This window comes from Muscardinus avellanarius, assembly GCF_963383645.1.
Source record: "Muscardinus avellanarius genome assembly, chromosome: 6".
Classification (NCBI taxonomy): Eukaryota; Metazoa; Chordata; class Mammalia; order Rodentia; family Gliridae; genus Muscardinus; species Muscardinus avellanarius.
In genome coordinates this window covers 65,269,783-65,413,961 of record NC_137791.1, presented here as the reverse complement: position 1 = coordinate 65,413,961, position 144,179 = coordinate 65,269,783, and the positions used below count along the sequence as shown (strand labels likewise).

The following is a 144,179-nucleotide window of genomic DNA, read 5'->3' as shown; positions in this document are numbered from 1 at the left end:
CATCAGAGAGGATTTATATTCCATTCAGTCTACTGGGTTATACCTATTTTGACCACAAAGTTCTGATAGGAATTGGTCATAGCTCAACCAAATACCTAAGACCTCCTTGTATTTAGAAACTTTTTCATGTTTCCAGTATTATTTGGTCTTCTTTAGCAACTTTTCCTCAAAATTTGAATACTGACTTAGATAACATGAAAACTAATTTTTCAGACTCCTTAATTATCTAAAATGTTCTGGTAACAAAATTGTATCTACTTCTTTACAGTTCTTCATATATTGTTTTACATACGTTTGGCCACAAATTGTCTCCTTTTAATCAGTTCAAATGCCTGATGAGTAAAAACTATCCTAACTATTAAGTGTTCCTCAAAGAGTGTAACAGGTACTTAGGTAAATATTCATTAGGTAATTGGATAGAAATATGCCTTCAAAAGATATAAACAAGAATAAAATATTAGAAAAATATGATTTTATTTTTCCTTGAAAACATTATACAAACTATTTTTTTTTCTTTTGGTACTAGGAATCAAACCCAGGGGCATTCTACCTTTTTGATACACCCCAACCATTTTTACATTTTTTCTTCTGATACAGAGTCTCACCAAGTTGCTAAGGGTCTCAATAAAATTGCTGGCCTTGAACTGGTGATATTTTTTTTCCCTCAGTTTCCCAAAGTCTGGGATTACAGGTGTGTGCCACCATACCTGACTGTGGAAACTTTTCTTGAAGGACGTATCTATCACTTTCAATCAGAATTACTTAGCAGCAAGTATTTACGGAGAAATTTATAGTTTAAGAATTCTTTTGGCTGGATGTGGTGACCCAGGTCTATAATTGGGTGGCTGAGACAGGAGGATCACAGGTTTAAGGACAGCTTCACCAGCACAAAGAGACTATCAGTAAAAACAAAGAAAAATTTAAAAAGGGCTGGTGGTGTATCTCAGAGGTAGTGTCCCAGGTTCAATCCCCATCATTACACACACACACACACACACACACACACACACACACACACGGAGAATTACTTGAGTATAATAATGTATTAAATTTATAACTCTGTAAAGAGGTACAATTTTTCCAGATTAGACATAGGTAATCTAAATTTTTAAGTGGCTTTTAGTATAACTTATGTGTTCAAGCTATATTATGGATTGTAGTGTTAGCTTTAAAATAGTACACAGTTGTTTCAAGCGTGGACCTATGCTCTTGGTCCTGCCCTCGAGTTTTTGGTTCCAGCCCTAGGCTCTTGGCCTCGCCCTGCAGTTCTGGCAACACCATTAGGTTTGTGGCCCCTCTCTTGGGCTCTTGGTCCTGCCCTTGGTCTCTTGGACCTGTCCTTGGCTTCTTGGCCCATCCTTGGGCTTTTGGCTCCACCTCTCGACTTTAAGCACCGTTTTCTGAGTCATCCTTACTTTATCATGAAAAGTAGCCCACACTCTAGCTGAGTAGATTCCTCAGTCGGCCTGCCCTCAGCGGAACTTGGATCCTACCACCCTGTTTAACTCTGTGCTCTTTCTGTGCCTTCCAGCCCAAGCTGGCAGTGTTTGTGCCAATGTGAAAGGCTCGCAATCTTCGTGGGTCTCCCGCAGCATCAGCTGTCTTCATCAGACAGAAGTCAGGCCCTCCTGTCCTTCTGGGTGAACCCCAGGGTGGCAGATGCCCTTACGCTTTCAGTCCGCTGGGTAGGCAGGGGGATCTCTGAGGCAGGCCTGTAGCCTCTTTTAGGAGCCCGTGCCTCTGCAGACCCACCTCTTGATGGTTATAAAATGGCAGCAACAGATAGAACAACCACACACTCAGCTTTCCCTTGGGCCACACTTGCCTGAAGCATGCTCTCAGCTTGAGCACCTTGGCATCTGGGCAGGTTGAGGGTCTCCCGAAGCATCACATTCTGGTTCTCCCTTGTTTACCAATTCTCCCATTTGTCTTTCTCTTCTTACAATGTATATAGGCAGGCTAGAGAAAACAAGAGCCACCCTTTCAATACCTTACTTGGAAATCTCTTCTCCCAAGTACCTAAGTTCACTATGTAAAAGCCTGTTTTCCATGTTACTACTGGACACACTTCACTGAGGTTTTAACCCATTATGACACGGACCTTCCGCCCTAGGGTCTGCAGCGTGCTCCTTCCGGGTGCTCATCAGTAGTGTCTTTGGAGCCCACAGTTCTGTCTGGTCTGTGTGTGGGACTTGAATCCTCTTGAGCCATTGAGTTTCCCTCCAGTGCTTCTTGGCACCAAGGAACCCTGTCTTGCTGAGTCTTCCCGGTTTCTAGTAGTCTGTTCAACACACTCTAGGCTTTTTCTACCATGCGCATCTGCATTTTTCCAGCCTCCACTCTGCTGATTGAAAAGCTGCACCCATATTTTCAGGTGCTTGTGACTACAGCACCCTTATCCAGGTAGGAAAATCTCCATCCATTGTTAAGACGTAGTGATAAAATGCCACCACAACGTAGTGGTTTAAAACAGTAGGACATCCCTGTGCTCTTGTTCTGTAGGTCAGAGGCCTGGGGATTGACTAGGTGCTCTGCTTGGCTCCTGTGGAACAGATCCAGGTACAGGTAGAAAGGAGTCCTGCAGACTTTGGAGCTGCGTTCCCAAGGTTCCCTTTCCTAGCTGCTAGCTACACGGGTAGCTGCCTGGCCTTCGCTCCTGTATCTGGCTGCACTCCTTCTTGTGCCATCTGTGTGGCTCCTACCGGCAACGGCAGGTTGAGTGTCTCTCACATGTCAGAGCTCTCTGAATTTTTTAATGATGTCTAACTCCATCAGATAAAGCTCTATGAAGCTAAGGTCTCTGAAGCTAAGATTAGGTTGGGAGTATCAGGTTTTTCTCGTTTGTAGCCCTAGTTCCATCTGCAAACCCTCTTTTGCCACATGTTGGGCTGTAGGGGTGAGGTGGTAGCAGTCTTTGGGCATCCTGTCTACCACATGCCTACAACTGTTACTCCATCATATCAACAAAGCCCTTCTAAGCCAGTGGTCATTTCCAGTGACCTCCTGCCTTGGCCTTTGTTTTGCATCCAGCAGGGCTGGTTACTTTCTTCTTGTAACTCCTCAGCCTGTGGGCTTTCCTGCTCTCCTCTGACAGTGTGCAGTGTGCTATGCTGCACCCCCTTCCCATCGCTAAGACTTGCCATGCCCCAGAGCTCTCTTCCTGATTGACCTCTAGCTTCCTGAGTAATCTCAACTCTTCTGTTAGCTTTTAGAACTGTAATTCAATAACACCTGGGTGTGCGATCGAAGCCTGTTTGAGGAATTGAGAATATAATTTTTATCATGGGTCACCATGAAAATTTGGCCTAAAAGTCTGCCCTGTGTTTGACTACTAACTAGCCCTTCCATGGTGTTTAATGTGCAGCATGAAAAGCCTTTCCCCTGATGTGGAATCCCACGGGGACAAAACAGCATCACTGGAAGATGCCGGCCAAACTCCGCTGATCTACAGCCCTGTGGTGCTCAAAAGCGGCTGGCGAAAGCGGAAGCGCCATCTCTTCCTGTTCGATGACGTGTTACTGGTGACCAGTACCCGGTTATGTATGCACTGTGCACTCCGGGATACCAGAAAGTAGGTTTGCATGAACTCTTACTATAAGAAATTACAAAGTGGTCTTTGCTGGTGTTGTTCACAAATGATTTGATCCTTCCTTTATTAAACAAGTATCCACGAAGGCCCTGTGCTGTGACCCCTTGCAGAGAACAGAATCAAGAAAGTATCAGGCTGGGACCCTCCTGCCTGGGCTCACAGACAGATGAAACCAAGGAGGGGACCTTCAGATTGTGACTAGTGCTTCTTCTTTTTTTTTTTTTTTTTTTTTTTTTTGGTGGTACTGGGGTTCCTGAAAGCCCTTCTACCTCCGGGCTACACTCCCAGACCTATTTTTACATTTTTATTTGGAAAGAGGGTCTCCTAAGCCAGCGTGCGCGGCTGCCTTCGAACCTGCGCGATCCTCCTGTCTCTGCCTCCCAAGTGCGGGGATTACAAGCGTGCGCCACCACGCTTGGCATGACTAGTGCTTCTAATAAGAAGATAGAGGAGGCTGCTGGGTGGTGGTGAAGATGGGGCAGTGTTACAGAGGGGTCACCAAAAGCACCTCTCTGCAGTGGTGACCTTTAAACCCAGTGTATGAGATGAGCAGCTGCCATTCCTAGATAAGGCAGGGCCCTGCTCAGCTGCAGACACATTCAAGGACGTGGTCCTGCTGTCCATCCCAGTCTGCAGACTGCTCGAATGTTGTCTCTTGGGAAACATGTTTTCTTTTGGCAGTAGTCAGGGAAAGGACTTCTGTTTTCTACCCAGAAACCATTTCTTGTCATAGAATCCGCCACCCTCTTTTTTTTTTTTGTACTGGGGATGAAACCCAGAAGCACTCTATCTCCAGGAGACACCCACCCCCAGCCCTATTTTTATTCTTTGTTTTGAAATGGGGTCTCACTGAGTTTCAAAGAGCCTAAGAAGTAGCTGAGGCTGTCCCTGAATCATGATCCTCCTGCCTCAGCCTCTCAGATGCTGGGATTACAAGTGTGTACCACCATGCCACGCTTGCCACACTCTTAATGGTTCCCAGAGAACCTGCTGTGTTCTGCTTAAAGCACTTCATGTAAAAAGCCGTCTTCCCTTTCCTTTAGTAAATTGCATTTATAAGCCGGGCATGGTGGCACATGCTTGTAATCCTAGAATTTGGTAGGCCAAGACAGAAGGCTTGCTGTTTGTGGACAATTTCAGCCATTTAGGCCCTTTGCAACCCAGTGAGACCCTGTTTCTAAATAAAGAATAAAAAAAATAGGGCTGATGATGTAGCTGAGAGGTAGAAAGCCTCTGGGTTCTATCCCCAGTACCACAAAAAAATAGAATATTGTATTTATCAAGAAATGATTTTTTTAAATTTTGATTGGTCCATTGTTCTAAAAGATGCATAATATTCTCATTTATTATCATTATTTTTTTGTGGTACTGGGGATAGAACCCAGGGGCATTCTACCTCCAAGCTACACCCCCAGCCCTATTTTTATATAAAATCTTATAAAAACTAAGGTTTAAATGTATTTTAAATCCCTGTCAACCAGCTTACATGGTGGTGCATGACTGTAATCTTAGTGTTTGGGAGTCTGAGACAGGAGGGCCACAGGTTCAAGGGCAGCCTTAGTAACTTAGTGAGACCCTTCAACAACTTAGCAAGACCCTCTTTTAACAATAAAAATAAAAAGGCTAAGTTGTAGCTCAGAGGTAGAATGCCTCAAGATTCAGTTCACTCACACACCTATAAGCCAAGGTTATATATTTTTAGTCTGTTTATTTTATTTTATTTTATTATTTTTTTATTTTTTGCAGTATTGGGGTTGGAACCCAGGGGCATTCTAACTCTGAGCTATGCTCCAGCCCTAATTTTTATTCTTTATTTTGAAACAGGATCTCACTGAGTTGCAAAGAGCCTCATCAAGTAGCTGAGGCTGTTTGTGAATCCAGACCCTCCTGTCTCAGCCTCCCAAGTACTGGGATTACAAGCATGCACCACCATGCCCGGCTTAATCTATTCATCTTAAAAAAAAAATGCACTTTTAAGTCTTTGTTCAGCACTTCAAAAAATTTTTGAAGGAAGCAAGACATGGATCATAGATGTGTTGATGGTTCTTTAGAAGGCAGTCTCTTCAGAATACAGACTATACGCATACTCAACACACAGTATTCAGGGGAATGCCCACAGTCTCTAGCTGTTTCCCCGGGATGAAGTGTGCTGGGGCCTCCCTGGCTGGGCTCCTCTCAGCACGGCGGTGGCCAGTATCAGGGCCTCTCATCGTTGGCTGGGCATGGGTGGCTGGCGGGGTGACCAATGGCAGGAGGCAGACGGTGGCTGACGATGTCTCAGCACAAGCTCAGCTGCTCATTTAAGACATCACTAACAGAGCACTTCTTGCTTATCTTTCCAGTTATAAAAAACATTTTAATGTCAAAGCTGAAGTCCCACTGAGCGCTCTGTGGATGGCCGACTGTGTGGACAGAGGAAAAGAAGGCTCCGCACACTCCAGCAAGTCCTTACTCTTGGGCTGGCCCATGGTAAACTTCCTGGCCACCTTCAGGTAGGACTTGCAGCCTGATCCTGTGTCTACACGAGGTAGCTGTGGAAGGACATAGACCATTTACAATGGGACAGACATTGTAATGAGATTTTTCTCAGAACTCTTTCTAAAGGAAAACCTTTGGGTGTGGTTATGTATCAAGCCCCCAACTCACTTCTGGAACTCCTGTATGACAGTGCTTTCCCCAAAGAGGTTTTATGAACAAATGAATACAGCTGGATCAATAGTAGGCATTGGGGAAATACCCATGGGTTTTGATCAGTGGCTTCCAGTAGGGCTCCAAGGATACCTGAGGGTGGAACTGGGTTGTGGGAGGAGCAGAGGGACCAGGCTCCAGGCCCCTCCTCAGCACTCTCACGCATAAAGCCCACAGTGCCAATGCTTCTGAATGTACAAAAATAGACCTATTTCCAGCAAATATTATTGAACCATTCAACTAAGTTTTATAAAGAATCAAATATTATGGCTTTTTCACTTCTTAGAAGACATTGTTTCTGGGACAATAGCATCAATCCATACAAACACCAAATATCTTATGTGTGCTTAATCTTAATAATTGTGTGTGTGTGTGTGTGGTATTGGAGGTGGAACCCAGGGGCTTTCTACCTCTGGGTACTCCCAGACCTATTTTATATTTTATTTGGAAACAGGGTCTCACTAAGATGCTGAGAGCCTCACTAAGTAACTGAGGCTGGCTTCTAACCTGTGCAATCCTCCCATCTCAGCCTCCCAAGCACGAAGATTACAAGCTTGTGCCACCACGCCCGGCATTAATAGTGTTTTAAAATGTGTGTATTTTTAATAGATGCATTGTAATCACACATCATGATGAGGTTCAGGGTGATAGACTCATAACATATGCCCAGCACTCAATGAGCCTTCCCCCAGGAACCAACCCACTCCCTCAGCCTCTCTGTCATGACACTGAGATTTCATTGATAATTTTGTATATGTACATCATGTTGGTTGAAGTGTTTCTTTCATGGAGTCTCTCTCCCTCTACCTGATTCCTTCTCTTAAACCCCTCTGTCAGCAGGGCATGATGGTGCATGCTCGTAATCCCAGCATTTGGGAGGTTGAGACCTGAGGACAGCCTTTGCTATTTAGTGAGGCCCTCCACAACTTAGTGAGACCCTGTTTCAAGCTAAAGAATAAAAAAGAGGACTGGGGGTGTCCCTTGGAGGTAGAATACCCCTGGGTTCCATCTCAGTATCGCAAACAAACAAAAAAACAAACAAACAAACAAAAAAAATACAAACCTCTGTCACTCCACTAGGGTTTTCCTCCTTTGTCTGGAGTCCCTCCTGTATCCCATTTTCTCCCTAGCCTCCAGATATGAGGGAAACCACCGGACCTTTCACTTTTTGTGACTAATCTCACTTAGCATAGTATTCTCTAGCACCATCCATTTCCCTACAAATGACATGATTTTCTTCTATTGTGTATATATCCCATAATTTTTAATCCATTTATTTGTTGATAAGTATCACGGCTGATTCCATAGTTTGACAATTATAAGTTGTGCAGTTATAAACATTGATGTGCATACACTACTATGGTAGTCTGGTTTCAATCCCTTTGGGTAGATACCTAGGAGTGGTGTATAGCTGTGTCATAGGATAGGTTCATTTGCATTATTCTGAAGACCCTCCACACTGACTTTCAAAGTATTTGCACTCACTTGCAATCCCACCAACCATATATCAGAACTCCTACTTCTCTACATCCTCGCCAGCATTTGTTATTATTTGTGTAAAATATGTGTATTTGAATAGTACTGTGAGCCACAAGAACACCTTGAGGTTTCACTGACCCCATCCATTGTAGAAACTGGATCTCAGTGTGGTGGAGGGACTGGCACCACAGAGCTGCTGTCAGAGCCTGCGTTCCAAGCCAGCCTCCCTCCCACCTCTGTGCTGAGGCCCAGTCCCATCCCCTGGAAACACGAGGGCTCAAAAGCCCGCTGTGAAAGGTACCACTTAAAACCTGCATCCACACTGGTCACAGTGATAGTGAACAGTTTCATCTGGAGTGACAGTCTTGAAATGTCAGTATATTTTATGTATTTAAAGTTTTTCTTCCACTTTTTGAATTGCAGTTCTTCAGAACAAAAGGAACAATGGCACTCTTACCTCCAAAGGTATGTTGTCCGTGTGCATATTTTAAATCCTTAATTTGTGATCAGAGAACAGAACTCTTTGCAAGTCAGCACCTCCGAGGCACTCACCCTCTTCTTAGTAATAAGGATCATGCTATCTTCAGAAATCTTCTTGCTTGGATTTACTTTGCTGCCATCATTAATGTTCTCTCATTTACAAGCGTGCTGCGGTTATTTTTGAGGACATTCTGGTCAGCACTCTACTCTTTCCCTTCTCTCCAACCTATATATTTGACCTAACATTATTTTGGAAACATACGTTAAATTTTTATAAATGCAAGTCATTCTGCTGAGCAAGGTCAACACAACTGCTGCTTCCTTGAGCCCAGGAAGAGGCTGGGCCTCCTGTCCAGGCAGGTGTGCTTTGAAAGCTTGTCTGCATCCCATATCTCACATGCTAGGATAACCCTTCTGAGCCACCTCTTGTTTTTCTGAGATATTTTTGCATTATTTTCCAACTCATAATTGATCTTTCTGACTCTGTCCATACTAAAAAGAATGCAACATATCAGGAATACTAGCAACATAAATGGATTTGTAAGCGAGCTGCTAGCTAAATTATTTTATTTTGTATTATTATTGAATTTGATTAGGTACACCATCCTTGCCAAAGAGAAGGACAATCCACAGAGCATTCCCCTACAGATCTGTACCGAGAACGTCCAGAAGGGCGCCCATGTAAGTGTTTCAGAGACCAAGTACAATTCCAAGTTTCTGACTTAGGCAAAGTATGACAGAAAGAAGGGGGAAGGCTTAGAAAACACCATGTAAAAACACATTTTCACGTATACATACATGTCTGTGTATATAAAATGCAAGCACTAGGTAATAGGGGGCAAAAGGAATCCACATTGTCTTAAGCTTAGGAGAAGTACTGCAGCTAAACATCCATGGATGGTGGTAGTTTGTTGCAATGGAATAATTTACCCAAACAGGTATTTCCTAGTGGGATTAAGTATTTGAGTTTATTTAGAAATAATTGCAAATATAAAAAAGACTTTACATCTTTCCCTAGATTGAACTATTTGGTAGCACTTTACTTCATTTGCTTTAGTATTTCTTTGTCTCCATCTCTCTTTCTATATACATGTGTAAGTGGACACATATTTTTGACGATCTGAGAATAAATCTCTTCTATTTAGTAAGTAGAGCATGGCTGTAACGGTTCATCCTGCTGTTCCTGCTCCAGTCTTGTCAGTTGACCCCGTTTCCCCCTTCTTCCCAGTACGGGATTCCCTCTGGAGCCAGGAGTTGTGCTCATTCTTATATCAGATACAGAGGAGCTTTGAAAGGCCTTCATTCTGGAGAATGTCAGCTGGGAAGAGTGACTTTGTCTCATTCTTTTTTGTTGCTGTTGTTGATACACTACTGGGGGAAATAAAACCTTTAGCTTGGATAATGTGTAAAATTTGATTTCTAAAATTATAGTACAGTAGTCAAGATCTTTATTAAAAGCAAGATATCCTAGATATTTTTATGGTGCTGCTTCTGTTAGAGTAGCCCAAGATTATGTGACATAGTATTGAAGTTGAAAAAAGGATCATACAAAAATTTTATCTCCTAGCTCAAAGAAAAGCCAGGGGAAGTCTGATTGTCTCTAAGCCCAGGCACATTGCTGGAGGGAGGAGCAGCCTCCTCTTTATCTGCTGATTTTAAATGGGCAAATGGGTACTGTCAGCATTTTTCATGGAAAATTATCTTGACGTCTAAAAAGTCAACTGTTTTAAGATAAACGTTCATAAAATAAACTCATTTAATAATATCTTTCCCAAATTCCTGAAGAGCCAAGCTTCTGTCCATTGTCTTGATTTTATTCTGCAGCAATTTGCCTGTTGCCAACAGATTTAGTTTCAAGACCTTCAGTCTTGAAAGATATTTTCTCTAAACCTAGACCCTTCTTGCTAACTTCGCTCTCAGCACTTCAGAGCCGTCCCACTGTCCCTCGGTCTGCAAGCTTCCTCATTTCACATCCATCCTTTGTTTGTGATTCTCATTTTTCTTTGACTGCTTTTAAGGCTTTATTTTATTGCTTTCAGCAATGACACTAGAATGCATCAAAGCATAGTTTTTAAAATCTATTTTATTACAGATTATTATGAACTTAAACTTGTGAATTTTTGTCTTGTAAAATTTGGGGAATTTTTAGCTATTGTCACTTCAAACTTTATTTCCTTCCGCATTGTCTTTCTCCTCTCATTAAACCTATGGCTCCTATCCACAACCCCTCACTCAGACTGTATTCATATTTTCAGTCTTTTGTTCTTCCTCCTAGGGACGGAATACTCTCTATTGATGTATTTTCAAATTCACCAACTCTTCTGCTTTCCAGCTCAATTATGCTATTTATTTATTTATTTATTTATTTATTTATTTATTTTGTGTGTGTGTGTTTTATGTTTTATTTTATTTTTTTAACAATTTTTTTTTGCCGGGCGTGGTGGCGCACGCTTGTAATCCCCGCGCTTGGGAGGCTGAGACAGGAGGATCGCGCAGGTTCGAAGCCAGCCGCGCGCGCTGGCTTAGGAGACCCTGTTTCCAAATAAAAATGTAAAAATAGGTCTGGGAGTGTTGCCCGGAGGTAGAAGGGCTTCCAGGAACCCCAGTACCACCAAAAAAAAAAAAAAATTTTATTGAATTTATATAGTATACATTTACACTATATTTGGTGCCCTCGCCCCCCCCCCCCGTCCCCCCCCCCCAATGGTTGTCCAGGTTAACCATGTCTTATTCATAATTTTACACATGTTCAGGTGTAGACCCTCCTTAATCAAGATCGACCTTTCTCCTCTCCTATCTTTCCATTAAAACTTAGCTAGTATTTCCCCTCTACTATCTGGGGTCCTACTGGTATCCTTTGTGTTTTCTAGTTTGGGCATATTAGAGGAAAAATGTGTATCTTCTCCTTCTGTGCTTGGCTGATCTCACTTAACATGATGCTCTCCAGGGCTTTCCATCTTCTTGCAAATGATATAATTTTGTTCTTCTTTATGGCTGAATAGAATTCCATTGTGTGTATTTCCCACAGTTTTGCTATCCATTCACCTGTTGATGGTGATCTGGGTTGGTTCCATATTTTGGCTATTACAAACTGTGCTGCTATGAACATAGGTATGCATATGTTGCTGTATTTCTCTGAATTCAACCCCTTTGGAAAGATACCCAGGAGTGGTATAGCTGGATCATATGGTGGATCTATTCCCACCTTTCTTAGGAATCTCCACACAGATCTCCATAGTGGCTGAACTAGTTTGCACTCCCACCAACAGTGTAAAAGAGTTCCTCTTTCCCCACATCCTCGCCAGCATTTGTTGTTGTTTGATTTCTTTATGCTTGCTACTCTGACTGGGGTTAGATGGAATCTCAGTGTAGTTTTGATTTGCATCTCCCTGATGGCCAGTGATGAAGAACATCTTTTCATGTATCTATTATCCCTTTGTATCCCTTCTTTTGTGAAGTGTCTATTTAGTTCATTTGCCCATTTCTTGATTGGGTTGTTTGTTTTGCTAGTGTAGAGCCTTTTGAGCTCTTTGTATACTCTGGATATTAGCCCCCTATCAGAATGGTGGCTGGTAAAGATCCTTTCCCATTCTGTAGGCTTCCTCTTTAGGTTATTGATAGTTTCCTTTGATGAGAAGAAACTTTTTAGTTTGATGTTATCCCACTTGTTTATTCTTGCTTTAATTTCCTGAGCTTTGGAGGTTTTGTTGAGAAAGTTACTGCCTGTGCCAATATGTTGTAGTGTTGAACCTATGTTCTCCTCTACTAACTTCACAGTCTCAGGTCTAATTTCTAAGTCTTTGATCCATCTTGAGTTGATTCCTGTGTTAGGTGAGATATAGGGGTTTAGATTCATCTTTTTACAAATGGATAGCCAGTTCTCCCAGCACCACTTGTTGAAAAGGCTGTCTTTTCTCCAGCGTATGTGTTTGGCCCCTTTGTCAAAGATTAATTGGCTAAAGATGTGTGGGTTTGTTTCTGTATCTTCTATTCTAATCCACTGGTCAGTATATCTGTTTTTGTGCCAGTACCATGCTGTTTTTACTACTATTGCTCTATAGTATAGTTTGAAGTCTGGGATTGTAATGCCTCCTGCGTGTTTCTTGTTATTGAGAATTGCTTTGGCTATTCTAGGTCTTTTCTTTCTCCATATGAAGTTCATGATTGATTTTTATAGGTCTCTGAAGAATGTCACTGGTATTTTAATGGGAATTGCATTGAACCTATAGATCAGTTTTGGCAGAATGGCCATTTTGATGATATTTATTCTGCCTATCCATGAGCACGGGAGATCTTTCCATCTTCCAATGTCTCTTTCTATTTCTTTCCTTAATGTTTTATAGTTTTTGTTGTAGAGGTCTTTTACATCTTGGGTTAGGTTTATTCCTAGGTATTTTATTGGTTTTGAGGTTATAGTGAATGGAATTGTTGTTTTTGTTTCCTTCATTGTGGGTTCGTTGTTGGCATAAAGAAAGGCCACTGATTTCTTTAGGTTGATTTTGTAACCTGCGACTTTGCTGAATTTGTCAATCAGCTCCAGAAGTCTTTTGGTTGAGTTCTTTGGGTCTTCCAGATAAAGGATCATGTCGTCTGCGAATAACGATAATTTTACTTCCTCTCTTCCTATGTGGATTCCTTTGATTTCCTTCTCTTGTCTGATTGCTGCAGCAAGAGTCTCAAGGAGTATATTGAAAAGGAGTGGTGATAGTGGGCATCCTTGTCTTGTTCCTGACTGTAGCGGAAATTCTTGCAGTTTTTCCCCATTCACTATAATGTTGGCTTTGGGTTTGCAGTATATTGCCTTGATGATGTTGAAGTACTTTCCTTCTATCCCAATTTTTTGCAGTGTTTTTAACATAAATGGATGTTGGATTTTGTCGAATGCTTTTTCAGCATCTATTGCTATGATGATGTGGTTTTTGTTCTTGGTTCTATTTATGTGGTGAATAACATGTATTGATTTGCGTATGTTGAACCAGCCTTGTTTTTCTGGGATGAAACCGACTTGGTCATGATGTATTATTTTCTTGATATAGTTTTGCATGCATATAGCTAGTATTTTGTTTAGAATTTGTGCATCTATGTTCATTAAGGATATTGGTCTGTAGTTTTCCTTTCTTGAGGTATCTTTATTTGGTTTGGGGATTAATGTGACACTGGCCTCATAGAAGGAATTTGGAAGAGTTCCATCTCTTTCAATTTCCCGGAACATGTTATGAAGTATTGGTATTAGTTGTTCACTGAAGGTTTTGTAGAATTCAGCTGGGAACCCATCTGGGCCTGGGCTTTTCTTTGGTGGAAGAATTTTTATTGCCATTTCTATTTCTTTGGTTGTTATTGGTTGGTTTAGGCTTGCTATGTCCTCTTGGTTGAGTGTAGGAAGGTTAACTGTGCTTAGAAATCTGTCAATTTCTTCCAGGTTTTCAAATCTATTGGAGTATAAATTTTTAAAGTAGTTTCTGATAATATTTTGAATTTCTTCACTATCAGTGGTGATATCTCCTTTTTCATTTCTAATTTTGATAATTTGAGTTGATTCTCTTTTTCTTTTGGTTAGGTTGGCCAGGGGTTTATCAATTCTATTAATCTTTTCAAAGAACCAACTTTTTGTTTTATTGATTCTTTGAATTGTTTTTTTGTTCTCTATTTCATTTATTTCCGCTCTAATTTTGATGATTTCTTGTCTTCTGCTGGCTTTGGGAATAGACTGTTGCAGAATTTCTAGATCCTTGAGTTGTGTCATTAGGTTCTTTACTTGGTGGTTCTCCATCCTTTTTATGTGGGCACTCAATGCAATAAACTTTCCTCTTAGTACTGCCTTCATGGTGTCCCATAGGTTTTGGTAGGTTGTGTCTCTGTTTTCATTTGTTTCCATAAATTTCTTTATTTCTTCCCTAATTTCTGCTCTTACCCATTCGTCATTCAATAGTGTATCATTCATTCTCCATGAATTTGAATACTTTCTTTTGAGTTTCCTGTTGTTGATTTCTACTTTTATTCCATTGTGGTCTGATAAGATGCATGGGATTATATTACATTTTTTGAATTTGCTGGTATTTTCTTTGTGTCCCAGGATGTGATCTATTTTGGAGAAGGTTCCATGGGCTGCTGAGAAGAAAGTGTATTCTGTAGTCCCTGGTTGACATACTCTGAAAACGTCTATTAGGTCCATTTGGTTTATGGTTTCCTTTAGTTCTAAAGCGTCTTTACTCATCTTTTGCCTTGAAGATCGATCCAGTGGTGTGAGAGGCGTATTAAAGTCTCCCAGAATTATTGTATTTGGGTCTACTTGGGATCTTATGTCCAGAAGGGTTTGTTTTACAAATGTGGTTGCACCCACATTTGGGGCATAGATATTTACTATCATTATATCTTCTTGGTGTATTGTTCCTTTTAATAAAAGGAAGTGCCCTGATTTGTCTCTTTTGATGTGTTTTAGTTTAAAGTCTGTTTTGTTGGATATCAGGGTTGCTACCCCTGCTCTTTTTTGGTCACTGGTGGCATGGTATATCTTTTTCCATCCTTTCACCTTCAGCCTGTGAATGTCTTTGGCTGTGAGGTGAGTTTCTTGCAGGCAGCATATATTTGGATTATGTTTCCTAATCCACATTGCCAGTCTATGTCTTTTGATTGGTGAGTTAAGTCCTTTGACATTAAGTGATATTATTGAAATATGATTTTTGTTTTCTGCCATTTTGTGTTCTGTCTACTCTTGGGTGGTGTGATCTTTCTTCTTTACTTAAATGGCCCACTTATTAACTTCCTCTCTTCTCTGATTCTGAAGTCTGCTTCTTTTTTCTTCCTTATGATTTATTTCTTTAAGAATTTTCTCTAGTGTTGGCTTTGAATTCATGAATTTTTTGAGATTCTGTTTATCCTGAAAGACTTTGACTTCCGCATTGATCTTGAATAGTAGTTTTGCTGGGTAGATGAGCCTTGGTTGGAAGTTATTTTCTTCCAGGGTCTGAATCACGTCGTACCAGTCTCTCCTAGCATTCCTGACCTGGGTTGTATAGTCTGGGGTGATTCTTATTGTTTTGCCTCTATATGTCACCCGTCCTTTTGTTCTCACTGCTTTTAAGATTCCTTCCTTGGCCTCTATGCTGGTCAATTTGGTTATTATGTGGCGTGGAGTGGTTTTTAATTGGTCCTGTCTCAGTGGAGTTCTGTATGCCTCCTGGACTTGAAGATTCAAGTCTCTTTCCATATTTGGAAAATTCTCTGAGATTATTTCCTCGAAGATATTACAGATGCCCTTGGTCTGTACCTCTATCCCTTCCTTAATGCCTATTATCCGTAAATTAGGGCGCTTCATATTATCCCATAATTGCTGGATGTTTAGGTTTTGTTGCTGTAAAGATTTCTGTATATCGCTGACTGTGTTTTCAGTTTGGGATGTACTGTCTTCTAATATTGATATTCTGTTTTCCATTTCATCTAATCTTCCAGAATTTCTTTCTATTGCTGTCTTCATTTCACTTATTGCCTCTTTCATTTCATTCCAGACCTCTTTCTGATTCTTTTTTAGTGTTTCTAATTCCCCTTTAACCTCCTCTATACTTGTTTTAAATCATTTCATCATACTGATCATCAATATTCTGAACTCCTCTTCTTGCATTTCTAGTAGGTCAGTATTCGTGATTTCTGCTGTCTCTTCATAATTCCTGGTTCTCATATTTATAGCGTTCTCTGTCCTGTTTTTCTGATTTCTACCCATCGTTCGTGAGTAATGTGTTTAGTCAAATCTTAATATTAGGAGTTTAGGGGTATTGGCTAGTCAGCAGAGCCTTTACAGTGTTGAGGGCGGGTGATGTGTAAGGAGCTGGGGTGATTGGTAAAGGAGTCGGATTAGGTGGAGGATATGTTAGGTTGAGAAAGACTTTAAGTATGATAAGGTAATAACTTGCTAGGAATGAGAGAGAGTTAACTACTAGGACTCTTGTCATTAGTAGAGTAATTATAGATATAAGAAATACTTTGAGTATTAAACCAGGAGGTATATTATGGGGAAAAGTTTTGGGGGAGAAAAGTATGTAGGTTAGTGTGGGAAGGTTTTTAAATAGGGATGCTGGAAGGAGCAGACAGACATAAAAAAAAAAAAAGAATCCACACAAGATACTAAGACTATTATGTAATCCAAGAAAAAGGAAGGAAAACCAATCAAAGGAGGAGAATGAAAAAAAAAGGAAGGAAAGAGGAAGAAAGAGGAAAAAGGAACAGGAATAAAATAAAAGGTGCTAGCAGCTGTGTGAATTAAAAAAATAAGGCAAACTATCCAATATATATATATATATATATATATATATATATATATATATATATATATATATCAACAAGTTAAAGAAGTGTGGGTTAAAAGAAAAAAAAAATAAAACAGCAATAACCATACCAAAACAAAAGCACTGTAAAAGCAAAATAAAACAAAACATCCACATTAAAAGTAAAACAAACAGTCCTCCTTATTTACGCATATGGGGTCAGGTCCATATAATATGTGCGTATCTGATTGCTTTGGTAGCTTTCAGAATACCATCCAATTTCTCTTAGTTTTCTTTGTACTCTATTTTTATCTTCTTAAGTCACTCTGGGTGTTTGGACACCTTTCTCTCCTTTAGCTGCTTTAGGTTTATGTGTCCGGATGTCTGGTTTCACTGTTATTTGATTCTGTACAGTTCACAGGTTCTGCGAAATTCTAACCTGTGGTCAGCACCTCTGCACTCACCACCCTAGCCTCCAGCCTGTGGTTCCCTACAGCAGGGGTGGAGAATGACCAAAGTATAATTGGAACCTCCCCCTGAGGTCCTGAGCAGATTTTGTGGCCCAATGGATTTTCTTGTGTCTCTGGAAATTCCAGCTGGGCTAGCCGGTGTGGTCCCAAGATGTACCCTGGGCAAATGGATGCTGGTTCCTGGATGCCCACACTTACTGCCAGAGCTCTGCCTATTCCAAGAGTGCAGGCTGGATGCGCTGCTAATACTGGACCCAAGTGAGAGTGGATGCAGCTGTCTATTGCTGCTGGTATGCTCTTCCAAGGTGTATTGAGCTGTGTTCTCGCTTAGAACTAAGCATCTGGCTACCAGGAGGGTGGGAACACCCAGCGGTGGGCCAGGGGTGCAGGGTAGGTGTTCAAGGGTCCAGTGCGCGGTGTCCAGCAATGGTCTCTGCCTCCCGCGGGACGTAGAAGCTGGGGGTGCCCCAAGGAGATTTCCGGGTCACACAGGGCTTTCGCAGCCTGGAAGGCAGGCTCTGGCAAGGTGGCAGGGGTTAGACACACAAGCAGGCTCCAATTTAGGGGTGGCAGTGTACAGGCACTGACTACTAGCAGGGGACCGTGGCGCAGGGAAGGTGCGCGAGGAGAGTGCTCGGCTCTGAGGCTTGAGCCCGTGCTGGGGGGTTGAGGCTGCGCACACGCTAGGACCCCAGCTTACCAGGGCTCCCTCAGGTACCTGACTTGGTGCAGGAATCCGTGGGAGTCTCTATGCAGTTGTGATCCGGTCGCTGGTGGGCACACAGAATTCTGGTGGGTGCTGCTCGCTGCTTAAGATGCGGTCCTAAGTCCGTTTTTAGTCCCGGATTATCTTGCCGTGGTAATATCGGGTAGGCAGCTCCTTGGGCAGCTGCAAACGAAGCCCGCCGATCGGCGGTATTCCGATCATCGTTCCGAATGTATCTGCAGCAGGTCCCGTGTCCGATCTTTGTTCTTATTCTTCAAGTTCAGGGTTCCGCCGAGGTACCAGGATGTGTTTTGGTTCCTGGTATGTATTTATTTTGTTGATTAACACACTGCTTTCTAAGTATTTAAACTTTATTTGCTTCAGCTACTGAGAAGTGCTGTGACCCTCAGTCGCCATTTTGAAAAAAAAAAAACTCAATTATGCTATTTAGCTAATCAAGTTAATTCTTTCTTTTGGATATTTTCCAAATCTAAAATTTTTATTTTTAAATATTTTCCATTTTAGTGCTGATGTTACCTACCTATGTTTTTATTATTGGACCATTTCCCTTTATATCATTGATCATACTTAGAGTTATAGCTTTTTATCTCACGATTTTAACATTATATGGTTAACTGGGCTGGGTTGTGGCTCTGTGGTAGAGAACTTGCCTGGCATGTGCCAAGCCCTGGGTTTAATTCTTAGTTACATGCCCACACACACACACACACACACACACAGTTTTAACAGTTGTTAAGGTAATCTGTTATATCAAGCAATTAGGCCATAAGAAGGAAGCATAAAAGGAAGGTAATGAATTATAAAAGATTTCTTTTCGCTTTCTTTTTAATGTTATCTATTTTTAGGCCCATAGGTATCCACTTGTGTTGTTTTCTTTAAGCACTGTCCATCAGAGGACACAGCTCTCAAATAGTATAAAAATGTGCTCAGTAAATGTTCTTGTGGACATACTGTCTCACTTTATAACACTGTCTTTTGGGATTCAGGTAATTCAATGGTATCTACTAAGAATTTTCTTAGTCACTTTTAGATTATTGTATTCAAATTGCTTATTTTATGGTGTGGTTTCTCAATGAGAGATGTAGTGGAAGCTATTGTAGATATCTTATTCATTGGCAGAGTTGGGAATGGAACTCAGATTAATAGAATTTTAATTCGTGATTCTTAACTCATCATCTCAATGGATTTCAACAATAAAAAAATCCAAGTAATAGTGCTGCTTGACAGAGAAGGTGCCCATTACATGGTGGTTTTCCAGAAAGATCTTTTCGATGGCTGAGGAAATAGCTAAATTTGGTAGTTGCTTTGTAATCATTTGATCTAAAGTTCTTGATTTATAGTATTTTTTTCTCATTTATGTTTTTCTAGTTTGTTACCGTACCTGTAGCCAACTCAGACACAGCAAATGACATTATCAACAAGGCACTTCCAAAGCTAGGATTGACTGTAAGTCACTTACAAGCTATTTTGACTTAAAAACCAACTTTACTTTTTGAGAGTCATATATTAAAATATATGTGTATATATTTGTTTGTGTAATATATTTCTTGTCATAAAATAGCTGATTCTCATCAAAGTCATATCCCCCTAATTTTAGGAACCAAAGGTAGCCAAGTTATAATAATCTATATATGAGTGCTACTCCTGCATTCTCATTTTAAATTTCATGCAAACTAAGTCATAGCATAATGGAATTGGGATATGGTTTTAGAATGCTATTAAAACATATATTTTTATCGCATATTTTGTACACATATACAATAAAATTTGTATAAGATTCTTAGTAGTTCTGGTCTGGATTGTTCTTTTTGTATCTTCTTTCTTGGCCCCTTTTTTCCATACCTGCTTACCACCTGAGGACTTGATCTTCATCTGATGAATCCTAAGGAGCATGACGTGTTCTAAATTTGACATAAAGATCACCTGGTTAGAAGCCACATCCCTGGACACTGTTCCTGAGAATGGGGAGAATTGAGTCCTCTCATGAATTGCAATAGGGAGACACATTTTTAATGAGACTGTGAGCTTGGGGAATGTATGTGCATCTCACTTCCATCCTGTTTTGCTTTTAATTATTCTTACTTTTTTTTTGCGGGTCTGGGGATGGAACCCAGGGGCATTTGACCTCCGAGCTACACCCCTGCCCTATTTTTTATTCTTTATTTTGAAACATGGTCTCACCAATTTGCAGAGACCTTCACTAAGTAGCTGAGGCTGTCTGCAAACTGCGATCCTCCGGTTTCCGCCTCCAGAATGCTGGGATTACAAGCGTGTCCGCTATGCTCGGTCTTACATGTTTTGATAGGGCTGTTATTTGTTGAATTTTGTTTTGGTTTTGGCGGAAGAGATTGTCACATTTAAGGAAAAGATTGTAAAATGAACAAGGAAAGTCCACACAGCTGGAAACTTTTATTATGAAGAATGATAGTCAGATCCACAGGAACCTATGGAAGCACTTATCTGACATGGCTCCTTAAAAACAAATCTGAATTGGAAAGTTCCTTGCCACTTTGAAATCATTTCTAAGATTTGAACTTAAATATTGTCTAAGCAAGCGTTATAAACAAGCTCTTAAAAAACTCGGGGCAACCATCACCTCACATAAAAGATCAAATATTCCTTGCTAGTGGAATGGATAATACACTTAAAATACAATTGAATGTATATGCACCTAGGAAATCAGGCACCTCTGCATTGATTTTTAACCTGTCTAATGTACATGTTCCATTTAAGAATTAAATCTTAGAAGCCCGGCATAGTGGTGCATGGCTGTAATCCCAGTACTTGGGAGGCTGAGACAGGAGGATCACAGGTTTGTAGCCACCCTCCACAAGTTAGTGAAGCCCTCTACACTTAGTGCCACTTTGTTTCAAAAATTAAAAAAAATTCAATCTTGGAAAAGAATGGTTTTAGGGCTGGGGCAGGGGGATGAAATATAGTTTATAATATTCATGTCTATAAGTTCCCTGTACTAAAAGTGACTAGCATCCTCAGATAAAAAAGAATATCCCTGTTAATAAAGAATTGTGTTTATTTGACTATATATGTACCTAACTTAAGGAATTCTAGCCTTGAATTTATAAGGAAATATTTGTATTAGATATGCCTGTTTGCCGTACAATACTGAGTAGAGTTAGCTGTGTGTGTGTGTGTGTGTGTGTGTGTGTGTGTGTGTGTGTGTATGCACGCACGTGTTGGTGTGTATGCGCATGTGTATGTAAGGGCTTCCATTACACATACATGTCCTCCACTCTATGAGGACAAGGCCATGATTCTTCATCAGGAATCAAAGGCATGCATAGTACTCATCACTAAAGCCTCCTTCCTTTTGAAACATAGCTTTGCTCTAGCTTCTTCTGTTTAACTTTTTCACACAATATGCAGAATGTGTATAACTTAGGTTTGTTTATCTTAAGTGAGATCCCAATGTTACCGAGTGTTAACTCCACTGGTAGCAATTGTTTTGTATCTGGCCCATTCCCAGCTGAGAGTCCTCGTTTGTCCCTTCCTTCTCCAGAGCTGGGCTCATTTGATTTCACCATGCCTCCTCCTCCTCGGGGCCTTCTGGGTGCTTGTCTCCTTCTTTGCTGGGGGTTGCTGAGCTCGCCATGCCTCCCCGGCCTCCTGCTCAGGGTGATCCTGGTGGGTGGGTGGCAGCAGGTTTGCTTGGGCAGGCTGCTGCGAAGGCAGAACTGAACGTTGAAAGGCTAGAGGCAGCAGGAGCCAGGACTTTGCAATTAGACTTTCCTTTCTTAGTAAGGGAGCATCAGCATGCTTTCTTATTCCATTTTTCACTCAGAGAGTGAGAGGCTGAGTGCATTGTGGGTCCACAGACCTCTGGCTCATTAAAACAGACAGGACAAAATCAGGGTTGTCTGATGGAGGTTGAGAAGGGACTAGGTTTTTGAAATGAGCACTCTTTAGAAACTGACCAGCTATTGGATAGAAAAGTGATTTATTTTACATTGGTCCCGATCCATCTCCTTTTATAAACATAGGAACAGTAGGGAAATGTGTTATTCATGTATCTACCTTGAAAGGTGCTTAGTGATGCTTACTTCTGTTCTGCCCCAGGCCTCTGAGAAGGATTACCAGCTGTGGTTCCGTTCTGGTGAGAAGAAAGCCCTGTGCCCACTCATTGGTAAGTATCAAGAATTGAGCAGGCTCAAAATTGTACCTTCAGAGTCTCAAAGTATTGCTGTTAGGTCTTAAGCTTCAATTTCCCTAGAAGTGAAAAATCCCATGCACTAATTATTCATACATTTAACTACCAAGTACCTACACCATCCCAGAGACCTGAGAACATCTCCTCGACTCAACAATTTATGGTCTGGTTGAGGAGAGAAACATAAGGTTTTTGTTTTCCCTGATTTTTCACTGGCAAGCTTTCAAGGTTTCAGGGTTTCAAGTCCTGCGGTCTTTCCTGGGCTCATCCACTGAGCGCCTGTAGAGAATGGCAGTGGGAGGGAGCCAAGCAGAGCAGCCCACCACTCTTGGGAGCCCTGGCTGCAGAGCTGGCTGAAAGGGACACAGCACCTCTCCAATCAACTGTGAGAGAAAACACTGATTCTAGGGATCCTTGATGTGCATACCCAGCTACTTAAAGAGCATTTCTCACCAATGCTGCCCATGTGCTTCCTTCTCGACATCTCTGTGACAGCACATAAGGCTGGAAGGTCAAGTCGTTCCCTAAAGATGGATGCCTGGAGGTGAGGTCAAGGCCCAAGGCAGACACTAGGAGTCTCAAGTAGCTTCAGAGGGAACAGCAGGAGCCCCCACTGTGTGGTGGCTGAGGGCTCTCTTCACCTCAAGGCAGCAGGACACATTCCCTTCTCTTCACCCTGTGAAACTCTGGTGTGTGGGCACCTGCCTCACACAGGGTCTCCCAGTAAGTGCTCATGTTGCTTGCTCAGGAGGAAAGCCTTCTTGAGTTCAGAAGTTTCCAGAGAACTATGGCAGGCACCAGTGTGGCACAGAGCTCACAGGGAAGAGGATGGCCAGCCTGAGTCTACATTAGGTTTCTCTCCATTTAGGACATGAACATCCCTATGGGATTACGATGAACCACCTCGGAGCCGCTGCATTCCTTCCCTGGGAACCCAGAAAGTCTGTGTCTCCTTCCACGGTCTCAGAGCCCTGCCTGGGACATATATCCCCAGCCATGCAGGGCCGGTTCATCCTGAAGCCCAGGCACCCAGCCAGAGGCCAGCAGCGGCACAGTGAGTCCCTGCCCTGTCCATAGAGGCCTTCCCCCACCTCCCATCTCCATTCCTGAGAACAAGCTCAAGATAGCTGCTCTTTCTCAGGGTAGAGGGTGGCTCAGGCTGGAACCTAATGCTCTCCCACCCTTGGCTGAGACAAAGCTCCCAGGGCAGAGTATATGCTACGAAGACTTCTCCACTCCTCCAGGTGGAGAGTCACTCTCTTCTGTGTCCCTGGAACTCAGCGTACATATCCTCAGGCATGTACACATCTGTAGTCTCCTTAGAGCTCGGGTGCTGGTGGCCTGGGTACCCATGTCTTCTCTGGCCCAGGGGTGCACTCTGTCTCTGGACCAGAGCAGGACGAGGTCTAGTGGCAACATGACTTGGACACTCCTGGACTGGCAGGTCTTGAGGACAGAGTGGTGATGCTGATGGCATTTATTCTGGGCATGGGCAAAGTGGCCGTGGGGTCTGGCCTGACTCTCTCCTCTACCCACTCCGCAAGCCTGCTCTCCATATCGCCTTAGATCAGGGCTAGAATAGATCCAGACTGGGTGATTACGGCCAGGAGCTTATCAGTCTTCCTCCTTGCTATTTCCCCACTATTCCAGAATTCTCTAATGATGTTTCTTTCTCTGATGAAAGTGTTTTATCTATTTGGAAAATATTTTGGCAAGAATTCTGCATATTTTTAATGTGATGGTTGTTATTCTAAAAGCGCAAAGTTTAAAGTTTAGTAACTCGTCCAACTACGAAATTACACCACACCTCCAATCCAGCACACAAAAGCAACCTCCATGTGTACATGTACGGACACATTCATCACATCAGAAAAACCAATGTTAAGGATTGGCACTAATCCCCTATAACTGGATTCTCTGTTGATTTTGAAGTATGGGGTATAGGTTATTTGAGGGAAAATTAAGACAGACACAGGGAAAATAGGCAGAGTTGAGTAGTAGGAACTTGGACCCCAGATTTCCATGTGGACCACTTTTTCTTTGATTAAGGCCCCTTTTCTTCAGCATGTCTTTGACAGAGGCTGTTGAGTAATTAACACCATTTCTGGGTTGACTGACAGAGAGCCAAGGAAGGAGGCCACCTGGGATGCACCACACAGCTAAGGCTGCAGCAGAAGAAAGAGGAGCCTCCAGTGGGTTTCAGCCCTTTAGAGTGGGGCGTCAGAGGCTGTTATGGAGGTGGGGTCAGGCAGGCTGTGTCCTAAGAGAAGATTTTGTTGACCATGGCAGAGATTCAGCAAGCCAAATAAGAAATCCAAAAGTGGGAGGGGGCCGATCATGAAAGATTTTGCTTGACTTTAATACCAAATATTGTCATCTTCAATGTGGGCCCTGACACCTCACCTGCTGAAGCCTTGTGCACCTGGATATGGGTGTCTCACAATGGCCTGCAGTAGGACAGATGACACGGTTCAGGACATGTCACCCCTGGAGAGCCAAGCTTGAGGCCCAGCAGGCCTCTAGGCTTAGCTACCAGTGCAGGTTTGAGGGAAGAAGACTATGTCAACACTGTGAGTCAATCTGCCGGCTGGAGTATGGGAAAGTGTGTGCTGTCAATGAGTCCTGCTCTCTGTCCTGCAGGCACAGCCTGCAATGGGGTGGAGACAGGGGGCTGAGCTAAGCTAGTGTGCCTGCTTGCTCTTGCTTCCTCCTCAGATTCAGAACAAAAGACAGCTAAGCCCTTTTCATGCTGGGCAATTTGTTGTGGCTCCAGCACCTCCCAGGATCAACCCTGCTCGGCCCCAGATGTTCCCAGGGCAGGAGAGCTCTTCGAAATCTCTCTCATAGACATTTCTGAGAATGACAACCTCCCCGCACCAATTCTGGTGAGTCCCACCCCCACCTTCTGTAGCCTTCTGAGGAGAGAAAACGAGTCCACATGTTCTTATCCAGTCCTCCCCCCAGATGGAGCAATCTTAGGCCCTGGCCTGGGCCAAGCGGCTTGTATGTCACTTCAAAGACTGGAGGCTCTGCAGAGCAGTAGCACACTCCGCTTTTACCTGGTCCATGGCTCCAGCAAAGCCCACATGCCCTGCTCCACAGGGGAGGAGGACCTGGGTGTGAATCCTGGAGTCCAACCTCCTCCTCTTCCTCCTCCTCCTCCTCCTCTTCCTCCTCCTCCTCCTCCTCTTCCTCCTCTTCCTCCTCCGCCTCCTCTGCCTCCTCCTCTTCCTCCTCCTCTTCCTCCTCCTTCTCTTCCTTCCCCTCCTCAACTTCCTTCTCCTCCTCTTCTTTTTCCTTTCTCCTCCTCCTTCTTTTCCTCCACCTCTTCCTGGAGTCCAACCTCCTCCTCCTCTGCCTACTCCTTCTCTTCTTCCTCCTCCTCCTCCTTCTACACCTCCTCCTCCTCTTTCTCCTCCTCCTTCTCCTCCCACTCTTCCTCCACCTCTTCCTCCTGCTCCTTTTCCTCATCATCATCATCCACCTCCTCCTTCTACTCCAACCCCTTCTCCTCCTCCTTCTCCTTCTCTTCCTCCTCCTCCTCTTCCTCCTCTTTTCCTCCTCTTGTTTCTCCTCCTCCACATCCTCCTCCTTCACCCCTTCTCCTCTCCCTTCTTCTTCTCCTCTTCCTCCTTCTCTCCATTCTCCTCCTCCTCTTCCCCCTCCTTCTCCCCCTACCCTTTTCCTCCTCCACTTCCTCCTTCTCTTTTTACTCCTCTTCCTCCTCTTCCTCGTTCTCTCCCTTCTCCTCCTCCTCTTTCTCCTCCATCTCCTCATCCCCTCCTCCTCTCCCTTTTCCTCCTCCTCTTCCCCTTCTCTTTCTACTCCTCTTCCTCCTCCTCCTCTTTCTCCTTCTCTTTCTACTCCTCTTCCTCCTCCTTCTACTCCACCTCCTCCTCCTCCTTCTTTTTCTTCCCCTTCAGTGACTGCCTTAATTCCAGCTTTAAAGAGTATAGGAAAACCAAGAAGGGGACATGGGCTTGCAGTTACTTGAAGAGAAATGGCAAACTGGACATGACTATGGCAGGAAGATTTTCACCTGGGGAAGGGTGTCCATGCTGGAGACCCAAGAGAAAGAACATTGAGGGAGGCCTCGAGAAAGAGGAGTTGGATTTAAACATGTCAGCTTTCTGGAAAAGAAATCTATGCAAACAACATTTAAAACATCTCAGGGTAGAAACTTAGAGTGAAGAATGTTAAGAAAATATGTTTACAGGCAACAAGTAAATTGAAAACCTACCTGCCCCCTAGGCTCTGGAAACCTGGCTCAGCCGGCTTCTGTTGTCAGGAGGCAGGCTGGCATTCAGCTCGTGAACATAAAACACCATGTCCCTTCTGTCCTTTTCTATAGGACATGCTGTCCGTGCTCATCAAGAAAGGGCCGCTGACAGAGGGCATCTTCAGAAGGCCAGCCAGCATAAGTTCCCGCATGAGTTCCTGCATGGCCGTGAAGCAAAGGCTAAACTCTGGAGAAAGAGTCAACTTTGACAGAGAGTCTGTCCTCGTGGTGGCCGCTGTCTTAAAGGTAGGAAGGTCCTTGTATCATCCGATATGAATACACTTCGCTGCCTAGGGCAGCATGCCGTTTGCTCCATTACGAGGACTCAAGAGCAGCAATGGGCAGGAGACTATGAATCCCAAAACGGAAAGACATGTGTGTCACACAGTCCAAACCCATGGATGTTACCTGGGTTGCTTTATTTTATTTGACACTGGGGATTGGACTCAGGAGCATTCTACCTTTGAGCTATGCCCCTTTTCATTTTTGTTTTGAAAAAGAATTTTCCCAGTCACCAAAGACATTCCTAAGTTGCTAAGGTTGGCCTTGAACGTGCCGTTCTCCTGTTTTGGCCTCCCAAGTACTGGATCACAGGCATGCACCACCACACCCAGCTGCTGCTTGGGTTACCGAAAGCCTCATGTGTTAGATACCCTTGCTGGGTGATTCGACCACCCTTCCATCTTTACTTCTCACTCCATAAAATAAGAATACAGTCAATAATAATAATAGTGGAACACGTTTTTATTATTTTATTGATAACAATTAATAGTCACAAATTTCAAGTAATACACCAACACTCTACAATGTTTGCAAAAACAGGCATTTTGCGTTTGACTTCCTCATGCCTTCCTATTGAAAGCATACTAATTTGTATACTTTTTGTATCCAAAAGACATTTTTAATTTGGAACCTAGTTATAGAACTTGTCCAACATGAGAAAACATTTGTCTCAGAATGGATTAGAGGATGCTCAGGGCCAGCGAAACCCGCCTATGCCATCACCATGCCACCCCCTCCCAGACCTTACCCTGCAGTGTTGCAGGGCTGCCACCTTTGGTGCCTTCCCTCCTCCTTACCGCCTCGCTCAGCATTGGCATGCTCACCCGGCACCCACAGTTCACTTACACAGTGACCAGCCGCCACTCTGAACCTCTTCTCTAAATCCCATAGGCCACATGAGTACAGAAGCAACAATGTATTCCAATTCTGAAAATTCAATAGATTTATGCCAAAAGTAGGTACGTTTTGAGATGATGCTGCTAAACAGAAAACACCTGGGTACATTTCTACCAGAGGAAATAACCTGACAGAAAAAGAATTGTATCACGCTCAGGTAGTGGCGACAGCCTAAATAGAAACCTGGTAACGTGGTAATGAGGACCAATAGGTTCTTGAAATCATCTTAGAATCTCTTCCTGGATCTTACTGTATTCCCATAAGTGGTCATCTGCATGAGGAACTGCTGGCCACAGGTATATATATATATATATATATATATATATATATATATATATGTATGTATGTATATATTGACTTGCAGCCAACCTTAGCTGTGCCGGGACCACAGCATGACATCCTGGTTGTGCACATAACAGGGCATATGGTGCTTTCTATGAGCTATACCGACAAAAGTGTCTGAACTCTCCAGAAGGATTTAGAATTACCCATCTCCAGACTTTCCAATCTTTGCCCAACAGTACCCTGTCAGATAACTCGAGCTTGCTCTCCAGAGATGAATGTGTGGGCAGAGCCACACTGGATCTGCTATTGAGCCCCTGTAAGCAGTGGTCCAGCACCAAACGCCCTGGGAAGTTTTGCCTGGGTCATATTCTAGAGGCACCACCCAGCTCCACAATGGACTGGGGCCCAGGGGACTAGAGGAGAGAACCCACTCTGAAGGCATGTAGGTTTAGTCCCATCCAACAAAGGTGCTTCCACGCCCCCAAACCTCCAGAGCCAGCCACAGTAGGAGCGGATTCTCTCTGCACATGTGGGTACCCCCTGTGAGAAAGTGACCCCCATGGCAATACTGTATGCCATAATGCAGTGGGCTGCAAAATTGTGTCCACACTTGACCCCATGCTCAACATGAGGCCTGAAATTAGCAGCAGCTCACTCGGGATGATTGTGAGTGAACAGCTACTGCATTATAACCACAGGAGCTACCGAGAGGTACTTCCTGAGCTAGTTACTATGAGGGGAGTTTGGGTCTATGTAGTAAGACCAGTGAAACAAGTTGGAAACTTGGGCAGACAGCCAACAATCTGTTGCCTACAAGTTCAGACAGTTGAGTTTTTCAATAGTTAAGAGAAATAACAGATGAAGCTCCGATGAGTGTTCTCCCAAGGAGCACACAGAGCTCAAGAGCAAAGGCCCGGCCTTGCTGAAGACCCGTGCATGAGCGCCTGGGGCTGTGTGAAGTTCATTTCTTTCACAACCTTCATGACTGGGCATCAGAAGCACAGCCTCCAAAGAAACAAGCAAAATGTGTATACTTAAGTCTTCTTTGAAAACCAAGAAGACTCAGGCTGAGTCATCACCTGGCCTCATCAGTCTATACTGGTTTGCTTGAATGTCCCTACAGAGGGAGTTTTGGGTGAGGGGAGACTGTACCTTGATTCTCACCAGGGTCTGTGTCTGCTCTTTCTGCTTTTCTAGTTTTAGTTGGAATGAACCCACGCACCTGCTTCTGAGTGAGCCATGTCGGTGTGGGTCACATTTTGTGTAGCTGTGGAGGGAACTGGGGACTAAACTGAAATTCCTAATTCAATGGTTTCTTTGTAATTGCTCCAATATACTTACATTTTCTTCACACAACCAATATTATTTTTCTGTGTAAGGATTTTCTTCGACATATCAAAGGAAGTGTATTCTCATCTAATCTCTATGATAAATGGCTCGGTATTGTTGAAAAAAGAAGTGAGGAGGAAAAAGTAGCCACAGCAAAGAGGTAAGTGCAGCAGAGCTCCTGTGACTGGACACATGTCAAAGCCAGCATGCCTTGGAGGAGCTCTGGCTTGTGTCTTAGTTTTGTCCACTAAAATCCCGGCTCGTGCCCCAGTTTTGAGGCAAAGCACGTGCCTCTCCTGATGGCCTGGAGGTGGACTCCTTGGCCCAGGCACACATTTTGAACATAAGATGACAGCAAGGGATGGATCCATTAACAAAACCTTGTTAGATGCTTAATTAACCAGACAAGTTCACCTTGGCTCAGGAACTGAGTTCAGGGAAACATTTTTGTACCGTTCATCCTTGGGATATGTGTTTTAGTTACCAGGTAAGCTCTGTGCTCTTACCTAGATTTTATTCTGGAATCTCTACCCTATAAAAGAAGGGAAACTTTTAATTTAATTTTTAAACTCATCAGCTTTTAGTTGAACACATTCTAGAATGTTACAGGAGTGTTTCTGATTTGTTTGGTTTGGTTTGGTTTGTTTTGGTGTGGAGTGGGGTGGTGTGGTGTGGTTTGGTTTGGTTTGGTTTGGTTTGGTTTGGTGCTACTGAGGGAGGAACCTAGAGCCTTTCTACTTCTGGCATATACTCTCAGACCTATTTTATATTTTATTTGGAAACAAGATCTCACTGAGTTGCTGAGACCCTCACTAAGTAGCTGAGGCTGGCTCCAAATCTGTGGTATCCTCCTGTTTCAGCCTCCCAAGTGCAGAGATTACAAGCATGCGCCACCACTACTGGCTACAGGAGTGTTACATGTATTTATACTCAGTTAGCTATTAATCAAAGTTGCCCAAGTTGAAACACATTGTAGTGATTTGGGGAAGAGGTTATTAGCTTATATTCTTCCTTTCTTTTTTTATTTTTATTGAGTTTTACAAACAGTAGACCAAAGCACTCGGTTCTCTTTTTCTGGATTTGAAGCTTCCTAGTAGAATGACTTGCTGTAAAGTTCGTTTTTCTGTTCAGTCTTTTAGGACAGCTACCAAAGGCCAACGCCCTGCTCTTGAGGGGCCTTTTTGGAGTGTTAGAGAGCATTGACCAGCATTCATCCTCCAACCAGATGACGGCCTATAACTTATCAGTGTGCATTGCCCCGAGCATCCTTTGGCTGCAGAGGGCTAACAGCTCACATCTACAAAACGAATTGGCAAAAAAGGTAATGAGTTCTCTTATTTTTATGCCCTGGAAAGCAGAGTCCCACTTGGAACCTGACGTTGAGGATGCTTCTGGCAGACCTATTTTGAAATACACCCTGGAGTCACACTTCTCTGGAATGGCAGTCACAAACCTCCTGCATGGAGGAGTGGGAAGGAGAACTGAGAGAGTCACTTCTTTCCCATTTGGAAGACAGAGCACTAGATTGACCAAACCTCAGAGCAGAAGGTAGTTTGACGTGCTAGGAAAGGGTGTGGCCCTTGGAGACCAGTCATTCCCTGCCCCACTGGCTGATTCAATGGTAAGGGATGTGTATCCTGGAAATATCTCCAAGTCACAGCCTCCTCACCTGCCCTGTGGCTGCAGTAACATACCCAGCTGCTCTGGGCACTACTGTCTGGCTTTCAAAGAACCAAGGGCTCCATCTATACAGCCTTCTCTCTGCCAGCTATGGTTCCTTTAGAGAAGTATGTGACTCCTATTTTCTGTTAGATTCCCATCACTATTGCAAAATACCTGAGAAAACTTTTAACAAGAAAAGATTTATTTGGTTTGCAGTCCATGATTGAGTGGCCTGTTTGGTTGCGTTAGGACCGGTGTCGTTGGACCATTATGGTGGGAATGCATTACAGCAAAACCTCAGGGCAAAGAAGGAGAGACATTTTTTGCAGAGGCACGCCCCCATTAACCTAAATACCTCCCGTGAGGTCCCAACTCTTAAAGTTCTCCAGGGTGACCAAACTTTCCATACATGTGCCTTTGGGGGGACTTTGACATTTGAAGGATGGCACATTGTGTCTTTGTTACTAGATTGAGAAACCATATTAAAAATATCCTAGGACATACTAATAAATCTCCCACTTGCCTATCAAGGCCATGGTTCTTCCCCCTGCATAATTAGAAAGCAGCTGAAGCAAGGTGGTTGTGCAAGGAGAGTCTGCAGCAGACTGGCACGTTTCCTGTCCCCCAATCCTGTCCCTCACCAAGACACACAGAGAATCTCTGCTTTTCAAGTTTAAGCCCAAGAAGTGAATTTCATAAGTTTTCATGTATTGGAAATTTTTATCAAGTTGAGTAACAGAACTTCCTGTGGAGGTGACTTGAAAATTATCCTACTTTTAAATGTAAAATCATGCATATAAAAGTATTGGCAATAAAACATGTGTCAAATTATAACTATAGTCTACTAATTGTATTTTAAGGTCTGTGTTCAAAATACTCCTGAAAGTAAAATTGTTTCCTCTAGAGGAAACTGTTTTTTATACTAACTCTGAATTTTTCTCAGAATTCTAAATTTCACACTTTTATTAGCTCTGAGATTCCTCTGTGATATGTGATTTTTAGCATGATCTTTTCTCTTTTGTGCCCCAGATTGCTCTTGTGCAGTTTCTCATTGAAAATTATGTCGACATATTTGGAGATGTCAGTTCTGTTTTCGGAGAATGCTCCACAGCCTGTGACAGCAGCCAGGAGACTTCTGTCATGCTGAGGAGTATCTTGCGTGGCCCTGGTGAGGAGGGGAGAGGGAGGGTCCTGGGAGATGCGGGGGGCAGGGAATGCCGTCCTGGACTGGGATGTTTTCAGCACGCCACCATACCTGTTCACCAGGCAGCTCACACATCTGGGGTTCCTAGGACAGGAGGAGGCCCTGAGTTTAAGCAGTGGCTAGTGGAAACATAATGTCATCAAGACATGTCACTGTAGGGTTCAGTATTAGGGAACCCTTCCAAACTAAGTGACATGGGACCTCACATGTATGAGCTGGAGGTTCTGGGGTTGGCACCTAAGACATGGCTCTGGGATGCTGCCACTTCCCCATTCTCCCACTGCAGTGATTCCAGAATGCTTTGGAACCATTGTAAAGAGTGTCATCACCGAAAGATGGCTTGACACCCACTTTCCCAGAGGATCAATCTGGGGCCACTGTTTACCACTGGTCTCTTCATATCTAAAATAGGAAAAACATAATCTCTAAGTCCCAGGGAGATGTAAGGATTGGAAAGTAAGATAATGGATGTAAAATAAATGTTTTTGACATGATTGGGGTACAATATAGAGAAGATTAGCATGGTCCCAGTGCAAGGAAGACATGCAGATTCTTACTAAAGCCACATGGCTGGGGCTGGTCCAAGTGTCCCTGGAACCTCACACAACTAGCTTCAAGAATTCGCTTTAGAGTGGAGTTGAGCTTTAGAACCTGAGGACATGTTTTACAAGTCTCTCCACCTTTTTTGCCATTTCTTGGTTTTGTGATGTTGCATCATGGTCCTGAGGAAATCTTTAGGAAACTTCCTTTCATCAGGAATTGAGATGAGTGTAGAACCTGAGAATGTTTATGCCAAGACAGCTTTCTGTTCTCCATTCAGCTGAGAAGACAAAAGAGCCTGATGTATCCAAGCCAGTGAGAAGAGTGAAGTTCAAAATGGTAAGAAAATATGTTTACAGGCGACAAGTAAATTGAAAACCTGCCTGCCCCCTGGGCTCTGAAAACCTGGCTCAGCTGGCATCTGTTGTCAGGAGGCAGGCTGGCATTCAGCTCGTGAACATAAAACACCATGTCCCTTCTGTCCTTTTCTATAGGACATGCCATCCCTGCTCAATGAGAAAGGGCCGCTGACAGAGGGCATCTTCAGCGGGCCAGGCAGCATAAGTTCCGGCATGACCCTGAAGCAAAGGCTGAATTCTGGAGACAGAGTCTCCACAGCCTGTGATACAGCCTGCTCCACAGCCTGTGACAGCAGCCAGGAGACTTCTGTCGTGCTGAGGAGTATCTTGCGTGGCCCTGGTGAGGAGGGGAGAGGGAGTGTCCTGGGAGATGCGGGGGGCAGGGAATGCCGTCCTGGACTGGGATGTTTTCAGCACGCCACCATACCTGTTCACCAGGCAGCTCACACATCTGGGGTTCCTAAGACAGGAGGAGGCCCTGAGTTTAAGCAGTGGCTAGTGGAAACATAATGTCATCAAGACATGTCACTGTAGGGTTCAGTATTAGGGAACCCTTCCAAACTAAGTGACATGGGACCTCACATGTATGAGCTGGAGGTTCTGGGGTTGGCACCTAAGACATGGCTCTGGGATGCTGCCTCTTCCCCATTCTCCCACTGCAGTGATTCCAGAATGCTTTGGAACCATTGTAAAGAGTGGCATCACCGAAAGATGGCTTGACACCCACTTTCCCAGAGGATCAATCTGGGGCCACTGTTTACCACTGGTCTCTTCATATCTAAAATAGGAAAAACATAATCTCTAAGTCCCAGGGAGCTGTAAGGATTGGAAAGTAAGATAATGGATGTAAAATAAACGTTTTTGACATGATTGGGGTACAATATAGAGAAGATTAGCATGGTCCCAGTGCAAGGAAGACATGCAGATTCTTACTAAAGCCACATGGCTGGGGCTGGTCCAAGTGTCCCTGGAACCTCACACAACTAGCTTCAAGAATTCGCTTTAGAGTGGAGTTGAGCTTTAGAACCTGAGGACATGTTTTACAAGTCTCTCCACCTTTTTTGCCATTTCTTGGTTTTGTGATGTTGCATCATGGTCCTGAGGAAATCTTTAGGAAACTTCCTTTCATCAGGAATTGAGATGAGTGTAGAACCTGAGAATGTTTATGCCAAGACAGCTTTCTGTTCTCCATTCAGCTGAGAAGACAAAAGAGCCTGATGTATCCAAGCCAGTGAGAAGAGTGAAGTTCAAAATGGTAAGAAAATATGTTTACAGGCAACAAGTAAATTGAAAACCTGCCTGCCCCCTGGGCTCTGAAAACCTGGCTCAGCTGGCATCTGTTGTCAGGAGGCAGGCTGGCATTCAGCTCGTGAACATAAAACGCCATGTCCCTTCTGTCCTTTTCTATAGGACAACCTGTCAATGCTCAACAGTAAAGGGCCACTGCCAGAGGGCATCTTCAGCAGGCCAGGCAGCATAAGTTCCTGCATGGCCCTGAAGCAAAGGCTGAATTCTGGAGACAGAGTCAACTTTGACAGAGGGTCTGTCCTCGTGGTGCCCGCTGTCTTAAAGGTAGGAAGGTCCTTGTATCATCCGATATGAATACACCGCGCCGCCTAGGGCAGCATGCCGTTTGCTCCATTACGAGGACTCAAGAGCAGCAATGGGCAGGAGATCATGAATCCCAAAACGGAAAGACATGTGTGTCACACAGTCCAAACCCATGTTGTTTACCTGGCTTGCTTTATTTTATTTGACACTGGGGATTGGACTCAGGAGCATTCTACCTTTGAGCTATGCCCCTTTTCATTTTTGTTTTGAAAAAGAATTTTTCCAGTCACCAAGGATCTTGCTAAGTTGCTGAGGTTGGCCTTGAACCTGCCGTTCTCCTGTTTTGGCCTCTCAAGTACTGGATCACAGGCATGCACCACCACACCCAGCTGCTGCTTGGGTTACCGAAAGCCTCATGTGTTAGATACATTGCTGGTTGATTTGACCACCCTTCCATCTTTACTTCTCACTCCATAAAATAAGAATACAGTCAATAATAATACTAGTGGAACACGTTTTTATTATTTTATTGATAACAATCAATAGTCATACATTTCAAGTCATACACCAACACTCTACAATGTTTACAAAAACAAGCATCTTGCCTTTGACTTCCTCATGCCTTCCTAATGAAGGCATACTAATTTGAATACTTTTTGTATCCAAAAGACATTTTTAATTTGGAACCTAGTTATAGAACTTGTCCAACATGAGAAAACATTTGTCTCAGAATGGATTAGAAGATGCTCAGGGCCAGCGAAACCCGCCTGTACCATCACCATGCCACCCCCTCCCAGACCTTACATCGCAGTGTTGCAGGCCCGCCACCTTTGGTGCCTTCCCTCCTCCTTACCACCTCGCTCTGCATCGGCATGCTCATCCAGCGCCCACAGTTCACTTACACAGTGACCAGCTGCCACCCTGAACCTCTTCTATAAATCCCATATGCCACTTCTGTACAGAAGCAACAATGTATTCGAATTCTGAAAATTCAGTAGATTTATGCAAAGAGTAGGTACGTTTTGAGATGATGCTGCTAAACAGAAAACACCTGGGTATATTTCTACACGAGGAAATAACCTGACAGAAAAAGAATTGTATCACCCTCTGGTAGTGGCAACAGCCTAAACAGAAACGTGGTAACGTGGTAATGAGGACCAACAGGTTCTTGAAATCATCTTAGAATCTCTTTCTGGATCTTACTGTATTCCCGTATTGGTCATCTGCATGAGGAACTGCTGGCCACAGGTATATATATATTGTGACTTGCAGCCAACCTTAGCTGTGCCGGGACCACAGCATGACATCTTGGTTGTGCACATAACAGGGCAGATGGCGCTTTCTATGAGCTACACTGACAAAAGTGTCTGAACACTCCAGAAGGATTTAGAATTACCCATCTCCAGACTTTCCAGTCTTTGCCCAACAGTACCCTGTCAGATAACTCGAGCTTGCTCTCCAGAGATGAATGTGTGGGCAGAGCCACACTGGATCTGCTATTGAGCCCCTGTAAGCAGTGGTCCAGCACCAAACGCCCTGGGAAGTTTTGCCTGGGTCATATTCTAGAGTCACCACCCAGCTCCACAATGGACTGGGGCCCAGGGGACTAGAGGAGAGGACACACTCTGAAGGCATGTAGGTTTAGTCCCATCCAACAAAGGTGCTTCCACGCCCCCAAACCTCCAGAGCCAGCCACAGTAGGAGCAGATTCTCTCTGCACATGTGGGTACCCCCTGTGAGAAAGTGACCCCCATGGCAATACTGTATGCCATAATGCAGTGGGCTGCAAACTTGTGTCCACACTTGACCCCATGCTCAACATGAGGCCTGGAATTAGCAGCAAATCACTTGGGATGATTGTGAGTGAACAGCTACTGTATTATAACCACAGTAGCTACCTAGAGGTACTTCCTGAGCTAGTTACAATGAGGGGAGTTTGGGTCTATGTAGTAAGACCAGTGAAACAAGTTGGAAACTTGGGCAGACAGCCAACAATCTGTTGCCTACAAGTTCAGACAGTTGAGTTTTTCCATAGTTAAGAGAAATGACAGATGAAGCTCCAATGAGTGTTCTCACAAGGAGCACACAGAGCTCAAGAGCAAAGGCCCGGCCTTGCTGAAGACCCGTGCATGAGCGCCTGGGGCTGTGTGAAGTTCATTTCTTTCACAACCTTCATGACTTTGGAGGCACAGCCTCCAAAGAAACAAGCAAAATGTGTATAGTTAAGTCTTCTTTGAAAACCAAGAAGACTCAGGCTGAGTCATCACCTGGCCTCATCAGTCTATACTGGTTTGCTTGAATGTCCCTACAGAGGGAGTTTTGGGTGAGGGGAGACTGTACCTTGATTCTCACCAGGGTCTGTGTCTGCTCTTTCTGCTTCTAGTTTTAGTTGGAATGAATCCACGCACCTGCTTCTGAGTGAGCCATGTTGGCGTGGGTCACATTTTGTGTAGCTGTGGAGGGAAGTGGGGACTAAACTACATTCCTAATTCAGTGTTTTCTTTGTAATTGCTCCAATATACTTACATTTTCTTCACACAACCAATATTATTTTTCTGTGTAAGGATTTTCTTCGAGACATCCAAGGAAGTGTATTCTCATCTAATCTCTATGATAAATGGCTCGGTATTGTTGAAAAAAGAAGTGAGGAGGAAATAGTAGCCACAGCAAAGAGGTAAGTGCAGCGAGAGCTCCCGTGACTGGACTCATGTCAAAGCCAGCACGCCTTGGAGGAGCTCCGGCTTGTGTCTTAGTTTTGTCCACTAAATTCCCGGCTGGTGCCCCAGTTTTGAGGCAAAGAGCTCTATGGCTATGAGGCAGAGGGTAACTCCCAACTTACTAGAATGATCCCTAGGGGGAAAATGTAAGGGAAGGGCTCTGAACTCTTGGCCCAGAGTTGAGTCTCTCAACAGGTGCAGTAGTTTTTACTGGACCGGAGTCAGGCTGAGGACTTACCTAAGTTCTCAGGGCATGGAAACCGAGTTTTGCACTCTGGTTTTAGAATGAAGAATACACACTGAAGAGTATGGTAAAAAGTAAGAGAAAATGTTATTTTGGTGCAGATTATCATGATAACAGGTCTAGCAGGATGTAGTGAATGAAAGGGTTTAAACTTTTCTAAATAGCAAAAGTGTGGCCTCCCTGGGTAAAATGCCAGAAGAAAGGGTGATGTAAGTAGACCTCTAGAAAAAGGACAACTGGGAATAGGGAAAGCCCTGCCATCTCCTGTGGAAACCCTTTTTAAGTTGGCTGAGATTTTCCTAACTAGCCCAGACATAGACAGGTGCAGGTGGGTTGTGAAGGCCTTGAATCAATGGAGAGAGGACTCACAGTGTTTTTAAAGTAAAGGTGTAAAGTTCTTACATGACTTGTTTCTCCTTTGACTGGGCAAGGAGAATAGAATTTTGGCTAATTGTTGCCATTCATTGTGCTCAAAGATTAACACACAACTATTTAGCTCTCATATCCCAGGCGCAAGTCTTGAATTGTTTGTTTGTAGGTTTGTTTGTTTATTTATTTTTCTTTTCCAGTTTCTAAAAAGCTTTGGGGTAGGCTGGGAGTGGCGGCGCAGGCTTGTAATCCCTGTGCTTGGGAGGCTGAGATGGGAGGATCACACAGGTCGAGGCCAGCCTTAGCTACTCAGTGAGGCTCTCGGTAGCTTAGTGAGACCCTATTTCCAAATAAAATACAAAATAGGTCTGGGAGTGTAGACCAGAGGTTGAAGGCCCCTGGGTGCCACCTCCAGACCCCCCCCCACACACACAAAGTTTTGGGGTATAAAAATTATTAGAGATTACTTATTTTTTTAAATCATTTTACTGTGACATGTGTGGGTATGGTTTTCTTGTGTTTAGCATATTTTGTATCTGTCCAGGTTTTTCAGTCTGTGGCCCAATACCTTCCTTGGTTTTTGAAAATATTTGGCCAGTATTTCTTTAAATATTGATTTTGCTCCATTTCCTGACCTTTTCCAGGTGTCTAGTTATATATATGCCAGACATTTTACTTCTTGTCCTGTGTTTCCTACGCACTTTTATGTATTTCTCTTTTTTCTCTTTTTCGTGGTGATAATTTTCATCACCCATAATTTTTTTCCTAGCTATTTTCTAGATAACAGCTTTTTGGTTCACTAATTTGCTTTCCCAATCTTTGTTTACTATTAAATCATCTACTGAATTCTTAATCCTTTCTCCCTCTGGTGTGGAAGATCAAACCCAGGGCTGCAAGCATATGCTCTCTCTGCCTGTGAGCGCTATACATCCCAGCCTCTATTTTTTTCTCTAGGAGACAGGGTCTCGCTGTATTGCCCAGACTGACTTACCTCAAATTTATGATCAGCCTGCTTGAGCCTCTGTGTAGCCTCTGTGACTATAGTTGTTTTTTTTTTACCACCCTTCCCAGTTTGACTTCTTAATATTGCTTTTGCTTGAAATAGATTCTGTTTCTTTGATGACAATCTGTTGTTTTATTCTAGAGTTTACCTTTGTAGTTGATTGGTCATAACAACCAGAGATGTAAAGTCTGGAGCTATAAATGCAGAGAAATTTCTCATGTCCCTCACTTCTTAACTAAGCCTATTTTGGTAATAGAATTTTGTAAACACCAAAAATAAAAAAAAATCAGGGGTAGATAATGATGATGGGATGGTCATGTAGGCTGTCCCTGAAGTTGTATCAAAATATGCTTTTCAAGCCAGACAAATCTAAATCTTACTTTTTTTTCTGCTTTATGTTTTTTGAGCAATTGTCATACTTTTGTTGGTACAATGTAATTATGTAATTATGCATCGTAGTGAGATTCAAAGTTATACAAACATACAAGCATACATCATTTGGTGAATTTCCCCCTTTTTATACTCTTAACTGTTTACTTATTTGGTATCTCATTGGAGTGCAAGTGTTCAAAGTTGTGTTCTAAAGTTGTAAAGGAATCCTCTGCAGGGAAGTTTACAACTGACTTGGCTTAAATGTACTGTTCTCCAGCATTTATAATTTCATTTATTGGGAACATCAATTTACCATCATTGTTCCCTCACAGAAAGGCAGACACTCTCCAGATGTCTTCCAATAATGACCAGTTCTGTATCCCGATGTCAATAAAGAAGACCAATGGCCTTCCCGGGGATCCAAAGACAATTCCCGAAGGGGCTGTGTTAAGCTTTCACAACATCTGTAATCGAGTAAAAGTGAAGAGTGGATTTCTGTTTTGTCAGAAAACAGTTGAGAAAAAAATACTATCGAACATCAAGTAGGTGCATGAACTTTTAAAAAACCCTTTATTGACCTTCAGTGAAGGTTTTGCCTATTACCAATAAGTTGCTGGCATTTGTGTGCTCATCTTTATGCACATATATTGACACATGCTTTAACTTATTTTGGTTAATCTAGGACTGAAATGGCTGTTTCACTTGCTAAGTATATGTTTAATTTTGTAAGGAGCTGTTACACTTTGTAAATATGGATATACCATGTATATCAAGTTTTGCTTGAGAAACTGAACAATGAAGGTATCATGTAATTTTTTCTGTGTAAGTCTTATGTTTTGGTGCAAGAAAATCTGGCTGTATGATTCACTGCTTTTTATTATTATTATTTTTTTGGTGGTAATGGGATTCCTGGAAACCCTTCTGCCTCTGTGTTACACTCCCAGACCTATTTTATACTTTTTATTTGGAAACAGGGTCTTTTAAGCCAGCGCGGCTGGCTTCGAACCTGCGCGATCCTCCTGTCTCCGCCTCCCAAGCGCGGGGATTACAAGCGTGCGCCACCACGCCCGGCGCGATTCACTGCTTTTTGACTGTGGGGATTTAATTATAACTTTGAGATTTAGTTATCCAATATATGAAATAGAAGACTGCTGATAGACTTTCTGAGTCAGGCTTTTTTGGGTACTTATACATATCCTTTACATTCTAGTAACAAGGAAGTTGAAATGGTAGTATATTGTGAAAATACTTTGATTTACACATAAGCCTATTTTAAATTGACGGCCCGATTATAGTAGCTTAGTGTGTACTAATTCACCTAATGCTTTCGTTCCATAGTAATATCAGGTAGAAAATATATATAAGGCAACAATAATTTAACTCTTGTTGTTCAGTTAAAATGCAAAGTGATAGTTTAAGATCCAGAGTAATTGATTCCATATTAAAAGTACCCCATAAGTATTTTCATTCAGCAGTAAATTTAGAATTTAAAATGTGGTGTTCAAGTAAGAGCTCGTATGAGGGGGAAATGAAGGGTTCTATGGAATCTTCTCACTATCAGGTATGTATTAGTTCACAGATGCTAGCCTTAGCGTGTTAATGTTTTTCTGAATTCTAGAGACCTGAATCAAAACTTCCTCTCTAGAGTGCAGTAAGTGGGTTTGGGTTTGCTCAGACAGCGTGGCCTATTTGTCTTGTTTGTTCGATAGGGGAAATCATTCCTCCTAGACAAAGCAAGCAAATTTTCCTGACTTTCTAAGGCTGGGGAAATAGTTATAAAAATAGTCCTTTGACCCCATGTGTCTGCAGATCTATATAGAATCACGTTTGTCCTTTTTTCCTGACGTTTTGTGTGCAGCTATGGTCTTTTCGGTACAAATACAGAGTAGAAAGTTTCAGGAGAGAAATGGGGAGGAACTGAGAGCTGCCGGAGCTGAGGCCAGGAACACTGCAGGATCAGAGTCTGTCCTTGCAGCAACCCTCGCTTTCTTCTTAAAAAAAAAATTCCTGGTTAGCACCGGGTACGGTGGGGTACATGTCTGAAATCCCAGTACTTGGGAGGCTGAGACTGGAGGATCACAGTTTTGAGGACAGCCTCAGCAAGTAGTGAGAGACTCACCAATGTAGTGAGACCCTATTTCAAAATAAAAAATAGAAAGGACTGAGGGTGTAACTTGGAGGTAGAATGCCCCTGGATTCAATCCCCAGTGCCGCAAAAGAAAAAGAAAAAAGGTAAGAAAAGAAAAGTCCTGATTACCCGAGTGTGTGGGGCAAGTCAGCCTCAGCAACTTTGCGAGACCCTGTTTCACATAATCATAAAAATAACAACAACAACAATAATAATAGTAATATAAAGTTGAGGGTGTAACTTGGAGGTAGAATGCTCCTGGGTTCAATACTCAGTACCAGAAGGGGGAAAAATCCTGCCTACATGGGTACGGAGAAGAAGGGTGGCTGCAAGGCTTTTGTCTTTTGTTGCATCATGAGGTCGAACAGACTTATGAAACTGACGAGGTATTTGTGCAACATAATGAGCAAGACTTTGTGCTGAAAAGGTAGGAGGCAACATGATTTGAGTGTGTGCAGGTTGGGTAGGTGTGGGACGCATACCGTATAATGATGCATTTGTCTTGTTTTTGTGTGTGTGCTGGGGATTGAACCATGGGCTTTGAGCAGGATAAGCATGGTTCCCGTCACTGAGCTACACCCCCGGCCCCCAGTGTGTGTGTGTGTGTGTGTGTGTGTGTGTGTGTGTGTATGCATATGGTAGAGACTGAACTCAGGGTCTTGCACATGCCAGGCAATAGCTCCACCACTGGGGCACATTCTTAGCTCCTCTTGCTCATCTTTTCAATGTAGTAGATTAGTAACTTAACCCAAAATGTTTCATGGATGCAAAGTTTTCACCATTTTTATGCCTTGCTAGTATGCTTTTCAGCAAAGGAAGTCATTGTCTTGTGCTTTTCTAGATGCATAAAAATGCAGTCAGGTCTTGGAGTTCAGTTGAGGGCAGTGAGAATGGGTGTACTTGCCTACTCAGATTGCTGCTCTAGATATCCATGAGAAGGTCCATCCCCTTTTTGTCTCCAGTGCTTCCAATCTTTCTCCCACGTGTTGGATTCAAATAGGTAGAGTCTCGTGCCGGGCGTGGTGGTGCACACTTGTAATCCCCGCGCTTGGGAGGCGGAGACAGGAGGATCGCGCTGGTTCAGAGCCAGCCTTGCTGGCTTAAGAGACCCTGTTTCCAAATAAAAATATAAAAATAGGTCTGGGAGTGTAGCCTGGACATAGAAGGGCTTCCAGGAACCCCAGTGCCAACCAACAATCAAACAAATAAACCCAAATAGGTAGAGTCTCTAGGATGTGTGAAAATTGCTTTCATTATCTTATTTTTGACTTGGGTTTGCTAGCACCAACACCATGCATAATGATAACTGTTTGGAAGAGCTGGTTATAATATTGATTTTTTTTTGTTTTTTCCTTTCTTTTGTAAAAATAAATTAAAATAAAAATTTCCCATGAGAATTCAGAAGTGTTTTGGGCCTGATGAGACATCTTTGTCTCTTGCTCATTTTTTCTGCATATCCAGCACCTGTGGTACAAACCATCCATTCCTGTCGGTGTGGGGTGTCCTATAATTGTGAAGGGAGTCCATTACACTCTTTGGGAGATTCTCAGATTAACAACTTATTTTGAAATAATTGCAGGTATAAGCCTGCACGCACATGCCCCGTCCCTCAGATTCTCTAATTTCCCTGTTGTTCCATTTGCTCCAGTCTCTGTGTCTCCTTTGTACCCATTGTCATTACTGGGTGTGGGAACCATCTGAGAGCGGGCTGTGCATGTGATCCTCCTTCATCCCTAGCCTCTGCAGCATTACTTTCCAAAAGGAGGAGCCTCTCCTTTATTGTCATCACTCGAGCGTTGTCTGGTGACAGCGGAGGGAAGATGTGGCCTGGTAATGAAGGCAGAGTGGTCCCGAGGGCGCCCGTCACCTCGCTCCCCACGCAGCTCACTGACCACCACGTGGCATCTCTTCAGACTCATCCCCCTGCTCTTTTCTAGTCCCCGCTCACTGCAGGTGTTGTTAAAGGTGATCACCTGGGCCTGTTGCTGTCTGCTGAACGTCACCACAACTCGGTGATGTTCCTCTTTGTACCTGATTGGCATTACAAGAGGAGACGCTGTGCCATTATTATAGAATCCTGTTCCTCAACAAACTCCACCGTCACCAACTCGTGATGACTCCTATGTGGGTCAGCAACCGCTGTTCTAGTTGCCAACGGGCGATTTTCTAATTATATTATCTTATAGTTTGTATTCTACAAAGCAGAAAACGTGCTTCCGTCATTGTCTCTTCTGCCTACTTGCTGTTTGAACATATGGACCTGATATATTTGGTCACATTCAGGAGTGATGCGTCCTCATCATTATTTATCTCGATGCCTCTCTTGTTCCTCACTTTACCAGTGGGAGACCATTCAAGATGGGGTTCTCCCTCATTATTCTGATGGATCCTCTCACTTTTTGATACTTCCTTGGCAGATCAAGAAGTGCCAGACTCATTGTATGCTTACTCTGCCAGCCCTGGAGTCAGCTCGTGTTCATTTCTTCATCCTGGTTGTGAATCTGCAGGTTCTGATGTGATTTCTTCCTCCTTTCTGCTCTATTTGAATATTCACTATCCTTACATGTCCACTTATTTGTGTGTCTCTTCTGTGCCTAGACATCTTCAAAGAATGTCTCCTACTGGAGTGATATCTCCCCATTTTTTTAAATTATTATTATTATTTTTTTTTTGGTGATACTAGGGGTGGAACCCAGGGGCTTTCTACCTCTGGGCTATACTCCCAGACCTACTTTATACTTTATTTGGAAACAGGGTCTCACTAAGTTGCTGAGAGCCTCACTAAGTAGCTGAGGCTGGCTTCGAACCTATGCGATCCTCCTGTCTCAGCCTCCCAAGTGTGGCGATTACAAGCATGTGCCACCACGCCGGCACTTCCCATTTTAAATTAAGTACTTTCCAGCTAACTCTCAGACACTTAACAAGGAAGGAAATGAACTGTCGTGAGGATATGTGTTTCCTTCGCTAAGTGGTAAGACATTTTCCCTCAGTGTTAAGCACTGATGATGCTTTTTTATCCTCTGGAGTACTTCATTCTAGCCTTTAGATTTCTGCTTAAAAAAATGTTTTTTGAGCCAGCATTCGGAAGGCTGAGACTGCAGGATTGCAGACTGTCTCAGCTACTTAGTGAGGCCCTCTGCAACTTAGTGAGACCCTGTTTCAAAAATAAAGAATAAAAAATAGGGTAGAAGTTGTAACTTGGAGGTCGAATGGCCCTGGGTTCCAGCCCCAGCCCCGCAAAAAAAAAAAAAAATAATAATAATAAAAAAGTTTTTTGGTCTCATTTGATATAGTAGCAAAATTACTATTAATTTCTTTGTTTGATTATTGGTGTTTTATATTCATATGTCATGATGGAGTTCAGAGTGATAGAGCCACACATGTACTCAGCACTTGGCAATCCTCTTCCCAACTCCCACCCTGCTCCCTTCCCTTCCCTGTGCACAGCACTGAGATGGGCATTGATAATTTTGTGCATGTTCATTGTGTCCACGGAACTGTTTCCTTCATCAAATCTCCCTCTTTCCACCTGCCTCCCTCCCGTAGGTCCCCTCCACCCTTCCACTAGAGTTTTTCCTTCTTTGTCTAGAGTCCCTTTTATATCTCAGTTTCTCCCTACCTTCTATTTATTATGGAAAATATCTGACCTTTTATTTTTTTGACTGGCTAATCTCACTTAGCATAATATTCCCTAGTTCCATCTATTTTCCTGCAAATTTGACATAATTTTCTTCTTTATGGCTGAGTAGAATTCCATTGTTTGTATATCCCATAATTTTGTGATCCATTCACTTGGTGTTGGACAGCTAGGCTGATTCCAAAATTAGGCTATTATTTATTGTGCTGCTGAAACATAAATATGTGTGTATGACTATAGCAGTCTGGTTTCAGTCCCTTTGGGAAGATACCCAGGAATGTTATAGCTGGGTCATATAGTAGTTCCATTTCCAGTCTTCTGAGGAACTTCTTCACTGATCTCCAAAGTAGCTGCACTAATTTACAATCTCACCAATGGAGAAATTAAAGAAGACCCTAGAAGATGGAAAGATCTCCCATGCTCTTGGATAGGCCGAATAAATATTATCAAAATGGCTATTCTTCCAAAAGTGATCTTTAGATTCAATGCAATCTCTATCAATATACCATAGTAATTCTTCTTAGAACTGGAAAAATCAGTCCTAAAATTTATGAGATTTAAAAAAGACCCTGAAGAGCCAAAATGGTTCTCAGCAATAAGCACCAAAGAGGAGGCATCATAGTTCCTGACTTCAAACTATACTACAGAGCTATAGTAATAAAAACAGCATGGTATTAGTACATAAACAGACATATAGACCAATGGAACAGAATAGTAGATTCAGAAACAAATCCATACACATACTGCCAATTGATTTTTGACAGAGGAGCCAAAAACATAGGCTGGAGAAAAGATAGCATTTATACCAAATGATGTTGGCAAAACTTGTTATCCATTTGTAGAAAAATGGAATTAAACCCCATCTTTGCACCCTGTACAGGAGTCAACTCAAGATGAATCAAAGATCTGGAAATTAAATCAGTCATTTTGCAGTTACTAGAAGAGGGCATAGGACCAGTGCTCCAACATATAGGTACTGGTAGAAACCTCCTCAATAAAACCCCCAAGGCACAAGAAATTAAAACAAGGATTAATAAGTGCGAATGCACTGAATTGAAGAGCTTTTGTGCAGCCAAGAACCCTAATAGAGAGCCAGCAGAATGAGAGAAAATCTTTGCCAGCCACTCCTCTGATAGATCAGTAGTATTGATCACTGCTATTGAGTTAATGATCACTTAATTGTGTACAGCTTGACTAAGAGTTGGCACGTAAGCTAATTTGAAGACTCTGGTTGTCAACATTACCCAGGAGCTGTTATTTACACGGTTGTAAGAGGAGGAAGTGCAACCGAGAGACCTCACGAAAATGTGTGTTACTTGTTTAAAGGAACTTTGTTTTTGTTGTTGCCTTTCATGGACCCAGGGCCTCCTGCGTGCCAAGCACTGGCTCTACCACTGAGCAGTACCGCCAGGCCAATTTCAAGGAACCTTGAGCATTTGACAGGTCTCTTTTCCAAAAGGGATAAATAATTTCAAAACTAAATGAAAGAGGAACATAGAGAACCAGAACTATCTTTCTTACTACTCCTCAGTAGAGACTAACTTCCTTTGTAGACTAGACTTATATTAATCAGTAATTCCTTTTCTGTTTCCTTGTTTGAATTGGTACTTGATTTCTGCCTACAATTTCATCAACCTTCAAGGTCAACTGACACTGAATAGAACTTTGTTTAAAGTGGAATGATAAATCAGTATGTGTTTGTGTTTACAGTGGGATCATGAAACCTGGACTCAATGCCATCCTGGGACCCACAGGTGGAGGAAAATCTTCGTGAGTATAACACAAAATATAAGTCACCCTTTTCTGAGCAGTTCCATTGTCCTTTAAAAAAATCAGTTTTATGGGAGGAGTTATTGACTGATCTTTTACTCGCATGTCCAGTCTGGCTTGAGGTGCTACAGATAACATACATTTGGGCTACTGTTATGCCAGGAGTGTGGCATGATAAAGTAGCTGGCATCCTGTGGTTGGCCAGAGTATGAATTAATGAGAAGAAAAAAAGTAAGGGATTTTATTAAAAGTGGGGAGATGGAACAGAAAGTATAATCACAGACATGCATCTTAGATAAAAAAAGTCCATTACCTGGGTCTGGTCCACCAAGGTCAGATGACCAGAAGGGTCATTTGGGACATCTGTGCTACATAAGCTCATGTTGCTCTTCTTTTATATTTTGGGGCTTTCTAAGCGCATATAATGGAAAAGAAGTTGAGAAGTGTGTGTGTGTGTGTGTGTATGTGTGTGTGTGTGTGTGTGTGTTAAAATGTTAGTTAAACCATAGAATTTTGTCTTATTCATTTTCTATCTTGAGCAGAATTGGGATTCAGAGTAGTTGAGATATGGCTTGTGTTGGAGGGGGAAAAAGTGCCCTAACATTATGTCTTTTATAGGTTGCTAGATGTCTTAGCTGCAAGGAAAGATCCCCGGGGATTATCTGGAGATGTTTTGATAAATGGAGCACCTCAACCTGCCAATTTCAAATGTTATTCAGGTTATGTGGTACAAGTAAGTATTAGTGGGTTTCTCTTTTAGGTTAGTGCCTCGGCTCATACTTTAGTGTGCTTACAGTTGAACATAGGATATGCACATGGAAATAAATTTTTTTCTATTTTTTCATTTTTTTTCTGTATGTGTGCTACTGAGGAGGATTGAACCCAGGGGCACTCTACCACTGAGCTATGTCTCCATTCCTTTTTATTTTTTATTTTGAGACAGGGTCTCACTAAGTTACGCTGACCTCAAACCTGCAGTCCTCTTATCTGAGCCTCTCAGGTACTGGGATTACAGGTATGCACCACTGAGCTCAGCTGGAAATACCTTCTTTCACACCAGCTTTTCATAATCTCTCATTATATTGAGGGTGGAGGTAAAGGGAAAGGCAGAGAGGACCTGGAATATGACCCTGGGATCCAGTGGTATCAATCTAACTGTTAACAATTCCAAAGGGAAACCTGTTGTCCTTTTTTGCTATTCTTGCACTTTTTCCTCCCCCTAGAAGATACCCTGGTCAGTTCCACGTGCTCAGCCATCTGAGGGTGTCTGGTAGCATCCTAAGCCCCTGTGCAGCACGTGGGTGAGCAGGTGGGGGTGAAATGGTTTCGTGGGCTCCTCAGCTGTCTGCTTGTGGACTCACTGCCAGTTTCTTTGCCCTTAGCCAGAAATCCACCTTGGGTTTGTTATCTTCATGGATTAAGCTACACACACTAGAGTGATGGTCAGTGTGTCTCATTAAAACACCATTTGCTTTCAGGATGACGTTGTGATGGGCACCCTGATGGTGAGAGAAAACCTACAGTTCTCAGCAGCGCTTTGGCTCCCAACAACTATGACAAACCATGAAAAAGATGAGAGGATCAACAAGGTCATTGAAGAGTTAGGTCTTAACAAGGTGGCAGATTCCAAGTTAATGTGGAAAAAAAAAAAAAAAAAAAACCCTGGTAGTATAATCGACAGGAAAGAAACCTCCCATGCACATTGGTCAAGTCTTGGCTCATCAGATATCTTTGCAGTGTCTGCCCGCCCCCAACCCCCTTTTAGCTTTATTCTTCCTGTTTACCTCTAGGAGAATTTGTTCCCTTGCTTTCTTGAGGTATATTTTTGGAATTGAGATTCTAAGCATTCTTGCTCTGTATGTTTCAGCTTGATGTGACTTGACTTCTAAAACCATATTCTGTCATTAGGATTTACTTCTCACTAGCATAGTGATTGAATTCTTTTTCTAAAATCCTTCTTTTGGCAGCTTTGTCGTTCTTCCTTCTTCCATTCCTTCTGCCAATGTTTATTTCCTGGCTCCTCTGGTCGACTCTTTTAGGCTGAAGGGGTACTAGTAATAAAGAGTGGCAAGCAGCTTCTTTTGTGGGTTGTGTAGTACCAGGAAGAGGAAATGAGAAGAATAATGAACTTTATGACTGAATAGCTGGTATGAACATTTTGCTGAGCAGACATTTGGAGTTTGGGGTGACAGTGAGCTATTTAGAATGTAATGACTATGGTTTAGCACCCTGTGATCTCCCCTCCATAGAGGCAGTGAGGAATGGGTGGGTTTTTTTTTTTTGGCTATTTCTTCCTTTCATCTCTGCTGACAATCTTTTTTTAAATTTATTTATTTTTTAAATTGGTGCATTGTCATATATCAATCACATTGGAGTATAAGACTTGAGAGGATATACAAGCACACATCATCCAATTAGCCCTCCTCAAGCCACCATCCCATTCCCTCCCCCTCCCTTCATCCCACACTTCTTTGGTGATTAACTTTGATGCATTTGTTTATGTACCTCCTGCGTTTTAAAGAGGCTCCATCCTCCACTATTACATACCCTCTGATTGGTCACATTACTTGCTTCACTATAGGGCCCTTTCTATAGCTCAACCTCTTCCTGTTGCCCCTTTCCTCCTAGTTATTGCAGATTAAGAGAAGCATCTGATTTATATTTTCTGCGATATTTCCCTGTGCATGCTGCGTTGCAAGTACCGATCCCACTCTTGACAGCCCCAGTAGTGGCCTGGCTACTCAGTGGACTGATCCAGACCTCACTGGCTCAAGCAGCGGCCTTGCCTCATGGGAGGCCCCTGTTCTGGTCTCACTGGCCCCTACACCAGCCTAACCCCTCAGCTGGCTTCGATCCTGGCCTTGGAGGCCACAGGAGTGGCCCAGCCTAACGGCGGGCTCCGATGCTGGACATTGGCCCTAATCCCTCAGCAGGTTCCGCTCCCGGCCTAGGAGGCCCCAGCACTGGCCATGCCTCACGGCAGGCTCCGATGCTGACCTCGCTGGACCAGCACCGGTCTAACCCTTCAGCAGGTTGTTATCCTGGCTTCGGAGGCCCCATGACCGGCCTTGCCTCACGGCAGGCTCCGATGCTGGCCTCACTGGCCCCAGCACTGGCCTAACCCCTCAGCAGGCTCTTATCCTGGCCTAGGAAGCCCCAGTACCAGCCTTGCCTCAAGGCAGGCTCCGATGCCGGCCTTGCTGGCCCCAGCACTGGCCTAAACACTTGGCAGGCTCTTATCCTGGCCTTGGAGGCCCCAGTACTGGCCTTGCCTCAAGGCAGTCTCCGATCCCGGCCTCGGAGGCCTGAGCACCAGCCTTGCCTCACAGCAGGCTCCGGTGCCAGCCTCGCTGGCCCCAGCACCGGCCTAACCCCTCGGCAGGCTCTTATCCTGGCCTCGGAGGCCCCAGTATTGGCCTTACCTCAAGGCAGACTCCGATTACGGCCTCGCTGGCCACAGCACCGGCCTAACCCCTTGGCAGGCTCTTATCCTGGCCTTGGAGGCCCCAGTCCTGGCCTTGCCTCACGGAAGGCTCCAATGCCGGCCTCACTGGCCCCAGCACTGGTCTAACCCCTCGGCAGGCTCCAATCACGGCCTTGAAGGCCCCAGCACTGGCCATGCCTCATGGCAGGCTCCGATGCTAGCCTCACCTCATGGCAGGCTCCGATGCCTGCCTCGCTGGCCCCAGTACCGGTCTCTACCTTCGGCAGGCTCTTATCCTGTCCTCGGAGGTCCCAGTACCGGCCTTGCCTCAAGGCAGGCTCCGATACCGGCCTCGCTGGCCCCAGCACCGACCTAACCCCTCCACCGGCTCTTATCCTGGCCTCGGAGGCCCCGGTACTGGCCTTGCCTCAAGGCAGTCTCCGATCCCAGCCTCGGAGGCCCCAGCACTGGCCTTGCCTCACAGTAGGCTCTGATGCCGGCCTCTCTGGCCCCAGCACTGGCTTAACCCCTCGGCAGGCTCTTATCCTGGCCTCGGAGGCCCCAGAACCGGCCTTGCCTCAAGGCAGGCTCCGATGCCGGCCTCACTGGCCCCAGTTCCAGTCTAACCCCTCGGCAGGCTCCGATCCCGGCCTCAGAGGCCCCAGCACCGGCCATGCCTCACGGCAGGCTCCGATGCCGGCCTCGCTGGCCCCAGCACCAGCCTAACTCCTCGGCATGCTCTTATCCTGGCCTCGGAGGCCCCAGTACTGGCCTTGCCTCTCGGCAGGCTCCGATGCCGGCCTTGCTGGCCCGAGCACCGGCCTAACCCCTCGGCAGGCTCTTATCCTGGCCTCGGAGGCCCCAGTACCGGCCTTGCCTCACGGCAGGCTCCGATGCTGGCCTCGCTGGCCCTAGCACTGGCCTAACCACCCAGCAGGCTCGGGACCCGACCTCGAAGGCCCCAGCACACCAGCCTTGCCTCATGGCAGGCTCCGATGCCGGTCTCGCTGGCCCCAGCATCGGTCTAACCCCTCGGCAGGTTCCAATCCCAGCCACAGAGGCCTCAGTACTGGCCTTGCCTCACAGAAAGCTCCGATGTCGGCCACTGGCCCCGGCACCGCCTAACCCCTCAGCAGCTTCCGATCACTGTCTCTGTGGTTATTATTTCAAAGGTTCCAGGTGTAATGTATCAGATATCTGCCTCCCCTGAGTACTGGCCACTGCCATTGCCACTGCCTCCACCATTTCAAATCCTTCCCAGGCTCTTTTTCCACTCTGAATGTTGTCCAGTGTTCCTAAGCATGCATTATGGTAGCATTCGACATTTGGTGTAATTTCTCCAAAAAATTAAGGGTGGTAGGATCCGGTTTCTGCTTCTCCTGAATACCAGTCTCCACCGCCATCGCGGAGACTTCTTTCAACACCGCCTTTCTCCTTGGTCTCCGCTAAACTCTCTCCTTACAAGTGATGTCTGAGATTCTTAACAATATAGAGAAATAGCTGTCCTCCTTCACGGGGAATTTTTCCATAAGTTCCAGGGCATTTAGATAAGTTTTGTCTGCATCTCCAGTGTCCTGGCATCCATAACGGCTTTCTAAACTCTCCGATATTTTTCTTTTTTTTTCTGTTCCTTTTTTTTTTTTTTTTAAATAAGAGACGACAGTATATGTGGTTTGAGGAGGTAGTAGGATCAGGCACTCACTCAGTAGCACTGTAACCCGGTCGGTTTCCCCATGGGTCCAGAGTGCTCCGCACTACTCCGCCTGGGGCCCAGGGTCCCGCTACCCGGCCCGGCTGGCATGCTCCGCGCGACCCCTGCCCGGAACCCAGGGTACTGAGCCCGGTTTCTCCAGGGGTCTGGCATGTTACGCACAGTTCGGCAATGGGCCCAGAGTCCCGTGACCCAGGACCCGGCTGGCGTGCCCCGCGCGAACCCCGCCCGGAACCCAGCGTGTTACGGGGCCTGGTTTCTCCAGGGGTCTAGCTTGCTACACTCAGTTCGGCCCGGGCCCAGAGTCCAGTGACCCGGGCCCTGGCAGGCGTGACCCGCGCGACCCCCGCCCGGAACCCAGCGTCTCACTGTGCCTGGTTTATCCAGGGGTCTGGCATGCTACCTGCTGACAATCTTTTATGTAAGGTGTATTTTGCTATATTTTGTTTGGAAGAATAATTCTGAAATGCTACCATTAACCACTTATTGTTGTTTTTTGAGTAATGGAGTTTTCTTTGCTTTAGCTATGTTTATTTGCTTGATTTTGTCTTTCCAGCAAGGTACTTTCTTTTACAATGATGATGATGATGATGATTTTGTAATGTCAGTGAATCCAGAGCAAGTGCTCTACCACTGAGCTACATCTCCAGTCCTGTTCTTAACCTTTAAGCATTCATTTCTCTAAATTGTTCATTTGGATTTCCAGGGAACATGTACAAAGGCAGTTGTTAACTTCTAAGAATTCATGTAATTTCATTGACTGAGATAATTTTGACCTTTTAAATAAAACTTGAAAAATATAGAGAAAATCGACCGCTATAATGATATGATTATGAGATACTTAACATAAGAGAATAATTACTAACAATTTTTGTTGTGGTACTGGGGATTGAGCCAAGGGGCATTCTATCTCCAAGCTACATCCCCAGGCCTATTGTATTTTTATTTTTGAAGCAGGGTCTTGTTAAGTTGATGAGAGTCTCACTACTTACTGAGGCTGTTCTTGAACCTCAGATCCTTCTGTCTCAGCCCCCCAAGTACTGGAATTATAAGTGTGCACCACCATGCCTGGCTCTAATAGACCTAGATTTCTCAGTAGTTAGCATCTTATCCCATAATCTTTTTATTATTTATTTATTTATGTATTTATTTGCGGGTCTGGGGACGGAATCCAGGGGCATTCGACTTCTGAGCTATACTCCCTGCCCTATTTTTTATTCTTTATTTTGAAACTGGGTCTCTCTGAGTTGCAAAGAGCCTCACTAAGTAGCTGAGGCTGTCCGCGAACCGCGATCCTCTGGGTTTCAGCTTCCCAAATGCTGAGATTAGAAGCGTGCGCCACCATGCCTGGCTTATCCCATAATCTTAATAGCCATTTCTTACTGAAGTATTTTAAAGAAAATTATATCTTACTTTGTCCCTAAAAAGTCATTATGCACCTGCAAAACACAAAGCCAAGAGGCTAAGTGTGTGGTTTAGTGGTAGAATATGCTTTTGCAAAGTGTGAGGCCCTGGGCTTCATCCCTAGCACCAAATAAATAAGTAAATAAACATAAAAACAAAAGAAAAAGGACATTTGGCTACCTAACTGTAATATTATTATCAATGAACAAAAGTCTTCATGTCATCAGCTCTGTCAAGCCCACATTCATTCATCTTCCTCAGACTGTCTCCAAATTTCTCTTACTGTGCAGTTATTAATGGGATACAGCCAAGGGTCAGGAGTAGCCTGTGATTATTATCTCTTTGGAGACTTTGAATTTCAGAATTGTTTTCTACTTCCTGCCACCCCAAAGCCTTCTAACTCCTCTTGGCACACATGCTGAAATTGACTGGTTGAAAAGATTAAGCCAGTGCTCTGTGGAATATCCCACCTTCTGGATTTGTCTGAAAGGATGAATTGGGAATTCTGCAGTGAGTTAGAAAGTGGGCAGCATCAATTTGGAAAGCTTTCTGTTGATTGAAAGTGTGTTAATGTGGTATATATGGTATTATATATAATATGGCTCCAAGGTCCCCCACTTCTTATAAGTCCACTGGGGACATTTGGTGTAGATAGTTTGTGAAGAGGGGTTTGTTAGGTGACTAATAAATTATTAGAGATGCTTTCCTCTTTCCTCTCCTTTATTTATCTCCTGTTTTATGCTGTGATCTCACTCTATCAGGGCCATTTCTGCTCATATTCTAACTTGCTATTTGTTTGTATGTGGTATTGGGGATTGAACCCAGGGGCATTCCACCTCCTAGCTACACCCCCAGCCCTATTTTTTATTTTTTTGTTTTGAAACCGGTTCTCACTGAGTTGCAAAGGGCCTCATTAAGTAGCTGAGGCTGTCCATGAACTGTGATCCTCCTGTCTCAGCCTCCCAAATGCTGGGATTACAAGCGTATGCCACCATGCTCAGCTTCTAACTCGCTATTCATTTATTTATTTTTTGTGGTACTAGGGGTTGAACCCAGACACATTCTACCTCTGAGCCAAACCCAGCCCCACATTTTATTCTTTATTTTGAAGCAGGATCTCACTAAGTTGCGAAGGGCCTTAGTAGCTAAGGTTGCTGTGATTCTGAGATCCTCCTGTCTCAGCCTCCCAAGTGCTGGGATTACAAGTGTGTGCCGCTACACCCAGTTTTAACTTACTATTTTAAACTCTATATTTGACAGGATAAGGAACCTATAGAACCATTAAAAGCATGGACTTCATCTCAGGTTACACACTTAGTAGTTTTGCCCAGTGCATCTGGTAAAGGGAAACTGACTCCTTCTCCCAGGTATTCCTTTACTTGCTATTGTGCAGAGTGAGAATGAAGAGCTAACATGTCTCTAGCAGGACGGGCTGAATGATAGTGATCATGGTTGTTCCTGTTGATAATGACAGTGATTTGCGTTTTAGGTTGGAACTCAGTTTCTCCGTGGTATGTCTGGGGGAGAAAGGAAAAGGACTAGCATCGCAATGGAGCTGATCACTGATCCTTCCATCTTGTTCCTGGATGAGCCCACAACTGGCTTAGACTCAAGCACAGCAAATGCTGTCTTTTTACTCTTGAAAAGGTGAGTGCAAGTGCATCAAGAACATTGCTCTCTCTTTTCTTTCCTTTTTTCTTTTCTTTCTTTCTTTTTTTGTGGTACTGGGAACAGAACCCAGGGGCATTTTACCTTCAAGCTACACCCCCAGCCTTATTTGTAATTCTTTATTTTTTGAAACAGGGCCTAACTAAGTTGGGAAGAGCCTCAGTAAGTAGCTGAAGCTGGCTGCGAACCTGGATGCTCCTGTTTCAGCCTCCCAAGTACTAAGATTACAAGTATACACCACCATGCCTGGCTATTTCTTTCTTACTTTTCTGTGTGTGTGTGTGTGTGTGTGTGTGTGTGTGTGTGTGTGTGTGTTGATTGAACTCAGGGATATTCTGCCAGGCTATACCTCCAGCCATATTTTATTTTTTATTTGGAAACAGGGTTTCACTAAGTTGCTGCTAGCCTTGCTCCTGCAATCCTCCTGTCTCAACCTCCCCAAAACTGGGCTTACAGTTCTGTTATTTATTTAACATCTGATCTCTTCTTGTACCTGGTATTCTTGGTACAGGGGATTCAGAAGTGAATGGCAAAATTTCTTCCTTCTTTGTTAGAGGGAAGCAACCAGTGAACATCAAAGTGTTATCAAGCAAGATGAAACAAGAGCTCAGGAAGGAAGGCTGTGGGGGTGGGGAGCTGGTGGAAACAGCAGGGGGTTCAGAGAAGAGCTCAAGTGTGTACCTGCTAGCTGGGAGAGAGGGAGTGAAGCCTGCTCTCCCTGGCAGAAGAGACCTCTAGCTGGAAGGAGCAGGCAGTGGTCCCAAGGCAGAGCATGCCTGAGGTGTGTGGGACATCAGAGACTCCAGAGGGGCAAGGACCCAGTGAGTTGAGGAGAATGGGAGTGGCTACTATCATCACTCCACCACTGCCCGCGGTTTAGAGGCAAAACTTACTTTCCATCCATCCCTGGGGGCTGAACATGGTGGTCGAGGTATCCACGGGTGTTTCTTCCCAGGCCTGTCTCACTGGCCTGTGGTTGGCCACCCTCTCCCTTTGTGCCCATGTCCTAATCTCCTCTTAAGTGGACATCTGCTCAGTGATACTTTTGTTATTCATGACCTCTTGAAGATTGTCTTCAAATGTAGCCCCATTCTGAGGCCACCGTGGGGTTAGGACTTCAGCCTGTGAGTTCTGGGGAGGCCAGGCTTCAGTCATCACAGTTAGAATTGACACAAGCTGCGCTGAGTTGGTGGCAGCTACACAGACCTCGCAGGCTGCTGTGAGAAGTGGGTCCTTTTCTGTCACTGAGGACCATGGAGGGATCCTGAGAGTGTCAGAGCAGTGCTGTGGCTGTGGGGAGGCTGTGCAGCTGGGTAGGTTGAGAGCAGATACAGGAAGGAGCCATGAGGGTCTTGGGGCTGGAGTAGGATACCCACGGGGAGCTGGAGCAGGGATCCTGTGCCCGTTTTCAAGGCAAAATCAACTGGAAGGGCCCGGGAACTGGACCTGGGCTGTGAGGACCAAGACACGCACTCCTGAGGAGTGGGCCTCAACTAGCAGAGGAATGAAGCCAAAACAATGACATCTCCTTTATCAAGAAAGGAGACTGTGGCAGGAATGATTATAGGAGAAATTTCAAAAGTTTAGTTTTGAACAACTTCTCAAAAATGAATAAAAATAACCTCAAGCTGACAGGGCAGCTCCAAGAGCAAAGCAAAGAACTCTCTCTGCCCTCGCCTGGCTCCCCACCTTTGACACACTCTGCTGTCTTTGCTGCCCCCCATTTCAGCCTTGCATAGGTTTCTTCCAGCTTGATGCTTGGCACCCCTAAACACTGCTTAGTGAACACTTGTAGGAGCGAGGACACCCCATCGCATTAGCCTTCCAGTGAGGAGGACCATGAGGATGGCTTCCCAACCATGGAGTCCTCAGACTCCAGTCAAACATCACCAGTTTCCAGGCTGTCGCTCTTCTGTCTCAGGATCCTCTGCAGAAAAATATCTTTTCTAGTTTTTTTTTTTCCTAATCTGTAACACCTCCTCAGTCTTTCCCTTGTGAGTGTGTCCTTGCACGTCCCAGTCCATGTCCTGGGGTGGCCTTAGCTGGATCACTGTGTGCCAGGTATTGACTGGGGCCAGGAGCTGCTGCTGTGTGCTCCTGGGTGCCACACCTGGGCCTGCACCCCAACAGGTGGTGTGAACCTCCATCATCTCACCTGTTACTGGGTGAGATGATGAGATGCTGGGCTGCTCTGCTGCGAAGGACTCCTTCCCTTTTGTACTTGATTAGCATTTTGTTGGGGGGAGACAATGGTGTGTTGTGGGGCTGTCCCATTCCTCATCTCTCCCACCAGCTTTAGTGTGCTAATAGCTCCTGCTCGGTCTCGGGGTGGCTGCCTAACACGCAGTGCTGGACATTCTATGAAAGGAAGAGTTCCCTCCTCTCCTATTCAGTTCCCATTTTGTACAATAGGTGATAATCTGTTAGTCACTATGTAATGATCTGATTAACCCTGCTTGGCCAGTGGAAGCCATTTCAATGTGCCTTTTTTTTTTTTTTTGACATCTCCCTAATCATTCTTCAAAAATTCTTTACTTTCTGGTTACTCGGATGTTCCAGTCTTGCTTTGTACTGTGCCTGGATGAGCTGTTTCTGCGAGGAATAATCTGGTTGTGTAGTGTGCTCACTGCTCTTGGAGTAGCGTTGCTTCTAGATGTTTTATAGACCTAGGAAAAACACATTACACACACACACACACACACACACACACACACACACACACACAGGTAATATATAGATAGCTGGGCTTGGTGGTATATACCTGTAATCCTAGTATGTAGGAGGCTGTGACAGAAGGATCACAAGTTTGAGGACAGCTTCAACAAGTTAGCAAGATCTTGTTTCCAGATAAAAAATAAAATAGGAGCTGGGCGTGGTGGTGCACACTTGTAATCTCCATACCTGGGAGGCTGAGATGGGAGGATCTGGGTACTTCGTGAGGCCCTCTGCAACTTAGTGAGACCCTATTTCAAAGTAAAGAATAAAAATTTGGCTGGGGATATATGAAGGTATAATGCTCCTGGGTTCCATCCCAACACCCCAAATATAAATAAATAAGTAAGTAAATAAATAAATAAATAAAAATAGGGCTAGGGTATGTGTAGTGTGCCCCGGACTTCAATACCTAGCAGTATGCCCCTGAATTCAATCCCCAACACCACAAAAAAGAAAAAACACCAAACAAACCAAACCCAGAGTTCATAGTAATATTTTGTCTCCAATCTTAGACCTCCAACTTATTTTGAGTCTTTGCTGTTTCTAGTTTTTATAAGTAACATCATACAGTGAAAGATTCAACTACCATTTTATCAATATATTTGTTCATTTTCTCAGTCAACTAGTTGAATTGTTTAGTCCAACTAGTCTCCAAATTCTCTGGCCTCTGCCTCTGTCCATCACCCTTGGAAACTCCTGTCTCATTTTCTAAGCTGCCAAACACAGTAGCTTCCTGACTTCCCCTCTCTATCACTGCCTTGCTTTCTCTGTTGCCCACGGTCTTGTGAGCAAGACTTTATTTTAGGAGGGAAGAATCAAAAAGATGATGGGGTTTTAGATGCTGTAAGGCTAGGATGTCCGCTGCACATAAAGACACCAGGCTATGGATCGGTTAAGGTTTTGTTACGAATATATCCATGACATTTTTATTACCTTTAACTCTGTTAAGAGTGTTCATTAGAAAATGATGGCTGACTGGTGCAGACTCTCATGACTATTTCCTTTGTTCTGTCTGGTGTAGTACACAAGCATCTGGCCTCACGCAGAGCGTTCTGCTCAGTTCTTTTCAAGCACCACTGTGCAGACTTATCACCTGGCGTCTGGTTAAAGTGCAGAGCCTCTTCCATAGGCCTGAAGTAGAGTCCAGGATTCTCCACAGGAGATTCTAAGAGGAGATACTGACACTGACGCCCCTGCCCCTCACACCGCACTCTGAGCGGCAGGGCCTTCATGCTGTCCCACATCCCGCTCCAGGTCCTTGCCAGCTCCCTGCTTCCTACCCAGTAAAGTTCCAGTCTGAGTGAAGGATTCATCATGGGCCTGTTTTTCTGCAGTCTCTTAATGAAATTCTTCACTCAACACCAACACACACACGCGCGCGCGCACACACACACACAAACACACACACACAAACACACGCAGAATCGCACACTCCTTTCTCTGTAGATTGAGCTTCTGATAGTTTTCCAAATAGACTGTTTAGTTTCACACTTTACTCACCTTGTTCTTACACCTTGAATACCTTTTCCTTCTTTCACTCCTGTTGGACCTTTTGACATTCTATTTATTATCCTCAGATTGGCCTATAATTCTTCTATTTTGCTGCAAGGAGCCCTTAGATATTTATATCTCACACTGTATTGAAACTATTGATCTTCTGGCCTGATTTTCTTTGAGGTTGCACACCCTTGGACACATGCTGATGAATAGTAGGTGCTATCAAATGCTTACAATAGTTATTTTTCTCATAAGTTTTTTTTTTTTTTTCCAGGACTGGTGATGGAACCCAGGGGCATTGTACCTATGAGCTACACATCTAACCCTATTTTTTAGACTTTTTATTTTTGAAAGAGGGTCTCACTGAGTTGTGGAGGGGCTCACTAAGTAGCTGAGGCTGTTCATGAACTGTGATCCTCGTGTTTCTGCTTCCCAAACACTCATAAGATTCTTAATAAGTTGTTTTTTTGGTTGTTGTTTTTTGTTTTGGCAGGTCTAGGGATGAAACCCAGGGGTATTTGACCCCCAAGCTACACCCCCTGTCCTATTTTTTATTCTTTACTTTGAAACAGGATCTCTCTAAATTATGGAGGGCCTCACTAAGTATCTGAGACCTTCTTAGTACTTTGAGCCTCCTGTCTCAGCCTCCCAAATGCTGAGATTACAAGTGTGCACCACCACATCCGGCTAATAACAGTTTTGAAAAGTGATTTTAACCTTTGACTCCTCTGTTCATAGCAATAACCCCTGTGAATAGATAGTTTAACATTGTTTATGCCATGGAATGACACCAGAAATCAAAACCCAACTTTGCCTAGGAACTGTGGCCCCTTGGCCACTTTCTTGACCTTTAAGCCTGATCGGTAAAAAGGAGGAAAAATTTTGAACCTACCTTACACTGGCAGTGAAAATTGAAATCAAATGATCTCTAAAGCATTTAGCAAAGGCATAACAAGTCCTTAGTAATAGTAATTGTATTATCAGGGAGGAAGAATAAAAACCAATTCCTAAAGAACCAGAAGACTTAGGTGATCAATGAGAATTGGGCACATGACCATTCTCTTAATTTCTGTCTGTAAGTGGTTTCCAAATTTAATTGTACATACAGATACTTGGGATACTTGATAATATGAGTTCCTTGTACCTATCCCCAGAGAGTTTAATTCAGTGTGTTGGAAGATTGCCCAGAAATCTGCATGATCAGTAAACATTCTCCTCTCCTCTCCTTTTCTTTCCTTTTTGAATTCAATTCAGAATCTTATACATTCTAAGAATATCCTCTACCGCTGAGCTTTACTACCAGTTAGTTGCCCTAGTCTTTTTAAGAAAATATCAACTTTAGGTTCCCCACCTAACAAATAGATCATGTAAGATGAGATGAGACGTTAGTAAGAGAAAATTAAGTTGAACTGAAAACAAATGATGTAACAGCAGGAATAAATAAAATACTTTATCAAGAATTGCAGAGTTTAGATGTTTAATGACATTTTTAATTTGATTTGTCTTCTAATGTAGGATGTCTAAACATGGACGAACAATCATCTTCTCTATTCATCAGCCTCGATATTCTATCTTCAAGCTGTTCGATAGTCTTACCTTATTGGCCGCAGGAAAACTAATGTTCCATGGGCCCGCACAGGAGGCCTTGGAGAACTTCTCATCAGCAGGTGTGGTTGCCTTTCTCATGCAGTAGATCCTTCACTCCTAGAACCCTGGGAGGGAGCAGAGAGGGTCAGCAGTTGTGCTGTGCTCTTTGGCTTTTGCATAAATGTACCTTGGGTTCCAGAGCTCTAAACCATCTTTGGTCAGTTCAGTGCCAGAATTTTTCTTTATTTTACAGAACTTGCTTCCTGGTTATGTGTCTTTCCTTTTGCTGTTTAATTTGAGTATGCATGTGTGCATGTATGTGTATGTGTACATGTGCGTGAGCATGTATGTGTGTGTGTGTGTGTTTGCGTGTGTGTGTGTGTGTGTGTGTTTGTGTGTGAGTGTACTGAGCATATGTTTGTTTTACTTCCCAGTTAAGGTGCCTTTTCCTTGAAAGTTCAGTAATAAATGTGTTGGTTTCACAAGCCAAATTCACAAACTCAAATACAGTTTTAAATATTCACTAGATATCTTTTAAAAAAATTTTTTTAATGTCTGTCATTTAATCTGGGAGTATAGCCCCGAGGTATCTAGGAACCCCACTACCACCAAAAATAAATAAATAAATAAATAAATAAATAAATAAATAAATAAATAATAATGAAGTAGCCGGGCATGGTGGCACATACTTGTAATCCCAGCACATGGGAGGCTGAGACAGGAGGATCACACAGGTTCTAAGCCTGCCTCAGCTACTTAGTGAGGCTCTCAGCAACTCACTGAGACCCTATTTCCAAATAAAATAGAAAATAATTAAGGGAGTGTAGTCCAGAGGTAGAAAACCTCTGGATTCCATTCTTGGTACCACAAAAAAATAAAAATAAAAATAAAAATAATCAAGTATATGTGGGTCTGGGGCACCCAGGGGAGATGAACTTAAGAGTTAGACTTCAGGCCAATTTTAGATGTTTGTGCTACAAGAAGCTGAGGTCAGACTCAGGTATGCTGTGAAGGTCACATTCCCTTGAGGATGCTGCTCTAGGGATTTCTCCTCTATTTGGAATTATGGCAGCCTTTGGACCTCTGAGTTTAGAATGTGGAAAGCAATAATTTCTAACATGCATAGTACTGAACAGTTAAAATTTTTTCTTAGACCCAGATTTAGATATTTGAAGAAGTCCTGATAAACACCACACCATATATATTGGTAGCTGGTTGGGTTTTATTATTTAGGCAGGGTAATGACAAATGTAGTATGTTCCAAAGAGTCCAAGATTAGTTTGGAATATTTTTTGTTGTTAATGAAATATATAAGAGGAAAGGATAAATTAGGGGAAAAAAGACCAAAAAGATGAGGGAGAAGTTATTAGATTCTCCCTTCTCTCGCCTCCCTTTCCTCTCCCTAAGTATGTGAGTCCTCTTTTTTTCTCCCAAGAACATGAAGTTGTAATTTTAGGTTGCTTTCTTTCGTAGGTTACCGCTGTGAGCCCTACAATAACCCTGCAGACTTCTTCCTGGACATCATTAATGGAGACTCCTCTGCTGTGGTATTAAACAGAGAAGACCATGATGGTATGTGTGTCTTGTGGAGTCACAGATTTAGCTGAAGATGAGCAAAGTGGTGACTCATTAAAACATGGTGCTGTGTCATTCCACAGCAAATTCATATTTTAATATCTGGATAGTATGCCATCCAATCTCCCTAATGCCACATTTCTTTATCATCTTTAAACCTTATTGTTGAAATGCCAGTATTTTGCTCTACTTTTCCTCCTCCTCAGAACTCTCATTTCTCTATGTTTTAGAATATCTATTGTTCTGCTCAGACCACTCAATCTGCAAGTTATGTAGATATCCTTTTTTTTTTTTTAGGTACTGGGGATGGAACCCAGGAGCAGTCTACCTCTGGGCAACACCCCCAGCCCAGCCCCATTTTTTTTTTAATTTTGAAACAGGGTCTTACTGTGGGATATAGAAACAATGAAACATGTGAAACACAACTGAATTATTACTCATATAAACCTTTTTTAGTGTTTTCTTGGGCTACCTATCTCAGAATTTTTATGGTTTAAACATATTATAATGGAAGCCGGGCGTGGTGGCGCATGCTTGTAATCCCAGTACTTGGGAGGCTGAGACAGGAGGATTAGAGTTTCGAGGCCAGCCTCAGCTACTTAATGAGGCTCTCAGTAACTTGGTGAGACCCTGTTTCCAAATAAAGTATGAAATAGGTCTGGGGGCATAGCCCGGAGGTAGAAAGCCCCTGGGTTCCACCCCCAGTATTACCAAATAAATAAATAAAAATAAAAATGAACATATTATAATGGAAAATCATAGTTGAATTTTCTAAGTAAGACCATGACAGCCATATATGGGATTTTCTCGTAGCTGTCCACTGTTGTTCATTGATTCATTCCAGAAGTTCAACCCAACATCATGAGACTCTAGTACAGGCATGAACAAAAGGAGAAAAACAGAAATCTCTGCTCTATTACCTTATTTTCTTATGAGGAGAGGGATAACTGAATAAAGAAAAAAAATAGCATGTCAGGTGGCAGAAAGGGTTATGCAGAAAGATTAAGAAGAGGAGGGATGGAGAGGGGAGAGAAAGGTAGGGAGAAGAAAGTTGATTTGCAGTTGAAATCAGGTGGTGAGGGAACTAAACTACCTGAAGGTAATTTAATTGTATTGTCTGAAAATAGATTTGATGTAATTTGGAAACACCTCAGGTAAGTTAGATTCATCAACCTTTGTTCTATAGAGAGATGATGGAATGAGTCCATTCTTCAGTGTGATTTCTGCATTAGGTTTTACTCCTTAACTCTGAAAGTTGTTTGTAAATGTATTATCCAAGACTTATGTGTGGTAGCTCTGGACGGGGCATGATTAGTGCAAGCTTCTGGCACTCCACTAGCACTGTGGCCTGTTTTGGTCCTAGGCTTCCTTATGATGCAAACATGCCTCCGGGTGCACTCCAGCCCACTTACCTCATCAGTGGACTTGGCACCACAACAGGAATTCCAGCGATGTTCAGAGAAGTAGCCTTCTCTAGATTAAGGGGAATTCCCGAGCTTACAGGACAAGTCTTGTTGAGGTTTGCGAATACTTGATTGTTAGTGTAGGAACAGGCAAACCTTTTTTGGTAAAGAGCCATATGGCAGGTATTTTAGCCTTTGCAGACCATACACGGTCTTTGTCTTAGATAGCCAACCCTGCTATCTTAGTGTGAAAGCAGCCATGGCTCATACATGAACACATGAACCTGCCTGTGTTCTAGTAAAACTTTATTCCTGGACACTGAAGTATGAATTTCATGTTGTAAGAAATGTTATTCTGTGTCTCTTTGCTCCCAGGTATTAAAAATTGATCAAAACCATTCTTGTTTATAAGCTTAACAAAAACACAAGTCTGGTCCTCTTTGCCCTGTGGGCCATAGTTTATTGACCCTTGGCATGGGGTCCTTAATCTTATATGTTTTTTATATCTCTTAAGTTTTGGATATGGAGTGTTAAATGGAACGTTAAAATTCCTTATGGTGCCAGGCGTGGTGGTACACACCTGTAATACCAAACTTGGGAGGCTGAGATAAGAGGCTTACAGGTTTGAGGATAGTCTCAGCAAGTAGCAAGACTCTCATCAACCTAGTAAGACCCTGTTTTAAAATAAAAATAAGAACAAAAATAGGTTTGGGGGTATAGCTCAGAGGTCATCTGCTCCATTGTGCAATGTTTGCCTGGTGTTTTTTGCTCTCTTTGTGCAAGAAAGTAATAAACAAAGACACGCCTTGTAAAAGCATACTCATGGGACACATAGTTTTGTTAATATTTTTGGAAATTGAGTGGAAATACTTTTAGAACTTTGATGGTGTTAGAAAACATCCTAATGATAATACTGATAGTGTTATTATAAGATATCAAGTTTAAATGCAAATGAAAGATGTGGAACTTCTTGTTTAAAAGACTGAATATTGCTGGGCGCAGGGGTGCACACTTGTAATCCCATCATTCAGGAGGTTGAGACTGGAGGATTGTGGTTCGTGGACAGCCTCAGCTACCTAGTGAGGTCCTTCACAACTCAGTGAGACCCTGTTTCAAAAATAAAAAAGACGAGCAGGGCGTGGTAGCGCGCACTTGTAATCCCTGCCCTTGGGAGGCTGAGATAGGAGGATCACACAGATTCGAAGACAGCCTCAGCTACTTAGTGAGGCTCTCAGCAACTTAGTGAGACCCTGTTTCCAAATAAAATGTAAAAATAGGTCTGGGCATATAGCCCAGAGGTAGAAAGGCCCTGGGTTCCACCCCCAGTACCACCATAAATAAATAAATAAATAAATAAATAAATAAATAAATAAGACTAAAAAAATAGGGCCGGAGGTATAGCTCCGATGTTCAATGCCCCTGGGTTCCATCCTTGGTACCGAAAAAAAAAAAAAAAGCCTGAATATTCTTAAAGTTATACTGTATGTATGAATGTATATCATCTCATATACTTGTGCATGTTGCATGTTGATAGAGTCCTAAGTATTTATTTTGGAACTTGAGCTGTTGAAATAGAGTATATCCTGTGGACAGTGAAAATATGACAGGGTAATAGATTTGTCCGCCCCCTAATTTTTGCCTAATTAGCAAAGGGATTTTTTTCTTCCTCTTTTTGAATGCTTTTATTGGTGGCAATGGGATTTTTAAGGATATCTCCTAAGTTAAATATTTATGTAATATCCTTTTTGGAATAAGGTTTCACAAAATATTTTTTTTTCAGATCATGGTTTTGTTTTTCTCCTTTGGCTTGCGTCATCCAAAAATGACCTTCACAGTTTCCTTCATGTCTTGGTACTGTTGTAGTATTGAAATTTTCTTTATAAACTTTGAAATTTCCAAGATATATGGTAGGGATAATTTTTGTTCTATGGATTACAATTTCTCTTACTTTGATAACTACCTTATGAATGATAATAAGTGGAATTCTTCAAATACATTATATCAAAATGTAACCCTTAAGCCATTGCTAATGGAAGCATTCTTAAGAGGCTTTTCATCCCCAAACCCCAAGTGATATTGGTGCAGTCTCCTTGAGAGCCAGCCCCATAGGCTGAGCAAGGGAAAGTAGGTAAGGGTGGGGAGGAGCTGGCAGCTCGGGTGCAGGGTGTTGACCCAGGTCTCACTGGCTGAGGTTGGAGAAGCAGTGACAGAGGAGACAGGTGATGGAAGCACTCAGTGTTCCCAGAGGCAGCTGGTTGCGTGCTTTATGACAGTGACAGGGCACTTTCCCATGTAGGCAGGGACTCCCCAGATATCAGCGTGGTCCTGCCCACGCCTACTTCCTCAGCACGCATTATTCCATTGTCTGAATTGGCGTGTGTGCTTTTAAATTTTTTATTTACTTTTTAATATTAAGAGTAAAGGCATCCTGTTTTCACTTGAACGTCTTGAAATATGAAATTGTGCGTGTTTACCGGCACAAACCTTGAGAGTTCAATTCAGGTCAAACTCTTTGCCACTTGGACTTTATCCCCCAAATGATTTCCCCGGGAACCTGCAATGTTCTGTTACCTTGTGGGCCAAGTACCTGAATGGGCCCTGACTCAGCAGTGCATGGTGGACACTGGGAGCAATCTTAGCATGTCCACTAGTCTGCTCTGTTGTCTTTTCAGTTCCCCAAACAATAGATAGCTTAATTTTCAATTTGATTTAGAAAGCAGTGCAATAATGTATACTGGACTCTGGCCAGACAATTTAAAGTGTTTGTCTCAATGGAGAGATCTGATTATGTAGCAGTGTATCTCATAATAACGAATGATACATAAAAGAAATAAAATTAATGGTACATAGATTGTTTTTACCTCTAATTGAAACTTTTATTTTCATTTTTCTTTTTGAAAAGATCCTTGTTACAGCCATACTGGCACTAGTTATAGGTGCCATTTACTTTGGGCTAGAAAATAATCCTGCTGGAATCCAGAACAGGTAAGTAAATTCTGATTTTGGTTTTGAGAAAATGATGTTACTTTGTATAAGCTTATAGATATCTCTGTTTTATTGTGGAGTAGGATGAATGAGTGAGTTGAAAACTGAATGGAAGAGTTGTTTTTCTCTTTTATGTCTACTGATAAACTATGTAAAACATAAAACTTAACTTTTTAACCATTTTAAGCATATAGTTCAGTAGCATTAAGTACATTCACATTGTTGCCACCTCTGTCTTCTCACATTGAACTGCCTTGCCCATTCAACAATTCCTCACACTCACTCCCAGTGCCCAGCTAGCACCTCCTTACTTTATGTCTCTGACCTCCATGAACCTCATATACACGGAGTCACTTAATTATTTGTCTTTTGGTGACTGACTTACTTTAACTCTTAGCATAATGGCTTCATGGTGAATCCATTTTGTAGCATACGTTAGAATTTCCTTCTCTTTTAACTAGTTACAGTGATGATGTGTCCTTAAAAATATTGTTCCATCATAAGACTTACTTATTCATTTACTTATTTACTTACTTTGGGGATGGGAGTCTTACTATATTGCCCACTCTGGCCTTGAATTTTGGAGTTCAAGTGATCCTCCTGCCATAGTCTTCCAAATTGCTGAGTCTATTTATATGTGCTACTGCACCCAGCTTTACAGTGAGATTTCTTAATGGCTGTGTCATGTTCTAAACATAGATTCTAGCTGGGCGTGGTGGCGCACGCTTGTAATCCCTGCGCTTGGGAGGCTGAGACAGGAGGATCGCACAGGTTAGAAGCCAGCCTCAGCCACTTAGTGAGTCTCTCAGCAACTTAGTGAGACCCTGTTTCTAAACAAAATATAAAAATAGGTCTGGGAGTATAGCCCAGAGTTAGAAAGCCCTGGGTTCCACCACCTGGAACTGCTAAAATATAAGAAGTGCACAAGAATGGTAGCGGGCCATAACTGTGGCTGTGTCATGGAGTTTTAGTACCAGCTGCTTTTGTAACCTGTGCAGGGCCACTGTACCTGCTCTGTTCCAGCTATGACGTAAAGCTTGAGTCTGATTCCTGAGTCTGCTACTAACACCCTATAGCTGAGTGTCTGCGATGCTCATTACAGTGTTGGTGTGGGAGCCAACGGATCCTGATACCAGCTTGGAGCTTTTGCTCTCCTCAGTTTAAGAATTTGTAGCCTGTGTTGTTTTTTTTTTTGGATGGTTGTCTTATGGGTAACCAGGACTTGAGGGAACTTTGATCAGCTTAACAAGGACCACAGGCGTCCTCAGTTAAAGCTGAGGGTTTCCCCATCAGAAGTAAGTGAAGGGTTACTTGATAATTGTGTGTAATAGCTATACCCCTTTCCATTGTTTTTGGGATTAACTATTAGGTGCAAGTTGCTTAGCATAGATAGTAACAAAAATGTAAGCATTTAATCACTGTTTGCTATTATACTGAAGGAATAATTATTAACAGTTTGGTTACTTGTCAACCTTTTTAAAGAACAGTAAATAGATTGAGTAAATTGAACAGATGTTAGGAATGAAGTTATATTGTTTTCTGTTGAATTTCAGATGTACTGGTGAAGAACCCTTGACAAACCAAGGCATTGACCTCTCACCTTGGGGATTGTGGCAGAATCACGTGGCTTTGGCCTGTATGATGATTATCTTCCTCACAATTACCTACCTAACACTGCTATTTCTGAAAAAGCATTCATAGTTCCTCTTTAATTTACCACTATTTTCACATTAAAAAGGAATACTTTAAGTATCCCACTGAGTTTTTAATTGTGTTGTTCTATTTAGTTTCTTGATACTGTCATTCAGCAACAATTATTTTAATGGAAATATTCACAGAAACCATAAAAAGCTAAATTATACATAAAAAACTGAAGCCCAAAACGAGTAATATCACATATTGTATATTGTTTTATCTCATCAATGGTAAAATAATTTATCTCTTGGGGAATAAATCCAGTCTAAATTATTGTTCCTCCTATCTCTGTATCAGTTTAACTTGTTTTTGAAATCATTGAAGTTTAGTGGTTCTCCAGTTTTGTTATTGTTGTTGTTGTTCTATTTTTATTCTCTCAGTGCTGGTAAATGTACCCAAGGCTTTGTGGACGCTGGGCAAGCACTCTACCTCTGCACCACATCCCCAGCCTGTGCTCTAGTTTTAATACCCTAGGAATCTGTGACCTGCAGTTATTTAATAAATGACAAATATTTTAACGTTGTGTTAGAAGTGTGAAATCTAAAATATATTGGAGAAATCTGTATAATTTCTAGGGTGAAAAACCCTAGGTAGATACAAGCTTAGGAAGGTTGGTAGAACTTACGGATACTTTTCTAATGAAATTGTAGGATCTCAGGAGTCTTGGGTGGAGGCTTCAGGCTGCAGGTGGAATAGAGAGTCATGAGTCTGGGCATGTGGTTCGTGTATCATTTGTGGGACATTTTGGCTTTGAAAAGTCACTTCAGCTCCCTGGGATAGCTCAGTGGTATATATCTGTGTGCATCAGAATCTCCTGAGGAACTTGGCTAGGACACAGTGTCTGGCCATGTCATGGCTACCTCCATGAGGAACTAACCCCTTTTGGATTCCTTAATTCCCAAGGTCTTTTCCAGCTCTGCAAAGTTAATGTTTATTGTATTAACTTATATCTGTGCCTACACAGGTCCCCCCACTGCCACACTTGTACCCCTCACCTATTTCCAAAAGTTGTCTTCTAACATTTTTCGGTAGTGGGAAAATATTGACCAGTAATATAAAAGTGTTTTAAAACTTCTCTTTGATTGAAGGGCACTGTAATACAAAGTACAGCTTAGTGAATTACCATAAAATGAAGACACTGCAAATCCCAGTCCAGGTTAAGAAATAGAGCACGAGCAGCCTGCAGGAGCCCCTCACGCCCCCAGGCACCACTTCCTCCCTTCCCCAGGGAGTTTTGAAAAGACACCTGTGCGTGTCTCTGCATTGTTCTTATGAGAGCATCACTGCTGCTCAGTTTCGTGTTCTTGGGTACGCAGGAACATACTTAAGTCTTCTACTCTTTAAATGAATTTTCAATTTTCAAATAATGTTAGTTTTATAGAAATGCCACAAATATCATGGGGAACATTCCCATGGGCCCTTTGCCCAGAACCAACTTAATGTGAACATTTTATAAACCAAGCTACATGGGTCAAAGCTAAGAATTGAATATTGGTACCCTACTGTTGAACAAACTGCACGCTTTGTTCAGATTTCACCATGTTTTGACTAATGTTCCTTTAGCATTCTAGGATCCCATTCAGGAGGTTATATTGCATCTACCTTTCCCTTTCAAAAGCAAATAGTTGTAGAAATTAAGGGAACAGGGAGACCCAGAGCAGAGACCCGTGAGACTGTAGTCAGATTGGAATGTCTTTTAGCCCATCAGTGGGTGTTTCAGGAACATCGTCTTGTCTTTTTAAGATACAAATCATTGCATAACTATGATTTGCATAACCATTGCATAGCTATCATAGCATATCTATTTATCCTGCTTATTATGTGAACATCTACTTTTCCTACTTACTATGTGAGCATCAAGGAAATATTCAATGTTTCCTGTTTTGGGTATAGTTCTAGATCTTTAGCATAGCTGTGCCTTACCATGGTTCCTCCCATACACACTTACTCATTACACAGGAATGTCTATTTCTACTTTATGAACTAAATATATGTGCCAGAATCAACAAAACAGCCAAAACTGTTAATACGTACTTTTTAAACTAATCAGAATTCAACTATATCTGATTTTATTTATCTCTTTTTGTATTACAAGTGCTTTTTACATTTTTTCTTGTGGTAAAAAAATAACAAAATTTATCATCTTGTTCATTTTAAAAATAAAGAATATATTTAAAATGTGGTTTGTTTTTCTTTGAAGTATAAAAGAGTTATTTTATAGATATTTACTTAAGAATCTGGATTTTTTATATTTTAATTTTCTTGTATGTGAAAATTAATCTATGAAGGAGGGCACTGATTAATTTGGTTTATAATAAAACCTCAAGAATAAGTGAATGTTCGTTGCTGTTTTTACTCTGGTTGCTGTTGTTGGGCAGTCAAGGAAAACTGCTGCTATGGGAGGCTTCTTGGTGGGTTGAGGAGGGAATAAGAAGGAAACAAAAAAGTGGAGAGGTTGGAGACAAATATTCAAGAGGAGGTACACATACCTCTTTCCCCATCTTTGAAGCCATCCTCCATGATCTGTGGATTTGAATTTTATTACCATCCAGGCATCTATATACATTTGCAAAGAAGCATCATTCATCCTGAGATTTATTTCCCTCACTCTACTGCTTGCTCAGTGGGGTTTGAATCAGAATTGTCATGGTGGCAGGGATGGGATTGTCAGCCAAGTGACAGCTCGGGCTGTTCCCAAGGCCAATCTGTGACAGCCACTACTAGCACCTGAGCTGTCAGCCGCAGCGGATAATGCCAACTTGGTGTGATCCCGGCCTTCGAGGGGACCAGACCAGCCAGCAACTTGGTGGCAAGATAATAAAAGCGCAAGAACTCATTGATTGTCCCTGACCTCTGTGTACACCACTTTCTTAGGCTACAGATTCCAATGTAAGCATTAAGCTTACATTAAATGCTTAAAGCATTAAGCACTAAACAGAAACGTTTCTGTTTTGTCAATGGCGGGTCTTGCCCTTTGGTGGAAAATAGTTTTGAGAAAAAGCATTTTGGCCCACAAAGCCTAAAATACTTACTCTCTGTCCGTCTATTTAAGTATGTAGACCCCTCCATTAAGTCAGTGGGGGTCTGCTCTCAGTAGCTGCAATACTCAGGCTCATGAACCAAGCAGTACTGGTATCTCCCAAAATAATTTCCATTAACTTTTTCTAGGGTTTATGCTTCCTGTCTACAGTTTTGGGCCCTGCTGGATTAGAGGTTTGGGATCCTAATGAGTAGGGAGACATGTCCACCGGGTAATTCAGGAAGGGCTCCGTTGAACCCGAGAGCTGCTGCCACTCGGTCGCTCTTTGATTTCCATACTTGTGGAACAGTAGCAAACAAATGAGCTCTACTGTGTCCTCCCTGTGTCCCTGAAGACTAGGGTTAATGCTACATGATGGACAGAGAATTCACAGAGAAATTGATATTTCCAAGCTTCACATCCTGATAAGTGCACAGCAACCATGGTCCTCAGTCCTTGGGACTGAAAGTGTGGATCGCTGTACCAGCCAAGCAGCTTAGTATAGAGGATGTACTGGCCAACAGTGAGGAAATCCTAAAAAGGAAGGTCGAGAGGAGAAATAAAACACCGTGATCATAGTAGGCAATCAGCAGCAGCAGTGGTAACATCTAGTTTCAGGAACCCTTTTGCATTGTGTTTTCTAGAGATTACAATGGACTCTCAAACAGTCGAGAGTGGATTTACGGGGCAGCGGTGGGTCTGAGTGGTGTGAGGAGTGGACCTGAGTGGGTGCTATGGGTGCTCTGTCTCATCTCCTCATGCACCTCTGCTTTAGGCTGCAGTTGGGTGGGGCAGCTCGACAGGAGTCTTGTGCCACCACGCCCAGCAAAATCAAGCAGCAAGCAGAGATCTTTTTTTTTTTTTTTTTTTTTTTTTGTGGTACTGGGGTTCCTGGAAGCGCATCTATCTCCAGGCTACACTCCCAGACCTATTTTATATTTTGGAATAGGGTCTCTTAAACCAGCACGGCTGGCTTCGAACCTGCGCGGATCCGCCTCCCCAGCGCGGGGATTACAAAGGTGCGCCATCACGCCCGGCCCCTTGTCTCCTCTTTGGCCAGTTCTAAAGCTGAAAGAAGCTCAGCTTGTGTGCAAGTGTAGCTGGGAAGTGCAGGGGTGAATACCCTGCACCCAACAGAGATGGGGTCTGGGAGCAACGCCCGGCCTTTGCTTTTCAGACAGGGAATTATGGAAGGCATTTCTCCTTGCTCTCAGGGGAGGAATTGAGCCTTTACTTCTTATCTTCAGCAATACATCGGTGCATTGGCATTTTCTCCTCTCCCGACTCACTGTGCTTCTCAGTTTCCTAGTATCACCTACTGAATAAATGACCTCAACCACGTCCTTGTCTTGACTCTTCTTTCAGAGGAATGCAAACCAAATCACATACCCTACAAAAACAAACATTTTTATCCTCCCTCCAAGGAATCCATCAATCTTTTTCTAATATTTATATGGAAAAATCAAAAACAATGTAGTTGCTTTGCCAAAACAAAGACAAAAAAGTTATTAGTACATGAGAACATATTAAACAATAATGAGAATTGTTTTGTAGGAAGAATCGTAGATCTGTACAAAAGGAAAAAGAATTAAAAACCAGACACCCATCCATGTATTAAATGTAAAAGTGTATGTTTAATAAATAAGGATTTTGTGACCTTCTAAAGAGCTCTTTAAGACCCTCCCAATCCAAGTAAGGCAAAAAAGTGAATGAAATTCACTATGTGTAAACAAAGAAAACATTGAGAAATTAGTCAGGTGGATGAGAGATATTAATAGGCCGGAATCGGAGCCTGCTGAGGGACTAGGCCGGTGCCAGGGCCAACTGCCAGCATTGGAGCCTGCCGTGAGGCAAGGCCACTACTGCGGCCTCCGAGGTCGGGATCAAAGCCAGCTGAGGGGTTGGGCTGGGGTGGGGGCCAGTGAGACCAGAATCAGGGCCTCCATGAGGCAAGGTCGCTGCCTGAGCCAGCAAGGTCTAGATCAGTCCACCGGGTAGCCAGGCCACTACTGGGGCCGTCAAGAGTGGGATCGGTACTTGCAGCACGGCATGCACAGAGAAATATCACAGAAAATATAAATCAGATGCTTCCCCTAATCAGCAATAACGAGGAGGAAAGGGGCAACAGGAAGACGTTGAGCTATAGAAAGGGCCCTATAGTGAAGCAACTAATGTGACCAATCAGAGCGTATGGAATAGTGGAGAATGGAGCCTCTTTAAAATGCAGGAGGTACATAAACAAACGTATCAAAGTTTAATCACCAGAGAAGCATGGGATGAGGGAGGGGGAGGGAATGGGATGGGGGCTGGATGAGGCCTAATTGGATGATGTGTGCTTGTATATCCTCTCAAGTCTTGTACTCCTATGTGATTGATATATGACTACAATGCACCAATTAAAAAATAAATAAATAATAAATAAATTAAAAAAGAAAAAGAAAATAACGTGTAGAAGATTAAGCAAAAAGGGGTCCCAAAGACCAACACAGTAATTAGGGCATATAAATAGTGCATTTGTCAAAGCGGTTGGGCAACATGTATGTGTTACACATGGATATTGTTGCTCCAGTTTCCACCTCCACCTTCCACGCCGTCTGTGGACTGGGAGGAGAAAGGACAGAAGCCCTCAGGCTGAGGCTGGCCATTCAGTCCCCTTGTTCCCCCTAGACCATGACCTGTCTGGGGAGCAGTCGCAGCGTCCAGCGCTTCCTGCAGTAGCTGCTCCATCTGTTTCCTGTGGATCCACTGTCATAACTCAGCCTTGCATCCTAATAAAGGAAAAGAAACCAGAATGATGCTGGTGGGGTGATGCAAACTCTCCTTCATAGAAATTGTCCGAGGGGTACAGGGGCCATATCATCTGTTTGTAGTTAGGTAAGGCTGGAGAGTCACAGCAAATGATAGCAATTCACAAAACCCTGGGAATGAGTGATCACTTAATTACACCCTCCCGTGAAGACAGGGCCATCTGTGTGTGGAATATTAAGAGAGTCACACTGGGGGTGCGCATGGTGGCACATGCCTGTTATCCCAGTACTTGGGAGCTTGAGAGGCTGAGATACGAGGATTGCAGGTTTGAGACCAGCCTCAGCAATTTAATGAGATACTCAGCAGCCCAGTGAGACTCTGTTCCAAAACAAAAAAATAAAAGGGCTGGGGGTGTAGCCTCAGAGGTACACACACACACACACACACACACACACACACACACACACACACATATTCTCTCTCTTTTTCTCCCTCTCTCTTACTGAGAAAAAAACATAAACAAACTTTCTAGCTTTACTTGTTCTTAAATGACTTAAAAGTCACTAATTGTGGAAGTTGCACAGCTGGGCAATGTGATCTGAGTTTCCCCCTTGCTTTTCGGCAGATGACATCTCTTTCATGTGGGCTATTTTAATAGTTGAATAGGTTACTACATTACTCTTCAGGGACCTAAAGGTCTTTTTTTTTTCTTTTCTTTTTTTTTTTTTTTTTCTGAAAACACTGACTTTTCTCTCGGGCCTGCAGATGTCTTATGGACACTTAGACTGGGACAAAGAGGCTTGGCCTCTCTGTCTTCATATTTTGTTTTACTTTTGTGTTGCCTTAATCTTTGGGTCAGATTCCACTTAGCCCTGCATGTAGATCTATTGAACATTTGAGAAATGTTTTGCCCAAAACTGTAATACACAGTTAACTTGACTGAGTTTCTTCCCTTGTCTATCTGTCTGTTTTTCTTTCCTTCTCTTGCCTGCACCACTTTAAGGATAAAGATAGCTACAGCCACCATGACCGGAAATACCAGATTGAAGGGAATGGAAATATCTGGAACCAGGTTCCCGGGAGATTCAGAAAAGACATGAAATACCCCTTCCCTCTCCTACTTTATTCCTCTCCCTCATTATTCATTTTCTAAACATGTAACCCCTCAACCCTCTGGAGTTGAGAAGCTGATCTATGACAGAAGCTCCTTCTTCTACATTCTTTAGCCACAGAATAAGCCTTTCTTTCTCCCAACACTCATCTCTCAGACATTGGTTTTTCTGTGGGATGAGTTTCTGAACCCGGGTCAGGTATGGCACCTCCATACTGTCATTTGATCTACAGCTAAGGAGGAAGACGGAATCTCCAGGGAAGAGTATAAAATGCGACTACCTCAACAAATCTGACAGTGGGAGCGAACAGAAGCAGTGTTACTAAAATCTGTAAATAAGCCGGGCATGGTAGTGCACGCTTGTAATCCCCACGCTTGGGACGCGGAGACAGGAGGATTATGCTGGTTCGAAGCCAGCCGTGCTGGCTTAAGTGACCCTGTTTCAAAAAAAAAAAATATATATATATATATATATATATATATATATATATATATATATATATATATATATATATATATATATATATATGGTCTGGGAGTGTAGCCCAGAGGTAGAAGGGTTTCCAGGAAGTCCAGTACCACCAAAATAATAATAATAAAATAATAAAATCTGTAAATAAATTTTGACTCTTTTTACTCTTCTTCAACTAGAAAACAGTGTCATCAATGTTATCTTTTCTCCTGACTGGTGAACAAAGTGTTTACTGATTTTAAAAAAAAGAGGTAGAGCCGGGCATGGTGGCGCAAGCTTGTAATCCCCGCGCTTGGGAGACTGAGACAGGAGGATCGCACAGGTTCAAAGCCAGCCTCAGCTACTTAGTGAGGCTCTCAGCAACTTAGTGAGACCCTGTTTCCAAATAAAATATAAAATAGGTCTGGGAGTATAGGCCGGAGGTAGAAGGCCTTTGGGTTCCACCCCCAGTACCAGCAAAAAAAAAAAAAAAAAAAGGTAGATCATTTTGATCTTCCTCTTTTTTTAAAGAGAGGTAAAAGTTGACCACTGTATCAGTCGCTCTGTTCAGCAGCCTCCCCAGCATTTGCTTTGGTAAAGATTCCTGCTCATGTCAGTATTGGACCTGGTGCTGCCGATAGAGTGCTCATGAGGTCCCCACATCTCACCACATTGCAGGGACCACTGAGGGTGGAGCCAAAGCCACCTCCTGTGTCTTTTCAGGTAGCTCAGCTTTTCAGATGGAAATGCTACCATGTTTTTTCTTAAACAATATTATATTCTGAGCCCCCTTATTTTCCTTTTGATGTCCTAGGGTAGAATCCAGGCTCTCATGAGGGCTAGGCAAGTGCTCTACCTTTGAGCTACATTCCGACCCTGAAACACTTTCTAAGTGATTTCAAGCTCTGGAGACCCCCCCCCCCCAGGCTGCAGGTGGGAGCGCTGACCGGTGCAGCTTTCCTGCACTCAGCACTGCATCTGAAGCTCTGACCCTCTGTAGAGATGCTTTCCTCCAACCCCTAGACCTATGTCCACTGCCTTCACCTCCTCCTCCTCCTCAGAGTCATCCAGGCTTCTTGGGAAATTTTGGCTGCTCATGGGACATGGTAAAGAGCTGCAGTCCCAGTCCAGGTCCTCCTGGACAACATGGGGTTTTGAGAGAGAAGCAGGCACACCAATACTCCACACAAATTTTACCCAAACCTCGGACAAGTAGGAAACGGTGTGTGCCAGCCCAGGAATCCCAAGTTTTTTAATTTTGTGGATTGACAAAATTTCAAAGCAGATTTTCACAACTGGCAAGGAGTTTCTAATTTTGAAAAAACACTAAAAACATAACAAAGCAAAGAAGAAAGTAACTGAGAATATATTCATCACCTTTTGATAAGATATAACAAATTTAGTAGCTCTAAGGTAGGAAGGTATATAATCTCAGAGAATTTTGACTAAATACAGACTTGTGAAAATGTTATTTGTCATTTTGGGGTTTATATTTCATGGTGTCTATTGAAGTTGGTCAACTTATTGGCACCTTTATGTGGAACAGTGTTTAGGAACCACCATTCTATACTTTTCCTCCTAGGAAAATTGATTTTGTATGTATTGCTCATCTCTGTTTTATACTTCAGTTACCATGGGCTCTTTTTGCTGTTCCTGAACAAAAAGCATTTATATTTGAAAATCAATGACAAAGCTTTTATTTTTATGATTACAGAAGCTTATGTGCATTTACTTTTACTTATGTGACACAGGGTCTTGCTGTGTTGTGCAGCTTGGCCTTGAACATATGGGTTCAAGTGATCCTCCTGTCTCAGTCTCTCATGTAGTTGGGACTATATGTACTTGCCAAAACACTGGGAGAATACGTTTACTTTTAACTACTTTGTAGTTAGTGTCCAAACAGAAGGTAGATATTAGTTTTGTTTTTATTATAAATGTTAATCATTTTAAGAACAACTAGCAAACCAGAACCTCCACGCTTCATCCCCAGCCCTATATTTATTCTTTCTTTCTTTATTTTTGCGGTACTTGAGATGAAACCCAGGGGCATTCTACCTCCGAGCTACACCCTCTGCCCTACTTTTTATTCTTTATTTTGAAACAGGGTCTCACTGAGTTGTAGAGGGCCTCACTAAGTAGCTGAGGCTATCTGTGAACCTGGATCCTCCTGTCTCAGCCTCCCAAATGCTGGGATCACAAGTGTACACCACCAAGCCTGATTATTCTTTATTTTGAAACAGGGTCTCACTAAGATGTTGAGGGCCTCACTAAGTAGCTGAGGCTGGCCATGAACCTGTGATCCTTCTGTCTCAGCTTCCCAAGTGCTGGGATTACAAGCATGTGCCACTATGCCTGTCTCGGAACAATTTTATATCGGAACAATTTTATATCTCCTCAAATTTCTTTTTCTTTTCCCCCACTCTCATATTAATTATAAACTATGCAACTAATAAGGCTTCTTGTTAAGTTGATGCCAGAAAGTTGAGGGCCAAGAAAGTTATTATTATAAATACACAAGATATGCATTTAAAGAATGTATTTTAGCTTCTCATAATTTATTATTTTGATTTTTGTTTTGCTTTATACTTCACTTTGACTTTCTAACATTCATGCTTTTTTTTTTTTTTTTTTTTTTTTTTGCTGGTACTGGGGGTGGAACCCAAAGGCTTTCTGCCTCCGGGCTATCCTCCCAGACCCATTTTATATTTTTTTATTTGGAAACAGGGTCTCACTAAGTTGCTGAGAGCCTCACTAAGTAGCTGAGGCTGGCTTCGAACCTGTGTGATCCTCCTGTCTCAGCCTCCCAAGCTCGGGGATGACAAGCGTGCACCACCATGCCCAGCTCTAACATTCATGCTTTTAAAATTCATTTAATATATAATTGTGTTATAGAACTATTTTGGAATTAGAAGGGTATGAATACATGGTTGAAAGAGAGAGAGAGAGAGAGAGAGAGAGAGAGAGAGAGAGAGAGAGAGAGAGAGAGAGAGAGAGTTTCACAGTCTCCTTCCACTTAGTGTCCTGTTTGATAAATTGTGGCTGCTGAATCAAATCATATTACCCACCTAGGCATGGTGGTGCACGCTTGTAAACCCAGCATTCGGGAGGCTGAGACCGGAGGATCGCGGTTCATGGACAGCCTCAGATACTTAGTGAGGCCCTCTGCAAATCAGTGAGACCCCGTTTCAAAATAAAGAATAAAACTTAGGGCAGAAGGTATAGCTGGGAGGTCATATGCCCTGGGTTCCATCCCCAGACCCGCAAAAAGAAAAAACATCATATTATCCTAACTAGAGCAATACTTTCTTTTCCCAAATGGTCTCTCATCTGCTGATGTTCCTGTTTGGCCAGTTCTTGGTCTCTTTTTTTTATCATACTTGGTGAATATTGCCTCAAACTGTGCATCAGTATGGCCTTCCTGAAATGATTGAGAGGATACAGATGAACTCATTCCCCTATGTGGTTCAACCCCAACACAGAGACACCAAAATACAGCAGGAAAAGCTGGACGTGGTGGCACACGCTTGTAATCCCCGCACTTGGGAGGCTGAGACAGGAGGATCGCACAAGTTCGAAGCCAGCCTCAGCTATTTAGTGAGGCTCTCAGCAACTTAGTGAGACCCTGTTTCCTAATAAAGTATAAAATAGGTCTGGGAGTATAGCCTGGAGGTAGAAAAGCCCCTGGGTTCCACCCCAGTACCACCAAAAAAAAAAAAAAAAAAAAAAAAAAATTGCTTAATGGGGATCAATTCTCCACTCAAGTATATTCCAGAAAGACACCTGCCTCTGAAAAAGATGTGTTTCTTTATGAGGACTTGGGTCAGAAACATCTTGTCACTGATGGAGACTGTCTTTCGAAACAAGAACTTTCCAGGGCCTTAGGAAATGTAGCTTTTTCCTTTGAGATCCCAAGTTCATCCAAGTTTAACTTGCCTCTCCCTTTCCTCAGACTCTCAGAAATGTCATCCTTGTTTACTTGTGGCTGTTTGTTTGTTTTCAGTTTTAGTTTGATCGAGGTTTTACAGTAGTTTTATTAAAAAATAAGCGAGAGAAGACCTTAGGACCTTGGTTTAGTATATTCTACTTTTGCAGTTATTTCATTTCACCTTCCTTTCATAGCTATTACTTCAATAAACTCCATACCTGGTAGAAGTAGATCTCTGAACAAATGTGCTTAAGGAAAAAATAGTGAACATATCCTGAGTTTTCCGTAAAACTCTAATGGAAGAGTGCGCTGGTCAGTTTGTTGTTGTTGTTGTTTGCTGTGACCAAACCATTTAACAAGAACAACTTAAGAGGAAAAGTGGTTTATTTGACTTATAATTTCAGAGGTTCAGTCCATGGTTGGCCAGCTCCAAGGCAGAAATACTATGGCAGCAAGGGGATGATGGAGGAAAGCTACCTACCTCACGGTGGATAAGACGCAGAGAGCTTGAGAGAAGAGGGCCAAGGACATAAGTGGTCCTCAAGGCCACGCCTCGCTGACCCTCTTTCTCCAGTCATGCTGCCCCTGAACCTTGCTGCAATGAAGATCAAGTTTTCAATACACGGCCTTTTGGGGAGATGTTCCAGATCCAAATCATAACAAGTAGTTATATGAAGGAATCTGGGTTTTTTAAATGAATCAAGAAGAACTAAGGCCCTTTATTCATATGAATATTCAAGTTTTACTGAGAAAAGTGAAAGTGATAACATATTACATAGCTGTCTGGATCAGAATATGTAAGAATATGCAAAAGTTCTTGAGACTATCAAGAAACTTGAGTCATGGATTAATAATTTGTCTTTTATATAATCTTGTAGAGAGTGTTCTCCTTAGATATGTTAAGTATGTAAAAAATGCAGTAAGATATTGTTGAAGATTTGTTACTAATAAATTAGGGCAGAGTTTGGGTGGTGTCTGAGTGATAAAATGCTTGCCTAGTATCTCCTGTGTCTTGGGTTGATCCTAAGCACCACAAAAACAAAATAGAGGAGAGTTTGTTTTGTGTTCTACTGCAGGACTGTAAAAATGACTATTTTAGCTAAAATTGTGGAATGGTAACTGCATAATCAATAGGAAAAAATTTCGTTGTTCTGTGACCCTTAAAATTTTTTGCTAAAACATTAAAAACTACCCTAGTTACAAAAACATAAATTAATATTTATTTAATGCACTGAAATCTGAAACACTAGAAACACTGAAAGTTAATTTTTTCTGTGTAAAAAATCTCCAGAACGATTTGAACTGTGCTTGGCTTTTTATTCTCATATAATATTTTGTCATAAGCCTCATGATGTGAACTGAATATATCTCCTATGCATTGAATTCTCACACGCCTTTCTAAATATGGGTCTCTTTCCAACATTTTTCTTTTGCATTTTCATTACTATGAAACATCTCCAAGGAGCTGCCCTTTAATATGGAATCTTTTGCTGGCCACAGTCCCTCCACAGCATCTCTGTTCTTTTTATGACACACACTTTCCTTATTTACATCGATGGATTGGCCATCACTAAGTTCTTCTGGCATCACCTGGGTCGCTCCAATGGTACCAGTGTCAACATTCCTACCCTTGGCTGTTTCTTCTATAAATTCATCACGTTTGCTCTGATTCCACTTGCAAGGTTACCATTTTCTCCTTTCTTTTCTTTTTTCTGTGCTTTTATCTTTACCAGTCTATTTTCCTTTTTCAATTAACATTTTTTTTTTTTTTGGTGGTACTGGGGTTCCTGGAAGCCCTTCTACCTACAGGCTACACTCCCAGACCTATTTTATACTTTTTAAAAAAATTTTGGGAACAGGGTCTCTCAGGCTAGCTTCGAACCTGCGCGATCCTCCTGTCTCTGCCTCCCAAGCGCGGGGATTACAAGCATGCACCACCATGCCCGGCGTTCAATTAACATTTTTTTATGTGTCACATAGTTTTATTACTGGGAGACAAGGAAGCAACACTGCAGACTTTGTGCACGGCATGAACTTCACAGCAGATGTCCGGTGATCAGTCACCAGGAGACTGAAAGCAGTTAATGACTGGTCCCTGAGTGTTCCGCACATCTGTTACTTAGGTAATGCTTTGTAGACCAAACAGCTATCAGTGGATTTTGAACTTTGTACTAGCACTCAAAGTTAATATACTGTGATAATTAAGTTTGAACCGATTGTTTTGAACTTGATGTTATGAAACAAAATTGTGGGAACCTAAACTTTGTAGGTATCAAAATATGCACACTGTACACTTTCATATACACACTGGATATTTGCTAGTATGTACTGCAATGCAGAATCAAGATAATAGGCATCTTAATTCCCATCCAAAAGACTTTGTTTTAAGAAGCTGATGTTTTTCTTTACAGCATATCCACAGACAACATGACCCCAAGGCTTAAATCATTGGAAAAACATAGAGTGAAGAGGCTGCCTTATCTTATCAACATGAAAAGCTGCGCACTTTAAATATCTTAATTTGTTGTTGTGTGTTATTCTTTAAAGCAAGTAGAGAAGTCACACTGTGAAGAACAAAGCTGCCCATTTTCCTGCCCTGCCCTTCTGTTTAATAGTCCAACAGTCCAACGCTTCCTGAGAAGGTGTGGAAGTAGAAGTTCTCAGGACCTTTTCCTTTGGCTGTTTTATAACTGCAGTGGAAGGTCAAAGGTAAAGGACTAAATGTTTTCTAAAAAAAAAAAAAAAAAAAAAAAAAAAAGAAAAAGAAAAAAGATAATAAGTAGAAGAGCTAGAAACATCTACATGTAATCTTCCCTTCCAGTTTATTCTGAACTCAGTGTCTAAAAGTCAGAGCCAGCTAGAGAAAGAATCAGAGCATATAAAGAAGTTCATCTTTTAAGAGTCAAAAAGATTATTGAAAATTGAATTCAGGGCATAAAAGGATTCCCAGAACTTAAGTTCTGGGAAGCTGGCAGCATTTTTATCAGTCCTCTAAGATAGAGAACACTCTTTATTTTAAACAATTTCAATAGGTCAATGATAACTTGAAAATTTGGTTGAAACAATATTCATTTTATGCAGGAAATTTAAACAATTGGAGAATTAGGAGTTATCCTAGCTTTCTGATAAGACCTGAGAGTTCAATTTTAGCTTTCTGCAGGGACAAATCAGACTTCACAAGTATCACTGATGATGGCCCAAAACAAATTCTGTTTGTAAATCAAAGGAAGGCTAAGGTTCAGGAAAGGAACCCAAATATACTTTGTAAACCTTAGTCCAATTGACATATGCCTTTTTTTCACCTTTCCCCTCTGATCTGAATGCTTTATGAAATCATAAATTACTTTTGCTACCATATTCTTTGAAAAAATTATTTTCTCCGTCAAGCCATGCCAAAGGAAAAAAGTAAGACATTTTTTGCTTACAACACCAAATATTGTGATATGTTTTTGCAAAAAGCAACCATAAAATGCATCAAAGTATTCATGTATTTACCTCTGAATAGTGGAATTGTTTTTGTTCATGGACGTACTTTACATTTGAAAAATTTTGCATAAATTAATGTGTGTAAACTCTAAAAGCTCTTTAAATTCCAATAGTCAGCACAGGCAAGTGGAATCCTAAGCTTGTTCCAAATTTTGTTATATAAAAACATTAGAGATTTACAGAACATCTTTTCAAGAGTTAAAAAAGAACTATGCAAATAATAAAAATATAGTCAGCCAGTAGAAACATGGTGAACAAAATCTTTATAGAAATGATATAGAGTTTGGAATGGAACAAGGCTGAGTTTCAGACTTGGCACTGCAAGGCTATATTGCTTAACTTTTAAAACCTCATTTTTAGAATTTATTTGTTTGTTTTGCACTTATAAAATTGGAAACATAACAATACCACCCATACAGATTGGTCGTTTCTGTTAATGGTAGACAAAGTGTTCAGGACAGGCCCTAATGCTTATATATTATAGTTGCTATCCAAAAGTCTTTCTTGAAACACTTAGTCCTGTAAATCGGGTCCCTCTCTTCTATACTCTTTCATTTTAGGGCGGACCTGTGGTTTGTACTATAGGATGGTGTATTGAATTACATCTGTCTTACTCACAAGTCTGTGAAATCGCCATCAGGGCGGGTCAGGCTCTGTTTTACTTGTCATAATATTCCCGGCATCTAAGACATGCTTCATATGTAGAATACAAACTAAATACTGAGATATTCACTGCATACTATATATTATATGTACATATGTGGAAATATAGTGCCTTAGTAAATGTTTATTAAGTGACAGATACATGAACAAATGAAGGCTTTTTTTATTTTAGTGGACTACTATATCTCTTTCAATGTAGGAAGAATATTATTTAATATTATGCAGCATAAATGGAGCATAAATGAAAATAGAATACAGACTACATGTAAGTTCCTGGCCAGATTCTCCACTTAGCTGATAACTTCAGTCAGAATAATGTTTTCCACCTTCACCCTCCAACTCAAGCTTCTAATATTCTGTTTTGGCTTCTGATGGTTGACTGATGCCGGCAAATGTCTCAGTTGAAATAGACTCAAGGATGGGTCCTGTGTGGAGATTTCAAAAGGTAGACAATGGCTAAAAAGGGCCACTGAAGGGGCCAAGAGAGGAGGTCCACTGTCTGCCTCTGCATCCTGTTTCACAGGGGTCAACAGATTGTCAAATGGGCCTTTGTGCTAGGAAGTCTTTGTGTGTGTGTGTGTGTGTGTGTGTGTGTGTGTGTGTGTGTGTGCATGCACGCACATGACATCCTTGCTCAACTGTGAACTATTTTTAAGCAGGTAATAAATACCAGGCAGACAGATCAGAAAGGGGCCAACCCTACATTTGGCTTGTCATTTCCTTTAAAAGACAAGTGTGTGTTGAAAGTAGCCTGATATTTATCATTTATCCATATGAGTATTATCTATCTATTGAATGATTGATCTCCAAAAGAGGCAAGGAGAGCAGATCCTTTTGGTTCATTAGTATAAAATTAATTTAGTCTAAAGACAAAAATGAAGAGTTTCTCTTTGTGTTCTGCTGATTGGTCTGATAAAATGACTAAATAACCAAAAACGTGTTGCCTTGTACAATACAACGCTCAAACAAGTCTTCCTTTGAGCATCTCAAGTCTCCACAGATATGTCCCTCATTTGGCAGGTTGCTACACTGAGAACACTAGGTGACTTGAGGTCAGCAGAGGATCAGCTGCTGGAATCTCAATTCCTGGTTTCTGTCTTCTTAGTAGAGATCCAGGTGCCCTAGAATCCAAAGTACTACAATGCAAGAAGGTGACAAAGACTTATTATTCTCCTAGTTTTCCTCTTGTATATAATAGAAAAAAAAGGCTTAAGAGACTTGACTTTAAAGAGTAGCCATGCTGGGCATGGTGGCACACACTTCTAATCCCTGAGCTTGGGACGCTGAAACAGGATTATCACGCAGGTTCGAAGCCAGCCTCAGCTACTTAGTGAGGCTCTCAGCAACTTAGCGAGACCCAATTTCCAAATAAAATATAAAATAGGTCTGGGAGTATAGCCTGGAGGTAGAAGGCCGCTGAGTTCCATCCCCAGTACCAATAACAACAAAAAAAGAAGCCATGATGACTGTGTACAGCAAGATGCATGTAGGCCTGCATGATCCTGCTGCCCTCCTCAGTCCTGTCCAAGGGCATCTACTGCTCATCAGTGAACACCAACTACTAACCACAAAGATCTGGGCCACCTTTAGAGATGTAACACTGAGCTATTAACAATGTGATCATTTGACCTTTTACAGATGATCTTTAAAAAATTTACCTGAAATGATTTTTTAAAATTTTCTTAGAATTATACTTCATGTAAGGAAATTCCAAAATGATAGAGGAAATATATGGCCACTGTCTACACCAAGCTAACTTAATACTCTCAGTAGACAGGTAAAGTTACAAATGCTAAAATGAAGAACAAAACACCTTTAAAAATATCTTAAATAGTTGGGTGTGGTGGCGCATGCTTGTAATCCTCGCACTTGGGAGGTTGAGACAGTAGGATGGCATAGGTTTGAAGTCAGCTCAGCTGCAGAGTGAGGTTCTCAGCAACTTAGTGAGTCTCTGCTTCCAAATAAAGTATAAAATAGGTCTGGTAGTATAGCCTGGAGGTAGAAAAGCCCCTGGGTTCCATCTCCAGTACCACACATACACAAAAACAAACAAAAATATCTTAATTAACTTGAAACAAAAATGTTGAAAGCGTTAATTTGTACCAAACGAAGAGACTAAAATTTTATTTTTGACAGTAATGTTTAAAGACAGTCCCATTAATTGTTAAACTTAACATATGCATATTCTTTGTTTGCCATCCCATATGTATGATATATAAAGTAGTTAAAACACAGTATCTCAATCTTGAATACAATAATTCACTCAAATACTACTTGTGACATCTTGAATCTAGCTTGCTTTGTTAGTTCCTATTTTTAAAAAAGGAAAAAAGAGAAATGAAAAGTCATGCCTACAAGGACTATGAAAACACTGACATTTGAATTTAAAAAGCATGTGAGTGTGTTCTACTTTTAAGGCAAGGCAGTATTTTTGGCAACTATAATCTGCACTTGTTCTAATTTTCTGCAATCAATAGACACACATGTATATGATAAATAAAAGATTGTGAAAGTATGTATTATTAAAGTTTAAACTGTGAATCAACAAAAAGTAAAATAATTATCTAAAATCAACATTTTTTTCCACTTTTTTGGGTCTTCATTTGAAATGATAAAACTTGAGAGAAAAGGAAAGGTGGTGATTTATGAACAGGAAATATAAACCACCCCAGCATAAACAAAGGTGTACATAGCAAAGGAATGAAAAACATAAGCTAGGTGGGATGGTGCATGCCTATCATTCTAGCAACACTGAAGGCTGGGGCAGGAGGATCACAAATTTGAGGCCAGGACAGGCAATTTAGCAAGACTCTATGTCAAAATAAAATAAAAAGTTTTTTATGATACTGGGTTTAGTCCTCAGTATCAGAAAAAAAAAATCAGAAAGGAGAGAAGAAAGGAAGGAAAAAGGGACATAAAGGTGCTGAGAGACAGTGGTCTAAACTCCTGGAACTGAGTTATACTATAAAACCCAAACATCACAACACAAAATCAAAGAATGTTCAGAAGTTGATGTAACATTTTAAAAAGTGGTTCCACATTTTTGGATCGTTGAGATAGTTGTGAATAGCTGTCAAATGATAGAAATTTGTGGTTTTGGGGGGAAAAGTTTCACTGCTTACATCAGAAATTAAACATTTCTGAAATAATAATACGCTTTTATACTACACATACTATTTCCATTTGGCTAATAGTAAATATAATTGTTATTGATGACTCATGTAACATTATACGTAAGAATCCAATACATAATCTGGGTAAAACACAATAACTCCAATAAATCTTGGCAATGGTCTCCTTAGATCTGAAGATAAAAAAACTCTTAAAAAAGAAATTTTGAAGGATGGTCAGAATTGTATGTGCTCAAAGATCTGCTATTCTTACATTCACACAAAATGACATTCAAGTACCTGGGTGTTGCCAGGGCTGGGTCTTTCTTAGTAAAATTATTCCATTCCTGACTTTTATCAAACAGAAAGGTAAATTAGGGATCCCCAGGCACAAGTCTTATCACCTCCCATTATTGCGACCTTCCTGTTCTTTCTTATGCACACTTTCTTTGATACCATTTATTTTTTTAATCTAATTTTTATTTTTTATAAGTGGAACATGTTGAGAGTGGTGTACATTTACATTGTGCTTCATGCCCTTCCCCCTCCTCTTCCCTCCCCCCCCCAATAGAGAGTGTCCAGGTTAATCATGTTGTATTTATGTTATTACACATATTCGTATGTAGCTCCTCCATTGAACAACCTCAGCTTTCTTCCTCTCCTATCCTTCCGTTCAAGCTTTGTTCTACATTAAGATATGCATACCCATGTTCATAGCAGCACAGTTTGTAATAGCCAAAATATGGAACCAACCTAGATCTCCATCAACAGATGAGTGGATTGCAAAATTATGGGAAATAACACACAATGGAATTCTATTCAGTTATAAAGAAAAATAAAATAATAGCATTTGCAAGAAGATGGAAGGAACTAGAGAACATTATGTTAAGTGAGGTTAGTCAAGCACAGAAAGAGAAGGGACATATGTTTTCTCTAATATGTCCAAGCTAGGGAGTAGTGGTAATACCAGAGGGACTCCAGATGATGGAGGGGAAATCTCAGCAAAACTTGAACGGAAGGATAGGAGAGGAAGAAAGCTGAGGTTATGAATCCTTTTGAAAAGGGCACAAAAACCTAGTACAGCTATTTGTGTGTATGGTATTGGGGACTGACTGAGGGGTACTCTACCACTAAGTTATCCTCCAGCCCCTTTTTATCTTTTGAAATAGGGGATCTCTGAGTTCCTATATGCTGACTTCAAACACGTGATTCTCCTGTCTCAGCCTCCAAAGTATTGGGATTACAGGCATGAGCCAGTGCGCCTGGCTGACATTTGTCTTAGGTGTATTTGGGAACTCTAGAAAAAAAAAAAAAAACCTGAAAATTTGTGTGCTATTCTGAGTTGCTCCAAAAATATTAGCAATACCTTTTTTAACATTTGAGAAATCTTAAAGTTCAATATATATGGCAACAATATTCAACAAACATGAAAATATACGCAAATGGTCTTTCAGAGGTTGTCATCTGTATTGGGTGCTAAGACCTTGGTCTTTGGAATAATGCTGGTTTTCTAAGGCCATTTCACTGCATCTCAGTCTTTGGGGGCTGCCATCTTAAGCATTAGCTTATGATTTGAATTGACTTCTCTCGTACTGGTGGGTCAGTGTTTCTGGAAAAAGCATCTTAATGAGGTACAAGGTGGTAGAGTCAGACATGTACACGTCACTTATTTTTTTGGATGTTAATCATTCTTATGTGTGTGTGTGTGTGTGTGTGTGTGTGTGTGTGTGTGGTATCTGGGGTGTAACTCAGAGGCTTTCTACCTCCGGGCTATACTCACAGTCTTATTTTATATTTTATTTGGAAACAGGGGCTCACTAAGTTTCTGAGAGCCTCACTAACTAAGTAGCTGAGGCTGGCTTCGAACCTGTGTGATCCTCCTGTCTCAGCCTCCCAAGCGCGGGGATTACAAGCGTGCGCCACCACGGGTGGCATAATCATTCTTATTTTGAATAAACTACTTTTAACACTTGGTGGTCAGATATGGTGAAGATTTCTTTATCATTGAGAAGGAAATGACAACGTTGGATTTCTCTTCCTCATTTCATCTATACTTACAGATATTCTTGAAAAGTACTAAAGTCATCAATCTGAGTGACAAAGACAAGATATGCCAATTAAGTATATGCTGAGAAAATAATGAACATAATTGCAAAGCCAAAAAGGTCTCTGGCACACAGAAACATGTTTGTGGTACAGAACATATAGTAAAATTTTATTGAGTCATAAAAAGAAATGGAATTTTGATTAATGCTAGGATATGGACCTTGAAAACATTCCAAGTGAAATAAGCATGACTCAGAAGTTCAAATGCTGTGTCATTCTCACTCAATGAGGTACTTAGAGTAGGTATATTAGTAGAAAGTAGACTAGAGGTCACTGGGGATGGGGTGAGGGATGGAATGGGAAGTTACACACAGTTCACTTTAGGATGATGTAAAAAGCTCTTGTCATGCATGCTGGTGATGGTTGCTCAACATTGTGAATACATTTCCTGCTACGAATTGTGTATTTTTAAATGGTGAAAAATGGCAAATTTATCTTATTTGTATTGACCACAGTGAAAAGAGAGAGAAGAGAAACAAATTTTTGTTCTTTTTTTCTCCCCCAAACACAGTGACTTCTATCCTCACATCAAAAAGGGTTTGTTGAGTGTCTGCCGGGCCAGGAATTCCTCCTGGAGCTGGGGTTGAGCAGGGAACAGAACAAAGCTTCTGCCTCCTGTTGTTTACAATCTACTTGATGAAATATAGTGAAAACATGTTTAATTATCATTCTAATCATAAATAATTATTTTGCCTTGAATAATTAAGATAAAAAAGAAGTAAAACCTAACAAATAAAAACTAATGCTTTCGGTGTATTGCTAATCCCTTTTCACATGTGCATCTAGTAGGTGGGGACAGCTTTATGTAGTTGCCTTGAATCTTCAAAGTGATATCGGCATTCTATCCCCCGGAGTTAGCTGGGCTGGGAACCAGGAGTGACCTTGCTGTGTCTGACCACAGAGCCAGACTGAGCACTGCTGTAGAGGAGAGGTGGCCCAGGTGGTGCAGCTCACATCCCCGGGGCAGGACAGCCCAGCAGCTGTGGGCAGAGACCTAGGAAGAGCACGTGGGGGTGTTAGCAGGGGAGTCACGTCCCTGCCTTGAAGACCTTAGCAGTCAGCTTTTGGGAAATGAAGCAATAAATCACAACAGCCTGAGGCGCATGATGATAGACAACCTTTAGAATTTTACTTAATGATCTATAATAAATTATTTCTGGCCACAGTAAAAAAGAATTTTTTGAGGACTAATGAAATTCAACATTATTTAACACAATTCCTACTCATTTGAAAACATGGCTGTTTTCATTATTTTGTGATAAAGCTTTGGTGGCTTGATGATGGTTTCTCTTTATCAGATACCTAGCTGAATGATCAGCATGAGATACTCAAGGTGAGCCTGTGCTTCTGATGTGCCACAGGCCTCCAGGTTTAAACACCAGTTCAGGATAACACAGGGCTGTGTTAAGTCCTTCCAGAACCGCTGTGACAACAGCCTTCCATGATGATGGGAATGTTGATTATTTCCATTTCCTGACAAGGGCCACTAGGAGCATTTACACACGGAACAGTTAGATGTAGCTAGGGAAATTGAGGAAGTAAAATTTATTTAATCTTAATGAATAGAAATTAAAATGTAAATAGAGACACATGACTAGTCGCTGCTGTTTGGGCAGCACAATCATATAAGGTAATGTTGACAAGTCAGAGGCTGCCTCAGAATTCCTGAAATGTTTTGCATCTCCAGAATTGAAGCTCACTGTACATGGAATACCCTGGGTTTTTTTTTCCACACACACAAAAAAATGTACATTATGCCTTTGGAAAAGATGGAAATGAGTAAGGAACTACTTAGAAGTGTTCATCCTGACCTCAGAGCAGTTTAAGCTTTCCTCTGGCCTCAATTTGGGCAAGAGATGGTCATTCTAGCAGGCATTTACAGGTGCAGCATGTCTCTGTGCAGGTGAACTCTTCTTTCTCTGAATATCTTTTCCTCCCGCAGTTACCCCACAACAGATGAAATTCAGATCTGCCCCTGTTAAAGCAGCCTGAGCCATTGAAAAGGCCTCGGAAGCCGGGTGTGGTGGTGCATGCTTGTAATCTCAGCATTTGGGAGGCTGATACTGGAGGATCACAGTTCAAGGACAGCCTCAGCTACTTAGCGATGCCCTCTGCAACTCAGTGAGACCCGGTTTCAAAATAAAGAATAAAGAGTAGGGCAGGGAGTATAGCTCGGAGGTCAAATGCCCCTGTGTTCCATCCCCAGACGCACAAAAGAAAAAAAAAAGAAAAAAGAAAAGGCCTCTGATTTTATATGTGAGATGAAACCTACAGGGCTAGATCTCGCAAGAATTTTGATAGCAGAAGTGGCCCCATCCAGAGTGGAAGGAATGGTCACTGAGCCCACTGGTGCTGCTTGATATAAATAGTGAAGCAGTTTGGCTAGCCGCTTGAAGTTGGCAACAAAGGCAATTCCAGTCCTCCAACGTATTATGTGAGTCATGTTAATGAAAACAAATTAAATGCATTATTAAAAACCCTGATATGGCCGGGCGTGTTGGCGCACGCTTGTAATCCCCGCGCTTGGGAGGCGGAGACAGGAGGATCGCGCAGGTTCGAAGCTAGCCGCGCTGGCTTAAGAGACCCTGTTTCCAAAATAAAAAAAATGCAAAATAGGTCTGGGAGTGTAGCCCGGAGAAAGGTTTCCAGGAACCCCTGTACCACCAAAACAAACAAACAAACAAACAAAAAAATTCACCCAGACATGAAGTGTGTCAATTACCTTAACCAAGACAAAAAAATATTCCATGACCATGGCTATTTCATTGAACTGTATTTCCCAGGATGCCAGATGCTCAAAATTGGGGAAGTATTTTCATCTTCCAGAAAGTGTAGTAGACTGTCCACGTTTGATGTTTGGTATCTGTTAATTACTATAGCTACCACTGATATCTAGAAAACAAAAGATTTGTATTTAATTACAATGCTTCAGAAATAAATAATTTATCTTAAAATGACTGGTTTGTTTTCCTCACCACTGTATGGATTCTAGGACTGATGATTTTATCCACCCAATGGCATTCATAAGCCACTTACTAAAATGGAAAGTGCTTGGCACTGCCATAAAATGTGTAAATAATACATTGCTTGTAACTCCTTAGTTAGGAATAGAAACCCAATGAGTGCCCGTGTGCACAGGAGCGGTGACCCTGTAACAAACTCAAATGAAAACGCTTTCTGTTTTATCTGCCACTCTTGTATAAATTACTATCACCCCTTTGCTTTCTTAGCCTTACCTTGGTTTCTCTTCTTGTTTATGCTTTTAATTTTTTTTTTAAATTTCTGGTTTCCCTTTATTCTCCAATTTCCAGCTACCTATTCTTTTCTCCCTTCCCCAAATAGCAGACATCCATGTACTCAGCACTGTGTGAGGGGCCAGGAGGGAAAAACAGAAGTGAACTTGGGTCAACTCTGCCTTTAAGAAACTCATATTCTGGTTCTAGACCAGATAAAAGCTAAATAGTAAATCAAACAAACAAAACATCAAGAAAAAAAAAATACTACCAAAGAGTTAGATTATACAACACGAGGTAAAGAGTAAACCCAAACCCACTAACAAGGAGTGTTCAGAAAAGGAAAGATGTGCTTGGTCTCAATGATGGTGGAGATGATATACAGAGGGATCTCCAGAAAGCTCGCCAAGGAATACTGGGCCAATGATTTCCCTCTTGACTGTTCCTGTGTCTTCCCTCATGACCGTATGGCTTTTTCTAACTACCTTGGGTCTGGGCTCTACAGTCAGGTCAAAGAGGACACTGTCTCTTTTGGCATTACCCCTGGATTAACATGCATATGAGGTCAGTGCTAGAGGTCGATCATAATAACCTTGCTCTTGTGTGGGGTCTGGGTCTACAGGAGGCAGGCTATGTCAGTTGTTACATTACTGTCCAGCCACTCTCTCCTTTTGGTTGATGGTCAAGGACCACTTCATTAGCCTTTCCTGAGACAGCCATCCAGACTGCTGCACAGTGATTATCACTGAAAGACCTGCCTGGCTACTGTTCTTAGCTAAAAGCGGCCTTGCCCTATTGGTGAAGGATTTTTCAGACTAATCTTATATTTTCATGCTGTTGGTAGGAATGTTTTCTTAGAGCTCTCTGGGATACATAGAAAATATTTTTTACATGGTCTTAGCTGAGAGTTCATAGAACTCAGCTTAAGTAGTTAACGAAGTCAGATGAAGGGAAAATGAATTAAACAAGTGCTACCAGTTACAGTACAGTCAAGAGGAGGCATGGCATGTAAAGGTGTAGAAATCTGGATTACATAATTCTGCCTTGTAATTTCTTGTGATGAAAAAGCTGGCTTAGTTGAGGGAATTCAACAATGACCCTTTACCCAACTTTCACAAGGTACAATTTGCTATCCTGTCCAGATATTTATTTTTTTATTCTGCACAATAAAATGTTTGTAATATTATAGAATAAATGGGCATTTATACAACAGCTGTATCAGATGAATATATTAACTTTCCTTGAGATGTCTCCTTTAAAACAAAATAAGATGTCAGGCAAGGAAAAAGATTTTGTGAGCATGTGGGTCTTACTTCACTTCTGATGGCCTCTGGGATTCTTGTTCCTATCTATAAAAGACCTTTCTCTCCATGCCTGAACATGATCTTTATGACAGCAGAGGGTTTTTTGTTTGTTTGTTTTGTTCATTACTTTATATCCAATGCTTAAAAATGTGCTAGGTACATAGTAAATGACTAAAAAAATTTGGTGAATAAATTATTTTAATCTGTAAAATCATGTGATCAATATTTTTTAAATTTAGGTTTCTGAATAGTCCTTTTATCCTATATTGCCAATAGTATTAAAAGATTATTAATTTAGGACAAATAGATGACTGAAGTAGGCCTATAAACTTCAGAGTATTTGCTAAGGAAAAAACTGAGAAAATAGAGGAAACAATTTTGATGATTTCAGTATACGATATTCAGAACGTAATTTCTTCTTTTAGGTTTCAGGTGGACTTAAATTTGGGTCAGATAAAACAGAAAGCCTTGTCCCTTTTCATAAGTTTTATAGTTCATTAGAGCCTAGGGTATATTTTTGGGGTGAGTAGAAAGCATGCCCTTACTTCTATTTGACCAGAAAACCTTTCGAAGGAGAAGTGGGATTGCAGAACTCTTCCCAGCTCTTTATAAAGCACACTATATGAATTGCTGTCTGACAGCATTAAGAGTTAAACATAAATGAAACATGTTTTCAAAGAAATACTTGCAAAATTCTGCAGTTGCTGAGTCAAAGACATGGTCCCTGACTTCCATGAGGTCATCAGCTATTTGTGTAGGTGAGTCCACAACGGTAGGAGGCAGTGCACCAGCACAAAGAAAACATTAAAACCTGGAACCTGGAGGTGAGTGCAAGAAAGAGTTAGAGTTCTATTTATGTTAATTTTTATCCTACTCTTTTAAATTCTCAGCATGTGTATGTTTAGAATTTGCTAATTATGCTAACACACAGTCTATAAACAAATACAGTGCATTAGAGTATCTTGTCAAAGTTTTCACTGATATGTATGCAACCTCAAAAACTTGAATCCTACTGACTAGTCTTATTGATATTGAAGTTAATGTTGATAAAAAAGAATTCCATGACTTATTTGCATAAAATCACACCTTTTTACCATTACTTTCAGTAACTTAAATATAATTAAATCTATATAAACTCAAAAGCAGGGTTTGCATTCTTAAGAGTTACAAAAAGTAATTGTGTTCAGAACAGTCCTTAATGTGGATTGTACCAGTCCTGGAATATTTGGAAAAATTTATTTTACATGAAAGATTTTTTCCCAAGTGCATAAATACATGACTCAAGAGGCAGGCACAGAATGGTTAAGGAGGTTAGTGTGAGGATTATTTATTTCATTTCATTTTACTTTTTGTGTGTGATATTGGAAATGGAACCCAGGGGCATTCTACCTCCAAGCTATGCCTCTAGTCCTATTTTATTTTTATTTCGAAACAAGATCTTGCTAGGTTGATGAGAGTCTTACTATTTGCTGAGGATTGAACCTACAATCCTCCTGTCTCAGCCTCCCAAGTACTGGGATTACAGATGTGCACCACCACATGTGATGTAGTGTGAAGATTAAACAATCCTTTGCATAGAAAAGCACTTGGAATGGGTCCTAACACACTGCTCAAGTATAAGCCATTGCTATATCAATTATTATTATTGCTGCTATTGTTGTTATTGTCATGTAATATGTCTATGTAGTTCTTTTTTATGCTAAGTGTCCTTTCACTCACACATGAATAACATCTATATTTTTAAACTAATACTAGTTAGAAATGATTAAATAGTAACTGTATGTAAATGTTTCACAAAGGCCAAACAAGTTTTTGGGAAAGGTGTGTAACTGCTTCCAAACTTGGCAGCTAAAAATTGACCTGTTTCAAAGCTGGCATTTTTCCTTTTTTGTCTTCCTCCTTTTCTTTACTCCCTACTAACAACGTGTTCTTATTCATTTACTTATGGAAGGGGACCTGGCATCTGTGGATCTGAACTGATTTAAGAAAAACTTAGACATGAACTGTTTGGGCTGCAGATATGAGTAAGAACTGATTCAAGGAAGGCTCAAAACATGAACTGCATCCCTTCTGATAAAAGCACCAACATGACCCTGAAAAGCTAACTATTAAAAGGGACTTGATACCTTTGTTCTGGGAGAATCCAGGGCGTGTTCCTGAACTCTCAAGTTCACTAGTTTCTCCAATTTGCTAGCAAATCAATAATTTTTTTTCACCTTCTTCCCAAAGGTGAGTCCCAATTATTTGATTTGGTAAACTGATAGAAGTACTAGAATTTGGTAATAAGTGAGTGAAAGAACAATTGTTACCACAATGGCTAATTGAAAAATGGATGCTCACAGGTAATAAGCGCTTCCTTTATTGAAGTTTTAGAGGGTCATTTCTATCGTAGGAGGGTGGGGAGCATGGACAATCAAAAAATCTTAAGCATGTAACAGCCAGGCATGTTGTTTATAACCTTCTATGTATAACAAGACTTAGAAGAAGAGCATGCTATTGTGAAGGAAGATACACCAGTGAAAGTTCATTTTTACATGGAGGTCTCTGGAAGGAAGGATGGAGATGATGCTTAATTAGTTAAAAGAGTCAGATGGAGGGAAAAGGAACTGAACAAGTGCTACCAGTTATAGTACAGTCAAGGGGAGCCATGGCATGTAAAGGTGCAGAAAGCTGGATTATAATTCTCCCTTGGGATTTCTTGTACCTTTTTCAGAGAACTTTGATGAATACAACTTAAATTTTGTTCTCTGAGCTATTTGCAGGAAAATTTAAACTGCAGAAGGTTTACTATGTCACTAACAATAAATAACAAAACAATTCTTCTTGCCATAACTTGACAAATGTACAGAAAAGTCTACATTCATTTTTACTAGCAATTTAAGCAAAAAAAAAAAAACACAAATAATTTTCTCTTGAAGAGCTCATCTAGCAGGACAAAAGTCAAATATGAAGTCAGAAAGCTTTCACCTTCCTGATTAGAAAATAAATTGTAAAACAGCTGGGTGTAGTGGCGCACGCTTGTAATCCCCGCGCTTGGGAGGTAGAGACAGGAGGATCGCACAGGTTCGAAGCCAGCTGCGCTGGCTTAAGAGACCCTGTTTCCAAATAAAAATATAAAAATAGGTCTGGGAGTGTAGCCAGGAACCCAGTGCCACAAAAGAAAAGAAAAGAAAAGAAAAGAAAAGAAAAGAAAAGAAAAGAAAAGAAAAGAAAAGAAGTTGTAAAACAGAAGAGGATGTAATAAAAAGAAACTTGTAGGTTCTCTTCTGGGAATACCAAGATGTGCAGTGCTATGGAGATCAAAGCCTGCAATTAACATGCTTTTATAATCAAGCAGGGAATTTGGTGTTGTTCTTCAATGATTACAACATCCAGACGGTTCCAGAAAACCTGAAAAAGTGACATTTATGAATGACACTTTCCAATCTCTTCCACTATAGAGTAAACAATACAGAAAGAAAAGATAATCTCACAGGTGGCCAGGAAGAAATTGAAAGTTGTAACTTAGAGGATGAGCTTTACAGACTGAAATTGCCAAGAGGGACCCACCCCACGTGTTGCTGGGAATTCAACTAATGACCTGCATTCCAATGAGAACAATCAAAACAGCAACAGCGCATGGACGTAGACAGGGAAAGGTGTCTGTCGCAATTCTGCCCAGAATTATTAGGTAATAAAACTTACCACAACTCACCCAAAGCTAGTGGCAAATCATTTTGAGCATGGCCAATACTGCCCCACTTGTAGACGCCTATGCTATAATATGAACAAAACTTCTCAAAGTACCATCCAGTCCAAAGGATTCTTTCATCCTCAGGCTCCCCTCTACTAATCTTATATTTAAAGCGTTCAAAATCCTATATCCTATGTCATTATTTTTGTACATTATTTTGTACTAAGCATTGAACCAAGGGCGTTCTAACTTCCAAGTTAGAACTATTTATTTATTTACCTTTTTTGAGACACAGTCTTGCTAAGTTGCTGGGTGTTTTACTAAGTTGCTGAGGCTGTCTTTGAACTTGCAGTCCTCCCATCTCGGCCTCCCAAGTACGAGGATCACAAGCATGTGTCACTATACCCAGCTGTATAACTTTTTAAAATTGAAGGCAAGGTAGCCGGGCGTGGTGGTGCACGGTTGTAATCCCAGTACTTGGGAGGCGGAGACAGGAGGATTGCACAGGTTCAAAGCCAGCCTCAGCTACTTAGGCTCTCAGCAAGTTAGTGAGACCCTGTTTCAAAATAAAGAATAAAAAATAGGGCCGGGGGGTGTAGTTCGGAGGTAGAATGCCCCTGGGTTCCATCACTGAAAAAAAAAAATTAAGGTAAGGCAACAAAGAAGTCTAAGAATTCTATTAAATGCAAATCATTTTACTTGGCAACATGAAGAATATGAAGAATATAAACCAGACACTCAAAACCTGTATGATCTAGCTGAAAAGTAAGATAGATATTCTGCAATACATAAAAATAAGGACTGATTCATTTATTAATTTACTATGTAGCACTTAGTTGTCACTGAACAGAGCTTAGTAGTTCATAGGTACTCAATAAATGCTTTTTGTCTAAAATAATAAAATACATTTTTTATGTTTACACTAATGGCTCTAGTCTTTAGCAATTTCCCATAAGGAACTAATGAATTTTACCTGCCAAATTCCCATTTTACAAGTGTCACATGGAGAAAATTAAATGATTCACTTAATGTTACTGTCTTGCTCTCAAACTAGAAGTAGAACCTCTAGCTCTACTTTCGGGGTTTAAAGCCCTTAGCTCTTAGGCACCAACATTTTCTCCTTTACAAGGAGAGGTGGCCACATGTGGAACTTGAGCTCCCAGAACCCACGTGGTCCAGCCATTACCGAAGAGGCCAGGACTGTCCCAAGGGACAGTTCCTCTTCTTTGTCAACTGTCCTGTTCTTTCTTTCCTATTTGCTGTGTTGGAGAATACAGTGAGAATTACAACCTCAGGAGAGCACGCTGAAATAGAAAGTGTCCTGACAGCCTGAGGGTGAACTCGCTAAAGGGGGACATGGCGTCCATGTCAAGTCATCCCTCCCTCTGGCCTATTCTGGACCTCCCATTCTCAGCCACTTCCAGAAACATAGAAAACAGATTAGAGAAATGGACAGGGACCAGCCTTGAAGTCTGTGGTGGAAGTGAAAGACACAAGCAAGATCTTCTATAAATAGACACTTAAATGTCAGAGCTGCCTGCCTGTCACCCTCCTCGTCTGATCCTCACTGTAATTGTCAGGAAGGGCTCAGTAATCATTGCAAGCTGCTGCCTTCACTCCTAGTAATAGCTCACTTCTAGTAATCAACTGCAAGTTGGTTTAATGTCATATTATTTTCAGCAAAATTTGTTAAACACAAGGCCTGAGAAAATCCAACTGGCCGCTAAAACAGAGTTCAATATGGCCTCATAAAGATGAAAACCCCTAGATATTATGAGAAAACATTCTTATTTTTGGTGGAAATATTTGTGCAGGCCAACCATGTGAGTGGTGGTTGGATATTGCTGACATGACATTCAGTGGGAACTCCAGAGTCCCCTTGCCTTTCTCTGCTTTTCCTTTTGTTTTTTTCCCTTTTAGTTTTTGAAACAGGGTCTCACAGAGTTGCAAAGGGCCTCATGAGGCTGTCCCCGAACTGTGACCCTCCCATCTCAGCCTCCCAAATGCTGGGATTACAAGCATTTGCCACCACGCCCGGCTTTGTTTTTCCCCCTTTAAATAGAACTTATTCCTAAAATGCTCGACGACTTGCTCATTTATTTTTCATATCACTTAGTGACTTCAAAGGCAGGGATCTTTGTTTTGTCCACTTATGTTTCCCAAGAGTTAAGAACAGTGTCTCAGCACATAGTAGGCATCCAAAATACATGCGGCAATGGTATAAGTGAACAAGAGTTCTCAGACGTCCAGTGGAAACTTGGTCAAGTTTCTTCTCTGTCTCCCAGAGTGTCAGAACGGCACCGACACAGGATCTGTGGACAGAGCTTCGGTGAGTGTGAAAGATGAGCGGGACCTAGGCATCCACCAGCCACAGCCTCTCGCCACTGTGCTGGCCATCTAACAGCTTGGTCATCATCTGAGAGTGGAAGACACAGGGAAAGGAGTCAAGGTTCGATAACTCAGGATCTTGGCGATAGAGCAGGTAGCTCTGATCATCTTTATGTTGGCTGAGGATAACTGTTAGAAAAACAAAGTGCTTTCTTTCTCGAAGGGATCCAGAACTGGGATGAACCAGGACTAACTTAAGGTTCTTTCCAAGACCTAATATTTTGGTATCCCAACTCAGTTCCCCAAATATCTGTCTCCCACTAAGCCTTTAGTTTTTACCCTGCCTTACTTAAGATCTAGATTCTTGGCACTCTCTTTTAGCCAGCCGCAGGCAAGGGTATTCTGGCCTATCTCCAGGTGTTATAGAAATGCTACCTAGAAATGGGAGGGATGTGTCCTCAGCACACACCTGACCACACAGAACAGGTTAATGTTGGCATAGTATGCTAAAAAGTCGTGGAAGTTACCCTGGTTCAGTCAGACAGTTTTCCCTCCACCCTCAGGCCAGCAATCTGACAAATCCAGGTAATAGCCAGCTCCACTGTAAATTGCAAATACCCCAGTGGCTGTGTTACAGCTGTAAAGGTGCCGTGGGCTCATTTTCCTCTCTTCAATTAAGATTTATTGAATAGGGAAATTAAAGCTAATAGATAGCTTGGTGTAGCTTTAACACGTTTTTATTACAAAATCAGTAGGAAATAAAAAGAGGAGAAAAAGCATGCAGGCATGTTGGAAAGCCTGAAAATGTAACTTTGACTCCTTCTCCATCCATGGCCTTTAAATAGATTCTGTACTGGTATATCCTTATCAGTGTTACCAAGGCAATGGACTGGTAACTTATTTCTTAGCCAGTGGTGCCTCTTTGCCTTTAGACAGTGCACTTACTAAGTGCAAGGGTCAATAATCTACCTGGCTTCTGCCTCAATTGTATTAGGCAGGACTGGTTGCTCATCAACTGTGGGTGCTTTGAAGCAGCACAGGGAGTTTACCTTTCCTATACCCAGGCCTGGTCACAAAGGAGAGGGGTAAACAGAGGTACTGATAGTCTCTACATCATATATATTTACTTAAATCTATTCAGAATCGAGTAGATAAAATCAGATTCACATTAATGGAAGATCTCTACAAAATGGCTTTGAAAAGCAAAACAAGACTGCCTTGAAATTCATATCCTCATGAAGGACGTGGGCTGTAAAAACAAAGCAGTGTGTTTAGCACCAACTAGAAGATATCTGCATCATTTTCCAGTTATTTCTGTCTACAGTCTGAAAGAGGTAGATTTTTCTGCAACACCTGAGAATTGAATTGTGATAACCAGGTGTAATAAAGGCAGTTGCATACATAACTAAAAATTACTCGTCTTAAGACCAAGAAATGTACTTCTATAAGTCTGAGGATGAAATGGTCCATTGTCCAAGACCCAGGTTTTCCTACACCTCGGGGTCTACTGCCACTGTAAATAATATTACATCAAGAACCTATGGTGGTGCAACAAATGCAATATAAATGAATTTGACATTTAAACCTTTTCCGGGCCAGCCGAGTTAGCATGACAGTGTTCTAAAACATGGTAGTTACGGACACAAGGGCGTGCTACAGAGCCACAACACTGGGTTGGTGAGGCGATCACTTTAAGGGAAGATGGCCTTCTCAGAGGGTCTCATTTTTTTTTTTTTAATTCACAGGGTGGAAGGAAAGATTCTGAATGCATCCCAGACAGAATCTATATCCTTTAGACATCATGGTAGCATCTAGCTAAAAATACACATTAAGCCAAAAGCTGTAGGCCAAGTACTGTTAATCACGCCGCTTTATAAAGCCCTGGAAGATATGCAACAGGTCCAAGATTTACAGTCTTCCACACAGGGCAAGCACCACACACGCACACACACACACACACACACACACACACATACACAAACAAAAAAACATGGTGGGCTACACACATGGCTTGATAAAATGTTAAGAGCTATACGTCCAGCAGAGATCTTGTGAAATGTGTTCATTAGTATTAACTTTAAGGTAGATTATATTTCTGATATATACCTTCATTTCTCCTGGGGAAATGAGTCCAGTATTTTGTAGCTGAAGGGGGAATTTATAAGAGGCTGTTGGAGGGTGTTTCATTTCCAGCTTCCTTTACAGTAATTAGATACCTACTTTGTGATTTCTCTTCCTCCACTGTCTGGCCCCTTGATTAACATAGCTGATAGAAGCTTAGCTATAATTCTCTAGGCACTCTTTTCTTACCTTCTGGCAGAATTTCTTTAAAAAACTAAAACTAGAATGGCCAGATGAATGAGCAGTATCACTGCTAGGTATTTATACAAAGAGAACGAATGAAATCAGCATATCCAAGAGACCTCTGCACTCCTGTGTTACTGCAGCACTGTTCACAATAGCCAAGACATGGACAGTCATGGGATCAAACAAAACGTCCATCAGCTCATACATGGATAAATAAAAAATAGACCTCACAGTACATAAATGGGACAAGCTCTCTGGTTGCCTCAGGGTTGGCCTCCTGGGGCCACTGGATAAGTCACTGTGGGCAGAACCCCCTCTGAGCTCTACTGGGCTCTTTCTACCAGGCCCTCCAGATCCTTTTCTTGGAAACCAAGTCACCCAGAACCATGTTCATTAATAGCAATCACTTAAGCAAAAAATATACATTATAAGCTCCCTTATGTAATCTCTCAGGACAAGTATGAATAATTTCTAGGCTTTTTAGTTAGGCTCCCTCACCTGTTGTCCTATGAACAAATTGTTAGGACCAGATGAATATTCAAGCATTATAGGCCTGTCACCTCTAAGACTGTATCAGACCCTAGCTAAGGTTTTAAAGCTCCAACACATTCACATTCAATAGGTATTGTACACAAAGACTAAACAGAGGGGAACTTTCTGTCCAGAGGAGGCGCTCACAGTGTCCAGGGAACATGCCGCCTGCCCAGCTCCCATTCCAGAGTGGACACAGGTACCGTGCATCCTGCAGGGGCCTTCTGTGGAACAATAGCCAATGGAGGGGTCAGGCTGACATGAAGGAGAGTAAAGGGTCCTAAAGCCAGCTCTATGACCAAACCTATTACATTCAGTTACCATGAAATTAAAATGTACTTCTGCTGGGCGTGGTGGCCCACGCTTGTAATCCCTGCATTCGGGAGGCTGAGACCAGAGGATCACGGTTGTTGGACAGTCTCAGCTACTTAGTGAGGCCCTTAGCAACTTAGTGAGACCCTGTTTCAAAATAAAGAATAAAAAATAGGGCAGGGGGTGTAGCTCGGAAGTCAAATGCTTCTGGGTTCCATCCCCAGACCCGCAAAACAAACAAACAAACAAACAAACACATAAATAAATAAAATGTACTTCTGATAGCTGGGCGTGGTGGCGCACGCTTGTAATCCCTGTACTTGGGAGGCTGAGACAGGAGGATCGCATGGGTTCGAAGCCAGCCTTAGCTACTCAGTGAGGCTTCCAGCAACTTAGTGAGACCCTGTTTCCAAATACAATATAAAAAAGGTCTGGGAGCATAGCCCAGAGTTAGAAAGCCTCTGGGTTCCACCCCCAGTACCACACACACACACAAAAAAAAATGTACTTCTGATAGATTAATATAGAGCATGACTTCTATCTCCTATGGGCTCTTTGTTCTTAAAAAGGAATTTTGGTATTTAACATTCTTTTATTTCTTTTTTCTCTTTCTTTTTTTTCTTTTTTGTAGAACTGGGGATTTAACCTAGGGGCATCTTACCTCTGAGCTATACCCCAAGCCCTATTTTTTATTCTTAATTTTGAAATAGGGTCTCACTAAGTTGCAGAGGGTCTTACTAAGTAGCCGAGGCTGGCCACGAACCTGTGATCCTCCTGTCTCCTTCCCAAGAACTGGGATTACAAGTGTGTGCCACCATGACCAGCTACAGTCTTTTATTTCTAAATCTACTTATAGGTAATAAGTAAATATAAGTATTTTAGCCACTGATTTAAAAGTATCTCCTTAATTTCCCTACATCCTACTTAAGAACCAATACTTGCTTTTGCTCCTGAAGTTCTCAGGAACTGCACTGGGTCTAAGGGCTTCAGAAAAGGGAAGCACCAGAGTTCCTTGGTTTCGCAGCCCCACCTGCTGGAAGGTCAGAAAAGCAACGCCTTCTAGCCTTGACTACGATGATTTTAAGGGATTTTTCACCAGCAAACACGAACCCAGTCCTTCCCCTGGCCAGGCCCTACACTGTTCCACACTCTTTGAGTGACAGTTCTTCCCCTCCAGGAGTCAGCTTCACCTTGAGTCTCTGTAAGTGGCAGCTCAACGACCCCTGTCTTTGGACTCAGATGGTTTGGGGCTCGGTTTCAGCTATGCTCCATCCTGAACGTCTTCTTCTAGGGTTTATCAGTATAGGCCTTTGTGTTTCGGGATCTTGGACAACTTGAGCTCCTCCTGAGCTTGAAATCTAAAATGATATTCTGTTATCTAAAAATGAGAATATTACCTAGGGCTTTTGTGAAGCTCCATGAAAGAGATGTATACAAAGACTTCTGTGCACTAGATAATACAGTAGAAATACAACCTCAAGTCACTTCTCCCTTCAGTCCCCAGCAGACAAAGCCCTCTTGGAAGGCAGTGCCCACTCTAGACGAAATGAACTGTGAAGGACGCAGCTATCACGTGAAGCAATATCAGGTAAAGGACACATATATATTCCATGTGCATTTATTTCTTATGGTCTTTGGTTCTTGTCTTTAGGGAAAACTGAGTTTCCAGTTTTCCATAAACTGTGCCAGAACAAAACATGTTGAACTACAGGCTGCCAACCAACAGAGCCACATGTACACTGACAAAAACTGACTTTAAAACCTGCTCTGTCACCTTGAACTAGTTAATGGATACTATTTTATTCTTTTTTTGTGTGTGTGTGGGTATGGGGATGGAACCCAGGGGGATTCGACCTCCGAGCTATGCCCCCTGCTCTACTTTTTATTCTTTATTTTGAAACAGGGTCTCACTGAGTTGCAGAGGGCCTCACAAGTTGGTGAGGCTGGCCTCAAACCTGGATCTTCCTGTCTCAGCCTCCCAAGTACTGGGGTTATTGGCAATAGCCACCACTTGATAAAAAGTTACTTAATATTGATACATGGTATCATACAGAATGATTTAACTGTCATGAATTCTATAGCATTAAATAACAAAGCATCGATATATATAAAACAAAGCTGAGTGTGGTGGTTCGTGCCCTTGATCCCAGTTCTTGGGAGGCTGAGATGGGAGGAAGGTGTTTAAAGCCAGCCTCAGCAATTTAGCAAGATTGTGTTTACATATAAAAAATAAAAAAAGAGCTGTGGGTGTAGGCAGTAGAATGTTCTTGGGTTATACCCCCACAGCACATAGAAACACAAAGCAATACTTGTTAGTTATATGAGGGGAAATAGCAAAGTCAAATTGTAATAGGACATTTAATCCTGTATCTCTCTATGTGATAAAGTAGGCAAGTTATGTAGGTATATTAAGGGTTTGAGTTGAATGTGTGAATTATTACATATACATCAAATTTTATACAGGTTGAGTATACATAACCCAAAAATCTAAAATCTGAAATTGCTACAAGTCTGAAAAATTTTAAGTACCCAACATGATACCACAAGTAGAATATTCTATACCATGAAGCTTTGTTCAAAGCACAAAATTATTAAAAATATTGTATAAAATTACCTTTAAGCCATTCAAATAAGCTATATATGAACTTAGGTCCAGTCTTTAGGAAATCTCTCTGATCTCTCTCTCTCTCTCTTTCTCTCTCTCTCTTCATATGTATATATGAATATATATATATACATATACATATATACATATATACATATATATATGTATATATATACATACATACATGTATACCTATACAGTACCAATATCTGAAAAAACTCACCAATACCAAATATTTCTGGCCCCAAATATTGCAGACAAGGGACACTCAACTTGTACTCTCAAGAGAGATCACTTACATTCTTTTCAAGTATCTGTGGAATGTTTGCAAAAATAGGTAGTATGCCAGGCCGGAAAGGGAACATCAACCAATTCTTAAAATTAAAAAGTAGGTAGGCAGATGTTCTTATAAGAGGCTGGCCATGTGAAGACAAAGAGGCAGGGAGGAGCCACGTGAAAGCAGAGGACAGGGGAGGACGCTGCACACCCACAGGGCCAAGGGCTGTGGCAACCACCAGAAGCCTGGAAGCTGCAAGGGAGGATCCTACAGTTTTAGGGGAAGCTTAGTTCTGTCCACACCTTGATTTCAGGCTGAGGCTAGTCTTGGACGTGTGATCCTCCTGCCTCAGCCTCCCAAGTACTGGGACTACAGGTGTCCACCGCAGCACCTGGCTGGAACTGTTAAGATTTTAGGGACTTCTGGAGATGGACTAAATGCATTTTGCATTATGAGTTGGGCATGAGCCTTTGGGGGCCAGAGGCCGGATGCTATAATTTGTTTTTGTTTTTGCTAAATGTAACATTAAGTTTATTTACTTATTTATTTTTCATTTTTTATTGGTACATTGTAGTCATACATCTTAATGGTGTACAAATAGTAGAGTCCTACATGCACACATCACTTACTTATCTAGAATTCTCCCAAAGGCTCCTATGCTGAAGGTTTGGCAACGACCGGTGCTATGGGAAGATGATGGAGACTTTGAGGGAGGCTAAGTAAAGGGGGCTGGTCAGTGGGTGTGTACGTGTGCACTAGAAGGATGTGTCTTCTCTCTGGCTACTTGTGTTCTTTCTCTGCTTCCAGACATCAAGAGGTGAACGGATTTGTTCCTTCACATGCCACCCACCAGGATGCTCTGCTTAACCACAGGCCCAGAGGCAATGGAGTCAAATGACCAGGGACCAAAACCTCTAAATGGCAAGTCAAAATAAGTTGTTCCTGCTGGGCATGGTGGCACACGTTTGTAATCCCCGCACTTGGGAGGCTGAGACAGGAGGATCGCACGGGTTCGAAGCCAACCTCAGCTACTTAGTGAGGAGGCTTTCAGCAACTTAAGTGAGACCCTGTTTCCAAATAAAATATTAAAAAAAAAGGTCTGGGAGTATAGCCTGGAGGTAGAAAGCCTCTGGGTTCCACCTTCAGTACCACCAATAATAATAATAATAATAATAATAATAATAATAATAATAATAATTATTATTATTATTATTATTATTATATTATTAGTTCCTTCTTCAGGTTGTTTTTCTCCTTTATTCTGTCACAGTGGAAGAAAGCAGACTAACAGAGCAATAATCCTCCACCCTCGGATATGCTCACCCTTGACCCCCGGCCCCACACCTTATCACCTCTCCCAGGTGATTTCTGATTAGTCTGGACCATCCTCAGCAAGAAACCTGTCCATTAGGTTTAGCCAACATCCCCCAGCTGTATTCTCGAATACCACTTACCACACGTAAGGACAGGGCCTGAATCTGTTTTTAATTAAGTTATTAAACAGCCACATGAGTGAAAAATAAAGAAATAATTTCAGGAGAGAGATGCGGATGATTTAAACTGGGATGAAAGTGATGTAGGAAAGAAGACAGATGTGAGCTGGGCATGGTTGCACACGCTTGTAGTCCCAGTACTTGGGAGGTTGAGATAGGAGGATCGTATGTTCGAGGCCAGCCTCAGCTACCTGCTGATAATTGCCTCAACTTCATACCTCAGAGTGGACCTGCCTGTAGTTATCAATTTGTAGTTGCCTTTTATAGTAGAGAATTAACAAGCTGGGCATGGTGGCACACTCTTGTAATCCCAGCATTCGGGAGGCTGAGACAGGAGGATCTGGGTTCCCAGACAGCCTCAGCTACTTAGTGAGGCCCTTTGCAACTCATGAAACCCTGTTTCAAAATAAAGAATAAAAAATAGGGCGCGGGTGTAGCTCAGAGGCAGAACGCTCCTGGGCTCCATCCCCATCACCGAAACACACACACACACACACACACACACACACACACACACACACACAAAACAAAACAATAACAACAAAAAAAGTGGGTTTGCCCTGTGCTGGGGACAGTCTCCTGTGAGACCGGGCTCAGGCCCCTGCTCTTACCGTGTGTGGCCTGCAGGCGGCGCCGAGCCCCCTCCGCCCAGGCGGGGACCCGGGAGCCCGGCGGCAGGTTGGGGGCCCCTGGCCGGGCGCCCTGCAGGCCCGTCGCGGAGCCAGAGCCCTGGGTGGAGAAGCGGATCCGCCGCCGCCCCCCAGGCTGCCGCCCGGTGAGCACCCTGCCCCGAGAGGCGGGAGCGATGGTGTCGGGGAAGGATCACAGGAGCGCAGAGGGAGCCCGGGGCAGCCTGTTGAGAGAACCGAACTGAAAGCAAGTTTGCACTGGTCCTCAGGCCAGGCTCCCCGGGCGTCTGCAGGAGGGACGCCCCAGCTCTGAGATCGCAGGCTGCAGGGACCGGCGAGAAGCTACGGATTATGGTGGTTTGGGGCACATTTCATAGGTATCTTTTCTTCCTGTGCAAATGTCAGGGGAGAGCAGATAGCTCCCTAAGAGGGTCCAAGAAGTTCCCAGAGAGGGGATCTCTCTGGACCAGGGAGTTCCTCGACATGCCCGAGGGAAAAGAATTTCGGCAAGAGCCCAAGAGGCATAGAGCTTTGTTTAGGCAAGGGAGACTGAGAGTCATTTGGGAGGATTCACAGCTTCGAAGGAAACTTGGTGAAAGCCGGGTAGGAGAAAGCCTATGAAGGTGACATCTGTTTGGTGATCACAAGATGGCTTATGGTGGTCTGGTCATTTCCAGGACCCTTGACATGGTCTCCGTTGTCTGAGCCGGGTTGTGGTGGTGCACGCCGGTAGACCCAGTGCTTGGGAGGTTGAGACAGGAGGATCGAAGTTTCAAGCCAGCCTCAGCAATTTAGTGAGGCTCTCAGCAACTTATTGAGACCCTATTTACAAACAAGAAATACAATAGATCTGGGGGTGTAGCCTAGAAATAGAGAACCCCTGAGTTCAATCCCAGTCACACACACACACACACACACACACACACACACACACACACACACACACTGGAAAGACACTTATTAATAGGTTCCTCGAGATGTCATATCTCTCTTGCTTAAACTATTAATCCAGGTGGTTTGTTAACAATGCACAAGGTAATTATCATAGGTGGGTGAGATTTGTGGTTAATGTTAAGATTTACAGATTTTAGCCTGGAGTGGTGATGCATGCTTGTAATCCCAGCACTGGGGAGGCTGAGATCGGAGGATCGTGGTTCGTGGACATCCTCAGCTACTTAGTGAGGCCCTGTTTCAAAATAAAGAATAAAAAATAGGGCATGGGGTGTAGCTCGGAGGTCAAATGCCTCTGGTTTCCATCATCCAGGCTGGCAAAAAAAAAAAAAAGAAAGAAAGAAAGAGAGAAAGGAAAAGAAAAAAAAAGAAAAAAAGAAAAAGAAAAAAGAAAAAGATTTACAGATTTCCCAGGAGACTGGAGAGAGACTGGTTGCGGGACTGACCCTTCTGAAAAAGTATGCAGAACTTTGGAATGAAATTTTTACTTTGTCTTCCTTTAGGTCTCTGTTCCATCTTTTATTTTTCTCTCCTACCTCACAGGCACTTAGGCACTGAGGAATGAGCGGTTAGTTTGGAGGCAGGGGCATCTACACTCCTCATATCAGACTCACATCCTGTATAAACATCCTTGCCTTGCCTTGGGGTCAGGGTGAGTCTGACAGGTGTTAAGAGAAGGCATGGAGGAGGAAGGAAACACAAATTCTGCTGAGGAAAAGTTTCAAAGTCCCTGGAGTTTGCTTTTAGCCCTTTGCAGGGGTCCCAACAGTATCAATTTTTAAAATTTAGTTTATCCTTGGAGGTTCTCTGATAAAGGCATCCTGGCTTTAATAATGCCTTTGGTGTTTTGAGATCCTTAGAGCATTTGAGAGAGTGAGCGAGTGGGAAGGACGCTTAACATACTTTTGATGGCTCATGGGCTGTGGGTTAAGGTCCTGAAGTGCATTTACCCCTTGCGGTGAGTGCTGAACTGTCTCATTTCCTCCCTCAGAGTATCTACTCCCTTACCACTAAGGGTGCTCTTTTTTGAGTTACTGGGGATGAAACCCAGGGACGTTCTACCTCTGTGCTATACCCACAGCCCTATTTTGTATTCTCTATTTTGAAACAGGGTCTCACTGAGTTGCAAAGGGCCTCACTGAGTAGCTGAGGCTGTCCGAGAACCGCCATCCTCTTGTCTCAGCCTCCCGAGTAAGCCCAAGAATTGAGAAAGCTGGGGAACTGCTCTTATCCTGGCCTCGGAGGCCCAAGTACTGGCCTTGCCTCACGGAAGGCTCCAATGCCGGCCTCGCTGGCCCCAGCACTGGCCTAACCCCTCAGCAGGCTCTTATCCTGGCCTTGGAGGCCCCAGTACTGGCCTTGCCTCACGGCAGGCTCTGATGCTGGCCTCGCTGGCCCCAGCACTGGCCTAACCCCTCGGCAGGCTCTTATCCTGGTCTCGGAGGCCCCAGTACTGGCCTTGCCTCAAGGCAGACTCCGATTATGGCCTCGCTGGCCCCAGCACCGGCCTAACCCCTTGGCAGGCTCTTATCCTGGCCTCGGAGGCCCAAGTACTGGCCTTGCCTCACGGAAGGCTCCAATGCTGGCCTCGCTGGCCCCAGCACTGGCCTAAACCCTCGGCAGGCTCCGATCACGGCCTTGAAGGCCCCAGCACTGGCCATGCCTCATGGCAGGCTCCGATGCTGGCCTCACCTCATGCAGGCTCCGATGCCGGCCTCGCTGGCCCCAGTACCGGTCTATCCCTTTGGCAGGCTCTTATCCTCGCCTCGGAGGCCCCAGTATCGGCCTTGCCTCACGGCAGGCTCCAATGCTGGCCTTGCTTGCCCCAGCACCGGCTTAACCCCTCGGCAGGCTCTTATCCTGGCCTCGGAGGCCCCAGTACTGGCCTTGCCTCAAGGCAGGCTCCGATCCCAGCCTCGGAGGCCCCAGCACTGGCCTTGCCTCACAGTAGGCTCTGATGCCGGCCTCTCTGGCCCCAGCACTGGCTTAACCCCTCGGCAGGCTCTTATCCTGGCCTCGGAGGCCCCAGAACCGGCCTTGCCTCAAGGCAGGCTCCGATGCCGGCCTCACTGGCCCCAGTTCCAGTCTAACCCCTCGGCAGGCTCCGATCCCGGCCTCATAGGCCCCAGCACCGGCCATGCCTCACAGCAGGCTCCGATGCCGGCCTTGCTGGCCTGAGTACAGGCCTAACACCTCGGCAGGCTCGTATCCTGGCCTTGGAAGCCCCAGTACCGACCTTGCCTCATGGCAGGCTCCGATGCTGGCCTCGCTGGTCCTAGCACTGGCCCAACCACTCAGCAGGCTCCGGACCTGACTTCGAAGGCCCCAGCACCAGCCTTGCCTCATGGCAGGCTCCGATGCCGGTCTCGCTGGCCCCAGCATCGGTCTAACCCCTCGGCAGGTTCCAATCCCAGCCACAGAGGCCTCAGTACTGGCCTTGCCTCACAGCAAGCTCCGATGTCGGCCACTGGCCCCGGCACCCGCCTAACCCCTCAGCAGCTTCCGATCACTGTCTCTGTGGTTATTATTTCAAAGGTTCCAGGTGTAATGTATCAGATATCTGCCTCCCCTGAGTACTGGCCACTGCCATTGCCACTGCCTCCACCATTTCAAATCCTTGCCAGGCTCTTTTTCCACTCTGAATGTTGTCCAGTGTTCCTAAGCATGCATGACGGTAGCATTCGACATTTGGTGTAATTTCTCCAAAAAAATAAGGTTGGTAGGATCCGGTTTCTGCTTCTCCTGAATACCAGTCTCCACCGCCATCGCGGAGACCTCTTTCAACACTGCCTTTCTCCTTGGTCTCCGCTAAACTCTCTCCTTACAGGTGATGTCTGAGATTCTTAACAATATAGAGAAATAGCTGTCCTCCTTCACGGGGAATTTTTCCATCACTTCCAGTGCATTTAGATAAGTTTTGTCTGCATCTCCAGTGTCCTGGCATCCATAATGGCTTTCTTAACTCCTCTCCGATATTTTTCTTTTTTTTTTTGTTCCTTTTTTTTTTTTAAATAAGAAAAGACAGTATATGTGGTTTGAGGAGGTAGTGGGATCAGGCACTCACTCAGTAGCACTGTAACCCGGTCGGTTTCCCCATGGGTCCAGAGTGCTCCTCACTACTCCGCCTGGGGCCCAGGGTCCCGCTACCCGGCCCGGCTGGCATGCTCCATGCGACCCCTGCCTGGAACCCAGGGTACTGAGCCAGGTTTCTCCAGGGGTCTGGCGTGTTACGCGCAGTTCGGCAAGGGGCCCAGAGTCCCGTGACCCAGGACCCGGCTGGCGTGCCCCGCGCGACCCCCGCCCGGAACCCAGCATGTTACTGGGCCTGGTTTCTCCAGGGGTCTAGCTTGCTACACTCAGTTCGGCCCGGGCCCAGAGTCCCGTGACCCGGGCCCTGGCAGGGGTGACCCGCGCGACCCCCTCCCGGAACCCAGCATCTCACTGTGCCTGGTTTATCCAGGGGTCTGGCGTGCTACCTGCTGACAATCTTTTATGTAAGGTGTATTTTGCTATATTTTGTTTGGAAGAATAATTCGGAAATGCTACCATTAACCACTTATTGTTGTTTTTTTGAGTAATGGAGTTTTCTTTGCTTTAGCTATGTTTATTTGCTTGATTTTGTCTTTCCAGCAAGGTACTTTCTTTTACAATGATGATGATGATGATGATTTTGTAATGTCAGTGAATCCAGAGCAAGTGCTCTACCACTGAGCTACATCTCCAGTCCTGTTCTTAACCTTTAAGCATTCATTTCTCTAAATTGTTCATTTGGATTTCCAGGGAACATGTACAAAGGCAGTTGTTAACTTCTAAGAATTCATGTAATTTCATTGACTGAGATAATTTTGACCTTTTAAATAAAACTTGAAAAATATAGAGAAAATCGACCGCTATAATGATATGATTATGAGAAACTTAACATAAGAGAATAATTACTAACAATTTTTGTTGTGGTACTGGGGATTGAGCCAAGGGGCATTCTATCTCCAAGCTATATCCCCAGTCCTATTGTATTTTTATTTTTGAAGCAGGGTCTTGTTAAGTTGATGAGAATCTCACTACTTACTGAGGCTGTTCTTGAACCTCAGATCCTTCTGTCTCAGCCCCCCAAGTACTGGAATTATAAGTGTGCACCACCATGCCTGGCTCTAATAGACCTAGATTTCTCAGTAGTTAGCATCTTATCCCATAATCTTTTTATTATTTATTTATTTATTTATTTATTTGCGGGTCTGGGGACGGAACCCAGGGGCATTCGACTTCTGAGCTATACTCCCTGCCCTATTTTTTATTCTTTATTTTGAAACTGGGTCTCTCTGAGTTGCAAAGAGCCTCACTAAGTAGCTGAGGCTGTCCGCGAACCGCGATCCTCTGGGTTTCAGCTTCCCAAATGCTGAGATTAGAAGCGTGCGCCACCATGCCTGGCTTATCCCATAATCTTAATAGCCATTTCTTACTGAAGTATTTTAAAGAAAATTATATCTTACTTTGTCCCTAAAAAGTCATTATGCACCTGCAAAACACAAAGCCAAGAGGCTAAGTGTGTGGTTCAGTGGTAGAATATGCTTTTGCAAAGTGTGAGGCCCTGGGCTTCATCCCTAGCACCAAATATATAAGTAAATAAACATAAAAACAAAAGAAAAAGGACATTTGGCTACCTAACTGTAATATTATTATCAATGAACAAAAGTCTTCATGTCATCAGCTCTGTCAAGCCCACTTTCATTCATCTTCCTCAGACTGTCTCCAAATTTCTCTTACTGTGCAGTTATTAATGGGATACAGCCAAGGGTCATGAGTAGCCTGTGATTATTATCTCTTTGGAGACTTTGAATTTCAGAATTGTTTTCTACTTCCTGCCACCCCAAAGCCTTCTAACTCCTCTTGGCACACATGCTGAAATTGACTGGTTGAAAAGATTAAGCCAGTGCTCTGTGGAATATCCCACCTTCTGGATTTGTCTGAAAGGATGAATTGGGAATTCTGCAGTGAGTTAGAAAGTGGGCAGCATCAATTTGGAAAGCTTTCTGTTGATTGAAAGTGTGTTAATGTGGTATATTTGGTATTATATATAATATGGCTCCAAGGTCCCCCACTTCTTATAAGTCCACTGGGGACATTTGGTGTAGATAGTTTGTGAAGAGGGGTTTGTTAGGTGACTAATAAATTATTAGAGATGCTTTCCTTTTTCCTCTCCTGTATTTATCTCCTGTTTTATCCTGTGATCTCACTCTATCAGGGCCATTTCTGCTCATATTCTAACTTGCTATTTGTTTGTGTGTGGTATTGGGGATTGAACCCAGGGGCATTCCACCTCCTAGCTACACCCCCAGCCCTATTTTTTATTTTTTTTATTTTGAAACCGGTTCTCACTGAGTTGCAAAGGGCCTCACTAAGTAGCTGAGGCTGTCCATGAACTGTGATCCTCCTGTCTCAGCCTCCCAAATGCTGGGATTACAAACGTATGCCACCATGCTCAGCTTCTAACTCGCTATTCATTTATTTATTTCTTGTGGTACTAGGGGTTGAACCCAGACACATTCTACCTCTGAGCCAAACCCAGCCCCACATTTTATTCTTTATTTTGAAGCAGGATCTCACTAAGTTGCAAAGGGCCTTAGTAGCTAAGGTTGGCTGTGATTCTGCGATCCTCCTGTCTCAGCCTCCCAAGTGCTGGGATTACAAGTATGTGCCGCCACACCCAGTTTTCACTTACTATTTTAAACTCTATATTTGACAGGATAAGGAACCTATAGAACCATTAAAAGCATGGACTTCATCTCAGGTTACACACTTGGTAGTTTTGCCCAGTGCATCTGGTAAAGGGAAACTGACTCCTTCTCCCAGGTATTCCTTTACTTGCTATTGTGCAGAGTGAGAATCAAGAGCTAACATGTCTCTAGCAGGACGGGCTGAATGATAGTGATCATGGTTGTTCCTGTTGATAATGACAGTGATTTGCGTTTTAGGTTGGAACTCAGTTTCTCCTTGGTGTGTCTGGGGGAGAAAGGAAAAGGACTAGCATGGCAATGGAGCTGATCACTGATCCTTCCATCTTGTTCCTGGATGAGCCCACAACTGGCTTAGACTCAAGCACAGCAAATGCTGTCTTTTTACTCTTGAAAAGGTGAGTGCAAGTGCATCAAGAACATTGCTCTCTCTTTTCTTTCCTTTTTTCTTTTCTTTCTTTCTTTTTTTGTGGTACTGGGAACAGAACCCAGGGGCATTTTACCTTCGAGCTACACCCCCAGCCTTATTTGTAATTCTTTATTTTTTGAAACAGGGACTAACTAAGTTGGGAAGAGCCTCAGTAAGTAGCTGAGGCTGGCTGCGAACCTGGATGCTCCTGTTTCAGCCTCCCAAGTACTAAGATTACAAGTATACACCACCATGCCTGGCTATTTCTTTCTTACTTTTCTGTGTGTGTGTGTGTGTGTGTGTGTGTGTGTGTGTGTGTGTGTGTGTGTCTGGGTCTGTGTGTGTTGATTGAACCCAGGGATATTCTGCCAGGCTACACCTCCAGCCATATTTTATTTTTTATTTGGAAACAGGGTTTCACTAAGTTGCTGCTAGCCTTGCTCCTGCAATCCTCCTGTCTCAACCTCCCCAAAACTGGGCTTACAGTTCTGTTATTTATTTAACATCTGATCGCTTCTTGTACCTGGTATTCTTGGTACAGGGGATTCAGAAGTGAATGGCAAAATTTCTTCCTTCTTTGTTAGAGGGAAGCAACCAGTGAACAGCAAAGTGTTGTCAAGCAAGATGAAACAAGAGCTCAGGAAGGAAGGCTGTGGGGGTGGGGAGCTGGTGGAAACAGCAGGGGGTTCAGAGAAGAGCTCAAGTGTGTACCTGCTAGCTGGGAGAGAGGGAGTGAGGCCTGCTCTCCCTGGCAGAAGAGACCTCTAGCTGGAAGGAGCAGGCAGTGGTCCCAAGGCAGAGCATGCCTGAGGTGTGTGGGACATCAGAGACTCCAGAGGGGCAAGGACCCAGTGAGTTGAGGAGAATGGGAGTGGCTACTATCATCACTCCACCACTGCCCGCGGTTTAGAGGCAACAATTACTTTCCATCCATCCCTGGAGGCTGAACATGGAGGTCGAGGTATCCACGGGTGTTTCTTCCCAGGCCTGTCTCACTGGCCTGTGGTTGGCCACCCTCTCCCTTTGTGCCCATGTCCTAATCTCCTCTTAAGTGGACATCTGCTCAGTGATACTTTTGTTATTCATGACCTCTTGAAGATTGTCTTCAAATGTAGCCCCATTCTGAGGCCGCCGTGGGGTTAGGACTTAAGCCTGTGAGTTCTGGGGAGGCCAGGGTTCAGTCATCACAGTTAGAATTGACACAAGCTGCGCTGAGTTGGTGGCAGCTACACAGACCTCGCAGGCTGCTGTGAGAAGTGGGTCCTTTTCTGTCACTGAGGACCATGGAGGGATCCTGAGAGTGTCAGAGCAGTGCTGTGGCTGTGGGGAGGCTGTGCAGCTGGGTAGGTTGAGAGCAGATACAGGAAGGAGCCATGAGGGTCTTGGGGCTGGAGTAGGATACCCACGGGGAGCTGGAGCAGGGATCCTGTGCCCGTTTTCAAGGCAAAATCAACTGGAAGGGTCCGGGAACTGGACCTGGGCTGTGAGGACCGAGACACGCACTCCTGAGGAGTGGGCCTCAACTAGCAGAGGAATGAAGCCAAAACAATGACATCTCCTTTATCAAGAAAGGAGACTGTGGCAGGAATGATTATAAGAGAAATTTCAAAAGTTTAGTTTTGAACAACTTCTCAAAAATGAATAAAAATAACCTCAAGCTGACAGGGCAGCTCCAAGAGCAAAGCAGAGAACTCTCTCTGCCCTCGCCTGGCTCCCCACCTTTGACACACTCTGCTGTCTTTGCTGCCCCCCATTTCAGCCTTGCATAGGTTTCTTCCAGCTTGATGCTTGGCTCCCCTAAACACTGCTTAGTGAACACTTGTAGGAGCGAGGACACCCCATCGCATTAGCCTTCCAGTGAGGAGGACCATGAGGACGGCTTCCCAACCATGGAGTCCTCAGACTCCAGTCAAACATCACCAGTTTCCAGGCTGTCGCTCTTCTGTCTCAGGATCCTCTGCAGAAAAATATCTTTTCTAGTTTTTTTTTTCCTAATCTGTAACACCTCCTCAGTCTTTCCCTTGTGAGTGTGTACTTGCACGTCCCAGTCCATGTCCTGGGGTGGCCTTAGCTGGATCACTGTGTGCCAGGTATTGACTGGGGCCAGGAGCTGCTGCTGTGTGCTCCTGGGTGCCACACCTGGGCCTGCACCCCAACAGGTGGTGTGAACCTCCATCATCTCACCTGTTACTGGGTGAGATGATGAGATGCTGGGCTGCTCTGCTGCGAAGGACTCCTTCCCTTTTGTACTTGATTAGCATTTTGTTGGGGGGAGACAATGGTGTGTTGTGGGGCTGTCCCATTCCGCATCTCTCCCACCAGCTTTAGTGTGCTAATAGCTCCTGCTCGGTCTCGGGGTGGCTGCCTAACACGCAGTGCTGGACATTCTATGAAAGGAAGAGTTCCCTCCTCTCCTATTCAGTTCCCATTTTGTACAATAGGTGATAATCTGTTAGTCACTATGTAATGATCTGATTAACCCTGCTTGGCCAGTGGAAGCCACTTCAATGTGCCTTTTTTTTTTTTTTTTGACATCTCCCTAATCATTCTTCAAAAATTCTTTACTTTCTGGTTACTCGGATGTTCCAGTCTTGCTTTGTACTGTGCCTGGATGAGCTGTTTCTGCGAGGAATAATCTAGTTGTGTAGTGTGCTCACTGCTCTTGGAGTAGCTTTGCTTCTAGATGTTTTATAGACCTAGGAAAAACACATTACACACACACACACACACACACACACACAGGTAATATATAGATAGCTGGGCTTGGTGGTATATACCTGTAATCCTAGTATGTAGGAGGCTGTGACAGAAGGATCACAAGTTTGAGGACAGCTTCAACAAGTTAGCAAGATCTTGTTTCCAGATAAAAAATAAAATAGGAGCTGGGCTGGTGGTGCACACTTGTAATCTCCATACCTGGGAGGCTGAGATGGGAGGATCTGGGTACTTCGTGAGGCCCTCTGCAACTTAGTGAGACACTATTTCAAAGTAAAGAATAAAAAATTTGGCTGGGGATATATGAAGGTATAATGCTCCTGGGTTCCATCCCAACACCCCAAATATAAATAAATAAGTAAGTAAATAAATAAATAAATAAATAAATAAATAAATAAATAAATAAAAATAGGGCTAGGGTATGTGTAGTGTGCCCCGGACTTCAATACCTAGCAGTATGCCCCTCAATTCAATCCCCAACACCACAAAAAAGAAAAAACACCAAACAAACCAAACCCAGAGTTCATAGTAATATTTTGTCTCCAATCTTAGACCTCCAACTTATTTTGAGTCTTTGCTGTTTCTAGTTTTTATAAGTAACATCATACAGTGAAAGATTCAACTACCATTTTATCAATATATTTGTTCATTTTCTCAGTCAACTAGTTGAATTGTTTAGTCCAACTAGTCTCCAAATTCTCTGGCCTCTGCCTCTGTCCATCACCCTTGGAAACTCCTGTCTCATTTTCTAAGCTGCCAAACACAGTAGCTTCCTGACTTCCCCTCTCTATCACTGCCTTGCTTTCTCTGTTGCCCACGGTCTTGTGAGCAAGACTTTATTTTAGGAGGGAAGAATCAGAAAGATGATGGGGTTTTAGATGCTGTAAGGCTAGGATGTCCGCTGCACATAAAGACACCAGGCTATGGATCGGTTAAGGTTTTGTTACGAATATATCCATGACATTTTTATTACCTTTAACTCTGTTAAGAGTGTTCATTAGAAAATGATGGCTGACTGGTGCAGACTCTCATGACTATTTCCTTTGTTCTGTCTGGTGTAGTACACAAGCATCTGGCCTCACGCAGAGCGTTCTGCTCAGTTCTTTTCAAGCACCACTGTGCAGACTTATCACCTGGCGTCTGGTTAAAGTGCAGAGCCTCTTCCATAGGCCTGAAGTAGAGTCCAGGATTCTCCACAGGAGATTCTAAGAGGAGATACTGACACTGACGCCCCTGCCCCTCACACCGCACTCTGAGCGGCAGGGCCTTCATGCTGTCCCACATCCCGCTCCAGGTCCTTGCCAGCTCCCTGCTTCCTACCCAGTAAAGTTCCAGTCTGAGTGAAGGATTCATCATGGGCCTGTTTTTCTGCAGTCTCTTAATGAAATTCTTCACTCAACACCAACACACACACGCGCGCGCGCACACACACACACAAACACACACAAACACACGCACAATCGCACACTCCTTTCTCTGTAGATTGAGCTTCTGATAGTTTTCCAAATAGACTGTTTAGTTTCACACTTTGCTCACCTTGTTCTTACACCTTGAATACCTTTTCCTTCTTTCACTCCTGTTGGACCTTTTGACATTCTATTTATTATCCTCAGATTGGCCTATAATTCTTCTATTTTGCTGCAAGGAGCCCTTAGATATTTATATCTCACACTGTATTGAAAGTATTGATCTTCTGGCCTGATTTTCTTTGAGGTTGCACACCCTTGGACACATGCTGATGAATAGTAGGTGCTATCAAATGCTTACAATAGTTATTTTTATCATAAGTTGTTTTTTTTTTTTTCCAGGACTGGTGATGGAACCCAGGGGCATTGTACCTATGAGCTACACATCTAACCCTATTTTTTAGACTTTTTATTTTTGAAACAGGGTCTCACTGAGTTGTGGAGGGGCTCACTAAGTAGCTGAGGCTGTTCATGAACTGTGATCCTCGTGTTTCTGCTTCCCAAACACTCATAAGATTCTTAATAAGTTGTTTTTTTGGTTGTTGTTTTTTGTTTTGGCAGGTCTAGGGATGAAACCCAGGGGTATTTGACCCCCAAGCTACACCCCCTGTCCTATTTTTTATTCTTTACTTTGAAACAGGATCTCTCTAAATTATGGAGGGCCTCACTAAGTATCTGAGACCTTCTGAGTACTTTGAGCCTCCTGTCTCAGCCTCCCAAATGCTGAGATTACAAGTGTGCACCACCACATCCGGCTAATAACAATTTTGAAAAGTGATTTTAACCTTTGACTCCTCTGTTCATAGCAATAACCCCTGTGAATAGATAGTTTAACATTGTTTATGCCATGGAATGACACCAGAAATCAAAACCCAACTTTGCCTAGGAACTGTGGCCCCTTGGCCACTTTCTTGACCTTTAAGCCTGATCGGTAAAAAGGAGGAAAAATTTTGAAACTACCTTACACTGGCAGTGAAAATTGAAATCAAATGATCTCTAAAGCATTTAGCAAAGGCATAACAAGTCCTTAGTAATAGTAATTGTATTATCAGGGAGGAAGAATAAAAACCAATTCCTAAAGAACCAGAAGACTTAGGTGATCAATGAGAATTGGACACATGACCATTCTCTTAATTTCTGTCTGTAAGTGGTTTCCAAATTTAATTGTACATACAGATACTTGGGATACTTGATAATATGAGTTCCTTGTACCTATTCCCAGAGAGTTTAATTCAGTGTGCTGGAAGATTGCCCAGAAATTTGCATGATCAGTAAACATTCTCCTCTCCTCTCCTTTTCTTTCCTTTTTGAATTCAACTCAGAATCTTATACATTCTAAGAATAACCTCTACTGCTGAGCTTTACTACCAGTTAGTTGCCCTAGTCTTTTTAAGAAAAACATCAACTTTAGGTTCCCCACCTAACAAATAGATCATGTAAGATGAGATGAGACGTTAGTAAGAGAAAATTAAGTTGAACTGAAAACAAATGATGTAACAGCAAGAATAAATAAAATACTTTATCAAGAATTGCAGAGTTTAGATGTTTAATGACATTTTTAATTTGATTTGTCTTCTAATGTAGGATGTCTAAACATGGACGAACAATCATCTTCTCTATTCATCAGCCTCGATATTCTATCTTCAAGCTGTTCGATAGTCTTACCTTATTGGCCGCAGGAAAACTAATGTTCCATGGGCCCGCACAGGAGGCCTTGGAGAACTTCTCATCAGCAGGTGTGGTTGCCTTTCTCATGCAGTAGATCCTTCACTCCTAGAACCCTGGGAGGGAGCAGAGAGGGTCAGCAGTTGTGCTGTGCTCTTTGGCTTTTGCATAAATGTACCTTGGGTTCCATAGCTCTAAACCATCTTTGGTCAGTTCAGTGCCAGAATTTTTCTTTACTTTACAGAACTTGCTTCCTGGTTATGTGTCTTTCCTTTTGCTGTTTTATTTGAGTATGCATGTGTGCATGTATGTGTATGTGTACATGTGCGTGAGCATGTGTGTGTGTGTGTGTGTTTGCGCGCGCGTGTGTGTGTGTGTGTGTGTGTGTGTGTGTGTGTGTGTGTGAGTGTACTGAGCATATGTTTGTTTTACTTCCCAGTTAAGGTGCCTTTTCCTTGAAAGTTCAGTAATAAATGTGTTGGTTTCACAAGCCAAATTCACAAACCCAAATACAGTTTTAAATATTCACTAGATATCTTTTAAAAAAGTTTTTTTAATGTCTGTCATTTAATCTGGGAGTATAGCCCCGAGGTGTCTAGGAACCCCACTACCGCCAAAAATAAATAATAAATAAATAAATAAATAATGAAGTAGCCGGGCATGGTGGCACATACTTGTAATCCCAGCACATGGGAGGCTGAGACAGGAGGATCACACAGGTTCTAAGCCTGCCTCAGCTACTTAGTGAGGCTCTCAGCAACTCACTGAGACCCTATTTCCAAATAAAATAGAAAATAATTAAGGGAGTGTAGTCCAGAGGTAGAAAACCTCTGGATTCCATTCTTGGTACCACAAAAAAATAAAAAATAAAAATAATCAAGTATATGTGGGTCTGGGGCACCCAGGGGAGATGAACTTAAGAGTTAGACTTCAGGCCAATTTTAGATGTTTGTGCTACAAGAAGCTGAGGTCAGACTCAGGTATGCTGTGAAGGTCACATTCCCTTGAGGATGCTGCTCTAGGGATTTCTCCTTTATTTGGAATTATGGCAGCCTTTGGACCTCTGAGTTTAGAATGCGGAAAGTAATAATTTCTAACATGCATAGCACTGAACAGTTAATTTTTTTTTCTTGGACCCAGATTTAGATATTTGAAGAAGTCCTGATAAACACCACACCATATATATTGGTAGCTGGTTGGGTCTTATTATTTAGGCAGGGTAATGACAAATGTAGTATGTTCCAAAGAGTCCAAGATTAGTTTGGAATATTTTTTGTTGTTAATGAAATATATAAGAGGAAAGGATAAATTAGGGGGGAAAAGATCAAAAAGACGAGGGAGAAGTTATTAGATTCTCCCTTCCCTCACCTCCCCTTCCTCTCCCTAAGTATGTGAGTCCCCTTTTTTTCTCCCAAGACCATGAAGTTGTAATTTTAGGTTGCTTTCTTTCATAGGTTACCGCTGTGAGCCCTACAATAACCCTGCAGACTTCTTCCTGGACATCATTAATGGAGACTCCTCTGCTGTGGTATTAAACAGAGAAGACCATGATGGTATGTGTGTCTTGTGGAGTCAAAGATTTAGTTGAAGATGAGCAAAGTGGTGACTCATTAAAACATGGTGCTGTGTCATTCCACAGCAAATTCATATTTTAATATCTGGATAGTATGCCATCCCATCTCCCTAATGCCACATTTATTTATCATCTTTAAACCTTATTGTTGAGATGCCAGTATTTTGCTCTACGTTTTCCCCTCCTCAGAACTCTCATTTCTCTAAGTTTTAGAATATCTATTGTTATGCTCAGACCACTCAATCTGCAAGTTATGTAGACATCCTTTTTTTTTTTTTTTTTGGTACTGGGGATGGAACCCAGGAGCAGTCTACCTCTGGGCAACACCCCCAGCCCAGCCCCATTTTTTTTTTTTAATTTTGAAACAGGGTCTCGCTGAGTTGTAACGGGCCTCACTAAGTAGCTGAGGTTGGCTTCAAACCTGCACAGACCTCCTGTCTCAGCCTTTCAAGTGCTGGGATTGCAAGTGTGCGCCACCACGCCCGGCTGCAAATATCTTAATTTATCAATCGGAATAGTTTTTGAGGAAAATAATTGTTTAAGCTTTACCAAGCAAAAAAAATAAAAAGGCTTTGTGCAATTACAGTTATAAATATTCTGATTCTAGTCAAGAGAAGACCGGCTTAGTTGTTAATGAGTATTGCAAGTGGTTTTTTTAGTTAATTTCATTGATGAGTATTTATATAATACAGTCAGTTGTAAGGGGAATTTCCATTAAACATAAATACCATTGTTTATAGTGCTTCTGTGTGTGTGTGTGTGTGTGTGCGCGTGTGTGAGAGAGAGTGAGAAAGAGAGAGAGCGAGAGAGAGAGTGAGAGAGAGAGTGAGAGAGAGAGACAGACAGACAGACAGACAGACAGACACCCAGGGGCATTTTACCTCTGAACTTTACCCGCAGGTCTATTTTTAATTTTAAGTTGCTGAGGGCCTCACTAATGTGGGAAGCTATTAAGGTTTTCCCCTAAAAGAATATTTCTGACTCAAGTGACTGTCCTTTGCCCAGAGTCAACAAGGTTTGGGGTCATAGAATGTTCAATGTAAAAGTTCTGAGAGAAGATCAGGTGGTGATGGCACAAGGATATTGATTGACCTGCAACTGTATAAATACCTCAAGAGAAATAAACCCGTTGTTGGCCCAATAGGGAATATTGGCCCAGGATCGGGGGTCAGCCAGTAGGAAATATTGACCAAGGAGCAAGCAGGGATCGGCCAATAGAGGTATCAATTCAGGAGTAGGGTGGCGTTCCCCCCACGTTAGAATTAACAATTCTTGGAATCAAATTCTTGAGAGTTAAAATCTTTTATCCTCATGCCTCTCTTTGGAACCTGGCTGGCTCCAGCACACTAAGTGCTGAGGCTCTCCTTAAACCTGCAATCCTCCTGTCTCAGACTCCCAAGGACTGGAATTAAAGGCATGTGCCATCATGCTGGGTTCTTTATAGTATCTTTAAAATAAGAAACATAAAGCCGGCATGGTGGCGCATGCTTGTAATCCCTGTGCTTGGGAGGTGGAAACTGGAGGATCGCGCAGGTTCGAAGCCAGATGTGCTGGCTTAAGAGACCCTGTTTCCAAATAAAAATACATAAAAATAGGTCTGGGAGTGTAACCGGAGGTAGAAGGGTTTCCAGGAACCCCAGTACCACCAAATAAATAAACAAACAAACAAATAAATAAATAAATAAATAAATAACAGAGGAGTTTATACATTTGAACATAATAGAAAAGTAAAATCCAGATTTTTATGTTAAGAATTATAGATATATATGGTAAGAAGTTTATTTTAAGAATTTGGGCCCAAAACATTGTGAGAAGTTCAGCTCAATTGTGTTTTTCTAATGTCTAAAGAAGGGAAAAACTATTTTACCTTCAAGCTTTATATAACACCTCAGTGTTATCTAAAAGAAGGGGGGAAATCACGGAAAACTGGGTTAAATCATCTGTTATCTGTTAATAATGTTTCCTTTCTTTGTCGACTTTTATTCCAAAGCCTATGATCAGATTGAAGACCTTGCCAAAAAAGAAAAGACAATCATAGAAAACTTAGCTGAGTTTTACGCCAACTCCTCTTTCTACAGAGAAACAAAAGATAGTTTAGAGCAACTCTCGATTGGTCAGAAAAAGAAGAAAAAGAGCTTTACCTCCAAGGACATTGCCTATCCCACCTCCTTCTGTCACCAACTCAGATGGATTACCAGGCACTCATTCAAAAATCTACTCGGTAATCCTCAGGCTTCTATAGCTCAGGTAACCTGACAGATTTTTCTTTTTAAATTGTGCTGTGGACTTCTCATAGGGGAGCATTTTGGTTTTGCTGTGCTCTGCTCTAGGATTATGTTCATCTACTCATCCTTCTGTTTTTTTTTTTTTTTTCCAATGTGGGATATAGAAACACTCAATGAAACGTGTGAAACACAACTGAATTATTACTCATATAAACCTTTTTTAGTGTTTTTTTTGGCTACCTATCTCAGAATTTTTATGGTTTAAACATATTATAATGGAAGCCGGGCGTGGTGGCGCATGCTTGTAATCCCAGTACTTGGGAGGCTGAGACAGGAGGATCGCACAGTTTCGAAGCCAGCCTCAGCTACTTAGTGAGGCTCTCAGTAACTTGGTGAGACCCTGTTTCCAAATAAAGTATGAAATAGGTCTGGGAGCATAGCCCGGAGGTAGAAAGCCCCTGGGTTCCACCCCCAGTATTACCAAATAAATAAATAAAAATAAAAATGAACATATTATAATGGAAAATCATAGTCGAATTTTCTAAGTAAGACCATGACAGCCATATATGGGATTTTCTCGTAGCTGTCCACTGTTGTTCATTGATTCATTCCAGAAGTTCAACCCAACATCATGAGACTCTAGTACAGGCATGAACAAAAGGAGAAAAACAGAAATCTCTGCTCTATTACCTTATTTTCTTATGAGGAGAGGGATAACTGAATAAAGAAAAAAATAGCATGTCAGGTGGCAGAAAGGGTTATGCAGAAAGATTAAGAAGAGGAGGGATGGAGAGGGGAGAGAAAGGTAGGGAGAAGAAAGTTGATTTGCAGTTGAAATCAGGTGGTGAGGGAACTAAACTACCTGAAGGTAATTTAATTGTATTGTCTGAAAATAGATTTGATGTAATTTGGAAACACCTCAGGTAAGTTAGATTCATCAACCTTTGTTCTATAGTGAGATGATGGAATGAGTCCATTCTTCAGTGTGATTTCTGCATTAGGTTTTACTCCTTAACTCTGAAAGTGGTTTGTAAGTGTATTATCCAAGACTTATGTGTGGTAGCTCTGGACGGGGCATGATTAGCGCAAGCTTCTGGCACTCCACTAGCACTGTGGCCTGTTTTGGTCCTAGGCTTCCTTATGATGCAAACATGCCTCCGGGTGCACTCCAGCCCACTTACCTCATCAGTGGACTCGGCACCACAACAGGAATTCCAGCGATGTTCAGAGAAGTAGCCTTCTCTAGATTAAGGGGAATTCCCGAGCTTATGGGACAAGTCTTGTTGAGGTTTGCGAATACTTGATTGTTAGTGTAGGAACAGGCAAACCTTTTTTGATAAAGAGCCATATGGCAGGTATTTTAGCCTTTGCAGACCATACATGGTCTTTGTCTTAGATAGCCAACCCTGCTATCTTAGTGTGAAAGCAGCCATGGCTCATACATGAACACATGAACCTGCCTGTGTTCTAGTAAAACTTTATTCCTGGACACTGAAGTATGAATTTCATGTTGTAAGAAATGTTATTCTGTGTCTCTTTGCTCCCAGGTATTAAAAATTGATCAAAACCATTCTTGTTTATAGGCTTAACAAAAACACAAGTCTGGTCCTGTTTGCCCTGTGGGCCATAGTTTATTGACCCTTGGCATGGGGTCCTTAATCTTATATGTTTTTTATATCTCTTAAGTTTTGGATATGGAGTGTTAAATGGAACGTTAAAATTCCTTATGGTGCCAGGCGTGGTGGTACACACCTGTAATACCAAACTTGGGAGGCTGAGATAAGAGGCTTACAGGTTTGAGGATAGTCTCAGCAAGTAGTAAGACTCTCATCAACCTAGTAAGACCCTGTTTTAAAATAAAAATAAGAACAAAAATAGGTTTGGGGGTATAGCTCAGAGGTCATCTGCTCCATTGTGCAATGTTTGCCTGGTGTTTTTTGCTCTCTTTGTGCAAGAAAGTAATAAACATAGACACACCTTGTATAAGCATACTCATGGGACACATAGTTTTGTTAATATTTTTGGAAATTGAGTGGAAATACTTTTAGAACTTTGATGGTGTTAGAAAACATCCTAATGATAATACTGATAGTGTTATTATAAGATATCAAGTTTAAATGCAAATGAAAGATGTGGAACTTCTTGTTTAAAAGACTGAATATTGCTGGACGTGGTGGTGCATACTTGTAATCCCAGCATTCAGGAGGTTGAGACTGGAGGATTGTGGTTCGTGGACAGCCTCAGCTACCTAATGAAGTCCTTCACAACTCAGTGAGACCCTGTTTCAAAAATAAAAAAGACTAGCGGGGCGTGGTGGCACGCATTTGTAATCCCTGCCCTTGGGAGGCTGAGATAGGAGGATCGCACAGGTTCGAAGCCAGCCTCAGCTACTTAGTGAGGCTCTCAGCAACTTAGTGAGACCCTGTTTCCAAATAAAATGTAAAAATAGGTCTAGGCATATAGCCCAGAGGTAGAAAGCCCCTGGGTTCCACCCCCAGTACCACCATAAATAAATAAATAAATAAATAAATAAATAAATAAATAAGACTAAAACAATAGGGCCGGAGGTTTAGCTCGGAGGTTCAGTGCCCCTGGGTTCCATCCTGGTACCGCAAAATAAAAAAAAAAAAAGACTGAATATTCTTAAAAGTTATACTGTATGTATGAAAGTATATCTTCTCATATACTTGTGCATGCTGCATGTTGATAGAGTCCTAAGTATTTATTTTGGAACTTGAGCTGTTGAAATAGAGTATATCCTGTGGACAGGGAAAATATGACAGGGTAATAGATTTGTCCACCCCCTAATTTTTGCCTAATTAGCAAAGGGATGTTTTTTCTTCCTCTTTTTGAATGCTTTTATTGGTGGCAATGGGATTTTTAAGGATATCTCCTAAGTTAAATATTTACGTAATATCCTTTTTGGAATAAGGTTTCACAAAATATTTTTTTTTTCAGATCATGGTTTTGTTTTTCTCCTTTGGCTTGCGTCATCCAAAAATGACCTTCACAGGTTCCTTCATGTCTTGGTACTGTTGTAGTATTGAAATTTTCTTTATAAACTTTGAAATTTCCAAGATATATGGTAGGGATCATTTTTGTTCTATGGATTACAATTTCTCTTACTTTGATAACTACCTTATGAATGATAATAAGTGGAATTCTTCAAATACATTATATCAAAATGTAACCCTTAAGCCATTGCTAATTGAAGCATTCTTAAGAGACTTTTCATCCCCAAACCCCAAGTGCTATTGGTGCAGTCTCCTTGAGAGCCAGCCCCATAGGCTGAGCAGGGGAAAGTAGGTGAGGGTGGGGAGGAGCTGGCAGCTCGGGTGCAGGGTGTTGACCCAGGTCTCACTGGCTGAGGTTGGAGAAGCAGTGACAGAGGAGACAGGTGATGGACTCAGTGTTCCCAGAGGCAGCTGGTTGCGTGCTTTATGACAGTGACAGGGCACTTTCCCATGTAGGCAGGGACTCCCCAGATATCAGCGTGGTCCTGCCCACGCCTACTTCCTCAGCACGCATTATTCCATTGTCTGAATTGGCGTGTGTGCTTTTAAATTTTTTATTTACTTTTTAATATTAAGAGTAAAGACACCCTGTTTTCACTTGAACGTCTTGAAATATGAAATTGTACGTGTTTACCGGCACAAACCTTGAGAGTTCAATTCAGGTCAAAACTCTTTGCCACTTGGACTTTATCCCCCAAATGATTTCCCCGGGAACCTGCAATGTTCTGTTACCTTGTGGGCTAAGTACCTGAATGGGCCCTGACTCAGCAGTGCATGGTGGACACTGGGAGCAATCTTAGCATGTCCACTAGTCTGCTCTGTTGTCTTTTCAGTTCCCCAAACAATAGATAGCTTGATTTTCAATTTGATTTAGAAAGCAGTGCAATAATGTATACTGGACTCTGGCAAGACAATTTAAAGTGTTTGTCTCAATGGAGAGATCTGATTATGTAGCAGTGTATCTCATAATAACAAATGATACATAAAAGAAATAAAATTAATGGTACATAGATTGTTTTTACCTCTAATTGAAACTTTTATTTTCACTTTTCTTTTTGAAAAGATCATTGTTATATTCATACTGGCACTAGCTATAGGTGCCATTTACTTTGGGCTAGAAAATAATCCTGCTGGAATCCAGAACAGGTAAGTCAATTTGGATTTTGATTTTGAGAAACTGATGTTACTTTGTATAAGCTTATAGATATCTCTGTTTTATTGTGGAGTAGAATGAATGAGTGAGTCGAAAACTGAATGGAAGAGTTGTTTTTCTCTTTTATGTCTATTGATAAACTATGTAAAACATAAAACTTAACTTTTTAACCATTTTAAGCATATAGTTCAGTAGCACTAAGTACATTCACATTGTTGCCACCTCTGTCTTCTCAAATTGAACTGCCGTGCCCATTCAACAACAGCTCCTCACACTCACTCCCAGTGCCCAGCTAGCACCTTCTTACTTTATGTCTCTGACCTCCATGAACCTCATATACACGGAGTCACTTAATTATTTGTCTTTTGGTGACTGACTTACTTTAACTCTTAGCATAATGGCTTCATGGTGAATCCATTTTGTAGCATATGTTAGAATTTCCTTCTCTTTTAACTAGTTACAGTGATGATGTGTCCTTAAAAATATTGTTCCATCATAAGACTTACTTATTCATTTACTTATTTACTTACTTTGGGGATGGGAGTCTTACTATATTGCCCACTCTGGCCTTGAATTTTGGAGTTCAAGTGATCCTCCTGCCATAGTCTTCCAAATTGCTGAGTCTACTTATATGTGCTACTGCACCCAGCTTTACAGTGAGATTTCTTAATGGCTGTGTCATGTTCTAAACATATATTCTAGCTGGGCGTGGTGGCGCACGCTTGTAATCCCTGCGCTTGGGAGACTGAGACAGGAGGATCGCACAGGTTAGAAGCCAGCCTCAGCCACTTAGTGAGTCTCTCAGCAACTTAGTGAGACCCTGTTTCTAAACAAAATATAAAAATAGGTCTGGGAGTATAGCCCAGAGTTAGAAAGCCCTGGGTTCCACCACCTGGAACTGCTAAAATATAAGAAGTGCACAAGAATGGTAGCGGGCCATAACTGTGGCTGTTTCATGGAGTTTTAGTACCAGCTGCTTTTGTAACCTGTGCAGGGCCACTGTACCTGCTCTGTTCCAGCTATGACGTAAGGCTTGAGTCTGATTCCTGAGTCTGCTACTAACACCCTATAGCTGAGTGTCTGCGATGCTCATTACAGTGTTGGTGTGGGAGCCAACGGATCCTGATACCAGCTTGGAGCTTTTGCTCTCCTCAGTTTAAGAATTTGTAGCCTGTGTTTTTTTTTTTTTTTTTTTTTTTGGCTGGTTGTCTTATGGGTGACCAGGACTTGAGGGAACTTTGATCAGCTTAACAAGGACCACAGGCGTCCTCAGTTAAAGCTGAGGGTTTCCCCATCAGAAGTAAGTGAAGGGTTACTTGATAATTGTGTGTAATAGCTATACCCCTTTCCATTGTTTTTGGGATTAACTATTAGGTGCAAGTTGCTTAGCATAGATAGTAACAAAAATGTAAGCATTTAATCACTGTTTGCTATTATACTGAAGGAATAATTATTAACAGTTTGGCTACTTGTCAGCCTTTTTAAAGAACAGTAAATAGATTGAGTAAATTGAACAGATGTTAGGAATGAAGTTATATTGTTTTCTGTTGAATTTCAGATGTACTGGTGAAGAACACTTGACAAACCAAGGCATTGACCTCTCACCTTGGGGATTGTGGCAGAATCACGTGGCTTTGGCCTGTATGATGATTATCTTCCTCACAATTGCCTACCTAACATTGCTATTTCTGAAAAAGCATTCATAGTTCCTCTTTAATTTACCGCTAAGTATTTTCACATTAAAAGGGAATACTTTTAAGTATCCCACTGAGTTTTTAATTGTGTTGTTCTATTTAGTTTCTTGATACTGTCATTCAGCAACAATTATTTTAATGGAAATATTCACAGAAACCATAAAAAGCTAAATTATACATAAAAAACTGAAGCCCCAAACTAGTAATATCACATATTGTATATTGTTTTATCTCATCAATGGTAAAATAATTTATCTCTTGGGGAATAAATCCAGTCTAAATTATTGTTCCTCCTATCTCTGTATCAGTTTAACTTGTTTTTGAAATCATTGAAGTTTAGTGGTTCTCCAGTTTTGTTATTGTTGTTGTTGTTCTATTTTTATTCTCTCAGTGCTGGTAAATGGACCCAAGGCTTTGTGGATGCTGGGCAAGCACTCTACCTCTGCACCACATCCCCAGCCTGTGCTCTAGTTTTAATACCCTAGGAATCTGTGACCTGCAGTTATTTAATAAATGACAAATATTTTAACGTTGTGTTAGAAGTATGAAATCTAAAATATATTGGAGAAATCTGTATAATTTCTAGGGTGAAAAACCCTAGGTAGATACAAGCTTAGGATGGTTGGTAGAACTTACGGATACTTTTCTAATGAAATTGTAGAATCTCAGGAGTCTTGGGTGGAGGCTTCAGGCTGCAGGTGGAATAGAGAGTCATGAGTCTGGGCATGTGGTTCTTGTATCATTTGTGGGACATTTTGGCTTTGAAAAGTCACTTCAGCTCCCTGGGATAGGTCAGTGATATATATCTGTGTGCATCAGAATCTCCTGGGGAACTTGGCTAGGACACAGTGTCTGGCCATGTCATGGCTACCTCCATGAGGAACTAACCCCTTTTGGATTTCTTAATTCCCAAGGTCTTTTCCAGCTCTGCAAAGTTAATGTTTATGGTATTAACTTATATCTGTGCCTTCACAGGTCCCCCCACTGCCACACTTGTACCCCTCACCTATTTCCAAAAGTTGTCTTCTAACATTTTTCGGTAGTGGGAAAATATTGACCAGTAATATAAAAGTGTTTTAAAACTTCTCTTTGATTGAAGGGCACTGTAATACAAAGTACAGCTTAGTGAATTACCATAAAATGAAGACACTGCAAATCCCAGTCCAGGTTAAGAAATAGAGCATGAGCTGCCTGCAGGAGCCCCTCACGCCCCCAGGCACCACTTCCTCCTTCCCCAGGGAGTTTTGAAAAGACACCTGTGCGTGTCTCTGCATTGTTCTTATGAGAGCATCACTGCTGCTCAGTTTCGTGTTCTTGGGTACACAGGAACATACTTAAGTCTTCTACTCTTTAAATGAATTTTCAATTTTCAAATAATGTTAGTTTTATAGAAATGCCACAAATATCATGGGGAACATTCCCATGGGCCCTTTGCCCAGAACCAACTTAATGTGAACATTTTATAAACCAAGCTACATGGGTCAAAGCTAAGAATTGAATATTGGTACCCTACTGTTGAACAAACTGCACGCTTTGTTCAGATTTCACCATGTTTTGACTAATGTTCCTTTAGCATTCTAGGATCCCATTCAGGAGGTTATATTGCATCTACCTTTCCCTTTCAAAAGCAAATAGTTGTAGAAATTAAGGGAACAGGGATACCCAGAGCAGAGACCCGTGAGACTGTAGTCAGATTGGAATGTCTTTTAGCCCATCGGTGGGTGCTCTGCTTTAGTTTTGCAACATAAAACTGAGGATAACACTTTATATTACTATTTTTGAACTTTCAGGAACATTGTCTTGTCTTTTTAAGATACAAATCATAGCATAACTGATTTGCATAACCATTGCATAGCTATCATAGCATATCTTTTTATCCTGCTTATTATGTGAACATCTACTTTTCCTACTTACTATGTGAGCATCAAGGAAATATTCAATGTTTCCTGTTTGGGGTATAGTTCTAGATCTTTAGCATAGCTGTGCCTTACTATGGTTCCTCACATACACACTTACTCATTACACAGGAATGTCTATTTCTACTTTATGAACTAAATATATGTGCCAGAATCAACAAAACAGCCAAATCTGTTAATACGTACTTTTTAAACTAATCAGAATTCAACTATATCTGATTTTATTTATCTCTTTTTGTATTACAAATTCTTTTTACATTTTTTCTTGTGGTAAAAAAATAACAAAATTTATCATCTTGTTCATTTTAAAAATAAAGAATATATTTAAAATGTGGTTTGTTTTTCTTTGAAGTATAAAAGAGTTATTTTATAGATATTTACTTAAGAATCTGGATTTTTTATATTTTAATTTTCTTGTATGTGAAAATTAATCTATGAAGGAGGGCACTGATTAATTTGGTTTATAATAAAACCTCAAGAATAAGTGAATGTTCGTTGCTGTTTTTACTCTGGTTGCTGTTGTTGGGCAGTCAAGGAAAACTGCTGCTATGGGAGGCTTCTTGGTGGGTTGAGGAGGGAATAAGAAGGAAACAAAAAAGTGGAGAGGTTGGAGACAAATATTCAAGAGGAGGTACACATACCTCTTTCCCCATCTTTGAAGCCATCCTCCATGATCTGTGGATTTGAATTTTATCACCATCCAGAGCATCTATATACATTTGCAAAGAAGCATCATTCATCATGAGATTTATTTCCCTCACTCTACTGCTTGCTCAGTGGGGTTTGGATCAGAATTGTCATGGTGGCAGGGATGGGGTTGTCTGCCAAGTGACAGCTCGGGCTGTCCCCTAGGCCGATCTGTGACAGCCACTACTAGCACCTGAGCTGTCAGCCGCAGCGGCTAATGCCAACTTGGTGTGATCCCGGCCTTCGAGGGGACCAGACCAGCCAGCAACTTGATGGCAAGATAATAAAGCGCAAGAACTCATTGATTGTCCCTGACCTCTGTGTACACCACTGTCTTAGGCTACAGATTCCAATGGAAGCATTAAGCTTACAGAAACGTTTCTGTTTTGTCTATGGTGGGTCTTGCCCTTTGGTGGAAAAATAGTTTTGAGAAAAAGCATTTTGGCCCACAAAGCCTAAAATACTTACTCTGTCCCTCTATTTAAGTTTGTAGACCCCTCCATTAAATCTGGGGGTCTACGCTCAGTAGCTGCAATACTCAGGCTCATGAACCAAGCAGTACTGGTATCTTCCAAAATAATTTCCATTAACTTTTTCTAGGGTTTATGCTTCCTGTCTACAGTTTTAGGCCCTGCTGGATTAGAGGTTTGGGATCCTAATGAGTAGGGAGACATGTCCACCGGGTAATTCAGGAAGGGCTCCGTTGAACCCGAGAGCTGCTGCCACTCGGTCGCTCTTTGATTTCCATACTTGTGGAACAGTAGCAAACAAATGAGCCCTAATGTGTTCTCCCTGTGTCCCTGAAGACTAGGATTAATGCTACATGATGGACAGAGAATTCACAAAGAAACTTGGTATTTCCAAGCTTCACATCCTGATAAGTGCACAGCAACCATGGTCCTCAGTCCTTGGGACTGAAAGTGTGGATCGCTGTACCAGCCAAGCAGCTTAGTATAGAGGATGTACTGGCCAACAGTGAGGAAATCCTAAAAAGGAAGGTCGAGAGGAGAAGTAAAACACCGTGATCATAGTAGGCAATCAGCAGCAGCAGTGGTAACATCTAGTTTCAGGAACCCTTTTGCATTGTGTTTTCTAGAGATTACAATGGACTCTCAAACAGTCGAGAGTGGATTTACGGGGCAGCGGTGGGTCTGAGTGGTGTGAGGAGTGGACCTGAGTGGGTGCTATGGGTGCTCTGTCTCATCTCCTCATGCACCTCTGCTTTAGGCTGCAGTTGGGTGGGGCAGCTCGACAGGAGTCAGGAGCTGAGACCATCTGTCAGCTTCCTGCCTCCAGCCTGCGCTACACCTCTCTCCACTTTTCTTTCTTTCTTTTTTCTTTCTTTCTTTCTCTTTCTTTCTTTTTTTTTTTTTTTTTTTTTTTTTTTGGTGGTACTGGGGTTCCTGGAAGCCCTTCTACCTCCAGGCTACACTCCCAGACCTATTTTTATATTTTTATTTGGAAACAGGGTCTCTTAAGCCAGAGCAAGCGGCTGGCTTCGAACCTGCGCGATCCTCCTGTCTCCGCCTCTCAAGCAAGGGAATCACAAGCATGCGCCACCACGCCCAGCAAAATCAAGCAGAGTTTTTCTGTTTTTTTTTTTTTTTTTTTTTTGTGGTACTGGGGTTCCTGGAAGCGCATCTATCTCCAGGCTACACTCCCAGACCTATTTTATATTTTGGAATAGGGTCTCTTAAACCAGCACGGCTGGCTTCGAACCTGCGCGGATCCGCCTCCCCAGCGCGGGGATTACAAATTTGCGCCATCACGCCCGGCCACTTGTCTCCTCTTTGGCCAGTTCTAAAGCTGAAAGAGCTCAGCTTGTGTGCAAGTGTAGCTGGGAAGTGCAGGGGTGAATACCCTGCACCCAACAGAGATGGGGTCTGGGAGCAATGCCCCGGCCTTTGCTTTTCAGACAGGGAATTATGGAAGGCATTTCTCCTTGCTCTCAGGGGAGGAATTGAGCCTTTACTGCTTATCTTCAGCAATACATCGGTGCATTGGCATTTTCTCCTCTCCCGACTCACTGTGCTTCTCAGTTTCCTAGTATCACCTATTGAATAAATGATCTCAACCACGTCCTTGTCTTGACTCTTCTTTCAGAGGAATGCAAACCAAATCACATACCCTACAAAACAAACATTTTTATCCCCCCTCCAAGGAATCCATCAATCTTTTTCTAATATTTATATGGAAAAATCAAAAACAATGTAGTTGCTTTGCCAAAACAAAGACAAAAAAGTTATTAGTACATGAGAACATATTAAACAATAATGAGAATTGTTTTCTAGGAAGAATCGTAGATCTGTACAAAAGGAAAAAGAATTAAAAACCAGATACCCATCCATGTATTAAATGTAAAAGTGTATGTTTAATAAATAAGGATTTTGTGACCTTCTAAAGAGCTCTTTAAGACCCTCCCAATCCAAGTAAGGCAAAAAAGTGAATGAAATTCACTATGTGCAAACAAAGAAAACATTGACAAATTAGTCAGGTGCATGAGAGATATTAACAGGGTCCATGACTGATAAGGGATTAATACTTGTAATACAAGAATTTTTTAACTGAACAAAAAGACCTTTAGCCAACTGATAAATAGGCAGTGAACAAAAAGTACTTGTTTCCCACTAGATCAAAATATAAAATTTAAAATGTTTGAATTGACAATTTGTAAAAGGAAAACCCAAGTGCTTAACTATAAGAAGGGATGTTCAACATTATTAGAATCAGAAATGCAAGATAAATTGAAAATCTTGCTTTATTTTATTTTTGTTACTGGGGATTGAACCCAAGGACATTCTTTCTCCAAGGAACACCCCCATCCCTTCTTATTTTTTATTTTTCAACGGGGCCAAATGCTAAGCTGTTGAGCGTCCCACTAAATTGTTGAGTCTGGTCTCAAACCTGCAATTCTCCCGTCTCGGCCGCCACACCTGAATGAAGTGTGACCTTACAAGCATTCCATTCCCGGATGAGGAATCTAGATGGTAGCAATGCAGGTGGGAATTCTGGAGAGCAACCTGGTAGTTCAGGGTAAAAGTATGTATACACTTGGGTCTCAGCAGTCCAATCCTCTGATATACTTAGGCTCTCTGCAACTCAGTGAGACACTGCTTCAAAATAAAGAGGTGGAATGCCCCCTGGGTTCCATCCCCAGGCCTGCAAAATAAATAAAAAATAAACAGGTTAATAAATACATAATTCAGTGTAAGGAAAAATAAGATCAATAATATAAATCCGTTTATTTAAACACATAAACAGGAAACTGGTGGCACATATCTCTAATCCAGGTACTTGGGAGGCTGAGACAGGAGGATCACAGGTTTGAGGATCGCCTCAGCAAGTAGTGGATTCTCATTAATCTAGCAAAACCCTATTTCAAAAAATAAAAATAAAACAGGGTTTGGGTGTATCTTAGAGGCAGAATGCCTTTGGCTCAGTCCTCAGTACAACCAAATTTTAAAACATTGAACAGAAAATTTTTCTGTATGTCAAAATTATTAGAATGGGTCCCTATGAAGGAAAACTGACAGAATCTGGTGATGGAGAAGACAATATAATAAAGGATAAGATAAAATGCTAAAATATATACTGAGTTTGCTATGAGAAGCTTATAGCACAACATACTTCAAAAATATACATTATTCTGTACACAGAAGATACTATGTTAGAAATCTTAGTGATAAAGAAAAGATATTGACCAAGAAATTATTTTAGTTTATAAAAGATCATGGTCATATTTTTAGTTATAACCAAAGATAAGAGATTTAGATAAAAGTGGGCACTTATCATGGCTTTGATAAAAAAAAATATTTAGGTTAAATCCAAAGTGAGACTTGGAGGGTTGTTTTTCAAACATTTAAAATCTTATGCTTTGGTATAATGAAAAAACTGAGTTTTGTTCAGTAAAAGAATGGACTGGAATAAAATTATTAAGCCAATCAGAAATTTCATTTTATATTTCTAGTTTGTTTATTCTTCAGTCAAAGTCTGGAATCAGAGATAAATAGACAAAAATAAATAACTCTGTGTATCTTCAACTACACATTCAATTCCATCGTATGCTCAGACTTGTTTGATAAACTAAGAGACTGTTCAGGATAAACAGTAAAATTTGTGTTAACAGCATTGAGTCTATGACCATTCAATACTATGCAATGCCCTTGAAGTTCATGGGCACTGGGTTTTCTGGAGCACTGGCTGTCTCCAATGCTTAATGTAGAGTGCACGTCTCAAAGTTGTCTTTACCTTCTAAAGAGCTGCTTGTTAGCTATTAGCTGTTACTTATAAAGAGAACCTAGGGGAATGAGAAAAAGAGTATAATAATAATGAGTATCACCACACTCGATATTTTGCATGTGGCCAATACACACGGGTACCAGATAATAGTTGCACTTCAAATTGAACTCTTCTTATATTTAATAACAAGATATACAAATGTAAACAGCTCATTTTTTTCAAGGTAGCTCTGACCATGATCCTTCCATTTTCTTGAATGACCAGATATTTTCAATGTTCCCTTTATTTGGTAGGTTCATAGTAAAAGGTGCTGAATATTCAGTTTTTTCATCCCACTGGGTCCAGTACAGCTCCAGTGGCTAATGTTATCTTTTCAAGGAGATGCTGTTCCTTTGTGGTGTTTATAATGTATGATAAGGGATCATTAATCATTTTAATCACAGCTTGGATCTACCCTTGCCTCAATAGTATTAAATATTCCCTCTAGTCAGTACAAGAATCAGCAACTAATAAGAGAAAAATATAGATAATTTATATGACCTTTGAAGTTTTCTCGGCTCATTTCAAACAAGACCCAAAACAATAAAAATCTGGCATGTAGGTAGTCCCAAAGGATTAGATAGTAGAAAATCACAGCAAAAACATAGTGCTTAACATTCATCTTAACCATTCATACAAATTCTAGCGTAATGGCCACATTCCCATTCTAGGGTTTGGAGTTTTTATCTACTTTACTTTTCAGAAGCATTCACTCCAGGAAGGTCATTGAAATAAAAAAAAAAAATCCATCTTTTAAAAGAAAGCAACAAGCCGAGCGTGGTGGCGCACGCTTGTAATCCCCGCGCTTGGGAGGCAGAGACAGGAGGATCGCGCAGGTTCGAAGCTAGCCCCGCGCGCTGGCTTAGGAGACCCTGTTTCCAAATAAAAATGCAAAAATAGGTCTGGGAGTGTAGCCCGGAGGTAGAAGGGCTTCCAGGAACCCCAGTACCACCAAAAAAAATAAAAAATAAAAAAAAAATAAAGCAACATAAAAAACTCATGCACCATAACTGAGTGGAAAGGAACGCCCTTGTTTTCTCCCCACACTGGACAAAAATGGCAACGCAGTGCTGATTTTTGTGGTTGGAAACGAAATTCTGAAGCCGTTGGACAGTTCTCTTCTAGCTGTAAAAGGCTGCTGACCACGGTGTCACGCGGAGGCTGAGACAGGAGCACTGCAGGGTTGAGAACAGCCTCGGCAACCTAGCAAGAACCAATTTCAAAAATAAAAAAAGGGAGGTGTAGCAGCTTTCAGGTAGAAGGCCTCTGGGTTCAACCCCTAGTACAAAAACAAACAAGCTAGCAAAAAAATAAAGATAAAAACAAAAAAGGCTGATTCATGTCAACTGAGAAGACATAAGCAGGATAGCAACTGGACATGATATTTAATATACTTTTCAAAGTTTTTTTCCCCTAAAGTCGACATTTACATCTAGATTTCTCACATAAGAAAAAGAAAAAAATTGGTACACAGGTAAAGTTGACAGAAAATAATGTGTAGAAGATTAAGCAACAAGGAGTCACAAAGACCAACACAGTAATTAGGGCATATAAATAGTGCGTTTGTCAGAGCGGTTGGGCAACATGTACGTGTTACACATGGATATTGTAGCTCCATTTTCCACCTCCACCTTCCACGCCGTCTGTGGACTGGGAGGAGAAAGGACAGAAGCCCTCAGGCTGAGGCTGGCCATTCAGTCCCCTTGTTCCCCCTAGACCATGACCTGTCTGGGGAGCAGTCGCAGCGTCCAGCGCTTCCTGCAACAGCTGCTCCATCTGTTTCCTGTGGATCCACTGTCATAACTCAGTCTTGCATCCTAATAAAGGAAAAGAAACCAGAATGATGCTGGTGGGGTGATGCAGACTCTCCTTCATAGAAGTTGCCCGAGGGGTACAGGGGCCATATCATCTGTTTGTAGTTAGGTAAGGCTGGAGAGTCACAGCAAATGATAGCAATTCACAAAACCCTGGGAATGAGTGATCACTTAATTGTACCCTCCCGTGAAGACAGGGCCATCTGTGTGTGGAATATTAAGAGAGTCACTCTGGGGATGTGCATGGTGGCACATGCCTGTTATCCCAGTACTTGGGAGCTTGAGAGGCTGAGATACGAGGATTGCAGGTTTGAGACCAGCCTCAGCAATTTAATGAGATACTCAGCAGCCCAGTGAGACTCTGTTCCAAAACAAAAAAATAAAAGGGCTGGGGGTGTAGCCTCAGAGGTACACACACACACACACACACACACACACACACACATTGTCTCTCTCCCTCTCTCTTACTGAGAAAAAAACATAAACTTTCTAGCTTTACTTTTTTTAAATGACTTAAAAGTCACTAATTGTGGAAGTTGCACAGCTGGGCAATGTGATCTGAGGTTCCCCGTTGCTTTTCGGCAGATGACATCTCTTTCATGTGGGCTATTTTAATAGTTGAATAGGATACTACATTACTCTTCAGGGACCTAAAGGTCTTTTTTTGTTTTTTTGCTGAAAACACTGACTCTTTTCTCTCGGGCCTGCAGATGTCTTATGGACACTTAGACTGGGACAAAGAGGCTTGGCCTCTCTGTCTTCATATTTTGTTTTACTTTTGTGTTGCCTTAATCTTTGGGTCAGATTCCACTTAGCCCTGCATGTAGATCTATTAAACATTTGAGAAATATTTTGCCCAAAACCGTAATACACAGTTAACTTGACTGAGTTTCTTCCCTTGTCTATCTGTCTGTTTTTCTTTCCTTCTCTTGCCTGTTCCACTTTAAGGATAAAGATAGCTACAGCCACCATGACCGGAAATACCAGACTGAAGGGAATGGAAAGATCTGGAACCAGGTTCCCGGGAGATTCAGAAAAGACATGAAATACCCCTTCCCTCTCCTACTTTATTCCTCTCCCTCATTATTCATTTTCTAAATGTGTAACCCCTCAACCCTCTGGAGTTGAGAAGCTGATCTATGACAGAAGCTCCTTCTTCTACATTCTTTAGCCACAGAATAAGCCTTTCTTTCTCCCAACACTCATCTCTCAGACATTGGTTTTTCTGTGGGATGAGTTTCTGAACCCGGGTCAGGTATGGCACCTCCATGCTGTCATTTGATCTACAGCTAAGGAGGAAGACAGCATCTCCAGGGAAGAGTATAAAATGCTACTACCTCAACAAAATCTGACAGTGGGAGCGAACAGAAGCAGTGTTATTAAAATCTGTAAATAAGCCGGGCATGGTAGTGCACGCTTGTAATCCCCACGCTTGGGACACGGAGACAGGAGGATTGTGCTGGTTCGAAGCCAGCCTTGCTGGCTTAAGTGACCCTGTTTCCAAATTAAAAAAAAAAAAAACTTCCGGGGAGATGACGACCAAGAAAAGTCGGGCTTAAGAGCCCCGCTAACAACCAATCTGTATTACCACAAAATCAGTGCCTTTCATAGCCAGAAAACACCATCACCAGAGAAACAAAAAATGTAACTACAAGGGACAGAGAAAAAGAGGGCTAGAAAAACGGAACACCAGAAAGAAACCAGACTACAGTGCTGCGGCCGGAGACGTGGCACGGAGTGGCGGGCACCAACTTTTCTTGAAGCACCAGGCCCCAGAGAGGAGGGGGAATCAGAACGGAGCTAAAAGCCACAGAGGAGATACGCAGTCCTGTCCTCACAGCTGAGGACGCGACATCAATGCCTTACTGCTGGCGGCAGCGGCGAGCTCACCAGACGGCACTAGACCAACGCACTCAACAGCCCACCAGGCTCCAGAGAGGACGGCGGACAGTGAGCTGAGGTCAGCAGCTGCAGAATAGCCGGGTGGGATTTGGCAGATTTCTCGGCGCAGGGAGCATCTAAAGTTCCCAGTGGCTGGGCTCAGCACACACTGCAGGGACTCAGAGCGGAGCTCAAAACCAGAGAAGAAATACGCCAGCCTCACGGCTGAGGGCATGGCAGTGGCGCCAGGCTCACGGCTGAGGGTGTAGCAGCGGCGCCATATTGCCACCAGCGGCAGCAGCAGCGAATTCACCGAGTCCAATACAGCTCCATCTGCGTACTCAACAACAGTGAGTCAAATTGTGCGCCCCAAAGGAGAAATCCCAGCACTGTACTCCCAGGGACTTGACCCAGTTGGGGAGTGTCAGTGGCAGAGATTTCACACCATAGAAGAATGCCCAACCTGGCAACCCCCATAGTCTAAAGCAGCCTCTATTGAGTCCCTGGGTCTGAGACTCTGTGATACAACCCAGTAAAGAAGTAGTGGGGTCTGAGATACCACAGACTCGAGATCCAGAACACCTTAAGTGAAGTCGTACTGACCCAAGGGAAGAATCCAGAGAAGGCACAAACTTCCGAAATCATGGGAAAGAGGAATAACAATGGAGCAATGAATGCCCACAACCCCACAACATCACAACCCGATAAAACAGAAATTCAGAGATTTCTAGAACATCGAATCAGGAAAATAACTGTAGAAATAATAGAGGTGTTTCGAAAAGAATTCAAAGAGCACCAAAAAGAGATAAAGGATACAATTAATGAAGTAAAGGCCTCAATTCAAAGTACAAACAACCGATTAGACCACATGGAGAATAGAATCTCGCTCTTAGAAGATGAGCAATCCAAAAATGAACGCATAGTTTCTAATCTAGAAAAAAATATCTAGACAGCAGGAATCTGACATTGAAGAAATATGGGCCCATGTTAAGAGAGCTAACCTAAGAATAACTGGAATAGAGGAGGGAAACGAAGGTGAAACCAAAGGGATCAACAATCTTTTCAAGGAAGTAATAGCAGAACATTTTCCAAACATAGAGCAAGAGGTCGATACACAGGTCCAGGAAACTTATAGAACTCCCTTTAGACAGGATCGGAGAAGAGGATCCCCACGCCACATAATTGTCAAAATGACCAATGTGGAAGCCAAGCAGAGAATCTTAAAGGCAACAAAAGCAAAGGGCCAAGTGACATTCAGAGGCAAACCAATTAGAATCACTCCAGATTTCCCAAACCAAGTCATGAGAGCCAGAAGGGCTTGGAGTAACATATTCCAAACTCTGAAAGAAAACAACTTCCAGCCAAAAATTTCCTACCCAGCAAAACTTTCTATCAAATTAGATGGAGAAATAAGAAGCTTCCATGACAAACAGAAACTGAAGGAATTTATGTCTTCAAAACCAGCACTAGAGAAAATACTCAAAGAAATTAACTACAAAGAAGAAATAGGTAACACACTCCAGAACTAGAGAAACAAGATTTTCCATCCAACAGACAACTAAGATTGGTTATCTGTGGAGATTCATTATTTATGTTAGTCTTTTACCTATCTCTAAATTGTATTGTTTGCTTTTATTGTTGCTAATTTTTAGGATTTCTAGTTGGAATATGAATATACCTTCAGATATAGCATTTGAAAATATTTTATCCCATTCTATCTGTAACTTTTAACTCTGTTTACATTGTCTTTGGATATACAATATTTTTTTTTTATTTTTTAGGGAGTTTGTATACCCTTCTGTTGCCTATGCCATTGAAATCATATCCAAGAAATCACTGTCAATTTCAGTGTTGTGAGGTTTTATGACCCAGATTTTCTTCTAAATTTTATAGTCTTAAGATTTATATTTAGGTCTTTTATCTATTTTGAGTTAATATTTGTATATGGGATTAGGTAAGGGTCCAATTTTATTCTTTTCCATGTAATTATTATTTTTCAACAATATTTAGTTAAAAGATTATTATTTCCTCCACCAAATGTTCATGGAAACCTTGTCAAAAATAACTTGACAATATATGGAAGAATTTAGCTCTAGGCTTTTATTTAACTCCAATGGCTTATATAACTGCCTTTAGAACAGTACTACACTGTTTCAATTATTGTAGATTTATATGGTTTGAAATCAGAAAATATATATCGTCTTTGTTCTTTTTTGAGATCATTTTGGGTATCTAGAGTCCATATTCCATATCCGGATAGATTTTTTCTGAAAAATAAATATATAAATATATGATAGTTTCACCTAAAAAAGAAAAAGAAAAAAAAAATTCTATGGTAAGAAGAAAGCAAAAAGAAATATTGAAATATTATCTCTAAGTGGTCAAAAGCTTGATATCAAACAAATGAATCTGTTATGTGAGATTATCATTGTTAATTTTGGATAAGTTGCTATAATATTAGATGTCAACCACTAAGCCAAGCATGGGAAGGAGGGATGGGGAGGGAATGGGATGTGGATCGGGTGGGGGCTGACTGGTCGATGTGTGCATGTATGTCTACAAAAGTTTTTTTGTATCCCACTATGATGTATGAATACAGTGCACCAAAAAAAAAATTCTAAAATAAAGAAGAAAGAAAAAAAATATATATGGCCTGAGAGTGTACCCAGGAGGTAGAAGGGTTTCCAGAAAGCCGAGTACCACCAAAAATAATAATAATAAAAAATAATAAAATCTGTAAATAAATTATGACTCTGTTTACTCTTCTTCAACTAGAAAACAGTGTCATCAATGTTATCTTTTTTTAAATCAGTAAACACTTTGTTCACCAATCAGGTGTTTTCGTTTACTGATTTTAAAAAAAGAGGTAGAGCCGGGCGTGGTGGCGCAAGCTTGTAATCCCCACGCTTGAGAGGCTGAGGCAGGAGGATCACACAGGTTTGAAGCCAGCCTCAGCTACTTAGTGAGGCTCTCAGCAACTTGAGACCCTGTTTCCAAATGAAATATAAAATAGTTCCGGGAGTATAGCCCGGAGGTAGAAGGCCTCTGGGTTCCACCCCCAGTACCACAAAAAAAAAAAAAAAAAAAAAAAAAAGAGGTAGATCTTTTTGATCTACCTCTTTTTTTAAAAAGAGGTAAGAGTTGACCACTGTATTAGCCGCTCTGTTCAGCAGCCTCCCCAGCATTTGCTTTGATAAAGATCCCTGCTCTCCAGCTTCATTATTCTGAACATCAAGTGAATGGACACCCGGGAGGAGGACGCTCCTCTCGACTAGATGAGTAAACTGAGGACCGGAGCAGAGATGCTATGTGGCTGGAACTGGTGTGAAGCTTGTCATTTCCACGGTTTCTTATCAAGTCAGTTTTAAAGTAGTAAGTTAGAACACTAAAAGAGATGGCCCTGATATTGTGAAATCGGTCTAAAACAGGAGATAAAGAGAGGGAAGAAAAAGGGACAGAATTTGTGGTGATTTGTTAGTCTTTCATCAACCACCCCAACACACAGAGAATCTGTGCAGAGGCAGTTTTTGACTCCTCTAGTTCATGTAAT

At 42.2% G+C, this 144,179-nt stretch overlaps 1 protein-coding gene across 1 annotated transcript; it reads left to right on the top strand.

Moving 5' to 3' along the window:
- Positions 1-28,838: 28,838 nt before the first annotated feature.
- LOC308264063 (uncharacterized protein) lies at positions 28,839-128,356 on the top strand (the record flags this gene model as incomplete). The annotated part of the gene is made up of 20 exons (XM_080697206.1): positions 28,839-28,844; positions 28,979-29,088; positions 30,060-30,249; positions 31,620-31,758; positions 32,615-32,673; positions 32,829-33,033; positions 33,890-33,948; positions 34,104-34,265; positions 35,651-35,753; positions 36,024-36,148; positions 36,809-36,918; positions 39,282-39,491; positions 46,425-46,484; positions 47,103-47,217; positions 47,963-48,115; positions 114,380-114,537; positions 120,314-120,465; positions 121,849-121,947; positions 123,958-124,214; positions 128,270-128,356. The coding sequence occupies 20 exons, from the start codon at positions 28,839-28,841 to the stop codon at positions 128,354-128,356; spliced, it is 2,559 nt and encodes an 852-aa protein (XP_080553332.1).
- Between the last annotated feature and the right edge of the window lie 15,823 nt (positions 128,357-144,179).